Genomic DNA, 139,538 nt, shown 5'->3' on the forward strand with positions numbered 1-139,538 from the left:
TTGGGAAACTTAAACACCTAGGGGTTTTGGGGAAAATGTTCTGGCTCCCCAACTCCTCCCAGTCACACTGGAACTGGGCTCCATACGATTCTCCACCTAGACAGTTGTAGACTCTAGCATTGGGGGACACTTCATTTTGCAAGACCTAGTCAACCAACTCCAAATTCCCACGGTCCAGATGACATCCCCGCTGAAGATATCCTCTGTTTATGGAGATCCTCTTCCCAACCATGTCACCCAGACCACAGTGTCTGTAATTTTTCTCACCAGCCTCTTGCACATAGAGAAGATCAGTTTTCACGTGATTTCCAGAGCCATTCATCCATCATACTAGATCTGCTGTGGCTCCAACATCAACCACACTTTGATTGGTCTACTTTACAACTTGCCTGCTGGGACCACAGGTGTACAGATTCCTGCTTGGTATCTGTGGAACCTCCTCATCCAATGACCATAGCTTCCTTATTCCCGGGGCTTCTTCCCCCCTATGCAGATTACAAGGATGTTTTCTCAAAGAAGATTTCCAAGATCTTGCCTCCTCATTGCGCGTATTTGGCATAGCTCTTATCCCAGGTTCTATGCTAGGGGTGTGCATTCATTTCCTACGAATTGGTAATCAGCAACGTATAGGGCCATATTCGTTGTATTCGTGGGGAAGCGAAACGTATCGCAATTCCCCACGAATACAACAAATCTTTGCTGAATTATTTGGCCGTCTAAAGGAGCGCATTTAAACAAACACCCCACCCTCCTGACCACCCCAAGACTTACCAAAACTCCCTGGTGGTCCAGCGGAGGGTCCGGTAGCCATCTCCTGCACTCATATCCTCAGCTGCCGGTATTCAAAATGGGGGGGTCAGGAGGGTCCCCCAAGACGTTCCAAAAGTCCCTGGTGGTCCAACAGGGGTCCGGGAATGACTTCCTGCACTCGGGCCATCGGCTGCCAGTATTCAAAATGGCGCCAATAGCCTTTGCCCTCACTATGTCACAGAGGCTACTGGTGCCATTGGTCAGCCCCTGTCACATGGTAGGAGCACAAGATAGCACCGGCTATCCATTGCTCCTACCATGTGACAGGGGCCGACCAATGGCACCGTTGCCCCTGTTACATAGTAAGGTCAAAGGCTATCGGTGCCATTTTGAATACCGGCAGCCGAGGGTGTGAGTGCAGGAGATGGCTCCCGGACCCCCCGCTGGACCACCAGGGAGTTTTGGTAAGTCTTGGGGGGGTCAGGAGGGTAGGGGGTTGTAGTTAATTCAATTTTAGCTGGGAAACAAATAAGAATTAATGCATGAACGTATCGGGGGCCCCCCTTGCCAAATGCAACGTATCTGCCCCCCGACGAATACGAATCCCGAATGCAATGTATGGCGTGCCTCTGCACATCCCTAATCTATGCCCCCACAAGGCAGGGTTTACCACTTATCTCTCCCAGAGACTCAGGCCATGTCGGCCTATGTTCAAGAGAATTTGGAACATGGATCTGGCCTTCCTCTTCTCCAGCAGGAGCTGGGTTCTTCTTCGTTGTGAAGAAAGATAGTTCTCTCAGCCCGTGCATTCATTATTGTGGCCTGAATGCCATTACTAAGAAGGACCATTATCCACTACCTCTAATAGTGGAACTCTTTGATCGCCTACAGTGCGCCAAGAAAGTCATGAAATTGGATCTCAGGGGTGCATACAACCTCATTTGCATCAAGACTGGTGATGAATGGAAAACCGCATTTAACACTCAAGATGGACACTGCGAGTATTTGGTCATGCCCTTTGGGCTTTGCAATGCTCCAGCATTTTTCCTTCGTTTTCACTTTTTATTTTGTTTGTCCTGGGAATTTCAAGGTAATTACCAAAAAGAAAGTGGAAAAATGACTTTTATAACACAAAGGAGAAAAACTAGTTGAAAAGTAATTTTATCTCTGATGTTTTTTTGGTTATAACATTGAAATTCTCAGGAAAAATAAAATGAAAACTGAAAACAAAGGTCTCTAATTATAAATCACAAGACATGACACCTACTTGTTGGAGCTAAAAGGCAGGGGACATGGGCAGGGTTGGTCGAACCAGGCACACATGCTTACACATACACACTCTTACACATGCTTACGCATACATACTCATACATACGTTTTCTCTCTCTCAGGCATACATGCTTACGCATACACACACATACTCCCTGTCTGAGGCAGGCAGGATGGTTCATCCAGCAGCCCTGGTGCCTCCTCCATTTTTGGCCGCCGGGAGGACATGATCCCCCGATGGCCACGCGGCCTCTCCATTTGGGCCGCCAGACAAGATGCGATCCCTTGGTGGCCACAGACCTCTGCTCTGCTTCGACCACAGTGGAATGAACTCCACTACCGTCCCACTGGCTTTACTGCATGGGGGGTGGGGGAAGCTGAGTGCAGCTACTGGAAAAGTTGTGCATGACCACGTACGAGCACAGCTTAGAGGGAACATTGCCGACAGCCATGGGTCTCTTTTCAGTTCAGCTCCCAGGCAGGATGGGACCCCCAGTGGCCATTGGTTACTAATTCCTGGTTGCCCCCTACAGTGTGGTGCCCAAGAGCCTTAGCCTCACCCCTTTCCCACCCCCTTATTCCTCATGCACCTATGGGTACATATGCACATATTTTGTGGCTTTTTTTAATCCACTGTTCGTATGTGGTCCACAATCGGGTGTATATGGGCATTTTTACACAAGCAATGCTTTTAAAATCGACCTGTGAGTTTCCTTTTGCTCTGCTTTGGCAATGTTACAATTACACACTGGGTGTGTGTGCTGAATCACTGCAAAACATAAAAGATTTTTGACACAAACAAAGAGTGTGTCTGTCTAACGAAAGGAAATAGCAGAGACAGAGTCCACCTCACTTTTCATTTCTCCTAGTCCAAGTATTTTTTCAATTTTTCTTCAGGTCTCAGAGCTCAAAATCCAGCCATTCTCTCTTTCCACTCAGAGATAAAAAAAAAAAAAAAAGCTCAAAATATTAGTACTTGCCTGATCTAACTTTCAGTTTGATAAAAACAGAGGAAGTCACTGTCAATGTATGCAGATACCAGTTAGGGCAGGCTGGTTAAACAAAATGCTTGACCTCAATTGATCTTGCTTCCTGGCTTGTTCCCTCTCTCTTCTGACCCTGGCTCTGGCCAATCTAGGGTCAAGTGTGACTTTGCTGGTTGCTAAGCACTGCTAGCAGCCAAGAGAAGGAAAAAACCCTACAGTTTGCTTGTTCCATAGTTAATGGGAAATGAAAACAAATACAAACAAAAATGTTCATTATAATTTTGGGGGTACTGGTCATTTGTATTAATTTCCCATTAACTGAAATGAATATTCCTAATTTAGTTTGGATTCCTTATTTGTTTGAACTATGGACACCCACAGTGGCTAGGTACTGACCAGCAAGACCACAAAGACCTAGATGGCTGGCTGTTCAAGCAAAATCCTTACTAGGTTTGGTACTGGCATCGAAGCAAGGAACTTCAAATGATAGCCCAAAAACCCAACATCAATTAATGTTTCGCAGGCACTACTGTTTCAGGGGTTACTAATAATTCAGAATACTTCGCTCATACCTGTGTTCTATTTGGACGCTGAGACTGACATTCCTGTTTTATGTAGTCCTATGGTTTTGTGCTTTTTTGTAAATATTGATATTTCTGATCCTGAGATGTTCATAATCAGATAATGTATCCTGATGTTTATACTCATAGGTACACCCCTATTTAACCAGCTGATGACATCAGAATAAGTCATCTACATTGATATATGGCCACCCAAGATGGCCTCAGCTTTTGACATTTGAAGGAGATGCTAGAATCCATACAGAAATCCGCTCTGACCTAAGTATTCTGAATTGTTATTAACCTCTGAAGCAGTAGTTGCATATGAAACATTCATTGATGTTGGGTGATTAGGCTATCATTCCATGTTTACAGGTTTGGTGTCAGTACTGTTTGAAAATTTATAACAAGACATTGAGTCATTTTGACTTTTTATTTGCATAAAAATGTTCAAAAAGATAAAGACTATCTTGGGTGGGTGAATGAACAGACCAGCTAAGACCCTGAGAGGTCTTACGTGCTCGGCTTGCTGTCATCTGTTTTTGTAATAAGATATATTTTATGAACTGGTGGTGTGTCTAATATGTTTTAAGTTGGGTTGCTAATTTGAGTTCCCATGCCAGTGTCCTGTGCCATTTTGCAGTCCTATCTTTTCCTTTTGAAATCAGCACTATGGGCACTAAAATGCATCAGAAGGGAGGTGTCAGCCAGGACCGGAGTAAAATCTCCCTCAAGAATCTGAGTCATAAAAAAGTTCTGTTTTCTTTAGCCTTTCTACACAGAAACATTTTAATCTACAATACCACTTAATATATGGTCTTGAAATATTTTAAGGAAATGATGGGAAAGCATCCAACCGTTCAGTTCACTAACATGGCTACAAAATAGGAGAGTTGGCAAGAAGACTGTTAATTGTGAGAGTCCTTAATCTCCTTCTTTTCTATATGTGCTTATAAGGTGAAACATATGTGAAAAAGGCAGACATAAATAACACACACTACTTGAGACAATGCTAAATATATTGTATTATTCTGAGAAATTACTGGAATGCCGTCCATATAAGCAGCAAGAAGCTAAATCCATGCAAAGTAAATGCTTACCAAAAAAAAACCAAAACCTATTAAACCAAACTGTCAAAAAAAAGACTGAGATCAAAGAATAATCCCCAAAGGATGTGAGTAATATGTGAGTAATAAGGGTGTGGTGTGCAGTGGAGCCTGCCATGGGCATGTCCCTGCTCTTAGGGAGCTTCCCTGACATTAGTCAGTGGGGAGGCAAGGACAGGAATAAAACCATAAACGCAACATTTGCTTGACATTGAGAGGGCATAAGAGAAAATTAGAATTGCTGAGAGGCGGGGGGGGGGGGGGGGGGGTACCCTAAGTAGCTGTTTGCTAATAGTTTTTAAGACAATTGTAATTAGTGTAGTTGTTTTGAAATAATCAGAAAGGTTGGGATTCCTGAGGCCTGAGGGTGTTGCAGTTAGTACTTTGCACTGGGCAGTGCTGAGATTTCTCTACTCAAGGGTATTCTGTTTGCTGAGAGGTCTTTGCTTAAGCTATAGGGTGGACTGTCTGTTGGGGGGAGCAATTGCTTAAAGCTCTAAAACAGAAGCTTGTTTGCTGGGTTGTGAATGCTGAGGTTTTAAAATGCAAGCTTGCTTGTTTGCTGGCTTGTTTTTTTTCTATGTACCCCAAACTCAAATCTTGACATAGACTACTACCCATTTAGGGGGTTGTGAAAAAACTGTGCAAAAGATAAATCAATTAGTGTTGTGGTCACACAAATAAGTACAAATTAACTCTGACCACAATTTAAGGAAAAAGTAGGTCAATGTTAAGTCATATGCCAAATAAATTTAGGGGACAAACTTACTTTTATAACTGAAAATGAAAAGATGCAGATAGCAGATCAGCAATGAGATTGTAATGATTGTGAGCAGTTGTGCTGTGGCGTGGTTGATGCGGCCTACTAGGCAGACTATGAGGTGCCGACTGCTGACAAACACACCCTGGGGTCTGGGGCAAGGGGGAGCTTCCTTCATACTAGCCCAGATTGAGCCCTTTGGGGCTATCAGGACTTGAGAGGGTCCCAAGGCAGTCAGAGAGAGAGAGTCTGGAGATAGGTACAGGTCAGGGCTGGCAGCAATCGGAAAAGATACTGGATTTGAGTGAGGTTTGGGCAGGCAGAGCACAGTCAGGGTCTGTAGCGAAGGTCAGATCCAGGAGGCAGGCAAGAGAATAATCAAGGGCCATAGCATAAGTCAGGTCCAGGTGAGCAGGCAGAAGGACTGGAAAGATACTCAGCAAAGACGTAGAAGACTGCACAAGGCAAAGGCTGAATGAGACAAGGCTGGAAGGCAGGAAGAGACAAGGCTGGATGAGGCGTGGTTAGAAGGCAGGATGAGACGGGGAACACGCACTGCACTAGGAAAGAAGACCTGTTGCTGAGGCGAGTTGGTGGGGCGGCAGGGTTTAAATTCCCAGCCACATGATATCATACGGGGGCACCGGTGCTGGGCTTTCCTGCCACAGAGCCCGTAAAGACCAGCACGCGCGTGCCTAGAGAACAGCATGGCGTAATGACAGGAGGCATGATGGTGGCGTCCATGCCACTTTGGTGTGGCAGGAAGTGATCCTGTAGCCAGGACTGCCCTCCAGGTAATAAGTTATCTGTTGTACCAAGGATGTTTTTCCAGGGGCAAATACCCAGGAGGAAAGGGATAGTACCATCATTTTTGGAAACTCGGTCATAAAAAATGTAGATGGGCGACTGATAGGCATGAGGATCACTTGGTAACTTGCCTGCCTCGTGCAAAGGTGGCAGATCTCACGTCCATCTAATTTATGTTTTAAAAAACATTGATATTCCACCCATATAACCATGCGTTCTGAGTGGATTATATACACCAATCAACAACAAACTTAAAATTAACCCTATAAATTACAGGCAGCCAATATAAAGCTCTTAATCTTGAGGCAGTATATTCCCTCAAAGAACAGTTAATTATTAACCCAGCTGATGCATTCCATAATTTAGGTAATCAAATATACAGAGCATAACAATAATCTAGGATGCCAACTGGCAATGACAGAATAATAATGTGACAATCTTCCCTTTTAGTCACATATCTGATCCAAAAGAACATCTTTCAAAAGCTGGAAGGTGAATCCAAATGAAGAAAATAGGAAAGAGCAATAAGCACTGAAAAGTTAGATATAAAGTATTAATAAGGTAGGCCAAAAGAGAATTTGAAAAAAAAAATTGCCAGAGAGGCAAAAAACTCAAAATACACTCTTTCTCAAGCAAGAAGCCAGTGAGGGATCAGTTGGATCACTAGATGACTAAGGGATAAAAGGGATGCTTAGGAAAGAGAAGGCCTTGTTCTATGTAATTGCATTTCACATGCCTGTTTTTCAGTTACAATGTAAACCGAGACGATCTGTAAAATTTACATGAATCCCGGTATAAAAAAATGTTAAATAAATAATAAATAAAAACTCAATCCGATTTTTTGTTTTGATCTTTACTCTTTGATCTTTATCCCTTCCAAAATTTGACAATCTTGTCCTAGGTCCACAGGTCAGCCCCCCATGCCCTGCCCAGTTCTGTACCAATATTTTAAATCATGATGCTCTCTCAACTCCCCCACCCACAGGCCACCCCCTGGACCCTCCCCATTCCCCCGATACATAATAACTCTGTTAACATTCTTTGAGGGTGGTGATTCAGGTCAGGGGAATTGAATCAAATCATAGCGAATCCGTGAGATGTAATAGAGAATTCAACAAACTATAGAGTAACAAATCACCAGGACCAGATAATATATATCCCAGTGTTCTGCTCAGAAGAGAAATTGCTGACATTGCTTCTTAATTAAGACAGCTATGGTACCTGAGGATTGGAGAGTGACCGATGCAGCACCCATTTTTAAAAGGACTCCAGCGGTGATCTGGGAAACTGCAGACCACTCAGCCTGACATTGGTACTTGAATGTAATCTGCTTTGAAGTGCCTGAAAAAGCAGAATAAAAATAAATCAAATAAATGAAGGGCAAAATGGTAGGAGTTATTCTGAAAAACAAATTCGCTGACCATCTGTACAGACACAGAATAATGGAGCAGAGTAAACATGGATATAGTAAAGGTGAAATCTTGTCTTACAATCTGTTAAGAAATTTTGAGGGTGTTAACACGTGGAGAAGAATATGTCGGTTAATATAGCGTATCTCGATTTTTAGAAGGCATTTGTCAAAAGCCCCCATGAGAGGCTCATCAGGTAATTACAAAGTAATGGGATAGGAATGAATGTCCTATTGTGGATTGGTAACTGGCTAAAGTGTAGAGAGTAGGACTGAATGGTTATTTCTCTTAATGGAGAAAGATAAATACTACAGGGATATGTACTTGGACTGGTGTTTTATTCGATATATTTATAAATGATCTGGAAAAGGGAGTGATGAGTGAGGTGATTGATCAAGTTACAGATGACACAAAATTGTCAAATCACTAGCCTATTGTGAGGAATTGCATGAGACGTTTGTGAGAAAGGGGGGGGGGGGATTGGGCATACAAATGGCAGTGGACAAGATCAAAGTGATGCATTCGGTATTATCAGGAAAGGAGTGGAAAATAAATCAAAAGATATCATAATGCCTCTGTATTGATCCATTGTACAACTGCACCTTAAATATTGTATAGAATTCTGGTCATCCCATCTCTGAAAAAAGATATAGCAGAACTTGAAAAGGTACAGAAAAGGGAAACCTAATAATAAAAGCGATGGAACAGTTCCCATATGCGCGGCTTAGGGCTCTCCAGATTAGACCTGGAGAAGAGACGGCTGAGCAGAGATATGATAGAGGTCTTTAAAATCTTGAATGGGGTAAACATAGAACAGTTATTTACCCCTTCATATACTAGGTCTCGGTGCACAATTAATTAAATTAAACATATAAACAATGGAATTTGTTAACAGAGAATGTGGTGAAAATAATTAGTGTAGTTGTGTAAGCCACTGATTATGCCTGCTTATGAGCAAGGAGGATTGGATCTATCCTTTGGGATCCTGCCAGGTTCTTATGACCTGGATTGACCACTGTCAGAGACAGAATACTGGGCTTGATGTATCATAGTCTGACCCAGTATGACATTTTTTTATGTTCTTAATGGCCTGGATCTTCTGGATCTGATTGCCAAATTATGGATTCCTTGCCAAATTATGGAATCCTTACTCTATCAAGTAAATCCACATCCGATGCTTAATTTTAAAAATTGTTATCTTGTTGTGGCCACTCTGAGAGTTGCGAGGGTAACCATGACATTATATATATTCTGCCCTTACTTTAATTTTTTTTATTTGATTTATATTCTGCTTTTTCAGGCACTTCAAAGTGGATTACATTTAGGTACTGTTGTGAATATATCCCTAAGAAAAGCAATTCTACAAGGCTATGCAGGCAGTGGAATAGGTGGACTGGATCCGCCTACTCTAAAAATCTGGAGTGAGTTGGCAACTCTTCTTCCTTATGTTCATATGTTATTAAGTAACAAGTCATTAAAGAATGTAATGTTGCAAAATAGCAAATCAAGGGAGTGCAGGTACATGATGAACTAGTTATATAATTGTCTCTACATAAGGTGACAGCAGCAAAGCTCTTGAAAAACTGAGCTGTTCATTTTGACATTTGATTTCCTTCCAAATCAAAATCAGTGAATTGTTTAAACACCAGGTTTTTACTGTTTGTTAACTGCATACATTTTGGTTCACCTGCTCTTGAATTAAAAAAATATATATATATTTGCCACAGACTAACTCTGAGTATGCTGTAAGAGTTGTATCTGTAATCAAAATATAGGGAGATCACATGAGCTCTTTTGCCAATCATATAGAGGCCAATATTCAAACCATATAGACAGATAACTTACAAGTTATCCATCTAAATGGAAAGTTTTTGAATACTGAGCCACTTATCTGGCTAGATTTTAACAAGATGAGTCATTATCTGGCTAAAATTGCTGGATTAAAAAAAAAGGAGCTCCAGAGACATTTCTGGGAGGAATTAGGTTATGCAGCTAACTTAAGCTTAGCGCCACTAAGCCATGTTGTTTTATTGTAGAAGGGGTCCCATTATCAAGAGGGGGTGTCGCTGCGATAGTGGGAACCATCCTCTGAAAAAAACATCGAGGCTTATGGCACATTCTTTAGTCTTGGGTCCCAACACCGCGAGGCAAAAGAACTTGCCTAGCAGTCATTTAAGGAGATAGTGGCCACTAAACTCAAGGGGCCGTCTTTACCTGAAACGGTCACCCAACACAAAAGAAAAAAAAATATAGCCACTTTGGGGGAGTTGGGGCTGAGACTAGTGTCATCCTTGAGGGTGGGAGGTTTTATTTCTTATTTTGGAGGCCTGGTAAATGTAATGCGGGAAACTCGGAACTCATGATAGGATCCCAGGGCTCTAATGTTACATTGAAAAATGAAAAGGTGTTATTTTATCGCAGTTCCCCACTTTCTCGGTCGGCTGCAATAAAATATTTGCATGAAATTGCCTCAGAATGACCTTGTTTGCATGCATTTGCATTAATCACGCATGCAAATCACATGCAAAGAAGGTCATCATAATAGGGGAGGCTAGGAAAGCAGGGAGATGCAAAATATTGTATATATTGTATGGTATGGCTACTATAGTACTCCATCATGTGATACACTCTTTTAATGCACTAGAGCACTAGGATAGCTTGATGCATCTCCCAGTTAGCCATTGTTAACAATAACCAGCTAAGTTAACTGGATAATTTTAGACCTGCTTCAGAGCAGGTCTAAAGTTATTCTGCCTTAGGTGGTCATATAACTTGCAACCTACCAGCAGAGCCAGCGCGTCCATTAGATGAACTTTGGCGGTCGCTTAGGGCGCCGAGTCGTAGGGGGCGCCGAAGAGCAGCCACGTGGTGCCGCAAGCGTGGCCTATCCCACTCGCAGCAAACAGAAATAGAGACTGCTCGTGGCCCTGAGAAGCACACAGTGTCGCGCGCCCCCTACCTGTTTCGGCACCGACTGTTTCTATTTCTCTTTGCCGCAAGCGGGATAGGCCCCGCTTGCGGCACCACGTGGCTGATCTTCAGTGCCCCTCTACAGCTCGGTGCCCTGAGAAGCACACAGTCAACGCTGAAACAGGTGGACCGGGGGGGGGGGGGGGCAGCACCGTAAGGGTCGCGTAGGGCACCTAATACCCTTACACTGGCCCTGCCTACCAGTTATTTTCAAAAGATATTCAGTTAAGTAGTTTTGTTTACAATCAGAACAAAAAAGATGCAAATGGGCCTGTGGCATGATCCTCTCGCGCTCACTGAAAATGTCATATAAGGCCCTGTACAACCCCCAAACCCTTCCAAAATTTGACAATCTTGTCCTAGGTCCACAGGTCAGCCCCCCATGCCCTGCCCAGTTCTGTACCAATATTTTAAATCATGATGCTCTCTCAACTCCCCCACCCACAGGCCACCCCCTGGACCCTCCCCATTCCCCCGATACATAATAACTCCTGCTGGAAGCAAGGTATAAGCATACCAGCTACCACCACGTTAGTACTGTTCTAATAGAAGCGGTGCTGGAAGCATAAACTACCCTTTTTATGTTTTCCTGTGAAAGTCCTTCTCATCTTTCCAAGCTTCTGCTTACTAAAAATACCATCAACATCAGCATTTTGTCATGCTATTAATTACACAGAAAGATATGTGGATATATATGTTGGACATATGATAACAGATATAGATATAAGAATGAATTAGCACAAGTTTGAAACTTGTCAGCAGCAGTGTCAGTCATTAAGGCGTATATGAATTCAAATTGATGCCTGCTCTGCCACTGTGAGACACCAGCAGTTACAAACTTCCAAAAATATATTCATGTCTTTGTAAATGATGGACTTTTGGCCATTTATGCAGATTCAAGAACCTTTGTACAAAGATGACATTTTTCTAAAGGGTCATCACTCCTCTTTTTTATCCAGCAATCAGGCCGATACAGTACAGTGCGCTCCGACAGAGCGCACTGTTAACCTGCTCTTGGACGCGCGTTTTCCCTTACCCCTTATTCAGTAAGGGGCGGAAAACACGCGTCCAACCCGCGGCACCTAATAGCACCCTCAACATGCAAATGCATGTTGATGGCCTTATTAGGTATGCCCGCACGATACAGAAAGTAAAATGTGCAGGTAAGCCGCATATTTTACTTTAAGAAATTAGCGCCTACCCAAAGGTAGGCGCTAGTTTCTGCCGGCACCGGGAAAGTGCACAGAAAAGCAGTAAAAACTGCTTTTCTGTGCACCCTCCGACTTAATATCATGGCGATATTAAGTTGGAGGTCCCGAAGGGTAAAAAAAAGAAAAAAAAATTTAAAATGGGCCGGCGGCTGTCGGGCCAAAAACCGGACGCTCAATTTTGCCAGCGTCCGGTTTCCGAGCCTGTGGCTGTCAGCGGGCTCGAGAACCGACGCCGGCAAAATTGAGCATCGACTGTCAAACCCACTGACAGCTGCCGCTCCGGGTCAAAAGGAGGCGCTAGGGACGAGCTAGTGTCCCTAGCGCCTCCTTTTGCCCGTTTCTACCGCACCACCTAATTTAAATACAGAATCACGTGCACAGGCGAGTGGCCTGTGCGCGCGCCGGGAGAGCGGGCGTTCATCCGCTCTCCCGTGGACTTTACTGAATCGGCCCATGTTAGCCAATGACTCATCTTTAGTTTGGCAAGGATTTAATAGATATTTGCGGGATCAAACATTCTGTTTCTCTGTCCACTCCAATTTCACCTCCTAGCCTCCTGTTCATGTCAGGGCAGGAGGAAAGATTTAGAGAACAGAAAGAGAGGCTGTTTGTGAGAGGAAATGATGGAGCCGGAGCAAAGAGAGAGCTGAGGCTGAAGGTAGCTTTCTTCAAAAAATTGAATTAAGAGATAGAAAGATTCAGGAATGTTGATTCTGTGGCAGGTTGTCAATTATGTGGCAACAAGCTAATTATGCTAATTCCCATAGCTGCACAATCATGGGAAGCTAGAGGGAACTGATTATTCCTAAATTTAGGAGAATTTTCTTCCACAGCTTAGCTGCTTAGTTTGTGCCTGAAAATCCACATGAACTTGGCCAGTTATATTATAGCTGGTTATCTCATTACTGAGCAGCTTTATGAATATTGGCTCAAACAGCCTGACCACTGAAAGTTCCTCTTTCTCTACCCCTCCCTAGATATTCCATCCCTCATCCCAACACCTGATGTATGACAAAACTTTCCCTTCCAATCAAGATCTCCCGTCCTTCTCTGAACCCCAACATAGTCTTTGGAAGTGATACTGCTCTAAGGAAAAGGCAGTTGGGAATTGTAATACTGGAAAGCTGGTGCTCATAGTCTATCAGGGGGGCAGGAACTGGCAGCAGGGAGAATTAACAATGATTGCTGGGTTTAGGTAAAGCCAATTAGTCTCTCTAGCATGCAGACATCAGGGCAGAATGATGCGAGGAGAGGTAGCTGTCCGACTGGACCTGCTACCTCCTCCACGGGAAAATATACAGATAAGAAGACTGGGTGAGTGAGCTGCCACGTTTAGCAGCCTGGATAGGCTACAAGACAGGACTGGATTGCTGCATGGGGTTTAAGTCAACCCATACATGGAGATGCCTGTTGTAAATGTCTGGAAGGCTTGCAGTGACAAGTGATGGATCTGTTTCGTTGCCTGTGATGGAACAGGTTGTGTGAGAAAATAAACAGGGTTTTTGCAGCAAGTGCCTGGCTATGTGGTATTTGCAGTGACTGGATGGTGGTCCAAAACAGGTTACAAGAGTTTCTCTATCACAGTGGGACAAAAATCTTCTTTTGGATTCATGATTTCTCCCTCCCCTCTCCCCGCCCTGGGATGAAAGGTTCATCCCAGAGTCGCCATCCCAATTTCCCACCCTGAAGCCCAATGTGTGACAAATCTTCCCTAACCCAAACTGGCAGGCCCTTTTCTCCCCACTGAACGCCTATGTTACAAATCTTTCCCCTTCCCCGAGTTGCTGGCCCCCTCCCTTCAGTCCCCAAAGTGTGGTCTGTGAGAAAACACCCCCACCCAAACTGATAGCCCTTCTCCACCTCACCTAGGTACCTGATGTGTTACAAAACGTTCCCCATCCCAAGTCATAATTCCCCCTTCTTTCTCACCCCAAAGCCCATGTGTCACAAGCTCCTTCCAATGCCAAATCTGATATAAAAAAAAAAAATCCACCTGCACCACCACACCCATTCCTTATTTTTTTTTTTAAAGTTCTCCATTGAAAGGCTGGTATCAGGATGGAGAGTACGTCCCTCCTGACCCAAATTCAAACTGAGGATGCACTAAGTCATGAGGGCCAATTTAGCTGTTTAACTTTGTAATTAGTCAGTTAAATCTCTTAAATTGTACCCTATAGTGTAGAAGTCGTTAACTTCATTCTTTGAATGACGCAGATAGTTGTGGTTATCCGGATCTCCAGAATGAATATGCATGAGATTTTGCATGCAGTGGAGGCGGTGCATGCAAATCTCTCGAGGACCAGAGTTCCCTACCCCTGACATAGTGACATGGCAACTTTTGACAGAGACCTCTTGATCCACCCAGTCTGTCCAGTTCCTGCTATCTACTGTGCCATCTCAGATCCTACTAAATCACTATTCATGTCTCTCCCTTGACCTTATCACTGCCATCTGTGTTTGTCCCAGGGTGTTTGATTTAATTACTGTTTTGGTTGTTCTCACTTCTGCTGATAGATGATTACATGTATCTACTATCTCCATAAAGAAGTACTTTCTCATTTTTTTCTCTGAGCCTCCATCTTTCCAACTACCTTGTTTTTTTAATTTGTTTTTTTTATCATGGAAATCTGCCAGATATTTCATTGTTGCTATCATATATGCTTTTCTCTTCATTTTTTCTAGATAAGTAGCCCTAAAATTATATTCCATCACAGAACAGAAAGTGTATTGAAGAAAATCTATTTATCTACTCTTAAGAGCCTAATTCACTGAGGCTTTTCTCTGTCTGCATCCATGAAAAAAAAAAGTCTTAGTGACTCAGGCCCTAGTCTACTTTTAAATGACATTGTGAAACTTACTCAGCTATGCTATTTTTAGACTTTTCTAAACTAAAAATTAGACAGTTTAAACAGTTTTAATGTACAGATGCAATAATAGTATTTTGCTCAGTTGACATCTGTTTTAGAAATGGGTTGATTTTTAGATGGGATCCAAAAAAAGACAGGGCACAATTCGGATACTCTCTGCAGGTACAGACTAAAAAATAAACAACCCCCCCCCCCCCTCCAAAACCTTGAGATCATATTTTAGCCATGAACTAAAACAGGGGTTGGATATCAGAGTCTGGTTGTAGGGAATCAAAATTTAATCAAAGATCTTCTTAGCCCTCAAATGAACCTGGGATGAGCAGATATTTTTCTCTTTCACTGCACTTGGTGCAGGATACTACTCCATATACTTGGCCTTGTATTTTTTTGGGCATGCAGCCCTGCCTTTGCTACACTACCTAGTACCTAGCTAGTTTGAAATCCATTTTGAGGAAAGGCCTGGAGTTTTCTTTGTTGCTTTTTTCCCTTAAGTAAGCTTCAGATGTTCTTAAGCTTGGTACAGTCAACAGAAATAGCAGCATTACAATGTATCTGAAGCATTGTTTTACTTCATATATTTTGCACTGTCTTCCTAGATCATCCAGTTAGTGCAGTCCTGATTCAGATTCATCCACCTAACCAGAATCTAGAGTCATTCTTCAAAAACCCTGTCTGAAAGGGTCCGTCCCCGGCCTGCTTGTGCTGCCTCCCATTCCACCCCACACTGTCCTGTTTTCTGTTTGCTGGAGCAACAAAACAAAAATATTAACTTCCTAAAACAATACACTGTAATTTAATTTCAGAAAATTACAAATGAAGGCAAACATCCACCAAAAATGTTTGCTTTCTGTTGCAGTACTTCTCTAGAACGGGTAGATGTGAATCGGTTATTTACTCTTTCGGATAGTAGAAAGACTAGGGGGCACTCCATGAAGTTAGCATGGGGCACATTTAAAACTAATCAGAGAAAGTTCTTTTTTACTCAACGTACAATTAAACTCTGGAATTTGTTGCCAGAGAATGTGGTTAGTGCAGTTAGTATAGCTGTGTTTAAAAAAGGATTGGATAAGTTCTTGGAGGAGAAGTCCATTACCTGCTATTAAGTTCACTTAGAGAATAGCCACTGCCATTAGTAATGGAATAGACTTAGTTTTTGGGTACTTGCCAGGTTCTTATGGCCTGGATTGGCCACTGTTGGAAACAGGATGCTGGGCTTGATGGACCCTTGGTCTGACCCAGTATGGCATTTTCTTATGTTCTTAAGTACCTATCAAAGCTGCCTGGAAGGGTACTTTTAGACAACTTTTGAGTGACCAGCTTTTTAAATGTTTACATACAAGTTTCTGAATAACTCATCTGCAATTATAATGGTAATGCTTTGGTTGTTTAATGAGCTAACTATCGGTTAAAAATCAAACAAGAGAGCAATATCTATTCAACACTTTTTGTAAGACTGGAGGGTCAGCACCAGCTTTCTAGCATATCATTTGATTTGCTAGCATACCTTTACAATTCCTTACATATACTATGGTCCATGCAGTTACTAATTAAATCCTACTGTAGAGTGCAGTATTATAGCAGCTAAGGGGAACAAGTGTTTCAAATTCAGAGAAAGGTTAACAAAAACATGTATAAGATAATATCTTTTTAAAAGTATCTTTCCAGAGCTAGCATTCTCTCCCTCAAGCCAGAATAGAATCAGCAAAAGATGACATTAGCAGAAAAAGGGAATCAAACTGCATTCCATTGATAGTTCATCGTTTCTGCCAGAAGACATGTAACATGTTTTAATGCTTCCAGACGTCTTAATTAAGAAAAGTGATTAATCAAAGGAGCTTTAATTATTTGTAGTAAATAGCAGTCACATGCTCTGGGCATACATCACATTGCCTAAGTCTGATTTTTTTTTCCTGGGGCATCACATCCTGCAGGGGGACCCATCAGCTTCCCATCTAATGAGGCAGGGACCACCCTGTCAAGAGGCACCTTTCCCCCCCTATTTTGAACGTTGCATTCTACAGCAACTTTCTGTTCCGGGATCGTTCGCAAACACCCCTGCACTTTAATAACCATTTTAATGGAAGGTGGGGGGAAAAACCCCTACCTACATTATTATTTTCCCAGAAGATGAAAGGCGGCGAGAGAATGATTTAACATTCAAAAAAGTATTATCCCTCTCAACCAATACCAAGTCTTCCCTCCCATCTCTCCCGCCCCCGGTACAGGGGGTTGCATTGCGGTGCGCTGCGGAGCTCGCACAAGTCCTTCTCCCGCTGGACTCCCGAGGAACGGGAGGCAGTCCCTAGCGGGGAGAGCGCCTTACAGCGCATCTCCCGGCTTTACTTCCCTCCCAGGAGACTGCAAGGGATCTTTAACAGCCCCCCCCGCGCCCTTTGTTTTGTATTTCCTTCTCCTCCCCACTCCGGGAGGCTGCCATTAGCTCCCGATTCGCCGCCGGAGAAGGACTCCCTCGGGCCGGGATCAGCAGTAGGAGCGTGGGAGGGGGAGAGGGAGGCGCTCTGTCCCCGGGCGGGTCGGGCAAGCGGAAGAAGAGCCTCGTTCCGTGGGTTTGTTTTCGGTTTTTTTTTTTTTTTTGCAAGGCGGTCAGAAGGGAGCGGGCTCGGGGCAGACGCCGTCAGCCCTCCCCTTCCCCCGCGCTGCTGTTCCGCGGCATGCCCGCCGCCCCGCGAGCCCCGCCGCCGCCGCGCCCTCTCCTCTGAGCAGCGCGCGCGCGCGCGAGGCCGCCCCCACTTCCGCCCCGCTCGCTGCTGCCTCTCCCCGCACGCTCTCTACCTGCCCGCCTCGCCTCCCCCCCCCCCCTGACACCTTCCCCCGGCGCCCCGGCAGCCATGGAGGCGGCGGCGGCGGAGGACTGGAAGGGGGCCACCGAGAAGAGGAAGGCCTGGGCGAAGAGCAGGGACTCGTGGCAGGCGTCCGAGGCGGAGGAGCTCTCGGCGGAAGCCGCGCCGCTGGCGGGCGAGATCGCGGGCAAACTGGAGCTGGCCGACGCCGGGACAGGTCTGTTCCCCCCCCCCCCCTAATGTTTAGCTTTGCAAATGCAAGGAATTAAGATTGCAACTGTTAGCTTTCCGCCCTAGTGATGAAACTTTTTTTTTCCTTTTGAAGGGGCTGTTCCGAATGAAAAGATCGCGATCTGGTTGAAAGACTGTAGGTGAGTGAATCTTCCTCTTGCGCATGGCAGGCAAGTAGTAAACTTTTAGGTACTTGGGAAGTTTGTGTCTGCTCCGGATACTAAATATTGTTTTTGTTGTTGTCGGTTTTGTTTGTTTGCGCTGTCTGTTTGAATATTCATATTCTTTTTTTTATTCTTATTTTCGGAATCGGAAAAGGGTTTCTTAAAAGGACGCAAATGGCCGAGAATGCTGTCTGTCCACAGCTCTGGTTCACACCAGCATGGTCCAGATTTATGTTTTAAATACGTTTTGGAGTTTATGTGCTGCAGTAGGAATCACCGGACTGTCACACCTGGTTCTGCAGGTAGAGAGAGATCCTGAAAATGTAAATGTAAACATCGCTTCCATCATTACCCAAACCGTGGGAGAAAATGCAGCAGCATGACAGGCTACTGCTTATTTTAAGTGGTTTTTTTTTTTTTTTTATCGATGGGGGAAAAAGTTAGAAACATTCGAAATCATGCTTGCTTCACTTAGTTGCCTAACAAAATGTGATAAGGTACACAGCACAGCGTCTCAAAATAGGTGAAATGGGCATAGAAGTTTCCCTTTAATAGTGAAACTTTCAGTTCTAAGATGTGGCGCTGTATAATTTATAGAGGGTTCATTCTAGCATTTCTTACCTTTTTTTATTTTCCTGATTTCACCCTCAAGGCTCTAAGAACATCTGTGTCCCAGATCATGTGAGATCTGATGCCCTTTTACCTTGCACACCTTGTGACACCTATGTCAGTAACCAGGTTGTGCCTCCAATCTTCACAACTGCCCACGGAAATAAGTATCTGTGGGTTTAAATAAAACCTTAGAGCATCAGAGTTAATTTGAGGTAATTCTCTAGCCAGGTAAAACAAACAAAATAATAAAAATGTCCTTTTTTAATGTTTTTCCAAGGAAGGCTGGAAAGTGCTAATGAACTGGTTACATCCATCCCCTCTGAAGCATGCTAACCTGCCTGTTCAGGCACTGATCTGCTGCAATCTAGAGGGGAGGGAGGCAGGAGAGTTGGACCATAATCCTGAGATGTACCCTTTTAAAAATGACCTTGATCCCGGAAGGATGAAGTCATTTCAATTGAGTTAAAATAGAAAAGCTCTCCAAATTCATGCATATGCATGGGTTGTCTTCATTTGTCCTTTTCTTTTTTTCTTTTTTTTTTGTTGGGAGGGGGAGAGAGCGGGTGAAATCTTGGGGATTAAATAATGCTGGCAGTTTATGAAAGTTTCTTCACTTACCTGCCTCAGTGATGATCTGATGTCGGGATGCTATTATGCAGAGACTGTTTCATGTCTTGTTCAGTCTTTAGTGCGATGCCTGCAAATACAACTCAAATAGAAGAGTGGTCTTGAAGATTAAAAAAAAAAATATAAAATATATATATAGTGGTGGCAGTAATTAAAGGTGCACATGTCTTACGCCCAAACATAAATATATCAGGACAATAGAGCCTAGGAATAAAATTTAAGATAAACCTGTAAAGGCAGGAAATTAACGATACCAAGGAATCTGGCTGATATTGCTGTATTAAGGTTTTGACAGGCTTTGTGCAAGGAGCTGGCAAACTGTCTTCTGTTTTCATCTTATGGCGCATGGAGGGGTCATGAAACATTATATTGATAAAGTTCTTTTTCATGTGTATTTATGACTATAAGATGTGTTCTGCATTCTTGAAAAGGTTAGAAAAGAACATCATAATGGTCCATCCTAGCCTGGGCAGAAAGGATAACCTTCATCTGCCCTCCTTACTATGGTTTTCATCAGTTTATGACTGGACAGATTTTTGCTGGCATTAATATATAAATGGTTTTATATATATATATATATATATATATATATATATATATAATACATACATACATACATGTATGAACCCCCAAAAAAGGGGGATCGATTGTAATTCATAGAAAATATGATTGTAGAGATTTATTTGCGAATCACACTCATGATCCTAAATTTGTTTAGCATGGAGCACTGGTGTGCAAAATTAGTGCAGTCCGCATATCCCGAGGACCTGAAACTCCTCCAGATATTTACACTGACTCCTCCACTCTGCCCAGTTAATTCTGTCCACACTGCTATGGATATATTTCAGCAGCCAGTTGTAGAAACTTTGAGTGCTTATAGGGTTATTGCTCCTCATCCAAGTCAGTTCTCCTCCTTGGTTCTCAAGTATCCTGCCTTGATGAGGGTGCATGATCCCTCATCCCCCACCAGGCAGTTGTTGCCAGACCTCCTTGACTTGCCTTCTATCTACTTGTTTAGCAAATGGCTGAAAGCACTTTATTTTGAAGTGGAGAAAATATCCACACAATTCAGTTTAAGTAGCAACACAGAAGAACAAGTAGTGAGGCTTAAATTTTCGGTCTTGATGGATAGTAGGAATCTCTTGAGTTATGTGCATTCTGTGATTTGGGAATGCTGTGCTGTGCAAAGTACACAGTATGCAAAGAATTTTTGGTTTGAGCACTGCCTCAGATATAGGTCCATTTTTATGTTTTTTGCTTGCTACAAATGCCATGGTGCCATGAAGTTTTCTAGAGCTCTTTTCATATCTGTTATGTTTTATTAATTTGCTCTTTGTCTGGGCATGACTGTTTCTATTGGGATTTTATTAAATGCAGTGGAGTCTCCTATTTATCCATCTCTTCTGCATTGTTATTCCAGACAGCAAAAATTTTAAATTGAGTTGTAGACCTCCTAGAGATCCTCAGTACATATACGTACAAATTCTCCTTCCCTAAGGACTTTCTGCAGGCTTCATAATAATGCTAAAAATGAAAACAAGATGCATCTTTACAGGACAGAGCTGAATATTTCCCATATTTCCCAAATTAGGCCATATAGCTTCTTTTACTTTTTGGCATTTTAAGAAAATCTGATGTGAGCTGAACATCTGCTATGTGGTTCCTGAATGAATTTGGTAGAATAAAGGCTCATATGAGGAGTGAGATTGGGACTTCTGCAGAGTGAGTTTGCAGTTTCCTTCCCTGAGGTGTGTGCCATGCCTCAGTGTCTTCATCCAGCGATGCAGACACTGCAGCAGTTTTCTGAGCAACTTAGGACTTTCAGAGCTTTCTCTTGCTACTGTGACACTAGTGCTGACTCTAGAGCACAGAGCACTGGCAGATGACTCTGCTTGTTTAAAATGGAGACCCCCCCCCCCTAAAATAGGATCCTAGCTTAGTACGCCGAGATGTGAGATGGAAACTTGTTCCCTTTCTAAAAAAAACCACAACATTTTCATAAAACTCTTTAGTAACAATGAATGGATGCCAGTGCAGTAGTAGGCAAGCTTGGTAATTTTTAAAGCTTTTGAGTTTGATTCTGTATATTTACTTCACAGATATTCTCCCCTCTCCCCACACACTCCTGATCAAATATTTCAATTCAGCTACTTGATTGCTGGAAAAACTTTGAGATACAGTGTGGGAAATCAGTATGCCATTTTTTAAAATTGAAATATATAGGTCAAATAACATGCCAAATTGGATCACATAGGGCAACAGGAAAAGTTTTATGCAAATGAGAAGAAATGTGCATGGGGAAATATTCCAGAAAATCTTTCAGTTCATAAAGTTCCAAAGAGCCCACACCTGTTAGTAAACAATTTTATTTTTCGTGACAAGTCATGCATGTTGTTGAATAAATAGTTTGTAAGTATTATGTAACTCTTACAGGTGGATAATTATTGGACTTGTTTTTATAAATCATGCAGATGTGTTGAGTCATTTTGCCTCGTTGGTAACTGAGTTGATATGCAGTGTCTAGTCAGTAGAAGAACGGCCCGTGCACCGCACAGGTCACCATCACCCTTGAGCCGGTGCCCTAAGTCCATTTTAGACTTTTAGTATCGGTTGGAAATTTTGCTGCTCATTCTGAACACTTTGAATGGCAGACGTGCAAACGAGTGGGTAGGTATTCCCTCCTGTGAATCCTTCAGACCTGTTACTCATTCCTTTGTTCCTCCTCCCCCCCAGGTGATTTTTCCAGCTTGTCTTTTGGAAGATTGATCTGCTTCGCTGCCATTTTATGTCTCTCTTGTTTTTTTTTTTCATCTTTTACTATGCATTTTTCTAAATTATTGCAAGAACAAAGCTAGAAAATTGAAATAAGCAAGACATGAAACTCAAAACAAAAATTCTGGAAATGTATGGAAGAAAACTAAACATCTTTCATTCTTAGTCTAAAGTGTACAATACGGCAAAGAGCTGCAAGTCAAAAATAAAGAACAATCAGAAATAAAATAAAAAAATCAACCAAAATACACACAGTATATTAATTTAAAGTAACCTCATACAGAGCCAAACTGTTTCTACCCCCGATATATTCTTAGGCAAGCAGACAGCTTAGCAGTCATGGTTGGTATCTATCTTTGAGAAAGTTCTGTAATTGTTAAACAAAAACAAAAAAACCCCAAAACATAACAACCTGTGCTCTCTAAAACGTAATACACGTGGCCCAAAATATTAAGATAAATCCAGTGCCTTGATGATATATACCCAGAAAAGCTTACTTTGTACAAATTGGGAAATCTTATTTTTTGCCAAAAACAAGCTGTATTTTGATGATTTAACATAAAAAGTAGCAAGAGCCCAGTCCCTGTCCAGATCCAGAACAAGTCACCAGCTGGGGATGATCCTAGTAACTCTCTCCTCCCTTGAGCTCCACACTATCCAATGAAATAATTCAGCTATTCTAGTCCATCCTCTTTATGCTTGAAGGGAGGAAACTACTGTACCTAGATGGCAGGCGGTGAGGCTGGTGAAGGGAACTTCAGGATGGCTAATATGTGTTCCTTAAACATCTCAACTGGCAAAACTAAAGATGATTTAGGAAAAGCTCTTGAAACACACATTCTTCCTCCCAGTGATATTTTCAAGACTCTCTGTTCGTCAGCAAGGGCAAAGTTGTCGATTTAATAAATGCAACCTCACTCGTTTGAAGGACAGAGACTTTTGACTGGACAGCGTAGTAGCATGGTCCTTAAGGTTTGTGTCACGTTAAATAGTGTAGACTCCATTTTTGTCAGCAAAGAAACATAACTGGTTTATATAACCTAAAGTAGTGGAATCAATCTGGAAGGCCAGCAGCTGGACTTATAAAGTGATCACTTTGGCAGTTGTGGTTGTCAGTGTCGCTAACTTAATTGCTTGGGAGTACAGACACTCATTGGGGGGGGGGGGGGGGGGATTTGTGTGCTAGAGCTGCTTGTTCAGCCTGTGATAACTCCCTCACAGGTCTGGAAATGCCCGTTTTTGACCCAGCCACACGGGCTAACATTGGGCCCGAGGCTGCCTGCGGTTTGGCCACCACCGTGACATTCTCCTGGAGTAGAATGCCAGAGTCCCCCAGGACGCTCTGGTGGCCAGGCTGCAATAGTGGCAATGTTCTGCCGTGCTGGCTCTGTAGAAGAAGAATTCAGCACTGGTCTGAATGATTCTTTAGAGCTAAACAACATTTCTGGTCTTTGCGTGACGCCTTCCAACATGACACGTTCTCTAGGTCTTTCTAAAATGAGCCCAGAGGCTCAAGCAGCGCTGTCTGCTGCACAGAATGATCCATTGGGCTAGCATTCAGAATCAGGACTCTTTTTGGCATAATTCTGAATTTTCCCCTTCTTCAAAAACATGATGAAAACCCTTAAAAAAAAACCCCCCAAAACACATAATCCTGGACCTCTTGTAGCAGAGCTCTTACAGCAAGCTATCAACTTGGATCTCCTGGATATCTTAATTGGAGCTTGGTTAGGTTGCACAGTTCTTACTTCTGGTATCAAGTGCTTGGCAGTTTATTAATCATAATCAATTAGAACTGTACAGTATTTTTGCTGGCATTTTATTTCAAGTTGATCCATCTTACCTTTCCCCCCGAGGCAGTGTAGCTTGTTTCAGTCTTTCTTCTTAAATTTTTATTTTAGTTCCACTTCCTTTTTCTTGTCCCCTGCTCTAGTGGAGGTTTGTGTCCCTGCTTTTTTGGTGCCAAAATGCAGTAGAACTGACTGGTTTGGGGTTTGATTATTTTAACATTGTAGAAATGGGGTGAGTTCTCTCTCTTTAAGCCAGATTCTCATTGTTCCCTTCGAATTGCATGACCAGGCACACTGCAGATTCAATGTGTGTTTTCAAAGGTCCAAGGTGTTAAATATTCAGTATAATAGTAGATTTACTTTTCTTTCCTGGGTTTTGCATTTTGGAATCTTTGGGGGTGAGGTGGAGCAGGAGGTTAGCATTGTTCTTCTGTTGGTAGAAATCTTCAATTTCATGGCATAATTACAACGCTGGAGAGAGATCAAAAATTGTTTTGGATGTTTTGCATTTGATAGGCATATGACACTGGAAACCTGAGTGATGCCATTCGAGTGTGCAGTATTGCTGGAACTTTTCCATTTTAAATCAGAACAAGGCAAAGAATTGTAAAGAGATTTGGTTGTGTGTGTATATATATAATTTCAGTGGAGAGGGAGGCAGTGCTGCTCTGGGAGGTTTTAATCTGCCAGATGTTGATTGGAGTATTTTAGCTGCAGCAGTAGATAGAAGTAAGGAGGGATCCCCTTCCAAGAAGTACTCAGGCAAGTGGTAAAGAGCCCACCAGGAAAGAGGGATAGTTCTGGACCTGGTACTTCAAATGGGAAATGTTTCTTATGTCACAGTATAAGCTCACCTGCCTTCCACGTAGGTAGTGTGATTTTAATTTAAATGCAAGAGTAGAAATGGGTCACACTGAAGTGGGAAGGTTCTGGACTTAGCCAGCTTTGAGGAGGAGAACTTCAGGGTGAGGCAGGGTGAGTGGATGGACCTGGGGTGAGGGGAGGGTGAAAGTAGAAGAATCCATGATAAAGGAACAGAGAGACCAGTATGGTTTTCAAAAGGCGTGACTTGAAAAAAAGCAACGGAAAAAAGATTATTAAAACAAAAACCCAAGACATCTCAAAAAAAGGTGGGCAGGGAAAAATATCTGGAAAGGTTGAGGGATGCAGGAAAGGTAGGCAGGTGAGAAATGGCACAAACTGAGGAAGAAATAGCAAGGCAGTAAAGATGACAAAAGTATATTAGTGATGAAGTGTAAGGATGGTGAAAGGAAGGCATACGTGGGAGATGAAGAGGACAAAGCAGAAGATACTACACACGTACTTTTGTTTACTGAAGAATGGGTTGAAAAGAAGGGTAGAGCCACGTCACGTGCAAAACAGCGTCTACAATTATATTAAAATTGGAAGGTGGACAAGTCTGTGAGTAGAATAGATCTAGTGGAACAGGAGCAAAAGCTTTACTGAAATGTAATTACATCACATCTGTTATTCTCCCCCATCTACCATAACTCTTTGGTCACTCAGTCAAAGAAATAGATCAGATTTGACATGGTGAAACCATTCCCTTCCGTAACTTTCCTTAGCAGTGAATCTATGAATGTACCCACCAAGGTGAGAGTAATTGGCTTATGGTTACCACACTCCTCCTTTATTCTCACTTTTGGAAAGGGATAATATCTGCACATGCCCCATCCACCGGAATTTGGCTCCCAAGAATAACTGAACAGAATGGTCCATGGCACTACCAGAACTTTTGCAAGCCCCCTTAAAATACCAGAGCAGGGGTGGCCAACCTTTCATGCACCAAGAGCCAAGAAATCACTATAGCAAATAGCCTCACGTTTTCAAAAAACGAAGGGGGGAGGGGGAGGCCCTCTTTTTCCAACCGTACCTCTCCCTCTCTCTCAATCCACTCACCCTGGTCCCTGCAGTTTCTCTCAGACTCCTCATCAGTCTTTTTGTTTTTCTCTCTATCTCCCAACCTTACCCCCACCAGTCTCTCTGTCACTTCATTTAGTTCCCATTAGTCTCTCTCTTACTCCTCCCACAAGTTTTTCACAATCGCTCCACTCTATCCCCCCAAATCTTTCACTCCTCTCATCCTGTTCCATCAGTCTCTCAGTTCCCCACCAGTCTCTTTCAATACTCCACCCGTATCTCTCTCTCTCTCTCTGTCCCATCCTGTCCCTGGATGTCTGTCACACCAGGCTCTCTTAATTTTCCTACCCTCTCCCCACCTGTCTCTGACCAGCATCTTCTTTCTCTCCCAATGTCTGTCTGTCTCTCTCTTATACTCGTCACTCTCTCTTAATCAATCCCAGCATAACCTACCTCAAACCCCACAAGAACAATGACAGTAGCTCCAACATTTACACATTTACACCTCCCTCCCCACCCCTTGTGCTACTCTGTCCCCTCTCCTCACTTTCTGTCTGCCTTCAATATTTCCCCTGCCCTACTCCCTCTGACACCTCCCCTGCAGTGTACTTTCTGGCTCTCTGCATACACTTTGCACCATTACCACTTTTGGCTTTCACATAGCCAACTGCTCGCCCCCAAAATTCATCCCTTTGCAAGTCACTCCCTCCAGAAGCATTCACCCTCTTTTGCACTGGACCCACTGTATGTCTCTGAAATCCTTTCCCCTCCAATCACCATTCCTAGCTCTCTCACCCCTCCATCCTATCACCCCTCTAGCTTCCATTCTCGCCCCCCCCCCCCATCCCATCACCCCTTCTGGCTCTGTTGCTGCCCTCCCCTTTCACCCCCTCTGACTCTCTCACCCATACATTCTCAACAGACCTGCCCCACCCTGATGCCATTTTTATTTTTCAATCCCCCCCCCCCCCCACCAAATCACAACCACTGATTTTCTTACACACACGCCCTACCCCTGGCTCTCTCGCACCCTTCTTCTGCCTTTCCCCTTTCTTTTGAATTCTTTCCTGCCTCTTTTATGCCATCTCCATTTCCCCTACGTGGCTCTCATACAACACCCTATCCTGGCCCTCTCTTTCCCCCAACCAAGCCCTGGTCCTCTCGCACCTGTTGCAAATCATGTGGCAGCATGGGCCTTGAAGAGGAATAAGATGCGTCTAATTTCATTGCTGACTTCAGAGAAATGGGGAGGGAAACAATATTCGCCCCCCCCAATCTTTTCCACAGCTTAAGCTCCTAATTGTGCTGTGCCCCTTCTCCCAACTCTTGCAGTATTCATCTCTTTTCACTGCCCTCAGAAATATTCACTCCCTCTTGCACCATTTCTCCTTCAAGCATTCACTTCATGTACTGCTTCCCCAAGTATTAATCAATTACACTCACCCCCTTCTCAGCAGTCACTGCCTTTCCCTTGCCATAAATTATTCTGGTTTGACTTGAGCTTTGGGTGACTGCTTCTTGCCCTCTTGCCCTGAGCTGTCAGCTGAATCCCAAGTCATGGAAACACATTGAGCTACTGGGTTTGGGGCAGTGTACAATGCAGTTCTTCCCCTCCAGACAGCAGACCAGAGAAGAGCCCTCTACTCCAGACGGCAAATGGGGTGGAAGATTGGACAGGGTGGTGGTGGTGGCAGGGCCTGGAGCAAGTTGCTGACTAGCTCGTCTTTGATCTCCTGTCAACTCCAACCTCACTCACTTCTGTCCTCTGCTGTTGCTGTTTGCAAATGGGGTGGGTGCGGGGAGGGTTTGTGTAGTAGAGCAGGGATAAGCAGAAAAAACCCTCTGATCCCTACTCCAATTTCTCCCTTCTGACTGCAGCAATGATCAGCACTATCAGGTCAAGAGAGGGAGAAGATGCTGGGGCATAATGGTTCTGTTCTCTACTTCTTGCTCCGGTCCCTCCCCTCTGTCCTCTGTGCTCCTCAGCTGCCAGGAGTGCAAGAGCCACATTTTGTACATGAAAGAGCTGCATGTGGCTCCCGAGCCACCAGGTTGGCCACTCCTGCTGCAGGAAGATCATAAACAAGCTGAGCAATGTGAGGGTGGGTCCGAAGGTGGTAAACTGGGTTAGAAACTGAGTGACGGGCAACAGAGTAGTGGTAAATGGAGTTCATTGTAAGGAAAGCAGGGTCATTGAAAGATAAGTGGTATTGCAGAGATGCTAATAGGAAATGTTTTTCTTTTTGCAGGTGACACTAAGATCTTTAATAAAGTGAACACTCTTGAAAGATTCTCAGTGTAGTCCTTGGCATATCTAGTCAGTCTGGTTTTCAGCCATAGTGAATATGCATGAGAGATTGGTATGCACTGCCTCCATTGTATGCACTTTTGTTTCATGTATGTTCATCATGAATATCCTGAAAACGTCACTGGCTAGGTGTCCAGAGGACTGGGTGGAGAGCCCCTGAGTTTTGAAGCATGATGCAAGAGCCTGAGAAGAAATCAAGAACATGCATGATTTTTCATTAAATCTTAGTTGCCAATGTCATGCATTTGGGATGCAAAAATCTGAAGAGAATAATTCAAAACAGGGGTGTGCGGTACTGAGGTGTACTGATCAACGTATGACTAAAGCTAAAGTCCCAGAAATATCCACAGAAATATACACCGTGAATCACGATTTTTTTTTCTCATTAGAAAGACCTCATAGTTAGGCACACTTGTCAATGCTAGTTAGCAATGGTTATGTGTACCGATAGTATAATCATAGGTCTTATTTGTGAGAATAGATATATTTAATATTTTGGTACTGAGGTACGCCAGGCAGAGAAACATTTGGGAGTGATTTTTTTTCCAATCTCAGATTTACCAATATAAAAAGGCAATATAGAGAGCCAGAGAAATGCTAAGGTGCATATGGAAAGGCATAACCAGCAGAATAAAAGCAGGTGATAATGTGTCTGCACAAATCATCGTGAGACCTCATCTAGAGTATTGTGCCCAAATTAGAGGTTTTATCTACGAAAGGGTAGAAACAGAGTAGAGTAAGTACAGTGAAGGGCTGCCCAGGGCATCATAAGTTGTATGAGTTGGAACTTAGACCTAATCATGTATGTCCTAGAGGAGAAGGGAGATATGATTGAAATCTTAAATACCTCACACCTTCAAATAATGCAAGAGGGAGACCGTGTTCAGTGTGTGTAGCCCCTGTCGCGATCTGTTCCTGGGCTCACAGGGAGGCTCATGGCCCACTGCAGGCCCCATGACCTGCTGGGGTTCCTGCACAGGGGGCAAAGAAGTCTCAAGGCCCTAGGGTTTTTCCTCACTAGGGCTCTTCTGCTCATCAGCCCAGTCAAAAGCAGAAAAAAAATCAAAGCATGGTCCCCCAAAGCTGCTCTTCAAAATAAAAGTTCTCTGTTGGCACTGATGACCTGTAAAGTGAAGTCTGAAATAATGATATCAATGGCTAGTGCACCAAACAGCAACACAAAATCCAAAGATCCCAAAATAAATCTGTCACTTTTAGCCGCAAAAATTGCCTTCCCAAACAAGCTAACTCTATAGGACAAGGAACCCTTCTCTCTCTTGAGCCTCCTGAGCAAGCTCTTCTCCAATATCACAGTGCTTTTGGTGAGCTTCTGGCTGACTCTTCTTTTAGGTAGGAGCTCCTTCCTCAGCTGGCTAGTGTCCGTTTTTTTCCAAACCTCCCGACCAAGGCCAAAATCCTCTCTTGGTGAACACTTCACCAAATCTTCTCCCAAGGCAGATGAGGAAATTCAAAGCCCTCTACTTCGTGGCAGTGTCTTCTGTTCAGGTCCTTCCGAGTTTTCCTGTTGAACTGCAGGAGTGTCCTTTTTCTTCCATGGAAGTACCAAGCATCCCTTCATTGGGCAGGCGTTCTTCTTTCCCCAGACACTCCTCAGCCATGCGAGAGAGTCCCTCCCCCAAGTACTTTTGCGGTGAAAGGAAAGACCCCGCTAGCGGCACTCTGTGGGGAGGTGACACCTTTGGACAGCAGATTGCAGCCTGGCTTCTCCTGATTGTTTCTCAATCATACTCCCTTTCCCTCTGAATCTGGGTCACATGGGCATAGCAGTTTTCTCAAATCCATGGCACCTCTCACTGGAGAGCACCCCAACCTTGTAATACACTCCCTCACTTACACTGACCTCACTAACACCAGATCTGTTGAAATCACTGTGGCAGCTCAACCAGGAAGGGACAAATTTGTGGGTCCTTTGCAAGTGGAAAGACAGTTTTTAAACAAGGAGTTATGGTATGAGGCTGAAAATGGGGGTAGACTTGGGAGTAACTGAAAGGACATATTTCTCCATTGAAAGAGTGGTGGATGTATGGGACATTCTCCTAATGGAGCTGGTAGAGGCCAAAACAGTAATGAAATTGAAGAAAATGTGGCAAAACGCACAGACGAGTTATAGCAGTGAAGAAGCCAGAGATCAAATCGAGTTTGTGGTATTGGGAAAATAGAAAGGAAAACAGGCAGACTGAAAGGGCCGTCATCTGTTTCAATTTTTTGTTTGCCGTCATCATCTGTTTCAATTTCAATGAAAAATAGAACTGCGAAGAAATGTATTTACTGAGGTCAGCTATTTATGATATTTTATCCTTTTTTTTAAATTGATTCACCCTGCTTCTAAAATCATCTTTCTTCAAAAGATGTCTTTTAGTTTGCCTCCCACTCAGACTTACTTGGAAGCCAAATAAATCGCTAGCTGCTTCTCTTTCCGAGCTCTGTTTGTTCTTGCCACCTAGGCTGGTCAGTGCTCCTCTTGGAGCATTTCTCCTCTCTACTATAGACCTGTTCCCATCGGGTGCAGTCTTGTCTGCTCTTTGAGAGTTGCCTCCCAGGCTTTGGTTTTCAGTGTTCTACTGATTTCAGTATCCGGTGAACCAGTAGATTGTCCCACCTAGCTAAACTGATATGTTTTAAAGGCTCCAACCTTCTTATACTCATATCGAGCTATTTTGCTGATTATTCACAGTTAAAAAAAAAAGTTATTGATATTTGTCCTAGTCCACTGTCTCATTGTTAGCTTAATTAAAAAAAAAAACCCCACACAAAACAAATATTGCTTCCTAGACATCTCTTTTTAGTACATGCCAAATCCGTAGGATGCCCATTCTATTTGTTATATAGAATCAGAGGGAGGGAAGTGTTCTCAAAGTGGAGTCTGAGTACTTCTTCACATTAAGATGCGGTACCATTCACTTCTACCAAGGAAGAACCCAGAATTACTACTGACCAGTAGCGTGCTTGAGGATGGTGTTTGGACTGTGTCTTATTTAGAAAGATCTAGATATAGAAACTTCACAGCAGAAAGACTGTATGGCCCATTCAGTCTGCCCAGCCATCCAATTAATTTAGCATTATAATTCTTATCACTTTAAATTCTACATTTCAAACCATGCATATGTTTTTGACTTGAAGGGACTGTGCATTGCAGGCTGTGGCTCTTTGTAAGTTTCCTGCAACAATGGCTGGTTTTCTTCTGGGCAGTGAGTGCCAGCTTTGCTGCCCACGAAGCATGACCTGCCAACCAGCTTTGGAAGAAGCTGACAGGCTTTCTTGCTTCAGCTCTGGGTGAGGGTACCAACCGGGTAGGGAGGGTGAAAAATAACACAGCGAAATAATAGAAATGTGTTCACATTGAACTGAAGAAAATAAGCATTTAACATTGAATGTGCTCAATGGGCAGTAATAAGTGAAGATGAAAGCCCTTGAAACTAACCCGGACTGGCTTTTTGTTTTGTTGTTTCTCACTTTCCGCCCAGTTCACGGTGGCATTTGTGAGTTGCCAAGCATGTTTTAGAAAGTGGCTTTTGGGGAAGAGCTGTGACTGTTCCGGCATGTTAAAAAGACGATCTTGGCCGAAACTTTTTTGTTGAGCATGGAAACAAGCAGTTCAGTTGCAAACTTTGCCTCCTCTTTAGGAAAGGCATGACTTTGCAGGAGGAAGGGTTTTCCATCTGGTGCTGAATGGACTGTAGATCCTGATCGGCTCAGCTGTAAAAGTACTCTCCCTCCCCCCACACACTCCACCACCTACCTCCCTCACACTCCATTTTACCCAACCCCAATTGCTTTCAATCCTATTGTACTATAAATGTGTGCTAGCTGACTGTTTACCCCAGTGATAGCTGAATTGGCTTTCTGAAATACATTGTAAAGCAGGGATTTTTATCTTGAGACCCTGCTATACATTTCGCAGTGGAGGTAGGAAAACCTTTTTTTGTTTACTGCGGCTGTTTCCTTTCCCATACCCAAAAAGTGGCATCTCCTTACCCTCCCCCAAAGGAGCTACCTTCTCCCCTACCAGCAAGAGAAGTGCACGCTGACCTGCGTCTCTCTTCCACCATCTGGCTCGAAGCCCCAAGGCCCTGCCTGATGTAGACCATGAGATTGGAAGCCAGCTGGTGGAGCAGACAGGCAGGTCAGCATACACTCATGCAGGCAGGTTTGAGGATCATTTGGCAGCAGGGAGGTGGGATTGTGCGAGTGGTCAGGGGTTCTGGAGAAGAAGGAGGGGGGAGAGAGGCCCACGTCCAGGCTGGCTTTGCCGGAGAGGTGGCTTTTTCCATGTTTTGCCTTGACCACGGTCATGACTGTAAGGCTATGCCCAGTTTATTTCCTGTCGCACTGCCACAGACCACTGTTGCTCTCTGGTTTTCTCTTTGCTTTTTTTTTTTTTTTTTTTTTGCATCTGGGGATTCTCTGTTCTTATCCCTGACTTTCTGTGGCTGTGTTCAGCTCTCACTTGTGAAGAAATATTTTTTGACGATACTCGTGATTCTGCCTCATATGACCTCTTCTAAAACTTCCTTTCAACTGAAACATATTTGCTGCTTGTGCATTATTTGTCTAAGGGCTTTGAATGTCTCTATCATAACCAAGTCCACACCCCTTCCCTTTTTCTTCTCTCCTTCAGTCTCTCTCATGTCATAGAGCTTTTGGTGCAGTTGTCTCGCAGGCTTTGTATAAATTTAAGGTGGATATATACGTGTGTGTGTGTATATACAGTATTAATATATTTGCATGTTTTGATGTGTTGAACAAACTTTCAGAGTATAAGACAAAATGTAGGCTAGTATGAAGACCTGATCTGAGGGACACGAGTTCAGTTCTTCCAAAACAGGTCCCACTTCACGTCTGTAGAAACAGTATTTTGAGAGGAATGGAGGAGTTTATCCAGTAGATGCTGATAAGCCCTTTCCAGCTTTTTAAAGACATGCAAGACTGCATCATGGTGCTCTAAAGTTTGCTGCTCTCACTACTACAAAAAGGAAAAAGCAGAAATTGAGCTTCCTCTAAATACACAATATAGATACACTGGCATGCCATGAAATCACAAAGATTTCGCGGTCAGCTTTTCCCCTTAAAGCCCTGGGTCAAAGCGAAGACTTCCAGATGAATTTTGTATCTGCTTTGGTCAGTCTCCCCCTGTGCTCTGACAGGGAAGCTGGATACCGGTGACCATGCGTTCTTATAAAGCTGCCTTCTCGGGTGGAAGGTCTTTGGGTCTCCCCTTCTTTGTGTGCATGCTGCATGTGTACAATTGGAGGGAGAAGCTGTTACTTATCACATGCTCGGTGTACTTCCTTTAAGGAAGGACGTGAAGAAGCTTTTTTTTTTTTTTTTTCGTGAGCTCAGCAGTAATGTTTGCTAATCTCTCTGGCTTTTAGAACACCACTGGGGGCCTCTCTGGACGAGCAGAACAATCCAGCGCTGAAGGGTAAGTTTTTAAGTAGCATCTAGGGTTGAAACGTTCTCTTTACTTGCTCAGTTCAAAGTGTAACTTTCAAATTAAATGCTTAACACTTTTTTATTTTTATCTTCTGGTTGTATTCGGTGGGAAGGAGGAAAGATTAAAGGGATCCTTTCAAGGTTTTTACAGTAGGTGAAGGGACTTGATTGACTCTGATCTTTTAACTCCATTGGTTCTGATGGAAACATCGGCTGAAGTTTAAGGAGAAGGGACAGGGCAGTCGGCCAATGCTGAAAGCAGGTAGGGTTCCCCCATCCGCCTCTAATAGTTTCACTGCTTCCAGCAAGGTAGATTGCCCTGCCTGAGACTTTACCACTTGCAGCTTACAATTCAAAAAGTTCAAAGTACAGTCAGAGTCTGTGAAAGGCAGGGACGGGGCCATGGAAATGTGTTTACCTGCAGGTCTGCTGGCTGAGCCGCCCCTCCCCTGCTGGTTTTAGCGACAAGTTGTCTTTTTTTTTTTTAGGGGGGGGGGCAGGGGGGCCAGCAGGTTCCTCTTCCTCCCTTCTGTTTTTTCCAGCTCAAGTGCTGGGCTTTGGTTTTGTGAGCCATCACTTCCCCAAGTACCCGGGGGGGGGGGGTCTGTCGCCCTCACTTCAGCCCCACACATCGCAGTGACCGTCCTTGGACTTGGGGAGGGGGGGGGGTGGAGCAGGTTGTCGCAAACCACGGCTCATGCTGGAACCCAGCTAATGCGGACCCTGATTTCATTCACTAGGTGTCACTGTTGAAAGACGACGGGTACTCCCCGTTCCCCCACCCAAGGGATGCAGACTCTGCCTCCGCAGCATTTGCAGCCCCGACCGGCCTGGGGAGTGGAAAACCTAGCTTGGGGAAATGAAAGCCAGCTCCCTCCTCATGGCCGCGGCAGTGGTGCTTTAAATGAAATGATCCTTGAAACAAATACAGAGGAAAATCTCTTTACTGGTAGTGCTGGTGTATTGGAGGACCAACTGAACCGTATTTTATTGTTTTGTGGCGCAGAGTGAAACCTTCATTTAGCTACTGACTTCCATGTCTTGTTTTCCCCAGGTATGCTTGTGAAAAATGGTGGGAGCTTTGAAGATGACTTATCCCTGGGAGCAGAAGGTGGGTGCGACAGACATGGGACTTTTTTTTATTTTTTTATTTTTTATTTTGCTTTTGTTAGAAACCTGCTCTAGTGGTGAATCGTAACATCTTCCCAATAACCATAGGTCTCTTGGTAAAAATGAGATCTTTTTAATTGCGAACTTGCCCACTCTAGTTTGTCTTGGTTTTGTTTAAATATTTGTAAATGTATATTTTCTGTGATTAAAATAATTGCATTTCATTATTGCACATCAGGTGGCTGCTGAATAACAATTCATTGTTCATCAATTAACAGTTGGTGGTTTTGATGATAAGGGGCTCCTTTTTTTTTTTAAATCTCAAACAGCTTTCACTGGACAGTATTTATTTATTTATGGATTTTTTATAAACCGCGGCACGTGAAGCACATCACCTCGGTTTACAGCAAACAGTAATTCAGCCAAAGCCTTTACAATAAACATATTAAATAGAGCAAAACACATAGCATGTTTACCAGTTAACTTGAAAACTAAAAAAATAATAATATTGGTTCCCATTATACACTGAGTCAAGATGCCCATGAATCATTTAGAAGGCCTTGACTATATCAAATGAAATAGCAATATAGTCAAATACTACTTTTTTTTTCCTTTTAAAAAGCAGGTTATTTGTTTGGGTGGTTTTTTTTTTTTTTGTCTTTTCTTTTTTTTGGGCGCGTGTGTATCCATACTAAACTAAGCTTTACTTGAATCTTTTTAATATTGATTTTCCTGATCTTAAAATACCTTGAAGCTTTTTCAATGAGTCATGCTCTGAGCATTGTGGCATCAGCCGGATGCTTGCATGGTGCCCTGTAGTAATAAGATAACAGTGTGTGTGGTAAAGTCTTTGAGTTTTACTGATGCTTTCATGTAATTATTTGCACAGTTAATGGGATATTAATCCTGTTTCACAATAGCTTTGTAGCTCTTTTAACACATTTTGAGTACTGAAGTTTTGACTGTAGAGGTGTGTGTGTGTTTGTTTTTTATTTTCTCTTTGTATCTTTATTTACTGAATTACAACACATGCTCGGAATCTGAATTCCAGGAACTCAGATCTACAGTCGGGCGCCATTGTGGGGAAATGTCTCAGCCAGGCCGTGGTTTGTTTTTTAAAACCTCTGGTCCCTTCTAACTATGAAACTTCCCTGTGGGGAATGATGGGGAAAATCATATGAACCTGGGCGGCCCATGAAGGGTGACATGCAACCTCTTGTATTAGCTTAGAAATGAGAAGGACCTCTAACCTTTTTTTTTTTCTCCTGATCTTTCAAGTTTTGGATCTTTAGGTCTGGTAGGATGCACTTTTAGTTTGTCTGTATGCAGAGTGTTGGATTGCCTGAAAGTAATGAATTACAGAATCTGAAACTAGTTGAAGCTGGTTGAGATTTTTTTTTTTTTTTAGTCTGGTGAATCAATCTGCGCCCTAATGTAATGTGTGTAGAGTTGGTTGGCTTTAAATCTGCATGTTGTGGCAAGTTGGAAATGAGCTTTCAGTAAAAGGCATTCTTAGAGGGTTTAACTGGTGTTTAAGGACATCACACCTTTCAAAGAGCAATGTTTGCCCTCTAGACTGGCACAAGAATTCAAGTGGTCAACTCTCATGCTGCCCTTCTCTTCTGTTGGTTGCTGATCCAGGGAGGGGGTTGCTTCAGCACCATCGCACACAACTGGGGGAATTGGCATTGTTCTTAATCTCAGTAAAGTGTAGGGCAGGAGTGGTTTCGCCCAGTGGAAAACAGTGACTGAGTATACCTATGTCTCTGAAGCTTATGGCACTTGTCATGGAAATTTGTAAGTGGTGCAGATGTGCTGGGTGGTGCTTACTAATATTTGTATGAGAATGACAGATTTAAGTCTGCCCTTCAGCACTGCACAGAGGGATTCAGGTTTGGGAAATTGGCTGGAGGATTTATTTATGAGACAAAGGCTGGATAAAAATGGGATTTAAAGTAAAAGCAAAATAAAGTAGTGGCTGACACTAATTGTTACAAATCTGTGCATGAATGACTTAATGACACGCATCTAGCGATTTTATATATCTCTCTGCATGCAAGGTAAGGTGGTTGGCATGTGTCCAGGCAGCCTGCATCCCTGTGGTGGCAGGTTCTAAGTGCTTTCCTTTCTGTAGCAGCTGACTAGCATTCTGACAGATGCTAATACACATCTTACTCTGCTACTTGCAGCTAATCACCTTCATCAGAGCAATGCACAAATGGATTCAGTATGGTATGTATCCAGCTTGTACGTACGTAGTTTATTAACATGAGTTGGATCGTTGAAAGGAAAGGCTTACGCCCAACTTGATCTTGTTGCAAACTTGTGTTCCTAGCAATGGGATGTTGGCGAAGGACAGGAGACTTCAGTTTCACCAGAATGGTAGAAGCATGAACTCCACGGGCTCTGGGAAAAGCAGCACTACCGTCTCAAGGTAGGCGTCTTGGGCGTAAGGCCTTTCATTTATATCTCACGTCTGGTTTTTTTCTATTTTTATAGCATGCATTAAAGCATCTTAATATGCTCGGCAAAGCGTTCTACAAGACCAATGTGCATGACTATTAAATAGGTAATTTGCTAAGAAAAGTTGAGCAGTTGGTGGTTTTGATTTTGGATCTTGAATGTAGTTATTTTACGATTTAAAAAAAAAAAAAAAAAAAGCTCGGGCCAGGCTGGTGCAGGCAGGATCATTGAATGTGAGAGAGACTAAAATAAGGATCTAGACAGATGATTGCTTTTTCAAACCAGTATGCCCCCGTTTGGTGTTTGTGCTGTCTTGACGAGCATTGGAGTTGAAAGGTAAAATGTGAGGATGAAGGTCTTTGGCCTATCTTCAAGAACTGTTTTTTGTTCATTTTGAATATATATTTGAGTTCCTGACTGCTGTGACCTAACCCTTTGGAATAGTGCTTTCAGCTTTACCTTACCCTTGCTTTGACATTGTGCGTTTCTTTCTGTCTTTTTAAGTACAATAGCAAATATACAGTGATTAGTGCTGCTTTGTTACCTGATGGCTCAATATTTTGATATTCACAATGCAAGGAGATTGCTTGCTTGTATTCCTTACAATCAAAATGATCAACTTGCTTTTCAGTGTTTCAGAATTACTGGACTTATACGAGGAAGATCCGGAAGAAATTCTTTATAATCTTGGATTTGGACAGGATGAACCAGATATTGCCTCTAAAATACCATCGAGGTTTTTTAATGCATGCTCATTTGCCAGGGGGATAGATATTAAAGTGTTTCTGAGTGCCCAGATGCAAAGACTGGAGGTGGAAAACCCAAATTATGCTTTAACAAGTAAGTTTGTATGGAAATGTATTAAAGGCTCAGATATTTAGCAGCATTTTGTATGGCCAAGAACTCTTTGAATCATCAGATTTTCAGGTTTTGTCTAAATAAAGTGCTTTGCACAGCTGGGAATCTTTATTTTGGACTGGGCCCAACAAGTCCATTTCACTAAAGATCAAATCATTCCAGAAGTATGAGGCTGAATTGGATGCAATAAGCTTTTTCATTTACACTTCTTTAACTTTCTTGAACTTCATGATTACTGCAAGAAATGACCTGCCTACTTTTAGTTAACTTTTTTTTTTTGTTAAATTTCCAATGTTGTTGAGTAGATACATCTATTGCTTATTAGCAGGGATGTACAGAGGTAACATTTTTCATTTGGATTCATTTGGTAGGTCACCTCCATTTTTATTTTTTTTTTGTTTGTTTAAAACAAACCAAAAAAATTGTTTATTCTTTCCATTCATATTTTTATCAATAGGGAGTTGCTTCCTTATTTGACTTTAATGGAAAAAGAAAAATGAACTGGGCTCAGGGTTGAATGGGCTGAGCCCAGTGCAAATAAGCCTAGTCTGCCACAGAAATCTTTCATGGTGGGGGTGGGGGGGGGGGGGAAGGGATTAACAGGGGTAAATCTCTATATGTAATTTTATACTCGTGTCTATTTACCAATACGGTAGTTACTCCTGTTGTATTTTGTGAAAACTTAATAAATAGATTTGGGGTGGAAAAAGGCATAGGTCCCGATGCCAGCCCTGAGACCTGGTTCCAGTGCCACGGTCTCACTTCTGCTCGTGTCTTGGCGCTTGAAAAATGACTCCGTTCGTCATTTCTTTCCCTTCCTCCACAGCAGACACCTCAATTCTGATGTGCAGTTGTAGAAATGTAGTCCTAGGCTTCTGTGCCGGGACCAGGCCTCAGGTCTGGGCCCCTCCTCAGAGCCCAGGCCTTAGATAATGGCTCTCTGAGGACTCTGTTGTTTTTTTAATTTTTTAATTTTAAATGCAGTGAATGCAAAAATACTCTAAAATGTTGGGTATTTTCATTGGAGCCTATTTTAAATTTTTTCCATTTGGAACAAACAGAAAATGGCCTTATTTGTTGCAAGTGTTTGCATTTCTTAAAAGCAAATACACATCTCTGTGAGGCAATATTTAATTTTTTATGAATCTGTTATCTTGATACAGGTGGTTTTAGGTATCAAAACAGCTATATATCTTCTATAGATCTGAATAACTTATTTTTACACAAACTTAAACTTTTCTTCTGCAAGTTAGATTTTAAGCAAGCTGTGTAAGTAATTATTTCTGTCTGTTTGAATAGTTCTAATTTCTTGCAGCCTCTTTCATTAATTGTAACATCTCTCTCTTTGCATAGGCCGGTTTCGTCAGATTGAGGTGCTTACTACTGTGGCCAATGCTTTTTCTTCCTTGTATTCTCAAGTTTCCGGAACTCCATTACAAAGAATTGGCAGTATGTCTTCATCTCCTGTTAGCAAGGACGCTCCAAATCCTGCTCCTCTCACTCGATCCCCTAGCAATGCAGCAAGTCGTTTGATGAAAACCTTATCAAGGCTCAATTTACATGGGAATCAGCAGGCCGGAGAAAGCAGCAGCTGTACGACACCGTCGCCAGTTGAGCAAGGTAGCCCAGCGAGTGCAGCAGGGGCCGAGGACAGTGGTGCTAAAGGCGATCAGAAAATACTAAAACTTTTTAAAAAGAAAGAATCGCCTTCCTCATTAGCTACGGTGAAAGAGGAAGGGGCTGGGAATTCTCTAGCAACTGTGGGTACACACAATGTCGGGCATGCAACCCAGGGAAGTCAAGATGTGACCATGTCTGAGGACCAACCAACCCCAACTTCAGATTACCAAAATGTATTGCATGAAAAAGCTAGTATTGCAGACTCCTCTGCTTTTGGCAAAGAATTTAACGCTTCAATGGACAATGAGCCTGAAAGATGCACAGGTTTAAAAAATCCACCTACGTCTACTCCAGAAAAGGAACCATGTGCACCTGTTCCAAACCCATCCATAGTTAGCTTAATGATACAGCAGAAGGACTCATTTGAGCTGGAAGAGGTAAGTTGAAAGCCCTGTAAAATAAATAAATAAAAGGCTCAGTTGGTGTGTATAATGATAGTTTGAGAGCATGCTTTTTTTTAAGGGTCAGTTTATAATTGTTTTTTGGGATAAAGTCTGAGCAGACTTTTTTTACATGCAGACTCTACCCCGTTATTTTGAAAACGAACTTATGCGTATGGAGTTTCCTCTGAAAATTCCCTGGTAAATTCCCTGATCCACGCGCATACACAGCTGCACAAAGTGACACCTCTGTCAAGGGTATAATTATGTGCAGGGGAACCTGTGCATGTGTTAAGAAAATACAAAAGTCCGCGCCAGTCCTAGCTCAGCTCCACCCTTCAGAACGTCTATCCCCAGCACGTGCAAAAATAAACATGCATGCTTGCACTTGCACTGAGCCCTGGGCTGACTTGTAATGGCTATTTTATGCACGTAACTGGAGTCAAATAGGCTTTAAACGGACAATTTTCAAAGCCATTTATCAGGTTGAAAGAGCTTTTATGAAAATTAGCCACCTTGTAAGCGGGTGAATGTGCATGTGTTGTGGAAGCATTCCTGAGGGATGGCAACGATGTGCATAGTTTTGGTTTTTCAAAACTACACATGTTCATGCAGGAAAAAACATCCACAGGAAAAAAAGCAGATGCAAATCTTGGCAGGTCTTTTTTTTTTTCCCTTGGGCAATTTTCAAAGGGAAAGTGCACGCATACTTTTTCTTTGAAAATTGGTGCAGAATCCTCAGGTGCTTTGACCCATGGATTTTTCAACTGTTTACACAGTTTTGAAAAATAAGATTTCTTCCAATCTCTTAACTTAGGTGCCAGCCAAAATATTTTTCTAACTATTTTTCTGCTTTTGGATATGAGGATGCAGCACAGTGCTTACATTTTTTTTTATACATTATGATGACAGACTGAAAGATGGAAAAGCAATCTTTTTCATTATAATTTTAACTTATATTTTTCTTTGCTTGCCTTTTTTGTTTTGCTTTTTCTGCTTTTTGGGGGAAAGAAGGTAGGCCTTTGCTTTCATTTTTTTGGGTGGGGGGCTTGGTTTTTTTTTTGTTTTTTTTTTTACTGCTGTACAGTAACAACTTCCTCTTCCCTGTTCTTTCAGTTTCTTGCCCATATCTTCTCATTCTAAATTCTTGCTTCCCTCTCTTCCTAACCTCCTTTTCTAGCGTCTTCTGGCCCTCAAATATTCCCTTTTGCTTTCTCTGCTCCAGTCTCTGCTGGCCCATAGCTGCTCCTTCCGTGGCCCGGCAGCTGAGAGATTGCCGAGAGGTGCCAGGAGTGAAAGTGTAGTCACCTGGGTGACCAGGATTTTTCCACCCTTGCTTTTAACTTCTCTGTTGGATGCTATCCCAGAAATGCCACATGCTTACAGATGAGTCTTTCAGCATTTTTGTTTTCGCTCTTTTTTTTTTTTTTAAGAAAAGTTGATTCTTTTCCTGCAGTATCTAAAACAGAAATTGACTAACCCCAGTGTACATATAGCTTTTGTTCTGACTTCCCATAGGAGATTGTAAAATAGTTCCATATCTAAAAAAGTACTTCAAATGTATGAATGGTATGACTGATTTATAAGTCTCGTAAAAACTCAAGTAAATACATCAATACCTATTTTCTCTTCAGTTTAGCTTTTGAGGCTAGACTTATTTTTTGTTTCATTTAAGTACATCATTTACTTTTAACATGTTAGCAAACTAAAAGAAGGTTGCTTTAGTGTCCTAAATATGGTTAGACACAGTGTTTCTTGGCATTTTAAACCAGGTGCACCAAAACCTTCAAAGTAAATATTTATTTATTTATTTATTTGTGATTTTTCTTGAACGCCCATCATCAGAGATATCATGCCGGTTTACATGTAACAGGGGGAGAACAAAGAAGGAAGGGAGCAGTTACAAAAAACAGGGTAAGAAAGAACTGGGATGTGCACGTAGGAAAGAGAGCAAAGATTGAAGGCAATATAGCAAACTTATATACCTATTCAGGCATAAGGCTTGAAGGCGATAACGCAAACTTGTATACATAATGTGTCTCCCAACATCTAAGATGGGAAGAAGTAGTGCAAAATCCAATAGCGTGTACAATGTGTGGACAGGATAAATAAACTGTAAATTTCACAAATTTCGGGATCTGCGAGGCATTACAGGATGTAGAGACAATGCTTTACATACAGGCAGATATGTCTAGTTTGAGAGGGTGGAGCTAAGGGGGAGAGGGCAAGGGGGATCTCTATGGAAAGAAGAAGTGTCGAGAGATGGAGAGGGGTTAAAAGGGTGAAGAACAGAGGAGTTAAGAGTAGGCTTGCTTAAAGAGCCATGTTTTTGAGTTTTGATTTGAATTTATGAGCACATTGCTCTAGTCTGAGTTCAGGTGTCTTAAAATTTGCAGTTTTGTCAAAAGAAAAAACATAAAATTCTCTCTGCATTTTGGAATCCCAAACTGGACATTATATCAGGCCAGGAAGTTGACCTTAAGGTCTTAAGCATCTTTTCAGGAATGGACTAACCACATTTTTTAAATAAGAGCCTAATATAACAGTTCAATACAGGTGCCAAAACACAGCCATTCTCAGACACAAAGGCTTATCGCTGTGCTGCTTTAGCTTTTGGATATGTATATCAAATTACAGCTAAATCCATTTTGCTTCTGTTTTTGGGGGCTTGTTCTGACAGCGTTCTGGGCTGACTTTTAATTGCCCTGCGAGCATCATGGAGGAGCTGCTTGGAGATCACATGCAGTCTGCTTAGGCCTGGGGATATATATGCGGTTGTGGAGAGGGAACAAACTGTTCTTGGCATGCATTAACCCCAGTAATATGAGGAAAATCTCTTTGAAAGTACCAACATAAAAAAAAGGCTTAATAGCACTCTGCACACGTGCAGGAGCTCTTATGCTGTGGTGTTTGGTGTGTTACAGTGGTACGCGATATTGCACGCTGGTAGATACGGTACATGGTGGGGGAAGAGCCTTTGAAGTTTGTTTTGGATATTAGATGCTGGATAAAGAAAAGTCCGAAAATTACTACAAAAGGAAGTTTAAAACCGGGGCCTGGGCGGCACATGAGTCCACAAATCATACGAGTTCTTTCCCTTTTTAATTTTTAGTGTCAAACGGTTTTTATTGATTTACCCAAAGGCCAAGTTAGATAACAGTAAAGGTCGTACAACAAAGCCCAATAATGCAGTATATATACAAAAACAACGTGACCACCAGTAGTGGGGCGTATGAAATAATCAACCATCCAACTCAGGAATAGCTACACCCACACCCACCCCCGCCCTCTCCCCCCCCCCTACAGAGCAACCATCCCCCCCCCCCCCCCCAGCGCCCCAGTCGGTCATCGGTCTTCCAGGTCCAATTGGATCACAAAGAGTGTAGTCCTTGCGTGGCCATACCATTCAATACATGACTACGAACTTGTGGAGTAAGAGACTGAAGATAAAAGTCCCAAATACTGAGAAAGCGACGTTCCCTCTGAAAAGATGTAGCTGCCCATTGTCTGTCCATCAATAACAATCGATGCAAGTGATTGCGCCATTGCCAATAGGAGGGTGGGTCTGGAGACCGCCAGTTCACTAAGATCATCTTCTTTCCCACTGCGCAGGCCTTCCGGATGAGCAGTCTCGGTCCCCGACCTTTGAGCCGGCCGGGCGAAAAATGTCCAAACAATATCAATTTAATAGTGACAGGTATCACCTCATCCAGTAACCCTCCCAAATAACGAGTTATCCGTGCCCAGAAGTGCCTCACCTTCTGGCAATCCCAAAACATGTGTTGTAAGGAACCTTCCGTCATGTTACACTTCCCACATTGTTTGGAGGCCCCTGGGATATAATGCACCGCCCTAGTAGGGGGAATGTAGGCTCTCCATAAAAATTTGAATTGCATCTCCCGATAATAAGTATTGGAGGAGACACTAGAGATATGGCGGAAGCAACTGCAAAGGTCAGCCGCCGTCACCACCGTCCCACCCATCCCATTCCATCGCCCAACCAGGGTTGCAGTAATTTCCTCCAAATTGTTCCCCAGGAGTTTCCTATAATAATTGGCTAACGTGGGCACCTTCCGTGTTGAGAGAGCAAAAAAGGCATCCAACTTGTAAAAAACCTGCGCTGGCCTAGTCTCCAGCGGGAGCGAATGTACATAATGGTGCAGTTGCAGGTAGGGAAACACATGACGGAAGGACAACCCATACTGCGCAATAATTTCTTTATGAGACATGAGTTTACCTTCATCATCCAGGACATGACCAAGATATTCAATGCCCCGGGACGTCCAATCCTGAAATCCCGCTGCCTGGGAGCCCGGGGAAAAATCGGGATTACCTCTAATCGGCAATAGATAGGCACATTGTCTGGGGATGCCCAATTTATGGGTTACCACCCGCCAAGTGCGTCTTAAGGGTGCCAATAAGGCCGCCACCAGAGGGGGATAAGAGAATCTAGAGGCGTCTGCCTGTAAGACATAAGTCAGTCCCAGCGGGGCGACCAGGGCCTTTTCCACCAAAAGATCAACAAAAGTTGGTGTTCCCATAAGCCAATCTCGGATAAGCCTGAGATTCCCGGCCACATTATAAAGTTGCATATTCGGGACCCCCAATCCGCCCTGTCCCCAACGAGGCTGTAGAAAGCGAAAAGGTATACGCGCCTTCTTGCCTTGCCACAAAAAACGCCGCATGGCCATCTCCAGCCTTCGCCGATCTGGGGCCTTAAGAAAAATGGGCAGGTTTTGAAACAAAAAAAGCCATTTAGGGAGAATAATCATCTTAAACAGATTGAGGCGACCCAACAAGGATAAGGGAAGTTTCTGCCAAACCTCCATCCTCTCCGTCACTTGTTTTAAAAGTGGGGTGACATTACTAGAATACAATAAGGGTAATTGAGCCGGTATGCAAATTCCCAGATAGCGGATTTGGGAGGACGCCCATGTCAAAGGAAACAAAGGTCCCCAAGCGTGCTTTAACAAAGGGGGAAATGGCAGAGCTTCAGATTTCCCAAGGTTCAATTTGAGGCCCGCAAAGGATCCAAACTGTCGAATTAACTCCAAGAGCGCAGCCAAGGAAGGTACCGGGTCTGTCAGGAACACCAGAATGTCATCCGCAAATGCTGCGTATTTAAAGGTTTCAGTCTGCAGTCGAATACCTTTTATATTTCGGGCATTTTGAATGGCTCCCAATAATGGTTCAAGCTGTAACACAAAAAGTAAGGGGGATAGCGGACAACCCTGCCTCATACCCCTATGAATAGGAAAAGCTGCAGAGTGCGAATTATTAAGCCCAATAGTGGCCATGGGTGCATTGTATAACAGCCGTATTGCATCAAGGAAGAGCCCCGTAATCCCCATCAATTGAAAGAGATGAAATAAGTAAGGCCACTCCACGCGATCAAACGCTTTTTCAGCGTCGAGGCTAACCACCAGATGAGGAATATCGTCCAGTTGACCCAGTGTCATTGCAGCGATGACTTTCCTAATATTGGTAAGGGCGTACCTACGACAAACGAATCCCACCTGGCCGGGGCCCAGCAAATCCGGCAGCAGAACCGCCAGTCTGCCAAAATTTTGGCCAGAAATTTTTGATCCACATTGAGAAGGGAGATCGGCCGGTAGGACTCCGGCTGCAGGGGGTCCTTCCCCGGCTTGGGAATCAAAGTAATCGTAGCACAGTTTGTGTGTTGTGGGTAGGAACCTGACTGTATCAAAGCATTGAAGGTGTGAGTGAGGGATTCAATTAAAGACTCCGGCATAATTTTATAAAATTCAGCAGTATAGCCATCGGGCCCCGGCGCCTTATATTTGGGGGCCGTTTTGATAACCCTCCGAATCTCCTCTTCAGTAATGGGCTGATTCAAAGTACCTTGGTGTTCCACAGTTAATCGGGGAATGTGCACCCGGCTGCAAAATTGTTCAAGCGCTCCCCAATTCATTGGCTCTTGGGAATAGAGACTAGAATAAAATTCAGAAAAGGAGTGTAGTATGGAGGGGGAATCCCTCACCAACCTACCTGAGGAATCATAAATCGCTGGGATGAATCGGGAAGCCCGCTGGGACTTAACCAGATTGGCCATCATCCTCCCGGGTTTATTCCCAAATTGAAACATTCGATATTGGTAATATGCCAACCCCTTCTTAGCCCTCTGATGCAGTAAGGTATTAACCTCATTCTGGATGGCGAGGTACGCCTCCCTAGCCCCAGGACTGGGAACCTGCTGCAGCTGCCTACGAGCCCGTCCAAGCTGGGTAGACAACAGCACCAATCTTTTATCCAATAAGTGCCGTCGCCGGGCCGTAAAAGCAATCACATCCCCCCGCAGGACCGCCTTGGCTGTATACCAGAGCAGAATGGGGTCAGACCTATGCTCACTATTAAACTGCAGGTATTCCTCCCATTTCCCCCTTAAGTAGTCATGGAACACTGGGTCCTCCGCCAAATAATACGGGTAGCGCCACCAACGCCCTCCCGAATGCGGCTGGGAACCAATCATTTCTAACAAAATTGGTGCATGATCTGATACTATGATGTCAGCGATGTCGGCTTGCACTACTTGATGCAACAGACTGGAGCTAATGAAGAAATAATCCAACCGGGCCTGTGTCGGGTGTGCCCTGGATAAATGTGTGAAGGTCTTTTCCCCAGGATGTAACAATCTCCAGGGATCCAATAAGTGTAGGGACTTTTCAAGAAATTGAATACCTTTACTAGGCGGCTCAACTCGGTGTTTGGCAGATGTCTTATCCAGCAAGGGGTCCCTTACAGAATTGAAGTCACCCCCCAGAATTATATTTTGGTCGACATAGGGCAATAACGCTCCATAGACCCGGCAAAAGAAGTCCATGGGCGGGTTATTGGGAGCATATACATTACATAAGACTATGGGCTGGTGGTCTAATTCAGCAACTAGAATCAAATAGCGTCCTTGCGGATCTTTAATCTCCTGAAGGACAGAAAAGGGCACATTTTTGCGGATTAAGATCGCCACTCCAGCGGAGCGTGAGGTGGCCGATGCATAATGCACAGCCCCCACCCACCGCTGACACAATTTACGATGCTCCGCATCATCAAGATGCGTCTCTTGAAGCATGATCACATCCGCCTTTTTCCGTTGGAGGACAGACAAGATTTTCGTTCGCTTCATTGGCGAAATAACGCCACAAACATTCCATGAGTATATTCTAAACATTTGGGGAAGCATAGTTTAGGTAAGCCTCAGGGGCCAAACGCTATAGTAGCAAACCAGAATGTCAGCATAGCTGCCTGAGGGCCCTCCCAGCTGAGGCCCCCACGCCAACTTTCCCACATAGCAAATGAACCTTTGGACCTGTACAAGAATAACAGAACCCATAACCCATACAACCGATCCAGGGAACTGGCCCCCTCGCACACCCCTCTCCCACTCCCCCCCCCCCCATCCCACCCCTCCCCCCGTCCCCCAATGGAATAACCATTACATTCCTCATATATTCTCCAATAGGAGCTGGAATCACTAATGCAGTAACCAACACCCCCCACCCCCCACCAGACCCACCCATCCATCACTACCTGAAACAATAAATCTGAAACACAATAGAAGAACCTAGATAGAAACACAGCAATCAAAAAGCCTTATGAGAAAGAAGTCCTTATCCTGCAGCACAGGCTGGTGTGAGTGTTCTCAGGGTAAACCAGTCCCGAATGGGAGAGGATATAATAAAAAAGACAAAAAACTCAGCACCCCGAAATGGTAGCTGCACAGGACTTCCCCAAGCGCAGGATTCACCTCCCAACCCATTGCAAAAAACTGGGGGCAGCAGGCGGCCAAAACCCGGGCCCAACACCCGCCACCATTTAACATTGATGTAATCCGCCGAAATGGTCGTCTCGCCTCCTGCGAACTGAGCACAATCAAGGGCCAAACGTCGTTCCATTTGCAGAGGTCCTCCGCATCGACACACTCACGAGGTTCCTGCCGCCGGGGGCGAAGATTGCTCTCGCTCTGCCACAAATTTCGCAGCCTCCACCGGGTCTGTAATCCAGCGGACTCCGGCATTGGTGGGCACACGCAGTCGGGCCGGGTAGACTAACATGGCTTTGTCCCCTAGCGCATGCAATTTAGAACAAAACGGCGCCATGGCACGGCGCTGCTGGGCCACCGCCGCCGAAAAATCCTGAAACACCAGGACTCGCTGATTCTCATACTGTAGCGCCTTACCGCCCCGTGTAGCCCGAAGAATCTCCGTTTTATGCATGAAATTCAGCACTTCAGCGATGACTACCCTGGGGCGGGAGTCGTCAGGCCTCTTCGGGCCCAAGCGATGTGCGCGCTCGATACGTAGGGGTCCATGTAGTAGCGCCAGATCCAGCGCAGAGGGAAGCCAGGATTCCAGAAACTTAGGCAGTTCGCGATCCAAAAGGGTTTCCGGTAAGCCGACGAAACGGAGGTTGGAACGCCGCGAGCGGTTTTCCAAATCCTCCATACGCTCTGCATGCTTAGTCACCATTTGCTTGAGCGAGGTGAGTTCCTGTTGCATTGAGTGGTGGCCATCTTGCAAATCGGAAATCCTGCGCTCTGCTTCCTCAACACGCGTCTCGAAGGTCTGAATAGAGCTGGTCAATTCCGTGAGTTTGGAAGAGATTAGTAATAATTCAGGTTTAATTATTTCTTGCATCGCCGCCCTGATATCCGCCATGCTAGGAGGAGGAGCAACCCCAAGCTAGCGTCTTGGGGTTGCTCCTCCCCTTCAATCGGGCCTTCTGCAGTCTTCCCCCGTTCTTTTTCCTTTTCTCTCTCTTTCTTGGCTTGTCGGGAAGTCATTGAGTCCAAGAAAGTACCACACCGCCGTGCAAGAACAGAGGAGCTTAAGCAGCACAAATTGAACGTCCCCTATGGATGGATGGGTCTAGATGGTGGGCGAAGGGCGCGGAGAAGGGAAAATGTGCGACTTCTCCCCTCACAGCATCACGTGACTCCCCCTTTTTAATTTTTAAATGGCAGGGTAGCTTTACCTTTTGGGTAAAGATTCCCTTAAGCCACAAGGAATGTTTAAGGGTGATCATTTCATTTCCTCTGACTTCTGAAGAACTGAAAATATTGCTTTTCTGTTGTGGGATTGGTGCATTTAAACACAAAATTGTCCTTTATTTGCTTCTGGTGAGCATACGTGTACTTGGGCATTATTACCCAGTCAATAGAGCATTAACTGAAATTACAGGGGCACTGCTAGGATTAGTGAAATGGAAATTTTGTAATTGCTGATATTACTGTACAGCTGTGGTACAGGAGCAGAGAACGTGCAAGTACAAACAACAGGATTGACCTATGTTGCTACAACATTTTTTGTTGAATGTCTGCATAGTTTTCTGTTGCCTCTACTTGCACGTTCTTTGCCAGGGTGTTGACAGAGGTTGGTCATGCACACCTGGTCCTTAACCTTATTTTCAAATTTTCATTTTTTTTTTCTAAACAAGCCTATAAAATTATTAGGATGAAAATAAAAATAGAACTGTGATAAAAATCCCAAAGAGAGAAATCTTGTGTTCTTATTTGAACAAACCCATCATTATCTCTTTTTTAAGATTATGAAATGAAATAATTTTTTTTGAGTCATTGGTATTTCAACCAGCTCAACCTAAATTATTTTAACTGATTTATAAGCAGTTTACTTATGAATGCAAAGCTTTTGCGTCTCATGCATGCAAAGGTTTGTTGAAGTGTTTTCGCCTGTTGAATGCATCTTCTTCCCTCCACTGGGACACTAGATGGTCCACATACCATCAGTAACCTTGTTTTACCACGTCACTGTACAAACAAATACCTGAAGATTCGGGGAGAATGTTGAAATGCAATAGGGCAGTTCAGTTCTGAGGTTCTTTTGTCATTTTTGTTCTGTCAAAAACAGCAGGTGATGCTTCTTAAATTGAAATAGTAGACTCATGGTATTGTATTGCAAAAAAAATGATTACACCAGTCAACTGTCATTTCCAGAAAGTACTTGACTAGGCTGTCAATCAACTTTTTTTTGTTTTTTTTGGAACAAAGATCAAGGGAGAGAGTTATGAAATGACTGGCAATCATGGAGCATGAGAAAGTTATATGGGAGTTCCCACAGGGTGGCGTCTGCCTTTTCTCTGTAACACTTTACACTTATGTAGATCAGCCATCTAGGTTACTCGGCTTTGTGAACAAGGGTCAGCTCCCATAGCATGAAGCATTAAGATAATTGAACCATTGACCAACCTTAGCAGTAAAGTTCAGCAAGAACGCACACGTGTCAGTCTGTTCATATTGATAAAAGCATAAAGAGTTCCTGGTTTTCTAGCGCTGGTTGTTTTGTGACTTGGTTTTATGGGATGATGATAAAAAAAAATAGCAGCCTGTCTGAGTGACGTCGCAGGTACCAAACCAAGTCTGTGTGTCAAGAAAGTGGTAGTTTAAGGACCTGCATGCATCCCTTCTGGTTGGATCGTGTGCTATTGTGGCTCACTCCATGTTTGATGGCATGGCCCAGCAAGTCCTGAAATGGAAGAGAAGGCAAAGGAAAGACATGTGCATGTACTATGGTTTTTAAGTTCATTTTAGCTCTGTATGTGAAAAGGAGAGGCAATAAAAGTTGTCTTTTTTTTTTTTTTTTTTTGCCAATTTTCTATCATCGCTTTCAGATTCCACAGTGTCTAAAATAACTGGTACGACTGCCACATCTTTATACTGGGCCTGAACAGGTCTTAAACTTTGCTAGTAATTTCTCCCAAAGAGCTAATTGATATACCGGTAGCATTACTGAAGTGCTTTAATCATAACTGAGAACTGTTGCACACATCAGCTGGCAGCGTGAAAGACAGGCCTTTAATCACAATACCCTTTTTCTTTAGTTCTTGCCAGTATATAGGAATAAGTTCAGCGAATGCACATAAACGTGCAGCACTCCATAGTTGCCAAACAGCTGTTAAAACTATTCATATGGTTTGTCCAGCTAAGTTGGGGACTGAGCAGGACCAGCCACGTGTCCTTAAAATTCCCACCGCGTACATTGCCCCCAGCATATGCAGATAAAAAGTTAGCCAGGTAACCTGGGGCTGGGCTGACCTTTAACAGCATTATCCAGATAAGCCTGGGGATGCCCTGGAGCAATTCTAGAATTATCCAGCTGCTGCTCAATGTCCTGTCTGAATTATCCAGACAGCTTGTCCAGATTGCCCATGGCTGAGTATTGACTCCTTGGTATCTTAAAAATGATTGTTTGCCGTGTGCTTCATGAACCATATTAACTTAGCACCTGATGAAAAATTGCGTAGCAGCTCCTCTGGAATAAAGAAGTTGTGCTTGGCCATTAGTGACCACAAAGCTTTGAATGCACCCTGTCTGTAGTTATATCAGTGTGTGTGTACTCTCGGAAGGTCCAACGTAGCAGCAGCCTGTATGTGCACCTGGTGTTGTGGGAGCCCAGCCTATCAGTGTTCTTCCTATGCTTGAGAGCAGTCCATAATTCCAGTAAAAAGCCAACACTTTAACTGATGCTTACACAGGAATTATAAATGTTTAAAAAAAACCCCAAAACCCCTTAAAACTGGAACCCTCAAAATCCGAAAACCTTCTGTAGCATAAACCTCTAATTTGAAGTGGTGTCCAGGGATACTTCACATTGCATTTAAACAAAGGGGAAATACTGTACGTCTTCAAATAATATTAAATCAACAGGTAGCTTATTGTCCCTGGAATGCAGGATGATTGGACACAAGGGGACAGCTTTTCTGTGCACCTTATTATCCTGAATGTTGGAGGCCTGGCTTTTTTACTTTTCATATTTTGGACCACAAATTAAATTATAACCACAAGGTCCACCACAAAGTCCAAGCTGCTTTAAAATATCAATACACATGCGGTGGTTTTCACAACTTAAAGTTTGTGGATTATTACATATTCAAAACTCATCTTCTTTCCCTGATTTGTGCTTTACCTCGCCCGGCTGGGTGCTTTTTAGTTCTTGACTTGCCTCCAGGACCCACCACCCCGTGGATATACAATTTCAGCATTCAAGACTCGTTAATGGGTCCGTATCTCGTTACTCAAGTTACCTCACACACTGTGTCTATACAGTTCAAAACGAACCAAGTAAGGTTATCGACTGCACCATTGTATTTTTCTTCTTTTCAGCCACATGTATGGCTTGTCAGATCTTGCCGTAGGTGAGGAGTCGTCAGGGGCTAGACTAGGAAGGCGCTAATGGATTTTTGGCATCGATGCAACATTTCAGACACATCTGTTTCTGCTTCCCCATTGAGGGGGGAGGATGCGGAGATGAGGGAATTCCTTCGAGCTCCATTTTCCAGATGTGGGTCGTATATCTCGGTTTTTCATGTCCAGTGTAATCCTGCTTCAAGCGATTGTAAAATGAAGCTCGTGATCTCGCACGAGAGCTTGATCTCATGCCCTTACTGCATGAGCTTTAATTCTATGTTGATGTATGTGTGCACTCATATTTATATCTGTCTGTATATAAAAATCTTAGGCAGAGAGTTGTTGGAACAGGGGGCTTGTTTCTATAATTGTATATTTGATTCATGTGGGACCTTAATATACAATTATACAGCTTGTAAAATTGTTTTAAGTTTTATGTACATATACTTTTAGGAGGAAAAGGACTGATCCATCTTGAAAGTACATTGTTTACTCCTGGGGAAATTCTGGGCAAAATATTATATTCCGTGTGCAATATTTTAAAATTCTGCAGACTTTATTTTGTTTAGTGCAATATAGTCACGGTTTTTGAGTAGAAATTAATTTATAATGCAGTATAAAAAAAAAACATTATTACTCAAAGATGCAGAATATTTCCCATCATAAGGCTTGGCTGCTCTGGATTGTTCTCCCCAGCTCTCTCCCCCTCATGGCTGGAAACCCTTTCTCCATGCTTGACCTCTCTTCCCCCTCCCCCATGGGTCAATACCCCAGTTTGTTCACTGCTTCCCTCCCCCCACCAGTTTTCTCCCTCTGCCCCCTTCCCAGTTCTCTATCTTTGGTATCCCCTCCCCCCAGTTCTCTTCCCTGTCCCCGGCAAGACTCCTAAGGTTTCTCTGTCTGCCCCCAGATTTAGTAAGACCCAATAGCTTTCTCTCTGCCACTTCCTCTTTTGCTGGACCCCCCAGCTCTCTTCTTATCTTCCCCCAAGCTCATTGTCTACCTACTCGTTCAGGCTCCACCAAATTCCCCACTACTTTCTTTTTTGTTCAGGCCTTGGGCAGGTGCTGCCACTCTTCCAGCCTGAGTGGGCATGGCTGACTCTTCCTCTGCTGCCATGGCTTCTGCTTCCTGGTCCCCACACCTAATTCGGTGGGGCAAATGCAGAATTCTGCACGGGCGGGGAATTCTTCTCAAGTTCTGCACAACACAGTATTCCCTCAGGAGTAATTGTTGAAACTTGCCTTTTAGCTTTACATTACTGTAATCCATAGTGGCTTTGCATATACTCTTCATTCCATGGCACTGATGGCATTTAAATCTAGGGGAAGATTAAGTTTTTTGTATATTAATTTTAGTATAAATTTTAATTCTGTTTAAACTAACGCACTAGCAGGCCCATGCAATACCATGTGCTGTGGCCAGTGCACAGCTCAACACGCGATTGGATGTACGTTTTGGATGCATGTCCATAACTCCCGATGCAATATGGGAATTAGCACATCCAAAATGTGCATCCACTCAAGTGCGTAGCTAATAGCGCTTATCACATGTAAAGAGCATGTAGATGAGGCTATTAGTTAATCTCCACAAGTCAAAACATTTCCCACGCAGCCAATGCGCCCATTACAATACGGCAAATTTAACGCCAGCCCAGGGCTGGCATAAAGGTCTGCCATGCTCAAGGTCTCATGGGGAAAAAAAACAAAAAATCCTGCTTTCTGTGATTCCTCCTATTATCCTTGCAATACTAAGTAGGGGGAGCCACAGAAAGCAGAATCATGTAAATAAAATAAATACATGGTCCAGGCTGTGTATTTTGTGGGTGTATCTTGTGCTGGTAGCGGGAGAGAATGGACGAGTTGAACCAGCATTTCCTAACCCACACTGATAGCTACCTTTCCTGGGTACCGAGGAGGCGCTAGGGATGCACAGTTTTCCCTATTGCCTCCTTTATACTGCGGCAGCCTATTTTAATATTAAACCACGCACCTGGGAGAGGTGGATCGGGGCGTTGCAATCAGCCTGTGGGTGATCGATACAAGAGGATACTCCTTAAGAACTGGAATAGTTATCTGCAGTCCCCGCAACATCTTCAGACCATGACTATGCTGCAAAATCATTTTTATTATGAACGATGCAAACTTATTAAGAAAACTGAAAAAAAAAAAAAAATTCCCCCGTTGTGCAATAGAAGCACTGGGAAAGGTAGCATGCGGGCGATAACTACCTTGCAGCTTTTTTTGTCCTGATGATTCTGACTCTTGTTTGTGTTGGGCTGAAGCAGGAAGACTCCCCATCATCCTCTAGCACCGGTCCCTCCATGCTTCCTGGCCTGAAGCCTAGGATTCGAGTTTCAGTCGTTGCTCATTTTTTTGTTTCCCCTGATCATTTTCTTTACCACACCTAGAACCTTTTATGGGATTTTGAAAGCCTGAGTTCTTACAGCCTTCTAAAAGAGCATCCCCCACTACATTGTGGTTGAATGGTGCTGGCTACTTGCTCTCCCTCCCTCTAGTGTCTGTAGCCCCTCGGCTACCTTTCTAAACTAGAGATTTCTTCATGTAAAAAAGCACATTTGTGTTTTGGCAGTGGGCCAGTTGGTTGGTTGCAGGCATGTAGATTATTATTTTTTTTTAATCTGATATTCCATGACATCAATATCTAACCACACTGGTTAAAATTAACAGGTGCTCTGTTGATTTAACTTTATGGATTTTGCTGGTGTACTAAGCCCACAGTATCATTTCAAATGCTGAAACAATGATACATGTCACTTCTCGTTGGATACCCAGTTTCATTTTTAATTAAAAAAAAAAAAACAGAAACCTGATCTGGACAAATGACATATTTTGAGATTCTTAGCAAGTCGAGGAATTAACCTAATCTTGAAATGATCCTAAAAGCCCATGAATAAAACACTGAAACTTCCCAGGTAAATTTGGCTTTTTAATTTTTCCTCATTCTATGAATAGTTCTCCTCATATTGTACATGTGAGAGGGGGCAGTGAGGATAAGCTGTTGGGAGGGGGATTCTCAGACTAGTTGTTTTTTTTTTTCCTTAGGGACTTAAATAGGTTTTTATTGGTGCAGTGTGGAATCAGATTTCTCCAGTGATGAGCGCCCCTTGGTTTCACTAAATCACATGACCTGTTGTAGAGTATATGAAGAGCTTTTCTTATGCTCTGAAACTTTCTCATTAGATGATGGACATTGCAATAGTTCACCTGTTTTTTTTTTTTTTCCCTGCCCCTTGACAGGAAGAAGCCTTTCGATAAATGTCTACACTTTGTAGAATTTCCTCTGTTCAGAGCCCTTCTTGCCTGTCTTTGTTTCAGACTTTTTTTCCCCTCTACTTGTAGGAATTTTGATCTATTCAAGCTTTCCTTCAGTTTATTTTTCCAAGGCAACTCTGGTCCTGGAGTGCCGCAAACAGTTCTGGTTTTCAGGATCTCCACAACAAATATATTTGACGTATATTTTCATGTACTGCCTCCATTGTATGCAAATATATCTCATGCATATTTATTATGGAGATCCTGAAAACCTGCGGCACTCCAGAACCAGAGCTACCTACCCCTGTTCTGGGCAGTCCTCAGACTATATTCTCGAACACCGAATGGCTACAGCAGTTTGATCTGGCTCTGTTTGTGCAGTTCAGTCGAGTTATACCATGCCATGCTGACCACCATGTAACCAGGTCTTCGCTAGACCATGGTTATACCGGTGGATCGTTTTGTTTTTATCTTTTGGCCCAGCAATTTGCTTCTGCTTCTAATTTAATCAGAATTAGACCAGGGACCACAACTATTGGGAGGATTTTCTTCCATGATACATGCCCCTTTCAACTCACTTAGCCCAGTTATTACTGCAACTGTCCTCAGCGTGGGGCCATACATCAAGGATTCCTCTGGAACCCTGGCTACTAGGTGCTTCTTCCATGATAACTAGAATCCCTATCCCCTAGAGTCGGTGAATGCTGTGTTTGCAGCATCTCTAGCTCTGGTTAACCTTGGATACAGAGGACCTGACCTGGGAGTCACATCTTATTTATTTTATTTATTTATTTAAGATTTTTATATACCGGCATTCGTGATACAATCACATCATGCCGGTTTACATAAAACAAGGGGTGTACAATGAACAATTGAATAACTTATTGGTGAGGAAGTAAGCAGTTACAAATAACAGGGGAAATGAAACTGGGAGAAGAGAAAAAAAGGATAGGATAACATTTGATAACGATAAAGATATTTAAATTAGCTAAACATTAGCTGTAGATATTTACATAAAAGAACATGAAAAGGACTTGAAAAGGACTGGCTGTATGATGTATAGATGATGGTAGGAGATTAGTTAGTGTCTGGGAATGCTTGTTTAAACAGCCAGGTCTTAAGTCTTTTTCTGAAGGTTGGGAGGCTAGGTTCTTGTCTGAGGTCCGGAGGGATTGAGTTCCATAAAGGGGGGCCGGCAGTTGAGAAAGCCCGATCTCTTAATGTGATGTGTTTGGTAGTTTTGGCAGTGGGTACTTGAAGAGATCCTCTGAGTGCATCTCTAGTTGGTCTGGAGGATGTATAGATTTGGAGAGGGACTTGTAGATCGAGTGGGGTGTGTTGATGGATGGTTTTGTATATTATGGAAAGAGATTTGTAAAGGATTCTGAAGTGAATTGGCAACCAATGGAGATCTTTGAGGATTGGAGTTATATGGTCCCTTCTCCTAGAGTTTGTCAGTAGTCGTGCAGCAGCATTCTGTTACATAGCAGCATTCTGTTACATAGCAGAGCATTGTTACTTGCTCTGCTATGTGAATTTCAGATGCAAGACTTAAATCTAATTCCAGGTCAGATGGGAACCATCCATAAAAGCTTTGAGGGAAAAGTCTGTGGTTAGTGTGCTTGCACATCATTCTTCTGAAGAGAACGGTGGCACTTTCCTTTCTACGTTTTTTGTAGAGAAGGGAGCCAAAGCCTTACTTTAAGGAGTAGTAAGAACTCCAAGTACAATGGGATTTGAATTCTTGATACCCCTAATAACTTACTGGCTGTACAAGGTGGCTCAATGAGAGAGGCTGTAAGCTGGAATGTGGAAGGGAAATATCTTAAGTGAATTTCTAGTCTTCACTGCTTCCTCTGGAGACCCTGGTTGACTCTGTTTTACCTTCTAACAGATTTCCTTTTTTTTAGTTGCATGCACAGTTTCACCTGACTAGGAGTCTACTACTACCAGTACAGTTTATTCTACAGCACTACTAGATGTATGTTTTGATGTGCTATGCTGTACAGATACAAAACAGATAAGTCCTTTCCCTATGGAACTTACGATCTAGTCAGATACACATGGAAGACAAATAAGAACTTTTGGGAAATTTATTATAGAAAATGGTTAAAATCAACATGGCTATGATCATGGAAACCAGGATTGAAGATTTTAAAAGCAGCCTTAAAGAAGTAGACTTTTAGATGGGATATGAATATGGGCAGAAAGGGAGTATGATGCACCATCAATTCAGGAAGGTCTATTCCAAGTGAACAGCACAGCTAGCTGGAAAGTATGAAATTGGAGTTGGCTTGGAGGACACAGAGAAGAGCGTCTTTGCTCAGTGAACAGTGTTTATGAGGAGAGGTATAGGGAGAGAAGAGGTAATAAGGTGTTGCAGAGTGAAAACACTTGGAGGTGAGCAAGCAAGTTTTGAAAGGTGGGACACTACTGGTCATTTTAGCAGTGCTGAACACCCAAATTGCAAATTACTGGTGATCAGGCCTTCATAGTCAAACAGTAGGATTTGGGCGCATTCTCACACTTTGTGGTACCATTCATCTCTCTGGATAGATGTAAGGACATTTTATTTCATAATTTAGATCAGGAGAGCTGAAACTGGTCTTTGGCGCCCCCTCCCCCCAGCCTTTCAGGTTTCCAAGATATCTCTAATGACTATGCATGAGATTTATATACGTGCACAACCTCATATGCATGCAAACATTTCTCATGCATGTTCATTAGGGATATCCTGCAAATATGACTGGATGAAGGACTCAAGGACTGACTTGAGCACCTCCTGTTTTAGATGCCTGTGATTTGACTCTGAGGATAGAGTATCCAGCATGGTGGCCGCAGGCATGTGACCTGCATTGCAAAGCATAGAATCACTGCAGCGAGAAGTTAGAACGGGGGTAAGCAACTCCAGTCCTCGAGTACTGCAAACCAATTGTATTTTCAGGATATTAATGAATATGCATGAGATGTATTTCCATGCAGATGTACTTCATGAATATTCAATGTGGATGTATTGGATATTGGCTTGTGGCATTTGAGGCCTGGAATTGCTTTCTCCTGAGTTAGAAGATATCTAGACTATGGTCAAGGTGACCTTCCTTACCTTGAAGTCATCCCTTACAGACCTGTTTTTCTATAAAAGATCCTTTTTTTGGTCGGTCTTAGCAGGGATCCACTACCACGTCTTGCACTGCAGCCCAGTCAGACGAGCTTGGGCCTTTGATGGGGTCTGTGTGTTAGTCCAGGCTCCAACTGAGGCATGTAATTCCAATGATTCTACTATTATCTAGTGCTGGAGTGGTCAACTCTGGTCCTCAAGAGAACCTGGTTCTCAGGATATCCACCATAAATATGTATGAGATACGTTTGCATACAATGGAGACAGTGCATGTAAATCTATCTCATGCATATTTATGGTGGATATCCTGAAAACCAGGCCTGTTTGTGGCTCTTGAGGATTGGAGCTGGCCACCCCTGATTTGGTGTCATGTTTCCCAATCCTCTCCTGAATTGGGAAACACCTATCCAGTTGGATTGTTAGGATTGCTGCAATGAATGCACATGAGATGTACATGCATTTGCCTCCATTGTACACAAATCTATCTCATGCATATTCATTTTGGCAATCCTGGTAACCTGAGTGGATAGGTATGCCCCCAGGATAGGGTTGGGAAACTGATACAGATTGGTATGTAAACTTTAAAAATATTCCAGCGGTCAGGAGAATCTCTTTCAAACGGGTACATGATTATGATCTGCTGGAATGGTATATTTTTTGAGAACAATAATTGCAAATAAGTAGAATTTCATGGTCTCTCTTGCTTTGTTGCTTAGAATTTTTGAACACGATTATCAATTGGTGTTCTAAATTGTATTGTGGGGAAAAACGTCAAGAGAATTTACAATGAAACAATCCAGCTTTGTGTCATCCCTCTGGATTCAGACCACAGTAACAGTAGTCGAGAAATACAGTAATCTTCTTGTGTGTTCTAGATTGCTGTGAGATGCAGTTTTGAAATTGCTTTTTCTACCCCACTAACTCTGGGAAATGTCTTATTTTTCTTTATAAAAAGGCACCCAGCTAGATATCCCCGTTTCCGGGAAAGCATATACTGGGTTTGTAGTGCTAAGATACGGGCAGCCTATCGCTGTAGGATCAAGTTCAATGAACAGTGCTATGTATTTAAAAAAAAAAAAGAGGCCTGGCTGACTGCCCAGCTACAGATAATGTGCTGCTATAGAGACCAGGAAACAAGTGGCATGATTAGAAAAGCAGAAACAGAAAAACAGCCAGCTAGTTTCTTCTCCCCCCCCCCCCCCCACACCCACCCCCACCCCTCAAAGCAACAGTACAAAATGTGAATTCCAATTATGGTTGGAACGGTTCTCATTCAGTGACTTTATTTTTAATGTACATTTAGATTTCTGATTTACTTCTTGATTATTGATGGTGTTTCTGCTGTTTGTATTTAGTCATACTCATGCCCAAGAACCGGCTTTACACTCTCTCGAAGCTCATAGTAACTAGCGCATTGTCTGCATTATGGCTGCAAACTGCTCCACACAGTTAAGTCGCAGATATAGAGCAACACTTTTTCTAAACAAAAAAAAAAAATTCTCATTAGTTTTGGCTGCTTAGCTGCAAGGGTGGCATAATGTAGATCTGTTCCCCAAATAGTTCTCACGTGTCTCCAAAGTGTTCCAGCAACTTTTTAATAGAAGGAGACTCTGGGGGAAATCTTTTTGTGAGGACTGGAGCCACTGCAGTTTGGGTACAGGGATGTTTCCTTACTATTTTATTTTGTTGCCAGATGTTTTTGTAAGAAGTTCAGCCTGCCAGTGGAATATGGCTTCTTCCACTGTGCACAGAGATAAGCACTCACTTCCTTTCTTCTGCTTATTTTGATTTTTGTTTTCCTTTCTTGGCAAAAGGGTAGACTTTTTTTTTTTTTTTTTCCCTTTTTGTCAGTTTTACAGCTCCATCAGCTGTGCTGGGACTGCAGTCAGTGCACATGAAATGCAGGGAAAAGCAGCTGTTAAGATTTTGGGTATTGAGTAAGGGAGTATGTGTGGGGATTTTTGTGGATTTTAAACTGCCAGCTTATTAAAATTGTCATTCCGCATACCAGCTCTTGAGGGGAGAAGCTTCTTTTAATACTACGGTGAAGACCGGGGTTGTATATTATCTTGTGCTTTGCCATTTGGATTCATCTTGCATTTTTTTTTTTTTTTTTTTTTGGATGGAGCCAGTTTCCATACAAACTTACTGACGTTCCTTGGTAAGCTCCTTATAGGTAATGGTTTTCTGTATTTGGGGTGCGGGTGGGAGAAGGGGAGGGGAAGGGAGTGGCTGTCCAGGAACTGTTGCGTTCTTTCATTTTTCTTACAGTCAGAGATGTTAGCAAGGAGTGAGGCTAATCTTAGTGTGGTATAGTGAAGAATTCAGCATGCCTACACAGACTTGAAAATTGCTCTCTGTAGATACTAATGTTAAAAAGATGAGAAATTACTCTGCTATAGCTTTACATCCATATGGTTTCATTGTATCTTAATCTTTTTCTTTTACAATAAGGAGTTTTCAAGAGGTTGACATACAACCCTATGTTGGGATTCCTGCATTCTTATTGTGTCTCCACCTATGGCCTGCAGTCTCTAGGCAGCTGTTCAAATATCTTAAAGACTTCCATGCCCAGGGGTGAGCTTTATTCAGTGGAAAGGAGGCTCTAGAATGCAGGGTCATGAGTTGAGGTTGAAAGGGGGTAGACTGTGGGAAATATTTCTTTACAGCGAGGGTGGTGGATGTGTGGTACAGCCTCCCAGTGGAAGTGGTGGAGACAAAAACAGTATCTGAATTTAACAGTATAGGATAATTACAGGGGATCTCTAAGGAAGTGATGAGAATTATATTGCTAAATTGATTGGACCAATGGGCAGACTAGATGGGCAATACAGTCTTTTCCTGCTGTCATGTTTCTGTGTTTCTAAGGCGTGTTAATTTTAATTATGCATGCCTCAGAATTCTTGTCTCAGTTGCATTTGTTAACACACATAATTTTTAAAAATATAGAATTATGTCAGAATACAGATATTGGGCGAATCGTTTATTGTCTTGAACTGGTGCAGTTATTCAGTTGACATTCTCCCTGCTGGATTTTGTACTGTAGCAGAAGTCCACACTTGTTTATATGGGATGTATTGAGTTAGAATTGTCTGTCTGCATCAGTCATGTAAACTGGTAGTTAATCTTTTGAATACAAAATGTGAGAATGGTGGTTCTATTCTGATAAGACTGTAGTCTTCCTGTTATGCATTTTTGATAAAAAGTATGAACCGTATTGCAAGAAGGGGGATGCGGGCTATTTTTTTTAATATATATTTTTCCACTTAGTGGTTTGTAGAACGCTTCTTCCAAGAATTTAACTGCTTGATGTATCATGAAATCATTTATATCAGTATGTAGATGCGCACAGACTAAAAGCAGACCACGGGCCGATAGCCTAACCTACTTCTAACTGTGTGACAGGTATTTCCAAGTGGTAATGTAGAGAAGCCAAAGGCAACATTTTTGGTTGCTGTTCATGAAAATGACACCACAAAAGCGGAGTTAGAGATAACTTGATAGCAGCTGACTCTACACATCAAACGTTTTCCTCCAGTGCTTGTAAGAAAAAAAAAAAGACCCAGACCCCTCACCAGAAGGGTAAGGCGGATGTGTTTGGAGTGGCCCCGAGCATTGTCAGTGCTTTGTGAGTTCATGGTGTCACTACCCACCGTGCAAATGGAATGCTGCATAGTCGGTTGTAACTAATCTAGCATGGAATGTAAAATTTTAATATTGTCTTTAGGTGCAGAGCACAGAAGGAGACGCACCACATGTTCCAGCTATCTGCCAGCTGGCGCTAGACAAATTGGGCAAAGGTAAGTCATAAAGATGCAATTTGCTTAGTATTTCTTCAGAACCACCAAGAGATCATAGATTGTAAGTGTGAACATGCCCTAGTAAATGTATTGAATTCCAGTGAAAAATATGTTCAGCTTTCAGTTTAGGTTTTGCAACAGAACAGGAGATAGTGGGAACCACAAATATATATATATATATATATATATATTTTTTTTTTTTTAAAGTGAGGGTTTGAATTGCATTTGTCCATGTTTTACATAAGTACAGAAACTGGTACCATTAAGTAGAAATAAATAACAAACACAAAATAGAAATAGCAAAGTAATGGGTGCTTATGACCCCCCCCCCCCCCTCCAAAAAAAAAAAACACCAAGAGGGCATTAAGGCACTTTGCTTGGACATTTTTTAATAATGTATTTTCAAAATCTTTAACAAAAAAAACCCCCACACACTTACTTAAATTGACATTTTTTTGCTGCTGGTCTGCTTCTTTTATAGACAGAAGAGGTGAGAAGGCAGCAGAACATAGAAACTTTACCAGACCAAGATTCGGAGTGACTTTTACACCTGCCCTGAAACGGGTTTATGGGATGAAATGGTGTCATGCATTGCAGCTGCCTTGTGCTTGAAGAAGGATTATTGTAATTTTGACTTGCACTTGCTGATAATATGAAACAAGTAGAAAGTGTGATATTCTAGACATCCTGGGTTACAACTTCCCGCCCAGTATATGAGTAAACTGCTAACTTTTCCCTATTCCTGCACCCTGAGAAGCGGAGAAAGTCAGATGTGGTTGCACCCTCTCCAGATCCTTCCTCCACAGTTTGAGGCCGTTCCAAAGTTAAAAGGAGGGGACACACCCATAAAAGCACAAACCGCAACACACACAGGCATTTTACTATCTGATAAGCCTCTGTTCTCTTGAATCGAGGCTAAAAATGGATCACTTCATGTCCTCGACAAGAACTGTGTCTGCAGCTAGTCATTCGGTGAAGAGCAGTGGAATTGTTGCATGTGAGAAGCAGGGGTCTATGCGTGCATGTCTTCATGCAAATGGAGCATATGCCTCCTCGCAGAGATGTCTGGGGGAGGGGGAGCCCCTGGCACTATCATCTCTGTGTATCTCTCAAATAACCACCCTCCCCCCACCCAGGGCAATCATCTTCTTTCCTTCCCTCCCTGGCCTCCCAGAACAATTGTCGATCCCTTCCTGCTAGCAGGAGGATTTGGAGAACAGCTCTTCTTACTTGCGGCTATTGCCTCCTCTGCCAGTTTCAATCTGAAGTTTGAAATATGTGGGGCTGGTAGGTGCCATGAAACTACAAAACCCCGCACGGTTCAGATTTTATATCAAAGCCAGCAGAGCACAAGGCCAGACACAGGTAAGAAGTGCTGCGCTCAGACTCTTTCTGCTGATGGTAGGGAATTGCATTAGGGGTAGAGGTTGGTGTGTGAGTGTGTGTGTGTGGGGGGGGGGGGGGGGGGCGGGAATCATTGGAAGTTGCTGATATGAGGTGGCATGGGAGTACCCTCCAAACTTGGGGCCTAGGGTGGTTGCCCCAATTCTGCCACCCACCCTTCACCCCCCCCCCAAGGATGGCCCTGCCCCTACTTCCAAGATGGATGAAAAATCTCCTTTGATCCAAATTTGGAAACTATGCTTCTAGGAAAAAGTCTTAAAAGGATGCAGTATCATGGTTAGCCCTCTCATGTGGTTTTTGGGCAGTCTCCTTTTAATGTCAACTGAACTTGTTGTTCCAGTATAGTTGATACTTGTTTTGTTCTTGCGAAAGTGTGGATTTGCGTTGGTTAGTGGGGGCGGGGTTGGAAAAGCATGGCAATGTATAATTGTCTTTGGGTAACTGTTGGCAAGTGGCATGCATGCATGCACAGGCAGAGTATTGTAAGACGTTTCAAGTTACTCATCCATGCAAAGTGTTTTCATCACTCATGTAAGTGGCAGTAGAGTAAAGCCACAAGGCAAAAACATGGTCATCCATAATGAGGTTGTTCAGTAACAAGACTTGGGTAGTTGCCTTCTATTTTTGCTTTAATGCGGTAATTTGTGGTGGTTTTAAAGTTTTGATGTAGGGGTGTTTTTGAGCTTGTTTTGTTGGGGAGCAATAATTGATCAGAAGAATCCGGATGAGAAAGAGACCAGCATCTGGCTGGACAAGGAACGTTCGTTAAAAATAACATGGACTTCGGGAGCAAACAGAACGAGAGTTAAGCTGAATGCTCGGTACTGCATACTGTTGGTCTATGGTATTGAGTTTGCAATTCTTATTTCTCGTGTGGAGTTTTTTTGTGTCCTTATTTTAATCAGGTTCACCTGCACTAGTCAAAAATAATTTATGTTTGCTAGGCTTGCTTAACCTGAGATGTGAAGGGGCAACTCAGCTGGCATTTACTGGTCGTATGACAGTGCCACAAATTGCCATGTAGGCTGTAATGCAGCTTTCATTCGGGTGCCACCAGCAAGGTAATGTGAAGGAAATAGCAGGCCCCCTTCCCTCCTACGCATTCACTGGCGACACATGCCTGTACATAAAGTGATTATGGCACACTTGTGCCCCAGAAAATGCCCCAAATGCCTGGTTTCCTTTTTCTATTTGCTCCTTGCTTTTTCCTTAGCCATTCCTACTCTGCCTCCCCACCATCTCCCCTTCCTTCGCCGTAGCTTATCTCAACTGCCTTCTGTGCTGCTCTTCCTCCCGCCTCTGTATTTCTCCCTCGTTTTTCCTTTTCGCATCGGTGCAGGGTATAGACTGCTTCCAATCCCCCTTCATGCCTCTGCTCTCTGTCTGTTAGCTTGCCTACCCCTTCCCCAACCACCACAATCTTTCCTCTTCCCCTCTTCGTTCTTTTCCCTCCTCTGTTGTTTCTATCTCCCCCACCCTCACCCACCTGCTTGTGCTCTGTTACTCTCTACATGCTTCTATTTTTTTTTTTGTGTGTGTGGTATTGCTGTGGCACTATAGCCTGCCAGTGGGGTGCCCACAGCCTATTCTCGGCCCTGCTGCTGGAAAGGTTTATGGCAGAGTGCTTGGTCAGGTAGGAGGCCTGCGAGGAGGAGACAGGCCGCAGTTGCCCGAGATCCCCCCTACCACCGCCTACTTCAGCGTCTCCACTGCACTGCCTGGTCCCCTGTTCTCTGGCAATCCACTCTGCTCTAGGCCCAGTGGGAGAGGCAATGGCAAGGGCTGTGGTTAAAGACCAGGCAGCACTGCAGTATTTTGCGAAGCCCTACACAAGGGCTCCAACGCCAGAAATGGAGGGGAAGAAGTGTCAGCCTCTTGAGTTGATCCTGCTTGTCCGTTCTGAGCCGGGGACCAGAAAGTCTCGGATCGCCATGGGATAGAGAACCCTCGGTTTACTTTGGCATAATTATGTTTCATAGCCTAGGCAGATGCACCCCCGTAGTAATATAAACAGTCACTCTTCTCCCCCCCACCCCTCCACACACACACACACACACACTCTCAAATGAGAACCGTATGCCAGCGTATGCCTCGCTCGTTATTGGGATTCCATTTCCTGTTTTCCATTTGGATGGCTGAATGAGATTATTGGCAAACACAAGGGTTCACAGTTATTGCTGCTGATTGATTTGTAGACAGCTAATCAGAATGTCGTATAGAAAAAACAAAACAAAACACCCCGAAACTTGCCAGTGCACTCTGGGCAGGGCCGGGCATTTGGCAAATATACTCAGGTTGTGCTGGTGCCAGGTCAGACTGTGAAACGTTAGTGCCTCTCTCTGGATGTTTAGCATATGATTTCTATGCTACCTACTTAAAAGATGTGGGGCTCAGGGGGCCTTCCCTTGGCTGCAGATTGGGGGAAGGGGGCCGCCTTCTGGAGAACTGCACGTGCCTGGGCCAGTGGGAAGCTTCCACCCTTGCAACTGTCTGTGCACGAGCTCCATGGTCTTCTCACTGCACGGGCAGCAGTGCACTCGCAGGAGCACTGGAGACCGTTTCGGTAGGTAACCTCCAGAAAAAGCCGAGAACAGCGCACTTTCTGGCTTAGGAAATAACCCGCACTGGTTCCTTACTGCGTACTGTTACTGACTGTGGTAGTGTAATCATTCTTTTTGCCTAGTGCCGCTGCATGGTAGCTGAGCAGGGCTCGAAAAAATGCGGTAGCCGTCAAAAGTTCCTAGTCGCAGACTAACGTAGCGCATGAGAATGTTTCATTTATGCTATAGAGCGGGGCCTTTTGTCTGATGTTCAACAAAGTTTTAAGTACCGGTAATTGAAGATTTGTACAGAAAATGCAATTGTTTAATACTGCACAGTGTTACGTATTACAATAACTTCCAAAAATAGGACGTTTGGAGAGGTGTACTGCATGGAGTGCACAAAATTTCCAAAGGCTTACCCTCGGCACTTAACTCACCAGCGTTGAAATGCAGTCACTGCCACTCCCCACACCTTAATACTTTGTTGTAATGGAATCTGAGTGCAGTTATTAAGTGGAAAGTGCAGATTCCCCCCCCACCCCCCCCCATCATCCAGAGCAGCACTCGCTCTCTCTCGTCCACCCCTCCTCACCCTATCCAGCTGCAGTCCTCTCTCCTCCCACCCCACCCCTCTCAGCCTTATGTTATGCCCTCACCTCCTGTTACCAGAGTGACTGTCTCTGGGATTCTGTGGCCACCTGGCGAGGTGACTGGACAGCTACAAATCTTGGGTTCTCACAGCCTCATAAAGAGACAGGAGCAGCCTTTGTTGTCAGTTGGGTGAGGCCTGAGGAACCCTGCCAGCTTCAACCAGCAGCTCCTCTGTTTCCCCCTCCATGTGTCTGTTTTCACCTGGCCTTGCATGGAAGTTTTAATTATGTTGCTTTCCACATGTGTGCTGAAGAAAATTGTATTTGGATGGACAAATTGTCAGTCGTATAAGGTGTTCCCAGAGTTCAGAGTCTTAAGAACGAGGTGCTTTCCCTCCCAGCCTCCAGTGTCCTTCCCCCCTCCCCGCACACACATACTGGCCTCAGTAATCCTCCCCTAGAGCTCTCCCCTGCACCCCGGTGGACCTAACATCCAGCGTGCGCTCGCTGTCCCTGTGGCGGGCCTGCTGCAGCCTTCACCCACAGTCCTTTGGGCTGACTTTCAGAAAACAGGTGCCGCGACTAGAGCAAGTGGCAGGATCACCGCAGGAACAGGGAGCATGCACACGCGGCCCTGCAGCGCGCGTGCTGTCATGCCCCTGCTGTCACTCGCTCTGGGTTCGGGTAGAATCGGGCTCTGGGCCTCTGCCCCCCCCTGCCAGCCCTTCTCGTGTAGCCAGTGAATTTGCTGTGCATTCAGAGGCTACCTTGTCCCGTTCATCTTGCTTTCTTTGACTGAGCGTAAACAAATTGGACAGATTTAATGTTTTTAATGGCAGCTGCATTCATGCTGTGTAGATGTAAAATGGTGAGTGTAAATTGCAAAAGGCCTGTGACTCACCTTTTCTGTTTTTCTTTCATAGATCTATTGAGAACTGCTAGTCAGCACTCTGATAGCAGTGGGTTTGCTGAAGATCCGACTACGGATATTAATTCTCTTCAGGTGAAATGGGATGTGTGTATATACCTGTGCATGCTTGTATGAAGGCTTTTTTTTTTTTTCCTTTTATAGATAAATTGGTAGTTTGAGCACATTTCTCCCTCCGTTGTAAGGGAGAGCTGTCTTGCTTTTCTGTCTTTACTAAAGTGACTTGGACTTTACCTATAACTGTCTTAATGTTACAACAGCGGCAGCAGCATTTTCAGCAAAATAAAATAGTTGCTGACATTGAGTCAATAAAATGACTAAATAATAAATCTGCTGAGCAGTTGATCCCATGGAGTTCTTCCTTTTTGTGTGTTAGAGAAATTCTAGCAATTCTGCCCGCTCCCCACCCCGCCTAACACACGCACACCCTTTCCCCCAATTGGAAGTCATCCAAAGAAGTTGAAAGATGTCAGAAACCAGAAATTTAAAAAGAAATGCTGACCTTTCAGAACTGGTCTTTCTTTTCTAGACAGTCTCCTCCCCTCCCCCCCATACATTCATTATATCCTTTCTTAAGAGAAAATTGAGTGTCCAGTGGGTGAGAGATACTCTCTGTATGCTCTAGTTTTTATGGGCATTTAGAATGACTAACAGTGTTTTCCCTCGATACCAGAAACTTGAGATTTCCTCATATGTCAGGAAACTCAATGTGCCATTGTTTAATCCATCTTTTATCCTTCTCTGATAGCTTGGTGCCATCTACTGTTAAACAATTTCTGTGCATGTGCAAAAAAAGTATTGGTTTTGGTTTTAGTTCATGCACATCATATTTACATAGTTTTGGCCTAGCATGCTCAGCACAGGATGTAGCAAGCATTGGGAAAGAGAGCCTGAGGAACTGTAACTTGGAGCTCTTTCTGGGAACCCTCTAAGTTCTAATACATGCTTCTGTCTTCCTTGCTTAGGCACACGAATCTCTCCAAGCCATGGGTAGCAGTGCCGACAGCTGTGACAGTGAGACCACAGTAACATTAGTTAGTGAAGACCTCAAGACGCCCATGTTGAAAGAAGCTCCAGACTTTCATGACTTCGATATCGATGATGAATTTTTCAGCCCCATTGAAATATCAGGGGACAAAACACCATTGTTTTCCGGGAGCCCAGCAGAAGAGCTGTCAAGTATTTTGATTCGTGATAATGAAGCACGTCCTTGCACTGAAAGTAAACTAACTAGTACATTGAAGGACATGGACGATGCAAATGCTGATCAGGGGAAGGAAGTTGAGGAAAACATTGGTAATTCTTTAATTAAAGATGGGTCTTTGCTGCAGCAAGAGAGTACTGGTGAGAGTGATGTTGAGAACAGCAGTGAATACGACGTGACCCCATATATGACGCATCACATTTCTAGACCAGTGAATTGTTTGTCCGGTTCTACAGAGGACAGAAGATTTGATGTTGAGCATACGGAATCTTCTCCAATAAATCGTGTGAACGTTGTTCTACAGAGAGCCAAGATGAAAGTGTGTACTGTGTCTCAGGTTGATGATTGTAGAGCAGGGCACAGTATGCTTACGGCAAGAGATGTATTGAAGCAGAGACGTGACTTTGCAAAATCTGGTTTCCCTTTGAGAAGAACACAGTCTCTACCATCCACGGGCATCAGTCCAGTGAGAGTTGTGTCATCTGTAAGTGTCCGCTTATCGCCAGGAAAAGCCACCAAGTGTAGCCCCCCTTCCTTCACATACAAGTACTCACCTGAGGAGGACGTGGAAAGGGCAAATGAGGAAGATACTTTGGCTGCATGTAAATCCACATTTGTCGTCTCCTCTTCATCTATGAAAAAAGAGAGTTCCAGGAGCAGCTTGAATAGGCTTCCAGATGAATCCATTCGTACCAGACCCCAGACCTGTTCAGCTCATGCACCATCCCACAGGTCTCAGTCGTCATGCTCCCTTCATTCTGTCCACTCTGACTGGCAAGACAGACCACTGTGTGAGCACACAAGGACTTGGAGCAACCATAGCATCCCCAGTGTCTCTGGAGCCTCCTGTAGCGCTCTGATGTCTCCTTTTGGCTGCCCCTATTCACAGAGATTTAGCGGATTTCCCCAGAGACCATGTTCCATGAACCCTCCTTCTACCACTGAAATGCAGCTGCGGAGAGTACTGCACGATATTAGGAGCTCACTCCAGAATCTTTCCCAGGTATGGTTGCATAGCTCTGCGGGCAACGTAGAACTCAAGGTAAACTCTCCCCATGATTTGCCATCTACTACTGTCCTAGATGGACCTGCACTTATTTTGATGTTTACTATTTTTATACAATGATTGAGAAATGAAGCATTGTGAGTTTTCAAAGCGCATCATGTGACTGTAAATCTATGCAGAAGTGAAGAAGGCACGTTTGACATTTTAATGTACTGTAGCCTCACTGGTTTTATTTACAATGGATTAACCAAGAGTTGGGGAGCCTCACTGGTTTTATTTACAATGGATTAACAAGGGTTGGGGAGCCACATAATTGCAATAATTTTTGTTCCAGGACATCTGATATGTACAATGATACAGTCGGATGTGCACTGTAAAGGATTTTGATGCATTTGCTAGCAGCTTAAGGTGCTAGACTCACTGTCACAGAGCACTTGGGTGGATATTGGAATTTTTTAGTGCACACCTTGCTATTACTTGCTTCATTTTTAAACCTTTTGTGGTTTAAAGGGGAAAACCATTGCTTTGTTATAGCAAAAATATTACTTGCATCAAAAATAAGTAAATCCCTTCCTCCATTCAATATAATTGTGAAAAAGTGGAGGAGAATCCATCTTTTCTGTAAACCAGAATCCCATCCTAGTTCAGAGCTGGTGAGAAGTGTTAAAATACCTAGCAAAATGCTGTTGCATTGTTAGGTCACCGGAAAGCAGAGGAGCAAGTGGCACAGAATCATGAATGTTAATTTCAGCTGTATGTTTGATAAAAGTTTATCAGGAAATATATGCCATAATCCATACTGTAGAAGTACATGCAGGCAACAGCTTTGTTGCTATCTCTGCAGCCATTTTCACGCACAGCTATAGGTTGTAAGTACTGGATACAATGACCATTGTCCATTTCTGAATTAATGTTTGAATTTGGTCACTTATTTTGCTCGAAATCAACAATAATTAGCATGGTATTTAACATGACAGAAAGTTGGTGAGTCTTCTATTTGTGTTTGTAGAAATTAAACTGTTATCATGCTCTACCTTCTGCGAAGAGCATCCCATTTATTTATTTAAAGTAGGGCTGTGCATTAATTTTTAATGAAATAAACTATGGCAACGTTAGTGCGCATTAACTCGGAAACATGAAATAACTACCTCCTGAACAGTTATAAAAATGAAATCTGACTGTAAACACCCTGAAACGAAAATGACATGAAAACAAAATCAGTGCACATCTCTAATTTAAAGCATTAAAAGCAAGTCTATGTATGTAGCTTGGTCTGCTGACTAGACACAATTACTTGACTATGCCCAATCAGGCATGGGAAAGGTGTGTATTGCATAACTGCACTCTCTCACAAGTGTTATAATTTTGTGTGTAGTTTTCGAACACACCCTGTTATGTAATTACTTAATTATGACTTCATTGCCTAGTCAGAAAAAAAAAGATTTATATGTTATCCAATACTTAAACGCAAGCTTCTAAAGCTGTAAAATGTCCATAACTCTCTACCTTTCTGAATCTTTTTTAAATTAACTTTTAACCCTTTATAGTGTGCTCCAAGTAGTGTAGCTTCAGTTAAAAGATCAGTAGATTTAAAATGCAGTTTTGTATACTTGAATAGTGTTGCTGTTGGTTGGAGCCTTGTGAGGTATTAAAGGATTTTAGCACATGGTCACATCTTGCAGACTGACAGATTACGGTCCTGGGTTTTTTTCTCAACCATTGTATAAGGAAATTGCTAATGAATACGTAAACTTGTATGTCTTTGGTTTTTTTTTTTATTTTCAAGCAGCAGCATCATAAGTGTCATTTGCATACAGTAGTAGAAATCTCTTGGGCAGTTTCTCATTAGAGGACATGGTTAGCATGTTTCTTGTGCGTTTGCCCAACTGATCTGTTTCACAGTAGCGTTTCATATTCACCATCACTTCGCTACTGCTGTCCACTACCTATTCTGTCTCGCTCTCAAACAGTCTGCATCAGTCACAAGCCTGCATGAGGGTTCCAGATTGTTCTACCTGTTAACTCCAAGCACAACTGGCTAGTGATATTGGGCTGATCAGGACTTCCTCCCACTTTTTGCTTTACTCTCCACAGTGGTGAGACATCGCGTGCCGTGCTCTGTTACAGAATTTCAAATGCAAAGAAAATAACCTGTGGAACCAGATGTAAAGACTTTAGCTACTCTGTAGGAAAAAGCCTACAAGCTGCTGCCAGAAGCTGCTTTTGGATCCTGCAGTATTTTCTAGGGAAAAGCTAGCAAGACACTTGGCAAAGGAAACAGCTGCTTTAAAAAAAAAAAAAAAAAAAAAAAGGCTTTTCTTAAGTGGCACTGTGTTCCCTTTAAAGACTATCATGCCAATGTAATAAGACGCATGTAAAAATGGCACTCATTTTTTAAAATACATGCACAGCCACCTCTCCTGTGTACCCGATGCATTATTTAAATGAGATGGTGCATTGAAAGGGACACACTAGGGAGAAATTGCATCCCTAATCCCCAGGAGACGTGACTTAATGCTTATTAGTACAGGTGCTCAATACGAACCATAGAGAGCACTATCAATGAAAGAATTAATGAAATGTATCCATTATAAAAAAAAAAAAAAATCTGGACGCAAAATATACACAATATATGGCCTGAAGCGCATATATATTTTGCATCCCAAAAACTTTTTTTATATAATAAATCCATTTCATTATTTTTTTTTTAGTAGATCTTTGGTAGATCTACTGTTCTCTGTGGTTCCTCCTCTGTGATTTTTTTTCATAAGCCCATGATTTGCAAATCACTGAATGCCAGCTGCAGGGCTGGCGTTTAAATTTGCCAGGTTAAAAAGTGTATGTTGGGTGCCCAGGGATTTACTGCATCTGGGGTAATAGCTAATAGCCTCATCTACATGGAATTTATATGTGATAAGCGCTATTAGCTACATGTTTGTTTGGGCACGCATTTTGAATGCGGTAATCCCCTTATTGCATCAGGTGTTACTCTAGTGCGTCCAGCCGAGGGTAACCCTATGCACTAGGCTGGGCACAGTGCATAGGGTTACCCTATGCATCAGCACCTCTATGCACTAAGCATTTTTCCTATTGCCGCAAAATGGTTGCTAACCCTTAGAACACCTGGCTTTAAATATAAGTTGACTTAAAAAAAAAAAAAAAAAGACATTTTTATGTGTTGTTGCACTCTGAGGGGGCAATCTATGCTTCAGCCTAGGAGTTCTAACTTCAGGTGCAGAAAGCAATGAGGCACTGTTACTGTGGGAAAAGTCTTTTTTTTTTAAAGATGGTCCTTCCTTATTACAAGCCAAATACATTATGGCAAATAAGATTATAAGAGCTGCTGTTACTCCAAATGTGCTGCTTGCCAGTAAGCGTCAAAGCTCAGGTGAATTGCCTTCTGTGTGAGGAACAAAGTCAGACTTGCAAAACCTGGGGAATCTTCTGTTCAGTTAAGAATGGAGAATGAAGTAAATGGACAATCAAAGCAGATTAATATGTCCTTTCCGCTTCTTTCTTGAATTCTGCTCTGAGTGGCTAATTTGCTGATAGCCAAAGAGAACCACATGACTGTTTTCTAATACAAGCTGATGCAAAGAGAGTCCCTCATCTATAGAGTCTGTGATAGTTTTATTCAGAGAAAGCACATGTTGCCAGTGTTGTCCCTTAGAAGATTCAAAATTTTTAAACTCTGATAAAGAAGATCCACGATGTTGCACTCCGGATTTTCAATTATTCTAATGTTAAGTTCTGACCAAATTGTCATGAGGTTAAATCTTCAGTTTTAAGATGACTAAGTACAATCCTCAGTAGACCCTTTGTTAGGCATTCAACAGAGAGGGGGGAACCATCTTTCTAGCCACAGCTATAGAAGAGATGGCCAAAAATGAATGGGTACATCCTGATCGCAAGGGTGTGGTACCAGAACATTGGCTAAACTATAAAACTTCACAAAAAAGAAAACAATTAATGGTCTAAGGCTCCTATTATAGACTGTCATTTCTGATATTGTCTAAAGAATTATTCCTGTAGATTACAGGATTAAAGGTCTCTCTAGATCATCAGAAGAGGGTATAGGAGTTAAATAGGATTCCGCAGTCAGCAGTATATTCCACATAGACTTCTTGAACTATGATTCCCTGGATTCAGAAATTGGTACTTAAGATGGAAAGATCTGCTCTGGGCCATTCTGTGTGTTCTGCTCTTATTTAACCTAATTACATTGTAGATGCAACCTATGATATTTTCTTATCAGCTAAAGCCATGACAGGAGATGTAATGCATAGTGGACTCTAGCTCAGGCAGCGGCCAGCTGATTTTTCTTCTGTAGTTCACCTGCTTAGTATTCCATTTGAGGGCAAACAACTATTTAAAATACACGTAGACAAGATTGTCAAAGATATTGTAGAAGATAAGAAAGTCTTTACCTCATAATAAGTCAAAACTTATCCCTACCGCATGTTAATGCGTTAGTAAATGAGCCCGATTCATTGTAATATAGGCTGTGATAAAACTCACTGTTAACAAATGCTAATGTTTTCATCCAGTTTTAAGATCAGCTTAGTAAATCAGCCTCTTAGTCCTTACAAATTTCGAAAAAAGAGATCGTGCTTTCAACTCTATAGAAGATTGACAAATAGGTTATCCCTGCGTTCTTGTCTCGGGTCCCTCAGCAGAAGACCAGTATTATCAACAGCAAACACTGACACAAATGCTGTGGCCTACATGTGCTTTTTAGAAGGAGAATTACAAGCACAAGGAAAGGGATGAGAGTTTCCTCCCAAGCCCATGGTTTCACAGTCACTTGGCCCAATAAACCAGTTTATTGTCTATATGCTTACTCTAGCAATCCAGTTTGCTGACAAATCATCATTTGACTGAGACAAGATGGCTGACAGGCTCTCCAGACCTGAAGACTACCCTAAGTCCAGAGCTGCAGGGAACATTTTGTAATCCATCTAAACTGGTTACAAGAACTTCTGGGGACACTGCTGCATCGGCAGTTTGGATGCAGCAGGAGTTGGAACCACTGGAATGGCAATAGTGTTGACTGTAGTAGTACCATTTGAGGTAAACGAGCAGACAATAAAAGCAGCATGGCTGAGAGAAACAGAGAGCAGTGGCTCAGAGTGGAGAAGACTGGAGGCAAACCCATTGTTTTTATGCAGTTGCAATCCCTTGTGGAGGTGAAGATCTTGCAGCAAGTGGAACTCTGTCCTTTGTATCCCTCCAACTCAGTTCTTTTCAGACCTAAAGCCATCAATCTGAAGACATCTGGGTGCTATTGCTACCTTATCTGAGCAAGTATCCCCTTTTTCTGCTCCTTTCTAGGAATTTACATTAAATCACAAATATCAGAAAATAGAAGTTCAGGCATGCAAGAAATGTTCAGACATATTGTAGATTAAAATTGAACAGATTTAGGTGAGCTGGAGCTCCCTGATTAAAAACAATTTGCATCTTCATAATAAAATTGAGATGCTGGAAAATGCACTGAGATGATGGAACTTGAGACTGATGAACTTCCCCAATACTTAATAGAAATTGTAAATTCCAAGGAATTCTCTTCCCCAGCCTTCAGAGCTTATTATCTCTCTCCATTTAAGAAAAAAGTGACTGAGAAGCAGCAGTTCTCCTTTGATACCTTGGACTTTTCTAGTTTTCTGGAGAAATCTTGGGAGGATTCTATTAATTCATCTACTTTGATTGTTAATGTCACATTAGATTTGGAAATAGATTTTATTTTGAGGTTGCTAGCTGCTAAAAAAAAAAAACAAAAAAAAAACAAATACAGTGCACGAATATAGTTCCTTATGCTGTATAGAAAGTTTACACCACTGAAGTCATCTGTGAAGATGACCATATTTTCAAAGACTGGATATGGGACTGCATGCAAATGCATTACAAGTACATGATGTGGTGATAGCACTAAGGCTATATCTGTGAGGGACATCTTATCAGTTATAAATATTGTCAGATTTTTGAAGGCTGCTAAGTTAGCAAGTCCTAAGGTTTCCTTTGCTATTTTCTTAGTGGAATTTAAATGTAGCTTTGGGCTCAGTGCTGCATCCTGCTTTTGACCATTAAGTTCTACTAGTCTTTATTTTTTTTTTATTTTCAAGTTTGGTTTTGATTGCTATTTGTTCAACAAGAAGGGTTGGTGAATTCAGTGTCTCCAGCAGGAAAATACCTACGGTACCCAAGTGTAATCTTCTTTGAAGCATCTGATCAGTCACGAAAGGTGGAATATAAAACAAAAAATGAAATGTTGTTGATCATATATCCTAATTCTGCTTTGTCTGAAAAGGAACCACATTCTTTACAGATTAAGAGCTTTAAAGTTTTATTTATAAAGAACATAAAATTAGAAAACCATATTTTATTTTTTTTTTGCTTGCTGCATATAAAATAATTTCTTATTGATTTAGCAGTATTTCAGAAACACATAAAAGATTGAAAGAAGCCTATTCCCTTATTTAATAAATCTAATTCTGCAAGATCCTAAGGTACAAGATTCTACCCACAATACATAAAAGATACAGCTAAGTGGAAGGATGTACAAAGCTACAACTCGTAGCGCCATACATATCTTCATGAAACATTATAGAAGAGGTCACCAGCAAATGCCAAGTGTGGAAGGAAGAGTTCTTCAAGCTGCGATCAACCTAACCACTAAACTTACTGCCTTTGTAAGTCCCTTGGTGCAGGTTCTGTGAGTGAAACGGAATAAGAATTTGGTCTTGCTCTCAATTATCGTTCCAGTAATTCACACAGTCTGCAGTGTCCCTTCCAGATTCCAAATGTGATTATTGATAATGTCAGCTGCTTCATGCTTTTGAGGTATTCAGATACATACATTAGGTGTTTTATGATCATTTTACTTTCTTTGAGCTTTTTCAGACTGCACTCCGATTTGGGTGGGAAGTCCTGATTAGCCTCATTTGCCTGGCCAGCTATGTCTGAACTGACAGGTAGAAAAATCTCCAACTTATGGGTGCGGAGCCTTGGTCTCACGTTAAAACAGGCCATACATAACTATGTGCAAGAGTAAATGGAAAGACAATGCTTTGTGCACTTTTTTTTTTGTAGTATCCTATGAGAGGGAACGATTTTTCAGCTGCTGGTTACAGTACTCAAAGGCCATCCATTCTACCTCTCTTTGAAGTAAGTTGTGCATTTGGTATATTAAACGCTACTTTTTAGATACTTTTATAGATGAACTATGTCATGTACAGTCTGTAACTTGAGTGCTATCTCGGGTGTTTTTATTCGCTCCTTAGAATACGTTCCAGGAATTACAAGTAATGAGGAGAAGTCTGAATCTGTTCAGAACACAGATGATGGATTTGGAATTGAGCATGTTACGTCAGCAAACAATGGTTTATCAGCACCTGACTGAAGAGGAACGGTAAGTGTAGTTTGGGAATATGTAGGTATATGTTCTGTCAGTCAATTTGGCCAGGCTTTTCTTAAGCTACTTTAACCCATCAGCCCATAAAGAGAGGGTAGCAATGTAATTGGAATCAAAAATTTAAAAATGATTGCTTTCTCCAGTAGATTATTATGTATGTATGTATTTTTTTCCCCTGGAAAAAAAAATATATACATGAGGCTAAACACTTTGAAGTCTATATTCAGTTGCTGGCTGGCTAGGAAAGTTAGCCAGATCATCTGGGATAAATTATCCTAAGTTTTTCAGCTGCACGGGTGCACCACGGAATATACTCAGCTATCTTAAAATTAGCTGGATAAGTATATCTGGCTAACTTTGGGACTGCTCCTCAGCTGTTCTAAAGTTATCTGGCAATCTTAGTTGGATAATGCTGAAAATCAGGGTTATCCAGCTAACTTATCCAAATAATGAAGCTCCACTCTGGAAGCCCCCTGGACTACCCGTGGCCAGCTGGAGATGTTTATAGCCAGAGAGTTATCTGGCTATATCCAATGTGGTCAGACCATCTCGGCATTTTGGACATTTTAAATCTCTGCATTTGAGGCTGCTCCTGGCGAGAGAGAGAGAGACTCTTTATAAGGCTCTCATATAAGTAAACTATTTATATCACTGTAGGAGAGTCAGCTATTAGCTCAAGGTGAGGTTTTGGTGATGGTCTAACCAGGGCAGTTTAACATGTGCAGTCCTAGGAAAGAACAGCACAGCGCACATCAATGAAGATTTAATGTGCTTTGGAGTGAGGAAAGTTACACAAAGATTAGATTTGTTCATTGCACTCTCGCCCTAGTTTGCGCACTCTACCTAGCTGCTATCAAGCTAGGGCGAGAGTACATTGCAGAAATCTCATCTTTGTCTACCTTTCCTCACTCTAAATATGTCTGCCACCCCAGAGGCATGCTCTCTCTCTCTCTCTCTCTCTCTCTTCCCCTCCCCTCTCTCTCTCTCTCTCTCTCTCTCTCTCCTCCATTCCATCTCTCCTGCCTGAAATGGAGGGCATAACGCTAGGTAAAGAATGTAGTTATTTCCAGCATTATCGCCCTTGATAGTCTGTATAATGCATGTGTTGTGGTATTGCACACAGCGTTACCACATCTCGTTTTCAAATACTCCACCCAAAATCCACCCACCTGAATAAATTTAGCAAATTTGCATATTCAATGCACGCTGTGATTAAAAAATGCATGCGTTATAGCATTAGGGCCCTAATGTGATTTGATGAATGACCCTGTTAGCTGGACAAATATGCTGGATATATATATATATATATATATATATATATATATATTTTTTTTTTTTTTTTTTTAATTTTTTTTAAGGGTTGACTGAAAAAAGTGGTAAACCCTGGCACCCCCCCTCCCCCCCCCCAAACAAAGAACTTGAAACAAAAAAGTAATATCACCACCAAAATATAAAAGTGTTGTAGAATTATGCTGAACTTTGGTTTCTGCATTAAGTGTTAAATTACATGTGATTTTTTTTTTGGTAGCCCAGACTTCATTAATACTAGAGGTGTGCATAGTTTTAAAAATTCATTTTCAGTGAACCGTGGGGAACTTCATTTTTCCCCCGGTTCGGGTTTTTTTTCGTGGGCTCCCGATTTTCGGGTTAGCATGCACTAACGGGGAGGGTTAGTATGTGCCTAACGTTTTAGCGCTAGTGCACGCTAAACCCGAAAAACAAATTTTATTTTCGGGTTTCGTTGCATCGGAACCATGCCAAATTAGAAAACAGGCTATCAAGGGCAATTATTGTATAATTGTCTAATTTGGCAAAAACGAATGCAATCTCTAATTAATCCATATTTCTTCCTCCTACATCACATATGAGATTTTATTTAATATCTTTCAATCTTTTTTTCCCTCTGCAATAGATACGAAGCTGACCAACTTCAAATCTTGAGAAATTGTGTCCGTGAGGAGCTTCATGATCTAGAGCAACAGCTAGAGGACCGCCTGCTAGCCCTAGAGGAGCAGCTGAGACATTTACACATGTCTTCACCTTATAGACCTCAGCTACTCACAGTATGTACCACTTGTACTTTTCACAGGAAACATTTTTTTTGCAGGATCTTACTTGCTAGAACTCAAATTCAGCCCTGCCCTGGTATCTGTTACCTTTATTTTTTTGTCACCCAAATAAAAAAAAAACAAATATTTGGCTACAGACCTACAAGGCAGTTGATAGTTTTGGAACTGATGTGAGATTTTAGTGCATCCTGGGGTTTGTCTTCTCAAATTATTCTTCTGCTGAGAGCTGTATAGACTTGCATCCTTTTTGGTGCTGGTCAGCAGATGTGCTGCTCTTAATCATGGTTCTCCCTCCAGCGAAGCTTTGAGTGACAGCTTCTTGACACTCAAGTACCAGATCTTCTTTCAATCTGACAAATAGCTGCTCCCACCCCCTGCAAAATAAAACTGTTGAAAAGAGATATGATGTGGCTCATCCTTGGTCACCCTTCAAACACTGTTCAACTGCTGATGCTTAATGTAAAGCCTCTTCTACAGCCAAATGTGCATGTACAAAGCACTTGTGCACATGCATAGCAATTAAAGTTCACTAGTTTGTCACAGTCTAATAGAAATATAACTTTTGCATTACTGTTTAAATTGGGTAATGGTTGTTGCAGAGGGTTGTAATTAATGCTGGAATGTTCTTGCTAATTTATCAGGGCATGTATGGAAGCAGAAGCACCGAAAGCCTCTCGTACTCTTCCCCTTTGAATGTGATAGAGCCAGTAAGTGTGTTTTTCTTTTTACAGTTATGGGAGGGAAAAAAATTGGATTCAGATAAAGAAAAATCAGATGTTTTTGAGTATAAGCCAGCTGATGACCTTTTTATTTTTGGAAGGTGTTGAATCAAAACAAAAATAGCTAACTCCCTTCAAAGAAAATGTTGCTGTTGATTTTAAAGGAAAACAATTAAAATAGTAACTTCCTGGTGGTGCTGCCTGATAGATGAAACATTTTCACAGCGATTGTCGAGGGTTAAGCGTTTTATCCGAGTTAGTCTGTTTAGGAATTCCCCCTCCTTCAGTATGGCTACCTTGTAGCCACATTGAGAGAAGATGTTCCTTGGGGGGGGGGGGGGGGGGAGTGGGGAAGAGCAGGTCTAGATGGAGAAGAGGAAAATTTACATGTGTAGATTGGATTTTCAACTCTGCACATGTACTGTTCCAGCAAAATTCTACCCATAGTCAGAGCATGGGCAAAAGAGAAAGTACACGTACTTTCACCGTGAGAACTGACGGAAAGCCCATGGATGAACAGCATGTGCAGTCTTGGTCTTCTTCCTAATACAGTCAGTTTTGAAAATCGCCCCATGATATCAAGAATTGGAATTACTCTGAATTTGTCATCACTGAGCAATTAATCTGATTGCTAACTGCATGGGTTTGAACCTCCTCGCCAAGAAGGACAGCAGAGCTTGGGTGCACCTCAGAAGTGAGGGAAGGAAGACACGGGCTCTATTGTTGGCCTACTGGTACAAGAGCAGGGTTGAGGGTTAGTCTCCAAGGAGCCTTCCTTTCTAGGGATGTGAATCGTTTTTCTGATGATTGAAAATATCGTACGATATTTTCAAACGCGTCAAATATTGGGGGGTTCCCGAAAGCGATAGGAAAACCCCACAACATTTTTGTGGGGTTCTCTTATCGTTTTGGGGGGGGGGAGAAAGGGCACACAAAAACAACCCCCAAACCCACCCCAACCCAACCCTTTAAATCTCATTATTTAGAATTCACCACCCTCCTGACCCCCTCCAAAACTTTTCTAAAGTACCTGGTGGTCCAGCGGGGGTCCCGGGAGCGATCTCCCACTCTCGGGCCGTCTGCTGCCAGTAAACAAAATGGCGCAGATGGCCCTTTACCCTTACCATGTGACAGGGGCTATCGGTGCCATTGGCCGGCCCCTGTGACATGGTAGGAGCAATGGATGGCACGTGTCATTTTTTAAGATGGCGCCGGCCGTCCATTGCTTCTACCATGTCACAGGGGCCGGCCAATGGCACTGATAGCCCCTGTCACATGGTAAGTGCAAAGGGCCATCTGCGCCATTTTGTTTACTGGCAGCCGACGGCCCGAGAGAGGGAGATCGCTCCCGGAACCCCTGCTGGACCATCAGGTACTTTAGAAACGTTTTTGGGGGGTCGGGAGGGTGGGAGATTCTAAATAATTAAATTTAAAGGGTCTGGGTGAGGTTTTTTTTTCTTCGGCTCGGGACAGCCGAAAAGAAACGCTCAGAACTGCGGGAATGAAGATTTCCCGCAGTGGTTACACAAACCCAATACCGGAAATGAGTCCGGTACCGATTCACATCCCTATTCCTTTCATCCCTCAGGCCATTCCTGCATTTGGGTATGCTGTCTGAGAAAGGCATATACAAGGTGTTTAAAAAAAAAAAATAAAATTGAGCATTTTTATAAAAACAGAGATCCATATTCAAAAGCCATTTAGATGGATAACATAATAGTTATCCATCTAAATGGCTTACCCAGCTATATTCAGCCCTTACCCAGCTAAATTCTAGCTGGGTGACTAGAATTTAGCTGGATAAGATGGGATATTCTGGAGATGGGCAAGAGGCATTCTGGGGAGGAGTGGAGTTAGCCACTTAATTTAAGCGGCTAACTTCGATATTCGGCTGTGTTATTCATAACCGGCTAACTATCAGGGTGTATTCAACGGCGTGATTTCTCCACTGAATATACCCAGCTATCTTAAAACTAACCTTCTGTGGCTAACTGGTCGGTCCATAGGCCTGTTCTAGTTAGCTGGTTGTACATATCCAGCTAACTTTAAGATAGCTGGTAGGCGGGTATATTCAGCAGTGCAACCGCATAGTGGCTGAATATGGACTCCATACATTCTTTTAGATCTGCTTTTGGAGACTCCAGTAAACCTGAATAGAGTAACAGTCTCAAACTGATGATCCTGCATGCATTGTTCATAGAAATTTATGTATTGAAAATCTGTTCTTGTCCACAAATGCTCTTTACGCAGTGACATTGTAAATGACTGCAGAAAAAGACCAAAACGGTCCATCTGTATTAAGTAGAAGTGCACACACAATTCCTTATACAACCTGACACCACCAACTACCCTCCCCACAAGTTATTTACCTGTCATCTATATCTGTCCCAACCAAGCCCAAAATATGCCAAAGTGATGGCCTCCACCTTTTCTACTAGTAGGCCATTTCAGGTCCTGCCAACATCAGCTTCCTTATTGTCCATGCCAGGCCAGTCCAAACAATTGGGTTAAGCCCCCTTGCCAGCAGATGGAGACCTTTAGGGGCCTGGTGCTGCCTTCAGGTCTTCAGTATTTCTCTCTCTTCTGCAGATGGTGAAGACACGTGGACTGGTGCTGCAGCTACGTATAGGCTGCTCCCAAGAAGGATTTTTAGGCTCAGGTTCTCAGCGGCGCATAGGCCGAGCCTTGGGGGCGCTCTGGGTGATGATCCTGGTGATACTGATTCTCCCTTCCACCTCGGGAACAGACTGAGTTGGGATCTGAGTTTCCTGTACTGATGGGTCAAGCACCTGGTAGTCCCGGGTGACTTTGTTCTCTTGTGCATCTGGCAGCAGGAGCCATTGACAGCACACACTCCCAGTATTCTGGCAGTGCAATAGAGAGGCAAAAGTTTAATTAAAAAAAAAAAAACAAAAACAACTTACAGCTCAGCCTTTTCCTGGACTGCTTGCCACTCTCCTGTGCTAGATTCAGACTCAAGAGGTCTGAGATAATCACGTTCTCCTGTCTCCCTCTGCTGGCTTCTGGAATGGCTGTAAAAAGAGAGAGAGGCATGGTGGCTCGTTGTGTCAGCAGGTGCATTCTGCCTGGCGTGTGAGTAGGCAGGTACCAGGCAGGTGGGTGTGAACTGCAGCAGGTCAGCAGCCCGCCAAGAGCAAAACTACCGTAGATGAGTTCCCCAGAATGAGCCCTGGGCCCCTAACAATGGAAGACAGTGCTTTAGAGCTTAGTTGGCATTTTATCGCTGCTTTATGCCAAAAATAAAAACATTAAGCAATGCCACATTCTTCCCTCTGAACATCAAACAGGGAAGTTTTGGGGAGAGGGGTTGGCATTACATATTTTCCCTCAGGCACAGCTCCAGTTCTCTATTGAATTTTTTTAGCAAATATTCTCATATGCATGTAACAGCTCCTACCCTCTGATAACCTGGAGAAATGGCTTTCTTCTCCTCTACACAAATGAAGTTTCCCAAGGGTCTTTTAAGGCTAAATTAAGCTTTATAACAGGCTTCAGCAATCTACGCTGTAGATTGCTGTAGCCTGTTATAAAAACAGAAATTCCAGGGTGGTGCTGCTTGGGCCGCACCATTTCGATTTCTCCTTGAGCCCTTCCTAGCCCTTATCCATGTGCCCGCACGGAAGAATGCTGGCTTATTCTTGGCAATGTTTGGAGTTCTAGAGCACTTCACTGGCTAGCACGGTCATAGGGAGTTGGCTGGACAAGAGGAGGATGAGATAGCTGATACAGCTGACAGGAGCGATTGCCTCCTCAGAAGGGGATAAAGCCTCAATGGGGAGGTTGTTCGGGAGAGAAGCTTAATTCTGGGGCATGACTTCCTGCAGCTGTAGAATGGGCAATATGAAGCAGTAATTTTATAGGGGATTCCTTATTCTTGCGTGCTCTTAGGGAGAATCCCCTCCCAAGAGTTTCCTGCTATTTCTGACTGTTGGAGATGGGACCTCCTCGGTATGAGAGACCTGGTTCCAGCCTTAAAAGTGACCAAGATGACGAGGGATCTATATTCCCTTCCCAGGGAAGAGAAGAATATGGTGTTGGAGCATCTAGGGGGTTATCGTCATCTTCTTATACCATAATTGACTGATGGAAGCACAGGAGGTAATTTTCAAAGGAGTTACGTGCAATGTACTATTGTAGCAATTTTCAAAAGCCCATTTATGTGCTTAAAGTGTACTTGTGTAAAACTTGTTGACAATTCAATGGCATATATTGTAGCAATTTTTCAAAAGCCCACATACATGGGTACAGTGCATTTACATGTGTAAAATCCAGTTTTAGGAGTGTAAATACTTTTGAATATCAGGCCCAATGTGTATGAAACTATTAATTGGAGAAAGTGGGCCTCTTCATTGTTTACTTGGCTAAAAGAAATGAAGATTAATCCAAAATACTGGGACAGAATCTTCAGAGTGGTCCATGGATTGCATAGTGTGTTGGTTTAGAGAACTGCTGCTCCCTAGCTTAGTCTATACTTTTTTTCGAAGGAAGATTTAACTTACAAAATCAGCAGGAGGTCATGTTTGTTCATATATTTTATGTAATTGTTTTGTAATTGTATTTTGTTGGTCATTTTGTAAACTGCTTTGAATTTTATCTAAAGTGGGGTATACATTTTAAATAAATCAGGCTTTAAAACAATCTTTGTATTTTTTCTATAGTCTCTCTGCCCAGGTAGCTTAGTGTCTTGAGTCCTCTTGCGTTTGGGTCCAGCACCCAACGGAGGTGGCCATAGTGATCTTCCCCTACAGGTAACGGTGTGCTGAGAGGGAAGCTCATGATCCTATGGCTGATGAATCTCACACGGTGGAGTTAAGTGATGCTAAGCGCTCCATAGGTTAGATCACCTGTGTGGCCTGGGCCAGACTAGTTCAAGATGGGACCTACAGTGTTTACTGCAGCTGTGCTGCAGAGTGATGGCATCTGCAGTTTTGGCCTTTTCTACAGTTTTACCCTCTCTAAAAGATTTTCTGTCATTTGCAGTAGTCCTGCAAGTTAAGGGATCAAAATTTAGAGGCTGCCTAAGCGTGTTTATTGGAAGCCTCTCCAGTCCCTTAATAGCCATCCTGGTTGGGGCCATTTCAGAAGCTACAAGCAATCTGCTCAGACAACTTTCACCTTTCCCCAGGGTGGTATTCTAGGACAATGGATTTGGCTGTTATGTACTTGGTGTGCTCCCTCACAGTGACTCTTGGAGTCTTCTGTTCTGGTCAGATGCCACTCAGGGGGACTTCCTTGTCACCTTCAGTGAAGGCTTTGAGGGTGATGGTATTAGGTTTGTTCAGTCACCCATATATTTTGGGGGCCCTGTTTCTCCCATGAAAAGAGATCAGGGGCATAGCACTATTTATTTCAGGTCTCCCAGAAAGGGCTATGCATTTCTTAGGCATTTCCCCACATGGATATATAGGGCATTCCCCTTACCTCCTGTAGGGGTTACTATCAGATACTTCTCACATGCATTATCCTGGATCTATTACCTTTTGCTAACCCTGCGTATCTGCTGGTCAAGTCAGAATAAGGGCCTCCCTATGTAGGAAGGGGACGCTGGTTCTTTCTTTTGTCAGATATCAGACTATTCAGGTGAGTCAGAGCAGGAAAGCTGTTATTCACAGCCGGGGCTTATGCAAGTGTGGAGCTCCTAGGCTGGCTGACTGATTATCCTGAACAGCAATGTCAGTATAATGCTTGGTGATGTGAACAAGCTGAGGGAATCTAGTAGCACTGGCAAATGAGTCTTGTTTGGGATGGAAATCCCATGCAGTATCTAGCAACAGCTCAGATGGCCAAAACAGTCATCATGCATTCAAATGTTTTGAGCTGTGACACTCTTTGACCCTGAGTGTAAGGATTGGTAGAAGCAGCCTCTGCCCCACTAGTGGTCAGGTGGGACATGAGCATGAGCGGATTGTAGATGAGCCTGCCGAAGCTGTGGTTGCACTTTCATTTCATTTAATTTTCATTTATTAAAATTTATTGATCGCCTAACACAAAATAGGCCTAGGCGATGAACAAAAATAGATACATAATAAAAACAATAATAAACACACACTTCAGAACTCAGTCTAGGGATTGTTCAGGCTCCTGAAGGGAACACACATGCAGGTCATGTTCTACAAGGGTATCCCCCCCCCCCCCGCCCTCCAAACGGGGCTCCTGCTTTCCATTTTTGGATAGGCCTTTGATATGTCCTATTAAAGCATAATAATTTCTAAGGCATTGATTTCAGAAGGAGATAAGCCCTTCAGCCTTCTCCAGCTAGGGTTTGCAGGTCCCAGAGGGTTGTCAAGCCCACTCAGTAAGGGTGCAGGCTTCCTTGTAAACAGAATCAGAACCTGTCTTTCCAGAGGATAATGGTAGGGCATCATCCTTGTCTCTGTTGCATCCCTGCTGAAAAGGCCTTGGTGTGGGTGTGCAGGCTTGGAAAAGCTACACCTTGGGCACAGGAGTCCTTAGAACTAGTGTAGTTTCCTCCCACCTACTCTGACTGGAGCTTCGGTATATCCCACTTGTTTAGACTGGTCTGGCATGGACAATAAGGAAGGTGAAATTACAACTTACTTGTTAAGTTCTTTACTTTTAATCCTGCTAGACCAGTCTAGAAGCCACAAGGGCTTTCAGTTTGACAAGTTCAGAAAAATAGCAGCAAGTACATTGTTTCAGACTCTGAAGGCAACTGGCCTAATTGTGAGCTTGGTGTAGAGATTCTTACTCCTGAATTAGTTTTTGTTTGGCTTTATCAGGTTTTGATTGTGATGGTGAATTGGAAACCTAATCAAACAATTGCTTTCAGTTGTCTTAACTTTGACATAGGTTGCTGAAAACCTGAAGTCAATATCAAACCTCTAGGGGGAGTGAAGTCAGCTTTGACCTTTTTTTGCTCTGTCTGCATAGGCTGGCAGGGGGGACATAACCCAGGTGTTTGGACTGGTCTGGCAGGACTAAAGGAAATGAAATTAACAGATAAATTTAAATTTCTCCTTTGTTTCCCATAAAACCAATACCCAAGTCAACACCCAGGCCCCCTGCCCATTACCAAGTTTTACAGTAATCTGCAAAGAAATCAATGTTAATGGTGTTGGCTTTAAAAAATAATAATAAAAAAAAAAATTCCAGCTTCCACATGCTGATTGGGTTTTAACAATGGTCTCTCCAACCATCTTTGCACACTGCTGTTTTCTCACGGCTGTTAAGAGCTGTGTAATGTTGCTGCCCCAGAGTAAATTGGAGTTTGTGTGCCTGCCTGCCACCTCTTTTAAAGCTTAAGGTGCACTGACTCTGTAAATAGTAAAGTACTGAATGGTGTGTACACTGCATAAATAATACCAACTAGAAACTGAAAAGAATTTGGCTTTGGCCATATACTGCAGCACATACCGTTATGCAATGGGTTACTGTAATTCTCACATACAAGAATAATGACTGACCTCTTGTATGACTTCCACTGCGGAAGGAAGTTATGCCTTTGCAGCCTTGCTAATTATATCCCTTCTTTCTGTATTCCTGCTTCCAATTGCTATAAACTTGCTTAAATATTTCTTCTTTTTTTCCTTTCTGTCAGATACTGTTTGCCTATTTTCTCCTTTTGCTTCTGGGGGTGATGGCTCGTGCTGATCAAGGTGATATCCACTTATCACTATTGACATTTCTAGGGAATTTCCCCTATTTTATTCATTTGTAATTTATAGTATCCCTTATGTTGCAAGAGTCTAGACTAATATTCAAGCTTGGTTGACAAGTAGTAGTATGTGCAATACAAGGCCATGTGAGCAAATTAGTTTGCTAGTAATTTACCCTCTTTCTTTCCATGTAAAATGAATCTGTGTAAAAGATTGTCTGTTGTACAGAGAGAATTATCCTGAAAAGAACTAATGTAATAACGAAAGATACATATAAATATCATAATGCAACATTCAAAATTTATATCATAAAAGAATTCTTTCTTAGGCATTAGAATTTTAACCCTGATTTAACTTTGCATACTAGAAGTATCTTAGCCATTGCTTAGGCATGGGTAAGCTCAATTGGATAACTGAAATGTATCTTTCATAATGATGCAGTGAAGCTCTCTTGATTTCAAATGGAAACATATAGTGAGGGTAACTTTTTTTTTTTGCTATTTTGTTTCATATTTTGTGGGCATACCAGCATATGGGTTTTGGGGTATTGTACTTATCACCTTTTGTTGGATTATAATGCACTATGTTTGAACTGCGTATCTCTTGCCAACATTCAGTACTGATTCGCTGTGCCCTAAGAGATATTGAAACAGTGCATAACTTTTGTAAATTCTACTACCTTTAAACAAAAATATATTTCTGAAGGGCAGATACTACCAGTAATTGTCTGTTAAGTTGATTTAGAAATTGAAACTATTTGAGCTCTTAGCCATCCTCAAAGCCATAAAGGTATTTGAGCCATGGCCCTGTAACTACTCTATACAGATTCATTTTTTCTTCCTCTGCACTCACCCTACCTCCTAAAATTAGTTGCATGTGGAATTTCTATAAAATACCTTGAGTTGAGCATATGAGCTTTATAGTGATGAGATGTAGATCTCAAGTTGTTCCCTTATGTTAATTTTGTCAATCAGTGTTGTAAGAATTTTAGTATCAGAAATATAAAATTTGGTCCTGTAATTTTTCTCTTAACCCACCCAATGTTTAGGTCACTGAACTTATCCGTGAACAGTCGTACTTGAAATCTGAGTTGGGCTTTGGAGATATTGGTTTAGAAGCCGGAGCAGAGCGTGCTGAATCAGTCTCATCCCACATAGCCTCAGATTCCTCTTCAGTCTGTTCAAATCCCCCTCAAAGGGGCACCAGAGCTAGAGTGAGCTCTTCCGATCATCTGGCGAGGACCAGGACTCATTCAGCACACAGCAAGCCCATGTATCGGGCATCGGTTGCCTTAACACCAGCTCCACCTTTTAGAGCTGGTATAGCACAGGAGCATAGAGATTCTGAGTGCTTGGAGGATCTTGAGAAATCTGAAGCAGAAATGAAACCGGAACAAGTTCCTCAGGCGTGTGCAGCTGATGAAGGCAGAAGAGTTGCAGAGAATGATGAATTGCAGCAAGTTATAAGAGAGGTAAGTTAAAGATCCAGCTTTTTGCTTTTTGCTTTTCAACCTTTCTGCTGCGTTGAAGCATTTTGATGTGAAATTGATCATTTTGCCACACCGAGTGCATGACTAAAGTATGATTGAAGTAACCAGTCTTCAGTAATGTTACAAACTGCTTTATGGACTCTTGCAGCATATTATACAAAAAGACCATATTTACTGAGAGTCTACACAGGTCTATAAATGGGAAAGGCTTCTGCTAATAATATAGCAAAATTCATCTAGATGTGATTGCAGTTTATTGTACAATTGAATAGTATGTCAAACGCGCAGACACTGAGTGGCCTGTTTCTGGCACTGGACCTGCATGCAGCTCCCACAGAGAAGAGTGGGAGAAGGAACGTTCATAGTAGTAATTGTGTAATAAGTATATTACCCAATGAACTGGGTAAACCGAGACACTGGAAAATTGTATGATCCTGTGAAAATACGGTCAGTAGCTGAAATAATCCCTTGATTTCCTATTCTAAGAGTTCATTGTTGTAACTACTAGGCCATACATCCTCCCATCGTGGGTCAGCGGAGTTCTGCTTCAACAGAAATGCTCTTTCTGTTCTTTGTGTATTTATCTCAATTGCTGAACTCGTTGTTTCACGATGAATGCCTCCCCTCCTCTGCCTCTGCATGATATTGTGTAATAATTTGTGTTTAAGAAATGTTTGGGTGGACTATGACGTGGTGAAACTGAAAAACTGTTTATTCTGAATGGAAGTGAAAACACTCCCATGGAACAAATTCACTGTTTTTGTATCAAAATAACACATTGCTCATTGTCTGAAAGCATGACCAGTTGCTTTTAGGGTGTTTTGAATCTGAGACAAACTGTTGTGTTTAACTAATCAGCCTTTACCGGTAGCTTAACCCGGTTTCACCCAAGAAGCCCAGATAGGTAATGTGTGGTACCATGGAGTCTGGCGAGGGGAGGGGTCAGGTATGCATATATGGACTGTGGGTGAGTCATTGGGGAGGGAGCAGCTGGATTGCTATTTGTTAAATGAATAGGGAAAAGGGGCCCAAACTGTGAGACCTGGGAGATGTTTAGGGCATGTAGGGGAGGTATTGGGTGGTGGATGAAGCATAATCCAATGGGGCCAGATAACATTTTGTGAGGGAAGTTGGGAATCAGGCTACAGACCCTTTTATATCTTTGGTTTTTTTTTTTTGGGGGGGGGGTTTGTTTGGTTTGTTTTTTTAAACAGTGCTGCTTACCCAGATATTTTTTTTAAGATATTCGGATAAGTAGCAAGTTATTCAGCCACCCTAGACCGGATAACTTAAAAACCTTAACAGCTATATTAAAAACATAGCCATTTAGGTTTTTAAGTTAGCCAATTACAAGTAGCTGGATAACTTTAAGTAAGTATATTCAGCGAGACGTTTATCCCACTGAATATATATAGGACACGTTATCTGGCTACTAAAAGACCTACTGGATATTGGCCTCATGATAACTATAAAAATATGAAGTTAATACCACTACATTCATTAGAAGCTGAAAGCTTCTTCATAGCACTTTGTGGTGCTTTACAGTTCCACAAAAATGAACTCAAAAGTCTATAAACCTTTTTTATAAAATGGATGTGAAAAAAAAAAAAAGGGCACCATACTAAGGATAAAGTTAATATGTGGAGCCAGAACTATCTTAATCGTATCTATCCTGTTCTACCATGAAATATGCAGTGGAGACCATTGAACAAAAACATCTTTAACCAAAGAAATGATTTTGTCTTCATTAATAGGAATAGAGTCCTCTAAGTTGGTATAAAATAAATTCCTAAGTAAGTTAAACTGCACAAGATCTATGCATGACTCTAATACACTTAAAGGCAAGGTTTCCGATTTCTGCCAATTCACCTTGTAGCTGGAAAACTGAGAAATCTGTAATTTCCTAGCATGTAGCCAGATGGACTCAGGACCAGTAAGGTTATGTGTTCCTCTGCTAGCAGATGGGAGACGGAGTCAGATTTCAAAGCTGACATCACCCTAGATATACCCCTGCAGTGACCTCAGCTCCTCGGTATCTCTCCGTCTCGTAGCAGATGCGGACACTATCCCACACACTAGCACAGTGTTAAGAAAATTACAGCAAGAAGACAAAAACTACCTTAAAGAAGATCGAGCCCCGCTCTCCTGCGGTGATACCTAAGGGTCCCTCCCCCAGTTGAGAATTCCTGAGGTGATTTCCGATAGCCCTCAGAGGTGTGCCTTGGTCCAGTAGCCAGTTCCCGACATGGACTTAGCCCCCAGAGTGGCTGAAAAGGCAGGGGGTGCATAATTGAGCGCGGCGGTGAAGGTAAAACCCTTTCCCCTCTGCAGCTGGAGACCGTCCGGCACACGATCGGTAAGCGCTGAGACCAGGTAAGCAGAAAACTTTAAATTCAGGTCTCTGGTCTCCAGAGCTCAAATTGCCATACTGATTCCTTCTTCTTCCGGTGAGGAAAAAAGGGAGCACTGATTGGGTTGAGCAGCCTTGGTTGGGCTAGGCCCTGATCCGGTGCAAGGGTCCACACTCATGGAGACCCCCGGGGGTCGTCATCTTACGGGCAGGCTGGGTGGTCAATGTGACTAACTTGTGCGCGCTCAGTACAGACATGTGCACAGCGGCGGGCATAACCGCACACACAACTGAGCGCACTCCATGTGCATAACTGCACGCACAACCGCGCTTACAACTACACGCTCGCATTGAAGCTCATTTCATGTGTGCCTAGACATAGAGGGGTAGATTTTATAAATTTCCGCGCGCGTGTACTTTTGTTCGTGCACCAGGCGCAAACAAACGTACGCTGGATTTTATAAGATACGCGCATAGCCGTAAGTTCCCTCCGAGGCCGCTCCGAAATCGGAGCGGCCTCGGAGGGAACTTTCTTTCCACCCCCCCTACCTTTGTTGGCGTAAATCTGCAAGCGCCAGCAGGCCTTCGACGCAACAGCATTGACCCTGCAAATTGCTTCCTGCTGCGCACTAGTGGCACATTCTTGCTTGCTCCTCTTGAGAGAGGCAAATAACTCCGGAACGTATACTGGTGAAATGATGGAACCTGCAGAAGCCTTCCTGACAGACACAAGCTCAGATCTGGTGTGTACTTCAACCAGAGGAGTAGCCTCAGTAGTGGCAGCCAGAAGACAGCTATGGCTGCGGAATTGGTCTGCTGATGCGACCTCTAAAGCCAATCTCACAAGAATGCCCTTTAAAGGATCTCTCTTATTCGGAAGTGAATTGGAGAAGTTAGCCAACAAGTGGGGCAAATCTCCAGTGCCTCGGCTACCGGAAGACAGGGGTAAAAGATCCTAGCACCCCTCCCCCAGAAGAACCAGGGGCAGAGGCTCGCAACGCTTTAGACCCTACAGGAACTCGCAGTTCCAGGCACTTCATCCCTCTGGAAGGTCACAGCCCTTTCGGAACTGACAGACCAAGAGAGGAACAGGCCCGGGAGCAGGCTCTAGCCATGCTCCCCAATGAGAATGGGCTGACCCATCCACAGGAAGAGGAAATAGGGGGTCAACTTTCCCTCTTCTACCAAAGATGGGTCGAGATCACGTCAGACAAATTGGGTACTAAACATCATTCGAGAAGGTTACTCTCTGGAGTTCCGCAGCATCCCTCTGGATAAATTTATGATGTCACCCTGCCACTCCCACACCAAGAGACTGGCAGTGGAAGCCACTCTGTTAAGACTACTCAGTCTGAAGGCAATATCTCCGGTTCCTATGCCCCAACAAAATATGGGGCGCTATGCCATCTATTTTATCATTCCCAAGAAGGAAGGATCATTCCGACCCATCTTAGATCTCAAGAACGTCAACCGTCATCTGCGGATAGTACACTTCTGCATGGAGACTCTTTGCTCCGTAATAATGGCAGTACAATCAGGAGAGTTCCTAACCTCCCTGGATCTCTCTGAAGCCTACCTTCACATTCCAGTCCATCAAGATCACCAGCGTTTTCAGCGCTTTGCGATACTGGGTCACCATTACCAGTTATGAGCGCTACCCTTCGGACTAGCAACTGCCCCCAGAACATTCTCCAAGATTATGGTGGTCATGGCAGCAACACTGAGGAAGGAAGGGATCTTGGTACACCCTTACCTGGACTGGCTGATCAGGGTAAAGCCTTTGGAGGAGAGCCGACAGGTGATCAGCTGAGTAAAGAACCTACTGCAGGAGGGTCGTGAACATGGGCAAGAGCAGTCTGCAGCTCTCTCAGTCTCTAGAGTACCTGGGGGCCTGTTTCGACACAACAGAACAAAGTCTTCCTCCCTCCCCCAAGGAGAAGGAAGCTGATGGAACAATTACAACGATTGATAACCAATGCACGCCCCAAGGTATGGGACTATCTTCAAGTCCTCTGCCTCATGGCAGCAGCCCTGGAGGTCGTCCTGTGGGCAAGGGCCCACATGCGACCGCTCCAGCGCTCCTTACTGTCACGCTGGAACCCACTGTCCCAGGACAACTCAATTCGCCTCCACCAGCAGAGATACATTCTCAGCTTCAGCGGTGGATGCAGGAAGACCACCTAAGCAGAGGAGTAAGCCTATCCCCACCGAACTGGATCTTGCTCACCACGGATGCAAGCCTGTGAGGGTGGGGAGCCCACTGTCAGGAACTGACAGCCCAGGGACAATGGAGCAAGGAAGAGGCAGGATGGAACATAAACCACCTGGAAGCTCGAGCAGTCAGACTAGCATGCCTGCAATTCAGTCACAGACTCTGAGGCAAAGTGGTTCTAGTATTGTCGGACAACACTACAACGGTTGCCTACATCAACCACCAGGGAGGAACCAGGAGCCGGCAGGTGTTTCTGTAGATAGATCCTCTCATAGCATGGGCAGAGATAAACCTACAAGGGATCTCTGCCTCCCACATCGCAAGAAAACACAACGTCTCAGCAGAGAGAGCCTGGACCCAGGGGAATGGATGCTGTTGACCACAGCCTTCCAACTGATACTAAATCGCTGGAGCCTCCCAGCCATGGACCTACTGGCCACCTATCTCAGTACCCAAGTCCCCAGGTTCTTCAGCCGCAGACGAGAGCCTCACTCCCAAGGGATCGATGCTCTCATTTAGACCTGGCTGGAGGAAGACTTACTGTACACCTTCCCTTCATGGCCACTACTGGGCAAGATCATCTGCAAGATAGAACACCACAGGGGTCTGGTCCTACTAGTGGCCCCGGATTGGCCAAGATGCCCATGGTACGCAGACATGAAAAGACTCCTTGCGGGGAGCCCTCTGTGCCTACCTCCATACAGGGACCTTCTCCAGCAGGACTCGATTCTTCACGAAGATCCATCTCAGTTCTCTCTTACAGTCTGGCCCTTGAGAGGATTCTCCTGAAGAAGCACGGTTACTAGAAGCCCGTGATTGACACCCTGCTCCGAGCACACAAGTTCTCAACATCCCTGGCATACATACAGATCTGGAGAATATTTGAAGCCTGGTGCGAGGACCACAAGATACTCCCATGGACGGCCAAGATCCCCATAATTCTGGAGTTTCAATAGGATGGTATTAAGAAGGGGTTGTCACTCAACTCCCTCAAGGTCCAAGTAGCTGGCCTCTCCTGCTTCAAAGCCGAAGTGAATGGTATCAGTCGATCAGCTAATCTGGATTTGACACATTTCCTAAAAGGGGTTAAGCAACTTTAGGGGTGGCCAAAGTGGCCGGTGCCCCTATGGAACCTCAATCTGGTATTTGACTTCCTAGCGGGGGCGCCCTTCAGACCAATGCTCAGTTTGTCACTACGCCTCTTAACATTGAAGGCTGTATTCCTGGTGGCAATATGTTCAGCTTGTTGTATCTCTGAACTACAAGCACAATCCTGACTGTAACCATTCCTTAGGTTCACCCCTGGAACCATACAGCTGCGCACCGTCCCCTCCTTCCCACCAAAAGTGGTTTCTGAGTTTCATTTGAACCAGGCCATCTCCCTATCATCTCTGGATGAACATAAGGACTATGAAGACTCCCGCCTTCCTCGCCATCTAAATATTGGCAGACTCCTGGTGCGATACCTGGAAAGATCGGAACCGGTGCGCAAAATGGATCGCCTGTTCATTCTTCAAAGCGGGAAGAAACAAGGAGAAGCAGACTCGCAGGCAACCATAGCCCGCTGGATCAAGGAAGTAATCGAGGCAGTCTACATAGAGGCAGGAAAGCCTTTACCACTGCAGGTTAAGGCTCATGTTACTAGGGCTCAGGCAGTATCTTGGGCAGAAACCAAACTATCGCCTGCCAAGATCTGTCGGGTGGCGACGTGGTCCTCCCCACACACCTTCTCCAGGTTCTACCGCCTGGATGTTCAGGCCCGAGAAGACGCAGCCATGGACAGCCTCCCACCCTGTCTGGGAGTAGCTTTTTTACATCCCACTGGTCCATCTAGCTACACGCTAGGAAATGGAGAAATTACTTACCTGATAATTTAGTTTTCCTTAGTGTAGACAGATGGACTCAGCATCCCACTCATGGCTGCCCCAGAGAAGGAGGACCCCGGAAAGCGAACCTCGAGACTAAACAAATACGGGTAAGCTGTTGCCTACCACTAGTTCAAGACATCCGCAGTTTGTCTGGTGTTGGCGTTAACTTAGTTGAGTGCACTGGCAGTCTCCAGTTTTGAAACCAGTTAAATCAGTTTAATCAAGTTTGAGAAGTTTAATCAAATTGTTTATGCAAAGATATATATCCACAATGGCTTTTCGAGGAGGATATTGAGGAGCTGAGGTCACTTGAGGGGAATATCTAGGGTGACATCAGCTTTGAAATTTGACTCCGTCTCCCATCTGCTAGCAGAGGAACACATAACCCACGGGTCCTGAGTCCATCTGTCTATACTAAGGAAAATGAAATTATCAGGTAAGTAATTTCTCCATTAACAAAGCTGGTACAGAAGTTTCTGGATCCATAAGATATAGCTAAAGGTTGTCAGCAAATGCTGATAAAGTAAAAATAATAGAATTGTGGTCAGTACTGGAAGCCAATGGATTATGATGTATGGTCAGCAAGAGGGGTTCCAATGCAAGATTAACTAGAAAAGGAGACAGAGGAGATACCCCTTTTCAACCGTTTAGAGGCAAGGGTAGAGAGCATGTTATTGACCAGAATCTGAACTACAGGGACACTGTAAAGCAAACAGACAGAGCAAATAGATTTATCTCCAAAACGAAACCATTGATGACCATCAAAAAGATAATGCCATTCAACCTGACAAAATGCTTTTTCTGCATCCAGAGAGTGAGAAAACACAGGCTTTGTGATGGTCTTGGATACATATGATAAGTTATGAAACAAATGAGCATTATGTGAAATGTATCTACCTGTAAGAAGATTGATCAGGATGAAACAAGTCCCCCAATATACTGTTCCAGTGTCCTAACTAAGATTTTCACAAATATCATGTAATCTGAGTTAAAGAATGAGAGACACCTATAATTAGATAACAAGAGATCCCTACCCGATTTTGGTAAAACAATAATCCGTGCCTCTATGAAACAAATCCAGGAAACCATTATGCAATATATTACTAAAATAATCATGAAGTTTTGGAATCTGTGTCTTACTGTATAACTTATAAAACTCAATTGGAAATCCATCCAGTCCTGGAGACTTCCCGACCTGGAATTATTTGATAGAACTTTAGATTTCCATTTGAGTTATGGGGAGTCTAATCTACATTTATCCACTTCAAATAATGATGGATGCTTTAGAGAAGACAAAAAATGGAAATCCAATGCAGCTACATCTCTCACCTTAGAAACATACAAAGAGGAAAATAAAACCTTAAATTGCCCCAAGATCTCAGAATCAGAAGATACAAATGAATTAGGAGGGATATGAATAGTTAGAATTTTTCTTCCTCACTGTTTAAAGTAATTAGCCCGCAGTCTCCTACACTTATTCTCCTCAGAATAATATCTGGCTTTCTGCAAGAAAATAGAATTCCCAGCATGTTCACTCGGTAACTTATTATATTTGTACTGTCAACTTCAAAAGATTTGGTAAAAGTTGATTATTATTGTTGATCATATGAGAATGCTGAATATAGAGATCTGTATTCCGTTTTCTATTCCTACCAGTATTTTAACTAATGATTTCACCCATGGTCACTGTCTTAAAGGCATTCCAGATATATTGAACAGAGATGATAGTCTAATTTTCTAAAAAAAAGATAATTATCCAGAGTGTTTTGAATTTGCTGAACAAATTGATCATCGCCCAAAAGATCAGAATTAAATTTCCAAGCTGAACTCTTACGAGATGACTCAGGCCATAAAAATGGAAGAATTACTGCAGCATGATCTGAAAATAGGCTGTTTGTTAAAACAAATAACAGAAGAGAGCAGTGAGTTAGAAATTAAAAAGTACTATAGTTAGTTCAGGAATAGATTTGATGCATTGAGGGAAAAAATTAAGTGACATCTTTCTCTGTAGGATGCAATAAACACCATGAGTCACATAACCCACAATCAGAAATAAGAGCGGCAAGTGCATGTTGAGATTTAGAGAGACCAGACTTGCTAAGGAATTGCTTATCCCTAACATTATTTGGGTGTTGATTGAAATCTCCACCAGTAATAACTTTTGCATCTTAGTAGTCTAAAAGTGAAAAAAACATGTGGAAAAACTCAGGAGTATATGCTTTCAAGAAAAGAAATATTTTTCCCCTTAATCTGTATCAGTGCTAACACCCAGTGGATTTTTTAATTTGGATGCTTTATGTAATATTGCCATACCTTTCTTTTATACAAACGGCAGGAGTAAAATTCGCCTCTTCCACCCATTCTCTCTTCAGCTTCAAGGACTCATGATGAGAAAGATATGTTTTCCTGAAAAGAAAAAAAAATCTGCATGCAAAGATTTAAGATAATGCAATGCCTTCTTACGTTTAGGAGGATTGAGACTTTACAAGTTCAAAGACATGAAGAAAGAGTATTATTAGCCATAAGAAGAGAGAAAATTAAAAACAAAATCCAAAGCATAGCACTAACCTAAATTGCAATAAATGAAAATAAAGCAAGTCACTTCAGAAAATCTGTTCAAGATTATCAAAGTACCATATCTTCTCAATGTCAAAAACAAGCCAATCACTGCAGAGAACAAACAGGGAATGGAAGTAACTCATAAGTCGATAGTCTTCTGGCTGGTGGCAAGATGGGCGAAAGCTGAACAGACTTCCTTCAGATAAACAGGACAGTCTGAGAACCTGAACAAAGCCTAGCAGAATAGAGAGATACATTTCCAAAACAATCGGGCACACACACATTGTTAGGCAGAATCAGATGCATAACTTGCCAGAAAGCAAAAAATGAAAAGGGGGAAGACCCCAATGCAACCAGATCAACAGTTGCAGGAGTGCATAAGAGATGTTTCGAGACTCCTGCAGTAACTTTTGGACTTGATCCAAAAAGTCAAAGGATTGTGTCACTCACATTCAAGCAAGGTAAAGAAGACCATAATTGGCACCCAACTTGCTTGAGTTGTGGATATAAACTGAGTAAGGCCATCTAAGTTACACACGAAATTTGGCCAAGTCTGATATAAATAAACTTTTACAACCATCCTTAACAATTGGTGATTGTTAAGGATGGCTGTAAAATCTGCAAGTATTGGCAGCACCAGGAACAGCCAACACTTGCAGATTTTGCAACAACTTTGCCACTACCGGCTGCAAATATTGAGCTTTCTTCAGCAGCTGCGAGGGGCACCTTTTGTACCATTTCTATTTCCAATTCATAGGCAAATGCATAACCAAACAGAAGAACATGAAGGTAATCAAAAACAGTCATATCAGACCCTTCAATGCCTTCAGGAAACCCAAGTATATGAATATTGTTTTGACAATTCCGATTTGCAAGGTCTTCAAAGACTCACTCCAAGGGATCAGCCTTCTTAACTGAGGCCTGCAACTGCTCTACCATACCTTCTGCTTTGGATGCTGTTCTAAGTTATCCAGATGATCATGGAACTAAGATAACTCTGTGCTCAGATCTATTACTTCTAGCTTATAGCACATGTTGCCTGTGTTTAGCTTTAGCATCTCCTTCATCTGAAGCAATTAAACTAGGATTGTGTCAGATAACGCCATAGCTTTGCTCTGTGCTGATTTTTCCAGGGATTAGGGGGAGGGGTCATATTTAGTGCCGAGGCAATTGCAAAGGCTGCCTCTATCTTTCCCAGTTTCGTGCCAGACATTGCAATAAGCAAGTGAAAAGGAGCAAAAAATGTATGTCCAAATAGACGTGAAACATTTTGAGCTAACAACAGTTCTCTTACAGAGCAGTTTAGTTAGGCATCCTTCTTGCAAGAGCTCACGAGCGTACCCAGCATGATGCTTTTTTTTGTTCAGTCATTTTTTTAATGGAGAAATTGTGGGTGGGCCTGGTCCTTTTCATGGCAAAGTGAGTGCCACTTCCTCTTTACCCTGCTACAAGTTGTCTGGAATTAGATACTTGGATGGAATCGTATGATATCATTTTCTTGCATAAATGTTATGTTACCCATAACCCTTTTGGAATGAAGAATCATCATGGAATGCAATAAATTACAAATATTTTAGTGTAGTATAAGTTAATAAAGATCAGTTTGTGAACATTTTACCATATGTCTGTTCACATTATTTAGTCTAATCTCAGGAAATACTATATAAATTATGGCAGGTTTTTACTGTTCACATAGGAAATAGCAGGGAACTGACTCAGTTTCCTTTTAAAATGGCCTAGAACCTACAGTTACTTATCCTTACATAAAAACGTGATTAAATAATGAGACCTTGAATAAAAAGCTGCATGAGTTCGATTGTAGATCAGTCTTCTGAGATTTATTTATTTTATTTATTTAAGGTCTCTTTTATACCGACATCCGTTGACACATCGCATCGGTTTACAAAAAAAAACAAAAACATTTGGGCAGAGCCCTTACATATAACAGCGGAACAAGGGTAACTTTTGGGCGGGGCCCTTACATATAACCAATAGAGTACATTAAACAGGGGGGTGAAAACTAGCTATAAATATAACTCAATATGAGTAAACCAACTATATACACAGATAGGAGAGTTCAAAGTACAAAAAACAGCAGGCAAATTCTTAGTCTTAAATCGGAGGCATTCATAGTCATAGCTCGAAGAGTATATATTATAGAGGAATTCACTAATGGGGGAAATTCTAAGTGGTAGGGGGGGATATGGAGTAGGCTTGCTGGAAAAGCCAGATTTTGGACAATAGTAATGTATCTCCTCATCGGTGAGTGAGGATTATATAATACATTCCTTATCCTGCTACACCAGTCCAGACTCCTTGCCTGTTAGCAGTTGGAGAAGGATTACGCATCCTTTTTCAGTGATTATCATCACTTGGTACGTAGGCTGGTGCTGCACTGGCAAATGCCAGTATTTCTCTGTCTCCAGCAGGTGGTGGACACATGCTGAACTGGTGCAGTAGAATTTCTTGGTTCCCAGATCTCTGGCCTTCGGGCCTAGTCCCTGGTAGAGCTTGCTCCCATGGCAGCAGCTTGAATGCAGTTTTAAACATTAATTTATTGTGCTGCCTTTTGGTGTGCCATATGGAAAGTTTATTTTGTACGCTTTTCATTATTGTATTTTAGCAGTTTACTGTTATATGTTCACTCTCATTATTGTCTTTGTTTTTATACTGTAGGCCCAATTTTATTTTTGTTTTATAGGTCTAGTCTAGGGCGGAACTGGATGTGGTAACACTTGTGGTGTGATGTTTTGTCAAGTCACTGTCTTAGATTGTATTATTGAATAATTATGTAAGCCGTCGTGTGTGCAAGTTGGAAAGATGGCAAATACAATTGAATAAAGAAACCCTTTAAGATTTCTTATTTTTGTCTCTTGAACTCATGGCAATTAAATGATGCTATGTTTTTATTTAAATGCTTAAAATTAATGTTTGAAACCTATATTCTTTGATATGATTATTGAAGCCTTTTCATTACATTCTTCCTTCTCTTCAATTTTGCTTTGTGATTCAAGCTAATGTATTTTTACACTTGGATTACTGCATCGAGGTCTTCCCCAGTTCCCTCCCATTCCGCTCCAATTAAGGAGCAGACTGGGAGGGAACTTCCCAACTCCCTACCCTGCCCTCCCCCTATCCTAACTATCCCAGTTTTTTTGTTTAACCTTTTGCTCCTGCCAAGGAGCAGGAGCAAGTTGCGTGCACCGCCACAGCAGTAAATGGCCGCTGTGCCAGGTGTCTCTAGCCCCGCCCACCAGACCGATCCATTTTAAAGCCCCGGCACTTATACGCGACCCAATGTTTACGCTTGTGGCCGGGCCCAATTGAAAATAGGCCCGGCGCGTGTAAGACCCAGCCACGTGTGTAAACCCCGGGATTTACGCACGCTGGGGTTTTAAAATCTATTCCTTACTGTGCCGGTGTTGACAGTATCTAAATTGAATGTTATTAGAATTAAGGCTTTTTCATTTCTAGACCCTGAACTTTGGAACTCTGTTCCCTGGGACATACACAGTGAATTAGATTTAAAGTTCAGAAGGATGGTAAAGGCAGTTCTATTTTTAGAGGTGTTTAACTATTTAGGTTTCTTTTATATTTTATGTATGTTTTTATTGTACTGTAAGAAAATATTTTTATGTATGTTGATTGTAATCTGCAATGTTTTTTGAAGAATTGCGGAATTTCAGAAGAATAAATATTATTACTATATCATATAAGTGTTTTATCAAGCCAGCAACTGCATAAGCATAATGGAATATTCAAAATTTGAAACTTTATTTTCTTAGATCAAAGAATCTATCGTTGGAGATATCAGGCGAGAAATTGTAAGCGGACTCTTAGCAGCAGTTTCTTCCCCAAGCAAATCTGCTAACACAAAGCATGTCACACCATGAAGCTAGGTAATTCAGGTAACTGCATGATACTTCTTAATGGGACTAATAGCTGATGCACCAGAATAGGGGGAAACCATAAAGAGAAAATAGTTACATTATCTGATGGTGTATAATATGACATTCAACTGTGAAGCCACCAGTCCATAGTTAGCCTTTCATACTTGAAGTGCCATTGCTATCCCAGCTGAGTGAGGCCTGACTGTATGCTTTGACTGCAGTGTAGGCTATTTCTGCAATAATATCACATTAGATTACATCAGCTGGCTCTTCTGGAGCCAAGACCATGTGCCGAAGTAATAATCAGGCATATATGAGTTTTGGGTTTGATGTTTACTGCAGGGGCTTTATAGCAGCTGAAAGTTGTCATCATCTTGGGCTAGTGACTGGGAACAGAGCCTTGGCTGAAGGATGCAGTCCGTTTCACTTCTCTTGTGGTTGTGCTGTATAAAAGAAATCTTGAGACAAGAACCACAACTTTTTTTTTTTTTCCCCTGACAGCATATATTACATAAAATCTGAGGTTGGCACACACTAAAATATTAATGCAGATAGAGATTTTCCTTGTTGGTAGATAGGGAGTTTGTATATTTCTTCTCTTGTTAAAGTAAAATGCAGAGCATCAGCCTCAGTGAATTGTCCTATTTATCAAATCAGGTAATATGCTAAAATTTACTGTCGCAGAGTGCGAGACAACTTCATATTAACCGTGCATTCATTTATCCAGGAGATTGTAGAAAAAGCTGCCTTCTGCCCGTCACTTGCACTATGGGCTGTGTACATTATATTAATAAGGTTTCTCTAAGATTGCTTTAAAAAGCTTCTTTTGACCTACTTGGGTACAGTGAAAACTTGGGATACATTTTTTTTTTCTGCATTGGCATTTATTCAGAAATATCTTAGTCCATTTTTAAATTGGTCATTTAAAAGCAGTACTTACTACTTAATGCCTCTATTTGAATATCAAGCCTTATTCACACATTCAAGCACTGCATTATTTTGAACTGGAAGTCCCAGAACAGAAACATCTGCAGGGCACACTTCTCCTTTTTAGAAGCTAACTTTTATTAAAGCTGGCACCGTTGCTCTGTTTGTGGCCATGGTAAGCCAGTATGCTCTTGTGCTTTACAGGAAATGTGTATTATACTGCTTATGGCTTTTTTTTTTTGTTTTTCACCCCAACTGTAAAACAGTTTGGTTTATGCATTAAAATATGCATCATTTGAAACAAAGGTGGGCAAACCATGTTTTCTAATCTATTCTGCGAAGGTGGTGGATCTCAGCTGTGACGGCCACGTCTCATCTGCTTCTCCCACACAGTGCTGGGGGAGGTGGAGAGCACCTTTTCCCCTCCCCCCCCCCCCCAACAGTATGCCACCCAGTGTTGCCCTTGGACCAAACGCTTTCCCACCCCTAATTTAAAAATGAGAATGTTGATTTATATAGCTGCTTTCTGCACTTTTTAATTCTTGGATAAATTTGGAGTGTAAGGCTCTGTAGAATTTGAAGTGAGCATTTTTTGTCCGTGCATTTGATGTTCAGTCTGTCTGCAAAAGCAGGCATGTTTCCAAGTGGCTGCCTTGATATTTACAATTCAACTTTTCAAAACGTATTCTAGACTGTAGTTCCCATAATCCAAAGTGTTTGCTGTACTTCCTAGAATATGCAGGCCTGTATGTTAGCATCTTGCCAAAGAATGTACAGTTCCAGTGTTGCACCAACAATTTTCCCATTTGGTTCTCTTTTGTAATGAAGGTTGGTGTGGAGTCCTAGGAAGCCGTTTGGAGCACTTGAAACGCAGGACATCGCTGAACTACACTGGTTGGGGGTGGGTGGGAAGGGGGTATCAAGATAACACTTGGGCTTCAGGAGATCCTACCACTGCTGCTGCTGAGACGGGCGACTGTGTACACAATCTGATTTTACAGTGCATATTTTAACAGCGTTCCTCAAACCATGCATAATTTAGGCACTTTGCTTAGCTTCTTATTTGTTTCTAAAATATTAAGACAACTGTGGCGGTTTGTAAGAAATATTTATTTTCATGTCTACAGTCTTTTTTTTTTTTTTTTTTTAATATCTATATTTGTTCTTCTTCTTTTCCCGTGGAGGTGTAACATAAAACTTGAAGACTTTCAGATCTAACCAGTTATATGTAACCTACTTCTCTTAACTTCTTAAGAAAAAAACAAAACAAAAACACTGACCTCCATGAGGTATTTACTGTGCAATAATTGATAGACTTAGAGCTTGAAAGAACCAAAGAATCTTTCTACTGCTATTGAGTACCACTTTTAAAGAGGCTTCTGTTAAAGTTGCTTTATTAACTCAAAAATGGGGAAAGGGTTACCATAAGCATAATGGTAGAAATATGAGTTTACTTAAAACTACTTAAGGTCTTACACTGAAAGCTTTACCTTTCATGCACAAGACAATTGAGACAAACTTTCATCCATTTATGCCACTTCTTTCGTCGTTCAGTGTGTAGCCTTTGAAACACTGTCTATATATTTTTTGTTCACATTCCTCATCTTTCTTTTGTGACGAGATATCGTTAGGATATTGGTATTGCCAACAGTAATGTGGGGATGACCTTGGTTGTATTAAGGGAATACAAGTGGGTTGACCTCTTCTTCCCCTCTTCAAGCATTTCATGTAGCTCTGCCCCATCAAAAATATTGGCTTCTAGGCGAAATCCGAGCATACAAGGAAGACAAAAGGAATTGTACTTGGTTTTTGTATCTGTCCAGATGTGTAATGGCTCATGACTTCTGAATGTTGAAGGGAATCTAATGTAATCTGTATTTTCAACAGTTAATGTTTGTGTCTTGTTGAAGGCTAATAAAAAAAAAAAATAGTTGGGATAACATTATTCTATATAAAAAAAAGTTTAGCCAAAAGATTTGTACAAGTTTGGAATACATGAGGGCTGATTTCTAAAAATATTAAAACAATAAAGTATTTATTTTCCATACAGTGTTTGTGTGTTGTTATAATATAAACTATGTGGTTAAAATTTTAAAAAAGGGGATAAAGTGTGTTTGGGGTTTTTCTTTTTGTAAATTAAGAAAAAAAAAGGGAGATTTTTAAAAATAAAAAATTAAAATTACCTGGCTAGGGAAACTGGAAGCAGCTCTGTGATGGCCCAGTATGGTGAAGAGTGTTGGGAGCCTGCCTTGGGACGGTCGCAGCCCAAGACTGAAGAGGCAGCATCCTTATAATGGCCTAGGGTTTTGCAGGAAGAACTGAGTAATGCTGGGCCTGTGAGGCAGCTGCAGGAGCATTTGCTTCCTCGCGCAGTTGAAACGGGCTGCGACAGGGCAGTGATTCAGGCTAAGGGGGTGAGAGAGGACACAGCAGCAGGACTGATCTCTTCAGCCGCGGGAAGCAGGGGCAGAGTTAGAGCAGTGATTGGAGCGGCTGATGCTGGGCTGCTGTGGGACACCTGCACTAAGCAGTGGCAGGTTTGGGGACTCTGCCGCTGTACGGGTGAGGCTGACTGACGTCAAGGGCCTTGGGAAAAGCCTCTGGTGCATGAAAGAAGTTGGGCCAGGGAGTGATGTTCTGTCCAGTTTTGCAGAAGAACCATGGCTGGATTTAAGGGAAATAAAAGCAGAAATAAGTGTTTACAATTTTAAAAAGCACTAATTCGAGGTCGGGTAGACCTCTAGAAGTCACCATTTAGCCTGCAGTATCCCAAATCGGCCTCAGCGATTTTGCTAAAACAAAGTGTTAAAACTTTAAAAATACCCACAAATTCATTAAAATAAATATTGGGAACATGTATAGGGATCCTCTAAACCTCCAATCTGGCACCAAAACAGGATGTTAAAGGAGCATTTTATTTAAAACTAATGAGGTTTTTACTGAATGGAATAAAGGGCTTAAAATGTTTCAAACCAGGGAAACAAAGGGCCATATTCATTTTAAAATCCGCACACACATGTGTGGGCGACCTGCGACTCGTGCTCACGAAGGGGGGGGGGGGGGTTAAAAGGCCATGTGTGGTGAAGGGAGTAGGGCTTCCCCAGTTCCCTCCCAGTCTGCGCCAATTAAGAAATGGACTGGGAGGGAGCTTTCCTAAACCCCTATCGAAACTTCCTACCCTTTCCCCTCCTCCCTGACCCCTAACCCCTTCCTAGTTGCTTACTTTTTTTTGTTAGATTACTTCTGCTCCCAAGGAGCAGGAAGTAATCTCCGTGTGCTGGCCTGCTGCTGGCGCATGCTTCCCTGGGACTGTATCGAAAGGTGCTGTCCCGGCCTCTTTTCAAAGGCCTGGCACTTTGGCGCATAACGGGTTGCACACGTGGCTGGGCCATTCAAAAAATGCACGCAACGCTTGCAAGGCTGGCCACACGCTTAACCCCTATTATTTACGTGCTGGCCCTTTTAAAATCGGGCCTTAAGGCTTTTCTCCCATTTTGTGTTTAGGCGAAAATCCTTAGAGGTAGATTTTAAAAGGTTGTTCACACGCGTCCATGTGTTTGCGCGCTACCCGGCACATGGACGCCCGATTTTATAACATGCACGCACATGTTATAAAATTGGGGGTCTGCGCACGCAAGGAGGTGCACAATTGTGCAACTTGCATGCTCCAATGCCCGCAGTCTTCCCCCGTTCTCTCCCAGGCCGCTCTGATTTCGGAGCGGCCTCGGAGGGAACTTTCTAACCCCCCCCCCCCCGACCTTTATTTTACCTGTTGTGCGTATAGGGGCAGATTTTCAAAGGGTTGAGTGCGTAAGATACGTGCGCACCCCCCGAAAAACTACCCCTGCCTCCCCCTGCGTGCGCCGAGCCTATCTTGCATAGGCTCGGGGGCGCACGCAAGCCCCGGGACATGCGTATGTCCCGGGGCTTGCAAAAAGGGGCTTGGGCGGTCCGGGGCGGGGGCGTGGCCTGAGCCTCCAGGCACAGGGGCCATTTGCCGCTGTGCCCAGGATCGCGGGCCGGCCATCGGCCGGCACGTGTAACATCTTCAACAAAGGTAAGGGGGGTTCTAGGTAGGGCTGGGGGGCGGGTTAGGTAAGGGAAGGGAGGGGAGCATGCGGGGTGCGGAACGGAGGCGGGTTGCGCGGCCCGGTGCACGTAAGTTGCACAATTGTGCACCCCCTTGCATGCGCCGACCCTGGATTTTATAACATGCACGCGGCTGCACGCGCATGTTATAAAATCGGGCGCACAGGTTTTAAAATCTGCCCCTTAGTGAATCAGGTACAAAGATTGGGAGCAATAGGGGAAGTTCTTAGAGATGGGTAAACTGGTTTTTGTTCCTTTTGAAAATCTTGAGAAACAAGTTTTTACATTATTTAGAATTCTCTTATTCACTAAAAATGGAGTTAAAATGGGTCAAGAACATTTGGGACTTCATAAACTCTTAAAAATGTGCTTAATTTGTGAGAGAGAAAATAAAATGTAAATCACAAATTTTGTGACAACTTTAACTCAGATCCAGTTAAATTCTGAATCTAGTCCAGGTTTCCATTTTCTCTAACTTGCCTCTTTGTACAAGCTAGCAGTTCCAAATGGCTTAGAAAGTTCAAAAAGAGCCATTACTATAGAAACCAAGTGGCTTCAGAGCAGAAACGGTAAAATAGCATGGTTAAGCAGCTAGGGAAGGATACTAAAGCTGTGCCATGATAGCATACCCCAGAGCTTTCATAGAGACATTCTAAATGGAATTAAACTAGACAGCTGTCTTAGTTAATCACTTCCTGTGATAGGATGGTGTTAGACTGAAAGATTTAATATATCATTTTTAATACTCTAATGGTAATATTTTCTCTTAAGGGTAAATTTTAAGCCTCACACACGGGCGACCTCATGCGCGCCGATTTTATAACGTGCGCATCAATGCATATGTTATAAAATCCGCTACCTGCGCACATGCTTGCCCAATTTTATATCGGCACGTTCGTAAAGGGGGACATTTTGTAAGATGTGTGCTGCGATGCAAAAGGCCCTTTCCCCAGTTGCCTCCCAGTCTGCTCCAGTAAAGAAATGGACTGGGAAATAACTTCCTGAATTCCTAACTAAACTGCCTCCCTCTTCTCCTATCTGCCCTGACCCCCCTAAAACCCCACTATCTGCCATTCTTTCTTTTTTGTTTTAGAACTTAATTGCGGTCCGGAGATGGAGCAGTGTTCCCGGTGCGCACGGGAATGAGACAGTGCTTAACGGCACTGTCCCGGCCTACCAACACCCTGCCTCTGGCCTGCCCCCTTTTCAGCTGGTCTTTCTTTGGCGTGTATTGGCAGATACACACATGGCCTTTGAAAATCCCCGTGGTGTGTGGGGCCCATCCACGTGCGTACCTCCCGGTTTTAATCCGTGCTGGGTTTTTAAAATCTGCCAGTTAGTGAGGTCACAAGAGCAGGAATCCTAACCTATTGTTACAGTAGATGACAGTTGAAGAATGTTGAGCGTGTGCGAGAAAAGTACAACTTTGGTCAGATATGCTGTGTCTTAGCTCTGCCTCAGAAGTAGAGAAAGTTGAAAACATAATTGAAGGAACATTTTAAATACACATAAATGAATGAGACTAGTATGAATGTGAGAATGTGAATTGGTTTTAATTAAATGGTAAGCCTGAGAAAGATAAGTGGCAAGACAGTTAATGAGCCCAGCTTGCCTGTGCTAAATTTTATACTAGCTTAACAGTGGTATGAAAGAAATGGTTGAAAATCTGCTCAGAAATTAGTGGGCTGTGTACATTAACCCTGAATACTATTGCAGTATAACAGATGAAGGGTGACAGTGATATTGACTGTATTTTATCAAACTTTATTTAGTATCAGAGGTTCTGTATAAAGGAGTATCCTTGACAAAGGTGTGTCACCAGCTGTGCTCTAGTAAAGTGAAATAATTTGTACCAGTCTGAACTTGGGTGAAGCAGATGGTGAAAGGGAGTTGTGGCTCGAAGCCCAACTCTGAGATAGTGACCCTAGTAATTAATAGTGGGAATTTTGCCTAAAACGAGATTAACACATGAGAGGTATAAAACCCAGTCTAAGAAGGACTCTATTATAAGAGATATAACAGTCAACCCTTATAAAAAGAAAAAAGAGGCATCATGTAAAGAACAGAGTGTAAATGTTTTTTCTTAGTCATACTACTTGTATAATAAAATTTTACAAGCCACTGCATATTTTTGGAGGAGAGTGTGGGAAAGAATGAGAACCACAACATTATTCCTTTAATAAATCCTACTGAGATTAATCAGTAGGGACTTGCAATTTATCATTTGATTTCTTTAGTTAGAATCTCAGTCCACCAAAGTCCAAGACCACACTTTAGGGAAATCTTAGACTTGTGAAGAACCAAGGCCAGTGTAGACATTCTCTCTTATTGTAGTTATTTAAAATACAGATGATCTGCTAAAGAAAGAGTCTAAAAAGGACCATACACACTGGAGAAACTGAAGAGAGCTCCTCAGTCACTCCAACATCGCTAGCCAGAAACATTTACCAGCCTTAGGCCTGGATTTATCAAAATGCACTAAATATCGCATGGATAGAAAAAGGGGCGTGTTTAATGGTACGAGGCAGTTTATCGCAATAGCGCTAATTGCGATAACTTTGAGGTAAGTGCCAGAATTGTGGTATTTCCTACATACAACCACTGGGGGGACCATGTTTACTATCAGGGCCACTGAGAGAGAGAGCCTGAGCCTAGTCATAATGCTCTAACACTAGATAGGTATTTATATCTCTATGGGAGGCCCACCTAGTAACTCGAGGTGAGGTTTAGGGGTGTAGGGGTTAGGGGCCACTTTGTCATTCAAAGTGAGACGCATGAATAACAGTGATCTCTTGTGAAGATTTGATGAGTGAGGAAACTCTCTCCCCCCCCCCCCCCCCGGGATAGCTAGGCTGGTGCTCTGGGAGCTTCAAAACTACTAAAACAGGCATTTTAGAACACATCGCAAAATGCAATAAAGCCTTAACGCAACCTATCACACAAAAGCCTTGCAATAGGGCTTCGCAAAAGGGTAAACCCAGCCCACTCCCACCCCTAACGCCGCCTCTTTTTTGGATTTGCATCACACCATACATTATGGTGCTATCGCATGCATTAAAGGCGTTTTTACATGCGTTAAAGGTGCTTAACACATGCGAAAACACCTTATAGCATTTTCATAAATGATCCTATTAGCCAACTACAGTGAGGACACGAAGACCAGCATTCCCTAGCATCGAGGATCATCAGCTAAGAGTGCCATACATGCACACTAAGATATGAAGAAAAGAGTCTAGCTAGACTGCATTTAAATTAACACCAAGGTCAGGAATACGGACAAAGAAACAACACAAGTAGAGGTCTAGATATAGGAAAAAAGTGATCTGATGGAAAGATACTAAGCAAATATCACATATAGAGAAAAAAAGAGACCGAGACAAACAACAGTTAACATACTTGCCTTGAAGTTCTTCTTGTTGAAAGGATCTGTCACCCCTTAAATTAGAGAACAGTGTATAGAAAGAATCAGATTCTTGTTAAAAAGTCATTTATTTACATCTGTTTCATAATATTTGCTTTGTGGAAACCATACTTATCTGACAGAGATCAAGTTTGCTAACAGAACTGGTTCTGAGAAAACTGTTAGTAAATTATTAGTAAAAACACTAGAACATAACATAAGATATGCCACACTAGTGTAAGCCCCGCCCCCTGGGAACACTCACACCCCAAGTCCCCGCTAGAGTATTCGCTAACCTGGCCTTCTAATGTAAGGGGTGTATGTTAGCAGTCGGGCTAAAGGTTTACAAGAATAAAGAATTAGAAACCAAAAGTTGAAATTTTACACTGCTTTTTGATCACTAGGTAAATGTACATTATCTTAACATGCTTAGGTAGAAAACACTCAGACTCGAACTGATAGAGTTAGAGCAAATAACTTCTTTATCTTTTTTTGTTTTTGTTACATAACATTCTGAAAATATCCCAAGTCCAACAGAGTCAACAACATATGTCAGATAAGTATAAATACAAGATTCACTTTCTCTATCCTTTTTATTATAATTTTATTTCTAAAAATAGGTTCTTTAAATTCCTTGTAGATTCAATGAAAACATCAAGTAAGTAAACTTTTTTTTTCTCTTTCTTTCCTTTCATAAATTTCTCAGTCTTTTTATCCAAACCTTTTTTTAAACCCAGTTACACTAACTGCTTGTAACCACATTCTCTGGCAATGAATTCCAGAGCTTAACTATATGCTGGGTGAAAAAGAATTTCTTTGATTTGTTTTAAATGAGCTCCTTGTTAACTTCATGGAATGCCGCCTGCTCCTTTTATTATCTAGAGTAAATAACCAATTTACATTAACTTGTTCAAGACCTTTCAGGATTTTGTAGACTGCTATCATATCCCCTCTCAATTGTCTCTTCTCCAAACTGAACAGCCCTAACTTCTTTAGCCTTTCTTCATAGGGCAGCAGTTCCATGCCCCTTATGATTTTGGTCACCCTTCTCTGCACTATGTCTTTTTTTGAGATGCGGTGATCAAAATTGCACACAGTATTCAAGATGCGGTCTCACCATGGAACAATACAGCGGCATTATGACATCCATCTTTTTATTTGACATTTTCTCCTAATAATTCCTAACATTGTTTGCTTTTTTGATTGCCACCGCACACTGAGCTGACAATTTCAATGTATTATCCATTATAATGCCTAGATCTCTTTCCTGGGTGGTAATTCCTAAGATAAAACCTAACACTGTGAAACTACAGCAAGGGTTATTTTTCCCTATATGCATCACTTTGCAATTGTACACATTAAATTTTCATCTTCCATTTGGAAGCCCAATCTTCCAGTCTCGCAAGTTCCTCTTGCAATTCATCACAGTCCGCTTGAGATTTAACTACTCTGCATAATTTTGTCATCTGCAAACTTGATCACCTCACTCATTGTACCCTTTTCCAGATCATTTATAAATATATTGAAAAGCACTGATCCAAGTACAGATTCCTAAGGCACTCCACTGTTTACCTTTTTCCACTGTGAAAACCATTTAATACTACTCTGTTTCCTTTCTTTTAACCAGCTTGCAATCCACAAAACGACATTGCCTCCTATCCCATGACTTTTTGGTTTTCTTAAAAGCCTCTCAAGCAGGAGAAAGTGATGTCATCACTCGTGATGGCATCTTGACTGTGGTGCCTGACCTAAACCGCTAACATCCTCAATCTAGAGCTGTCCGATGGGCATATTTTTTGTGGCCATTGAGCTGGGCAAGGCTGGTGATCAGATAGATGGTGACTGAAAAGAAAAAAGGTGGATCTTAAGCAGTACTCCTGTGTGAGTGGTTTGGTGCAAGGGGTAAAAGGCCTTAATAGTGATACGACCCCAGACTGTGCCAATTTGGATGCCGAGGCAGGCTACTTACTGGTTTTGTGGGAGCCACTCCTTCCAGATTGGAATTTCAACAGTGGTTAAAGAACTACATTGCAATATGCTCGTGATATGACAAGTAATTGTGAATACAGTTGCTGAGATAAAAAGCAATCTGCTCAAATGGGGAAGTCAGGTGGCGGTGGCCAAGACACGGCTGATGATCATTCTGCTGAGACGATGCAATGGCATTCGGCATATGACAAAAATTCTCCTTCATATTCTGATCTCAATGATCATTTGGAAGATCCTGAAAATTGCATGTGGAGAGCTAACCTGACATTAAGGGGGATCCTGTAGGGAGTTGAATAGGTTGACTGCTTTCATGTAGTGGGTAACATCTGGGCCATGATTTTGGGCCTGGATGCCCAAGTTGCTGAAATACCACCTGTGAAGCCAGAATAAGCTCATTGTTCACTGGGAACTCCCAGGGAAATATCCCAGAGATGAAGTGTAGTATGTTTCCACAGCTTTCACATAAAGGAGGAAGTGATGCTGTAAGCCCACAACAATGGCCCGATTACTTGGAGATAACCACAAAATTGAGGTTTTTCAGGACTTCTCCCTTATTTCTAAATGCTGAATGAGAGAATTCAAGGAAGTCATTTCTGTTTTGTGCAATTAGAATGTGAAATACCCATCGCTGTTTCTTTTTGGCCTCAGTTTTACTATCAAGCGTACAATCTATGCCCAAGGCAGCCGAGATTATGAAAGCTGCTGGGCTGGAGGTACCAATGGCCTCAGCCTAAGGTCAGGAGACGCTGAATGCTCATGCAGGAGTAACGCTTTCTAGATGGCAGCATGTGGCGAATGGAGGAAGGAGGCTGAAGCATCAGTCTGGGGTTCCTTTTCTTCTTTACCATCATCCCAAGAGGCTCCAGCTGTAGTGACTTTCGTTCCGATTCAGTAAAGTCCGTGGTAGAGCGGGCGAATGCCTGCTCTCCTGGTGCGTGCACAGGCCACTCGCCTGTGCGCGCAATACAGTATTTAAATGAGGCCCGGAGGTAGAAACGGGCAAAAGGAGCGGTGGCTGTCAGTGGGTTCTCAAGCCCGCTGACAGCCACGGGCTCGGAAACCGGACGCCGGCAAAATTGAGCGTCCGGTTTTTGACCCGACAGCCGCCGGCCGACTTCAAATTTTTTTTTTATTTTTTTACTTTTTTTACTCTTCGGGACCTCTGACTTAATATCGCCATGATATTAAGTCGGAGGGTGAACAGAAAAGCAGTTTTTACTGCTTTTCTGTGCACTTTCCCGGTGCCGGAAGAAATTAGCGCCTACCCAAAGGTAGGCGCTAATTTCCGAAAGTAAAATGTGCGGCTTGGCTGCACATTTTACTTACTGAATCGCGCGGGAATACCTAATAGGGCCATCAACATGCATTTGCGCTAGTAGGTTCGGCGGGTTGGACGCACGTTTTCCGCCCCTTACTGAATAAGGGGTAAGGGAAAACGCGCGTCCAATAGCAGGTTAACAGTGCGCTCCGTCGGCTCCGTCGGAGCGCACTGTACTGTATCAGCCCATTTGTGTTTAACCTGTTGGTCAATCTTTGGTCAAAGTTTTCACAGAGTTATATATTTCTCTTTTGTGTCTATAACAATTTGTGAGGGGATGTCTTCTGAATATTAGATAAGATATTTTTTCAGAGAAGGTCCGGGATTGTTGGGAGTTATTGCTGGGGGTTACAAGGATTACAAGGACATTATTTCTCAGAGGAGAAAATCCAGTGCAAGGGGTGGAGGATGGAATTGGGATTGGGAGGGAGAGGAGGGTGATTTGGCCAGGAAGTAGTGTGGTTTCAAGGGAAGCGCAGAGGTGGGAGATTTTTTCTCTAAGTGGAATTAAGTTGTGGGATAATTTTAGAAGACAATTTACTTCTGGGGGAAGTTGTGAAGGGCCATTGGGGATTGTAATGTGTGCTAGGTTGGGGTGCTTTTCTTAACAATGTGTTGTGATCACTTTTGCCAAGTGGCTCCAACATTATCAAATTTGACTTAACTAGAGGCAGTGCAAAAAAGAAATCTACTATGACAGCATTTAACTTTCAAACAGGTGAATATGATAAAATGAGGAAAATGGTTAGGAAAAAACTGAAAGGAGCAACAGCAAAGGTTAAGAGTTTTGCTGAGGCATGGATGTTGCTTTAAAATACCATCTTGGAAACCCAGAATAGATGTATTCCACGCATTAGAACAGGTGGAAAAAATGATAAATGACTACCAGCATGGTTGAAAGGTGGGGTGAGAGAGTCTATAATATCTAAAAGAACATCCCAGAGTACTGAAAGAACTGAGAAATGAAATTGGGGATGTGCTATTGGAAATTTGTAAACTATCAATATTGTCATCTATGGTACCTGAAGACCAGAGGGTTGCCAATGTAATGCTAATTTTTAAAAAGGGATCAAAGAGTGATCCAGGAAATTACAAACCAGTGAGTCTGATGTATGTGCCAGGCAAAATGGTAGAAACTATCATAAAGAATAAAATTACTGAACATTTGGATAAGCAAAGTTTAATAGGACAAAGCCACCATGGATTTAGCCAAGGGAAATCTTGCCTCACAAACTTGCTACATTTTTGAGGGCGCAAATAAACGTGTATAAAGGTAAGTCAGTTGATACAGTGTATCTGGATTTCCAGAAAGCATTTGACAAAGTCCCTCATGAGAGACTTCTTAGGAAATTAGAAAGTCATGGGATAGGTGGCAGTGTCGTATCATGGATTGCCAATTGGTTAAAAGATGGAAAACAGAGAGTAGGAATAAATGATACATTTCCCAATGGAGAAAAGGGGTGTGCCCCAGGGATCTGTTCTGGGACTGATGATTTTTTAATATGTTTATAAATGACCTGGAAATGGGAACAACAAGTGAGATGATCAAAATTGATGATGACACAAAATTATTTAAAGTTGTCAAATCACAAGAGGATTGTGAGAAATTGTAACAGGAAATTGCAAAACTGGGAGAAAGGACATGCAACTGCAAAGTGATGCACTTAGGGAAGAGTAACCCAAATTATAGCTACAAAATGCAAGGTTCCACATTAGGAATCACGACTCAGGAAAAGGATCTAGGTATTATGATGAAAATATTTATTTATTTATTTGAAACTTTTATATACCGACATTAGTGTGCAACATCACACTGGTTTACATTAGAACTGACAGATGGAAAATACAATAAACAGGGGTGGGGGAGGGGGAAATACTATTAATTGCAACGAAAACCAGACAGAGCAGAAGGAAGTAACGCAACTAACAATTCTTATGCTCTAATGTAGCAAGAGGATTGGTAATAACATATGTACAAGGGGAATACAAGGTTAAAGACAGTGACTCATACCAGAATGGTAAGCAAGAGTAAATCAGCAGGTTCCATAGGAGAGCGGTGTCTAGTCAGGGTAGGCTTGTCTAAAGAGCCATGTCTTTAGTTTCTTTCTAAATTTAGAGGTGCAATATGTTGAAATCTTCTGCTCAATGTGCAGCAGCAGCTAAGAAAGCAATTAGAATGCTAGGGATTATTAGGAAAGGAATGGAGAATAAAACAGAGAATATCATAATGCCTCTGTATCGCTCCATGGTGCGACCTTATCTTGAGTACTGTATTCAGTTCTGATCACCACATCTCAAGAAATATATAGCAGAATTATAAAGGGTACAGAGATGGGCGATCAAGATGATAAAGGGGATGGAACAATTCCCCTATGAAGAAAGGCTAAAGAAGTTAGGACTCTTCAGCTTGGAGAAGAGACAGCTGAGGGGAGAGATGATAGAAGTCTATAAAATAATGAGTGGAATGGAACAAGTAAATGTTAATCAGTTTACTCTTTCAAAAAGTACATAGTCCAGGGGATACACAATGAAGTTACTGGTAATATATTCAAAACTAATAATAGAAGCTATTTTTTTAGTCAGCACATAATTAAGATCTGGAATTCATTGCCAGAGGATGTGGTGAACTCTATTAGTATAGCCTCATTTAAAAACGGTTGGACAAGTTCCTGGAGGAAAAGTCCATAAGGGATGTGAATCGTTTATCTGACGATTGAAAATATCGTCAGATATCGGGGGGTCCCCGATGGCATTAGGAAACCCCACGATTAATTTAGTGGGTTTTCTTATTATTATGGGGGGGGGGGGGGGCTGGAAGAAAGGACACAACCTAAAAACACAACCTGTCCCTTTAAAATGAGTTTGTTAGTATCCCACCACCCTCCGGACCCCCCCCACCAAAAATTTTTTTTAAATACCTGGTGGTCCAGCGGGGGTCCCTGGAGCATTCTCCCGCGCTCGGGCTGTCGGCTGCCACTAATCAAAATGGCGCCGATGGCCCTTTGCTCTTACCATGTGACAGGGGATATCTGTGCCATTGGTCGGCCCCTGTCACATGGTAGGTGCACTGGATGGCCCATGCCATTTTTAAAGATGGTGCTGGCCGTCCATTGCTCCTACCATGTGACAGGGACCGGCCAATGGCACGGATACCCTGTCACATGCTAAGGGCAAAGGGCCATCAGCGCCATTTTGTTTACTGGCAGCCGATGGGACCCCCGCTGGACCACCAGGTATTAAAAAAAAATTTTTTTTGGGGGGGGGGGTCCGGTGGATGGGGGGATACTAACAAACTCATTTTAAAGAGTCGGCTGTATTTTTTGGTTATCGGCTCGGGCGCAGCCAATAAAAAAAAAAAACCCGATCGGACTGCAAGATAAAAATTTCACGTTGTGAATCGGAACCAGAATCTGAACAGATACCGGTTCCGATTCATATCTCTAAAGTCCATTAACAATTATTAAGACAGAGTTGCAGAAATCCACTGTTTATTTTTGGGATAAGCAGCTTGGAATCTAACTACCCCTTGGGATCCTGCCAGATAATTGTGACCTGGCTTGGCCACTGTTGAAACAGGATACTGGGCTTGATGGACCTTTGGTCTGACCCAGTATGGCAAGTCTTATGTTCTTATATTCTAATAAAGAAATTGTATGTTGGTCCTTGGGCATATCTGAAGATAAATGGGTGGCACATGGAGCCTTTTGAGGTGAAGAGGGATGCCCGTCAGGGTTGTCTCCCTTACTTTTTGCTTTGTCCCTAGAACCCTTTGCTGAACAGATTCATAGAGAAGAAAGAATATGGGGTATACAGATAGGAGAGATTAGTTATAAAAATGTTATTTTCATTGGTAAAACCTGAAATATCTCTAAGGGTGTTGTTGGGAGCGATACAAGTTTATGGGTTAGTCTTAAGGGTTTAAAGTAAATGGGGATAAGTCAGAGATTTTGAATATTTCATCCTCCTTGGAATATATTGAAAGATTGAAAGCCCAATTGCCATTTCAGCTGGCAAAAATGAGGGTGAAATATCTTTGGGTACATATAGGTCCGGAGGGGGAACAGTGGTTCAATCTGAATTATGGTGCTGTGGTCAAAAAGAACTGTCATAGTTGGACCGGATATCTTCTGTGAAAATTAAAATATTGCCTAGAATGTGTTATCTGTTTCAGACTCTCCCAGTTAGTATCCCTGATCATCTTTTAAAATTATTGCAGAAAAAGATATTTAGCTTCATTTGGAAATGCAGACCTCTGAGAATAGCAAAGAGAGTACTCTACCAAACTAAACTCAGGGGTGAGCTAGGTGTGCCTAATTTGGAGTGGTATTATGCGGCTTCCCAATTGAGAACCATTATTGATTGGCATATAATTTGGTTAGTTAAACTTTTGGTCCCCAATTAGAACAGAGTTGGGCAAGGAATCTTACCTTTGAAATGAGAGTATGGAAGGGTGAAGAATTAGAGATGAAAGATTTATCTTCTTGTTTTTGAGTAACCCTAGTGTTTGGAAAAGATGGTGGCCCATGTTAATTGGTGAGCGCAATTGTTATTATTGCTGGTTGTTTTTACTTAATAGGAAGTTTCCACCTGGTAATAAATGACTTGGCTGCTTGTTTCCATTTGGGGGGGGGGGGGGCCTTTGGGAATAACCTGATTAGAATGAGTTTGGGAGTATCAAGTCATGGTCCCTTTTTCAGAACTTGAGGATAGATACTCTCTCCAGGGTAGCGATATATATTAATTTACTCACCTGTTGCACTTTGTAAATCAGAAAAGTCAGGTTTGATCTTAAAAAGAGTAAGACAATGTTTGAAGGGCTCTGTGATCAGGCAGATAAATTAAAGAAACCCATTTCCAAAATATATGGGATGATAAATGTGGATTTAAAATCCAAACCAGCCCATATCAGAGCTTGGGAAAGGGATCTGGAGGAATCTTTGAAGAAGAATGTGTAGGAACAGTGCTTCTTAGCTATGAAAAAGTGTTCCATTTCCTCCAGAATTATGGAAAATAGTTATAAAATACTATTTAGATGGTATATAACACTGGATATAGTGCATAGGATGTACCCAGTGGTGGATGAGGCTTGTTGGAGAGGGTATGGAGAGAGAGGTTCATTCTTCCTTTTATGATGGGATTGTCCTGGGGTGAAGAAAAGGTGGAATGGGGTCTCCTATTTATTTATCAATGTATCAAAATAAGAGGGGTGATCATATAATCAATTTCAAATAAATCCTAACACGTAACTTTAAAATAACATTTTATTCATAGAAACATAGAAATGACAGCAGAAGAAGACCAAACGGCCCATCCAGTCTGCCCAGCAAGCTTTCACACTTTTTTTTTCTCATACTTTTCTGTTACTCTTGGCCCCCATCAGCAACCCCCTGGTTCCAGTTTCCCTCCACCCCCGCCATCAATGTAGAGAGAAGCGTTGGAGCTGCATCCAAGCGAAGCATCCAGCTCAATTTGCCAGGGGTAGCAAATGCTGCAATAAGCAAGTTACTCCCACACTTATTTGTTTAACCAGCCTGTGCCATTCAGTCCTTGTTAGCTGTTGTCTGAATATAATTCCTCTTTTCTTTATTCCCCCCGCCGTTTAAGCAGTGTATTGCACTGGATATGTATTCCCAGTGAAGTATCAGGCTTAATTGATTCAGAGTAGTAACTGCCGTAACAAGCAAGCTACTCCCATAATTATTTTTTTGCCCAGAATATGTAATTCATTCCTTGTTGGTTGTTGGTTGTTGCCTGAATATAAATCCTCTATTCTTCTTCCCCCCTGGCGTTGAAGCAGAGAGCTATGCTGGATATGTACTGAAAGTGAAGTATCAGTCTTTCCCCCCTGCCGTTGAAGCAGAGAGCTATGCTGGATATGATTGAAGTGAAGTATCAGACTTATTTGGTTTGGGGTAGTAACCGCCACAACAAGCAAGCCTGGTTTTTTTGTGAATGCAAAACCTTTTTTTTCCATATTTCCTCTTGCTGTTGAAGCATAGAGCAATGCTGGAGTTGCATTGACAGTGAGTATGTTTATTGAATAAGAGTATTAATCTCCAGGTAGTAGCCGTAATTCCCGCAAACTACTCCCATGCCTCTTCTCTTCATTCACATCCTTTAGACTTTATGGATCCACAGTATTTATCCCACGCCCTTTTGAAGTCCTTCACAGTTTTGGTCTTCACCACTTCCTCCGGAAGGGCGTTCCAGGCATCCACCACCCTCTCCATGAAGAAATACTTCCTGACATTGGTTCTGAGTCTTCCTCCCTGGAGTTTCAAATCGTGACCCCCTGGTTCTGCTGATTTTTTTCCAGTGGAAAAGGTTTGTCATTGTCTTTAGATCATTAAAACCTTTGAAGTATCTGAAAATCTGTATCATATCACCTCTGCTCCTCCTTTCCTCCAGGGTGTACATATTTAGATTCTTCAATCTCTCCTCATAAGTCATTTGATGAAGACCCTCCACCTTTTTGGTTGCCCTTCTCTGGACCGCTTCCATCCTGTCTCTGTCCCTTCGGAGATTCGGTCTCCAGAACAGAGCACAGTACTCTAGGTGAGGCCTCACCAAGGCCCTGTACAAGGGGATAATTTCTTCCCTATTCTTGCTCGATATTCCTCTCTCTATGCAGCCCAGCATCCTTCTGGCTTTAGCTATCGCCTTGTCACATTGTTTCGCCAACTTCAGATCGTTAGACACTATCACCCCAAGGTCTCTCTCCTGCTCCATGCACACCAGCCCTCCCCCCCCCCCCCCCTCCCATTGAATACTGTTCTTTCGGATTTCCACATTCCATATGCATGATTCTGCACTTCTTAGCATTGAATCTCACCTGCCATATCTTCGACCACTCTTCCAGCTTCCTTAAATCCCATCTCATTCTCTCCACTCCTTCCGGTGTGTCCACTCTGTTGCAGATCTTAGTGTCATCCGCAAAAAGACAAACCTTACCTTCTATGCCATCCGCAATGTCGTTCACAAAGATATTGAACAGGACCGGTCCCAACACCGATCCTTGCGGCACTCCACTAAACACCGCTCTCTCTTCAGAGTAAGTTCCATTTACCGTCACACATTGTCTTTTGTCTGTCAACCAGTTTGCAATCCAGGCCACCACCTTGGCACTCACTCCTAAGCTTCTTATTTTATTCACCAGCCTCCTGTATGGGACCATATCAAAAGATTTGCTAAAATCCAAGTAGATGACATCGAGCGCTCTTCCTTGATCCAATTCCTTATTCACCCAATCAAAAAAGTCGATTAGATTTGTCTGACATGACCTTCCCTTGGTGAAACCATGATGCATCTGGTCCATCAATTCTGCTGCTTGTAGATAGTTCACAAAGCTTTCTTTCAGCAGTGACTCCAATATCTTTCCCACCACCGAGGTGAGGCTAACCGGCCTGTAGTTTCCAGCCTCTTGTCTGCTCCCGCTCTTGTGAACTGGGACCACCGTCGCTCTTCTCCAATCACTCGGCACCACTCTCGTTTTGAGGGAGCTATTGAACAGGTCACACAGCGGAGCCACCAGCACATCTGAGCTCCCTCAGTATCCTGGGATGAAACTCATCAGGCCCCCATGGCTTTGTCCACCTTCAGTTTTCCTAGCTCTTCCCATACATTCTCTTCCATAAACGGAGTTTCATCCATTCTGCTTCCCTCCAGTTTCTTGTTGACTAGTGTCGGTCTTTCTCCGGGGTCTTCTGCCATTTCTTCATCTGTCTCCACCCATTGATCCTTTTCACCTTTCAATTTCACTATACCACTTTGGACTTTTCTCCTTTCACTGATGTATCTGAAAAATGTTTTGTCACCTTGCTTTACCTCTTTAGCAATCCTTTCTTCCGCTTGAATTTTCACTTTCTTGATTGCTTTCTTTGTCTCCTTCAGTTCCACTAGATATTCTTCCTTGTGTTCTTCTCTTTGGGATTCTTTATATTTCTTGAACTCTGTTCTTTTAGCTTTTATTTTGTCAGCCACCTCCTTTGAGAAACAGATAGGTCTAATTTTTCTCTTGCTTTTCTTTACTTTTCTAACATATAGATTAGTTGCCTTGGTAATTGCTTCTTTTAGTTTGGTCCACTGTTGTTCCACATATCTCTCGTTCTCCCAGCCTTATAGTTCTTCCTCCAGGTACTTCCCCATTTCATCAAAGTCCGTGTTTTTGAACTGCAAAACTCGAGTCTTTGTGCTACTTCTCCGTATCCTATTTGTGATATGAAACCATACTGTATGATGATCACTGGTGCTGAGGTGGGCACTCACCTGGACATTATTTATTTATTTATTTATTTATTTGGCATTTTCTATACCGATCTTCATGACAAGATTTATATCAAACCGGTTTACATGGAACTAAGGGATTAACAACATAACCATATAACAGGAAGGCCGATAACATTAATGGAGATAACATTAGAGATGTTATCTCCATTAGTGAGAACTAAGTCAAGTATAGCTCCCTCCCTCGTGGGTTCCATTACCATTTTGTTTGAGTACACCCCTTGCAGGGCATCCACTATCTCTCTACTACTGTTAGATTCTGCAGAAGGTATTCTCCAGTCTATATCTGGCAGATTAAAATATCCAACAATCACCACTTCTCCCTTCTTTCCCATCTTTTGTATGTCTTCAACTAGAGCTTTGTCAAGCTCTTCCATTTGATTTGGAGGCCTGTAAACCACTCCAATAGAAACGGAAGCCCCATCATCTTTTTTTAGGTCAGCCCAAAGTGCTTCTTCTTTGCCCCATCTTCCTTGCAGCTCAGATGCTTGGATAATGTTTCTGACATAAAGAGCCACTCCTCCCCCTTTCCTGTCCTCTCTGTCCTTCCTTAATGTTATAGCCCGGTATTGCCATATCCCAATCATGAGATTCCGTGAACCATGTCTCTGTGACAGCAATAATATCCAAGTCTGCCTCTATCATTAGGGCTTGCAGATCTGGGATTTTATTGACTAAACTACAAGCATTTGTGCTCATAGCTTTCCAGTTTTTCTCATTCTGGTTACAGCTTTTCTTGGATTCCTTTAGTGTCTTATTTAGTTGAATTTTCTTATCCACGTCACACTTTTCCTTTGCATTTTTATTTGTATTTCGGGGGTGACATTTCTGTATGCATTGGGTTTCTTTTTTCTTTTCGGATATCACTTCAATCTTCAAACATCTATATCAATTTTAATACTAATTAACTTGCGTATATCTTGCACATCCACTTTAATAATATATACAGGTTCTTATGCATAGACCTTACCCAATGCATTCTCATGTACCAAAAATATTTCAACAATACTTATCATACAAGATAAAAAATATTCACACAATACAGATAGACTGGAGTACTCACCCACTCATACACATATTCACCTATAAAAACAAGTAACCAAACTGAAGCTCAAAAGAACATAATTTGCCAATTAGATTCACAATTTGTAAGCACCCTTTATTGGGAAATTTGATGTCACTTCCAAATCAAGCTTCCTCATATAGGGCCAGATTTTAAAAGCCCTGTGCGCCGAGCCTATTTTGCATAGACCCGGCGAAGCACGCATGTCCCGGGGCTTTGAAAAAGGGGCGGGAAGGGGGTGTCGGCTGGGCGCCGGACTGGGGCGGGACCGAGGCCTCTGGCACAGCGGCCGAGCCAGGGGATCGCGTGCTGGCAGGCGTAAAAAAGCAAAGGTAGGGGGGGGATTTAAGTAGGGCTGGGGGGCGGGTTAGATAGGGGAAGGGAGGGGGACGGTGGGAGGGGGGAGTGGAAGGAAAGTTCCCTCCGAGGCCACTCCAATTTTGGAACAGCCTCAGAGGGAATGGGGAAAGTCATTGGGGCTCCCCTAGGTGTACATGTTATAAAATTGGGCGTAGCTTTTAATATCTGCCCCATAGTCTGACTAATCTTCAAGGAACAACAAAATCATTTTCAATTAGAATCCCAATCTTCATATGAAAAAATCCCTACCAGGGCCCAAGTTTCGCCACAAAAATGAGGCTGCTTCAGGGGAACTAAACCACAAAAAGAAACAAAAATACATATACAAAAAAATTATTTCCCAAACTCATATTTTATTAAAAAATCAAACAAATCAAGATAGATATGTCCAAACACTTACCAACTCCAAATTTAAAGCTCAAACTGTTATTCACTCCAATCTCAATCAATAAAGAAATATCCTTCTATGTGCTTCTTACATCGGCTTCAACTGCCACCTTCTAGCTTACCAATGAAAAATAAAAAAATACATAACACCCCCCCCAAAAAATTGTTTTGAAAAACGTCTTCTCTATACCAATGACTCACTCCTCTAGGCTTAATGAGAAATTTGTCATCAAATACTAACTTCAAAAAGGGAAGATGTCAAAGCATTGCTCCAAGACGCCAAAGCTTAAATGACCGCTGAGTTATCTAGATTCGCGAAAGCGCTTCAAAATAAGTGGGTACTAAAACAGAACACAAAAAGTGCCTCAGAACTCTTAAAAACCACATAGTCAAAATCAAAATGTATAATCCCAAACTTACCATATCTCTTCAATCGTCTTATAGAGAGTGTATTGCAAAAACCCATCGTGTTGACCACAATGGAGATGTAGCATACAAACGCTCATACTCCTCCTTATACTGTTGCAACATCACTCAAATCTACCAGGCAGAGAGTCACCTCATAGTAACTATCCAATCACCATTACCCCTTCTATGTTAGTAGGAAAACACCAATGTTACCCATCTTCTCCCGATAGAGAAATAATCAAAAGGACAAAGAGAGAAGTTATAAATTATAATTACAAAAAAACACCCATTCAATTTTTTGATTAAGACCATGTGGAAAAACTGAATGCAGCCGATAAATTCAGCTTTTTTCTACCTTAATCAAAAACCTTGACAAATCACTACCCCGAGGGTGGATGCAGACTTGTTGTAAAGCAAAAAAGCACAAATCTGTCTCTCATTTATTCACAGACCTTACAGGATCCTCAGTGACTATAGATCCAACATTATTTTTACTAGGAATACCTAACCAGAGGTTGACTGAGACAGTAACCAAATTACTCATGCAGTTGGTGCTGGCTGACAAATGTGAACTAGCCTATAAGTGGCGTAATCCAGATGTATCTTGTTTGGCATCTATTAAGGGTTGATTTCACAGAATTTATTATACGGGGAAACTTACGGGCATTAAAAATGGCTCTTTGACTAGATTCAAAAAGATTTGGGAGCTTTAGAACTTCAAGCTTTAGCATTATTTGTTATTTCATTTACTGTTATGTCATACTGCATATATAAGGTGTATTGTATTGATTTACAAATTTGTTTTATAATGCACAATGATATACATCTATGTGAGACTAAATATAGGATATTGTGTTTTAGTACACTTATATAAACTTATATATCTCTGGATGGGGAGGGGGAAGGGGTGCTTATAAGATACATTTCTGATTCTGCTTGTGGTAGATGTGATTATGTCTAGTTATTGTTTACCAGTCATTAATGAGCAATTTTCTTATTTGCAGCAGCTACTGCGAATTCAAATATTGTTAACCGCCTTGATATTAACTTGAAAGTCGGCATACAAAGTTAAATAAATAAATAAATAAATAAATAAATAAATAAATATTGTTTCTTTTTTACTTCTGTGGTTGGATGATTGTAAAAAAAAGTTTTGCTAATAAAAAATGAAAAAAAAAACCCCACAAGGTCAAAAAGTTAAACATATCATACAGAAATTATCTTGATGTGTGACAAAATATCATGAAATATGCCTGATTGTTACAAGTACTACTATAAGATGTATTTTTATAACCTAATAAAGTGAATACTGGAAAAAAAGAGACATTCCCATAGCTGATAGAGTTGAGCTACTAAACTGGAAATAAAATGCTTTTTAAAAAATAATTTGCTTTAGGAAAAGTGTTAATTATGAAGATACTCTTGTTATCTTCCTTTCCACCAGGCATCTGTACTGGGACCAGTGTTTAACACATTGATTAATAGTATGGAAAAGGGAGCACTGAGTAGAGTAATCAAATGTATTAATGACAAAAAATTATTCAAAGTAGTTAAAACATGAGAATAAGAACATAATTGCCATACTGAGTTAGACCTGAGGGTCCATCAAACCCAGCATCCTGTTTCCAACAGTGGCCAATCTAGTTCACAAATACCTGGCAGGATTCCAAATGGTAGATACACCCCATGCTGCTTATACCAAGGGATAAGTAGTGGCTTTCCTCAAGTCTCTCTGGTTAATAAAAGTGTATTGATTTTTCCAGGAAATTGTCAAACCCTTATTTTAAACCCAGCTACACTAACTGCTTTTAGCACATCCTCTGGCAATTAATACATAAGAACATAAGAAATTGCCATGCTGAGTCAGACCAAGGGTCCATCAAGCCCAGCATCCTATTTCCAACCGAGGCCAAACCAGGCCACAAGAACCTGGCAATTACCCAAACACTAAGAAGATCCCATGCTACTGATGCAATTAATAGCAGTGGCTATTCCCTAAGTAAACTTGATTAATAGCAGTTAATGGACTTCTCCTCCAAGAACTTATCCAAACCTTTTTTGAACCCAGCTACACTAACTGCACTAACCACATCTTCTGGCAACAAATTCCAGAGCTTAATTGTGCGTTGAGTGAAAAAGAATTTTCTCCGATTAGTCTTAAATGTGCTACTTGCTAACTTCATAGAATGCCCCCTAATCCTTCTATTATTTGAAAGTGTAAATAACCGATTCACTTCTACTCATTCAAGACCTCTCATGATCTTAAAGACCTCTATCATATTCTCCCTCAGCCATTTCTTCTCCAAACTGAACAGCCCTAACCTCTTCAGTCTTTCCTCATAGGGGAACTGTTCCATCCCCTTTATCATTTTGGTTGCCCTTCTCTGTACCTTCTCCATCGCAACTATATCTTTTTTGAGATGCGGCAACCAGAACTGAACACAGTATTCAAGGTGCGGTCTCACCATGGAGAGATACAGAGGCATTATGACATTTTCCGTTTTATTCACCATTCCCTTCCTAATAATTCCTAACATTCTGCTTGCTTTTTTGACCACTGCAGCATACTGAGCTGACGATTTTAAAGTATTATCCACTAGAGATGTGAATCGTGTGATCGATCGTCTTAACGATCGATTTTGGCTGGGGGGGGAGGGAATCGGATCGTCGCGGTTTTGTTTTTTTTTAAATCGTGTAAATCGTAAATCGGGGGAGGGCGGGAAAACCAGCACACTAAAACAACCCTAAAACCCACCCCGACCCTTTAAAATAAATCCCCCACCCTCCCGAACCCCCCCAAAATGTCTTAAATTACCTGGGGTCCAGTGGGGGGTCCCGGTGTGATCTTCCACTCTCGGGCCACGGGTGCGTTTATAGAAATGGCGCCGGCGCTACCTTTGCCCTGTCATATGACAGGGCAAAGGTAGCACCGGTGCCATTTTGGTTCCTGTCCCCCGACGTCACGAGCGCAGGAGATCGCTCCCAGACCCCCGCTGGACCCCCAGGGACCTTTGGCCAGCTTGGGGGGCCTCCTGACCCCCACAAGACTTGCCAAAAGTCCAGCGGGGGTCCGGAAGCGACCTCCTGCACTCGAATCATATTGCCGAATTGCAAAATGGCGCCGGCCGTATGGCCATATTGCCGTATTGCAAAATGGCGCCGGCCGTATGGCCGTATGGCCGGCGCCATTTTGCAATACGGCAATATGGCCGTATTATACCATCAATCTTTGCCGTAGCCTGTTCATTTGACAGACAGTGAGACCTCATATATACTATGGCAGGCTTTTAGTGCATTTGCCCCTCAATGCCAATAGTCAAAAACGTGCGGTGATAAACTTTGTATTACACCGTCTAATTGTTTATAATCACAGGTCTCTCTGGCTGGTCATAGTACTGACAGCTTGTGTCAGTTACAATGTATTATAGGCAGTAAATAGGATAGACACTTATCGTAGCATGATATGCAGCAAGGGTGTAGTGCTGGCGTGTTGGCCCGATACGGCTCGTGTTTCTGGGGAACCTTCTTCAGGGGCCGCAGTGTGCCAGTGTTTTCCCAAAACTGCCGTAGCTGCTATAACCTACTTTTCCCAAAACTGCCGGCTTGTTCTGCTACTAGGCTGCAGCGATATTCTGGCAGCAGGATCCGCCATTTTAAGATCCTGGTTATATACCTACCGCTCTTGGGCAGAAACAATTAATAGTGACGTCAAACCAATTAGGTGGAATAGATACCGGAATTAACTGTAATTAAATGAGCGACGACCATTCTATAGAGTCATTGAGACCAAAGGGTGTCTCGGATACTAAGGTGAAGATCCAGCACTGTTCCCGGAGATTTAACTCTTCTTTGATATCTCCTCCGCGCGGGCTAGGTGTAATTTGTTCAAGGATGGTCCACCGTAATTGATCAAAAGTGTGGCCAAATGTGATACAATGGTCTACCATGGGTGCCTCCAGGTTTACAGTGTTTAAACGGCTGCGGTGTTCAAAAAGACGCGTTTTAATTTTTCTGCTAGTGCGTCCCACATATGTTAATTGGCAGGGACATTGGATGAGGTATACCACAAAAGTGGAATTACAAGTTGTCTCTGATTTTTTGTAGTAAATATGGCCTGTACGTGGATGTTGCCATGAGGGTCCTTCCATGGTGGTGGAACACATTTCACAGTTGCCACAACAAAGGTGGTTACCTTGCTGTCTTACAGAGTTCTGCGGAGTGACAGCTGCATGCACGACAAAGTCTTTTAAATTCTTGCTTCGTTGGTATGCAAAGAGTGGATGTTCAGAGAAAATGTGATGCAGTTACAGGACGTGCCAGTGTCTTTTTATGCTTTGCATGATAAGATACGATTTATCTGTGTGTGTAAGTACACAGATATCGGTCGTGACGGGAGCCCGTGTTTTGTATTGCAACAGGGCTGTCCGTGGCGAATGCCATGCTCTCTTGAAAGCATTATATACTGCACTGTAGGGATAACCTCTCAAAAAGAACCTATCCGCGAGTGTGCCTGCCTGAATTTTAAAATCTCTGTCTGACGAACACAGGCGTCTAAGTCTGAAAAATTGACTGACTGGCAGGCCTCGTTTGAATGCTCTCGGATGAAAGCTGTGATATCTGAGTAGATTGTTCCTTTCAGTTTCTTTGCGATGAATGGATGTGTGTAAATGTTGATTATGAATGGTGATTGAGATATCTAAAAATGATATCTGTGTGTTGCTATGGTGTGTGGTGAATTGTAGGTCCTTGTCTACTGTATTCATCCAAATCATGAATTCTTGAAGTGACACAATGTCTTGTTTCCAAAAAATGAGGAGATCATCTATATAGCGGATCCAGAGTGATACGGCACTAAAACAACCAGAACTGTAAATATGAATTCTTTCAAATCTATCCATGACTAGATTAGCAATGGAGGGGGCTGCTGATGACCCCATTGCTATGCCATGGGTTTGAAGGTAAAATTGGGTGTTGAAAGAAAAATAGTTATTCTGAATAACTAATTTGGCTACTTCTATATTGTTTTTGAGTATTTCTTCAATGGTAAGTAAGGCTGTAGCGTGAGACACGTTGGTGTACAAGGAGACAACGTCCATCGTTACTAGAGTGGTAGGATCCGTTAAAGTTGAATAGTCTGCCAATTTATTTAAAACAGCCGTTGAATCTTGAACGTATGCCCTCATTTTTTGAACATGGGGTTTAAGGAATTTGTCCAGAAAAATGGCTAGCGGTTCCAAAAGGGATCCGTTACTGGATACGATGGGTCTCAAAGGAGGGTCTGTCATTGATTTGTGCACTTTAGGTACCCCATACATTATGGGAATACGTGGATGTTGCTGGAATAAAAAATTTCTCTCCTTTCGGGTGAGGAAGGGTGTCACTTTCTCGTCCAATAACGTTTCAATGGTGTGGGAAAATTCTGTGGTTGGATCTTCTTGAAGTGTCCTGTAATATTTGGAATCTGCTAAATGAGTTGTTAACTTCATTATGTATTGATCACGATCCAGCATGACAATACTGCCCCCCTTGTCCGCTGGTTTAATGATTACAGCTGGATCTGAGGTTATAGACCGTAATGCTTGGCGATCGTGGTGAAAAAAGTTGATATAAGGGTGAGTTTTGCTATTTTCAAAAGCTTCAATATCCTTTAAAACAAGGTCTCGAAATGTACTGATATTATGGTCTATAGGGCCCGGGGGTGTCCATTTAGATTTACCTCTGACTATAGACATGTTATCACTTGGAACCTCATTAGTCGTGCAGTATAGTTTAATTTGGAGTTTCCGAATGAATTTGGTTAACATGATACAACTTTGAAACGGGTCATGTCTCTGATGTGGAACAAAGGATAGTCCCAAGTTGAGCACTTGTTCTTGGGCTTCAGTGAGGCTACGTTGCGATATATTTATAACTGCGGATCGTACCTGGTTTGAAATATCTCATAGAAAATTACATCATAAATCAAACAGTTCAAAATTTATACGGCCATATTGCCATACGGCAATATGGCCGTATGGACTTTTGGCCGCTGGCCGCTGGACTTTTGGCAAGTCTTGTGGGGGTCAGGAGGCCCCCCCAAGCTGGCCAAAAGTCCCTGGGGGCCCAGCGGGGGGTCCGGGATCGATCTCCTGCGCTCGTGACGTTGGGGGACAGGAACCAAAATGGCGCCGGCGCTACCTTTGCCCTGTCATATGACAGGGCAAAGGTAGCGCCGGTGCCATTTCTATAAACGCACCCATGGCCCGAGAGTGGAAGATCACACCGGGACCCCCCACTGGACCCCAGGTAATTTAAGACATTTTGGGGGGGTTCGGGAGGGTGGGGGATTTATTTTAAAGGGTCGGGGTGGGTTTTAGGGTTGTTTTAGTGTGCCGGTTTTCCCGCCCTCCCCTGATTTACGATTTACACGATTTAAAAAAAACCAAAACCGCGACAATCCGATTCCCTCCCCCCCCTTCCCCCGATTTACGATTTTTGACGATAAATCGGGGGAATTCCTATTGTATATCGCCTCTAATGATTTTTGACAATTTAAAATATATCGGACGATATTTTAAATCATCAAAAAACGATTCACATCCCTATTATCCACTATGATGCCTAAATCTTTTTCCTGGGTGGTAGCTCCTAATATGGAACCTAACATCGTGTAACTATGGCAAGGGTTATTTTTCCCTATATGCAACACCTTGCACTTGTCCACATTAAATTTCATCTACCATTTGGATGCCCAATCTTCCAGTCTTGCAAGGTCCTCCTGCAATGTATCACAATCCGCTTAATTGTATGTTGAATGGAAATTAATTTTCTCCAATTGGTTTTAAATGTATCTCCTAGTTTTTGTATTATCTGAGAGAGTAAATAACTGATTCACATTTTCCTGCACTATTCCACTCATGATTTTATAGACCTCTATCATATCCCTCTTCAACCATCTCTTCTACAAGCTGAACATTTCTAAACTCTTTGGCCTTCTTTCATAGGGGAGCCATTCCACCGCCTTTATGATTTTGGTTGCTCTTCTCTGTACCTTTTCCAGTGCAGCTCTATCTTTTTTGGGATGTGGTGAACAGAATTGCACACAGTACTCTAGGTGTGGTCTCACCATGGAGTGATACAGACTTATTAAGACATTCTCCATTTTATTCTCCCTTCCTTTCCAAATAAATCCTAGCATTTTCTAAGAACAAGCTTGATGGCAGTCCTCACACTTGGTGACATCATCCGATGGAGCTTAGCTCAGAACTTTGATCTCAAAGATTCTAGAGCTTTCAGCATCCTCTACTGAACATGTGCAGCTGTAGTTATCTCCCTGACCCCTAGGCAGAACCTTTTCAGTCTTTCTTTTACACAGAGCTCTGTGGTCACGGTACTCAGTTTTGCTCTCTCCCTCAGAGCTACTGCTGTGGTTTTTCTAACAGATACTTTCTGTTTTTCTACTTTACCAATAATATTTATTTGGTTTTTCCCAATCGTTTCTCAATCGTTTCCCAATCGTTTCTCCTATTCAAGCACATGGCAGGCTTAGTGCACCGTGCTGCCTGGCAGAGTGTGATGTCTTTTCCTAAAAAATAATGCTGCATCTGCAGTTTATTTCTATGTCCTCTCTTTAATTTGTCTGTTTTTGTGCCTTTGTCAGGTGCTAGTGAGACTGGCAGTATACAGTTCATGTGTGGTCCATGTAGGTCTTTGGGCCTGGGAACTTGTCTGAATTCTTATCCAAGCATGAGTTTCATGTTGTTTCATTTGACTATGAGGCATCAACGGAGGCTCAGGCAGTGAAGGAATTGAGGACCAGACTGTTCCTATGGAGAGGAGAGCTCATCCTTCCCATGCTCCTAGGAACTAGTCTCCACAGGCCTCTGGTGCCCTGGATGACATAGCCTCCTGTCCTGCTTGTCAGATCTGGCAATGCAGTCTGCTTGGGAGAGAGAGTGAGTATGAGCCTGGGCAAGCAGCGCTGTTACTGCACTATCGGTGCTACGCCCAAAATCAGTTTCCCATGCATGTCTGAGCCAGAGCACTAATGGTCTGACACATCAATGTCATGGATACGTTGAGTGTCATGGATGCCACTGACTGCCATGGATGCCATCGGTGGCCACCTTGGCCAGTGACAAGGGCCATGGGTGCCATCGAACACCATGGGCACTGTCCAGTGCCCTGGACCCTATTGAGGGCCATCATGCACTTTAGGAATTAGTGAGTGCCATGGATACCTTTGATGCTGTCGGGCATCATGGATACTATTGAACCTCATGGTCATCATCAGAAACCATGAAATTGAGCTCCATGGTTGCCATTTGATGCAATGGATGCTCTTGATGCCATCAAGGGCCATGGATGCCCTTGAGCACCATGGATACCATTGGTGCCACTGGGCACAATGGACAACATTGAGTGACAGGGACACTCTTGTACTTCAGAAGCAAGCATCTTGGGTGCACCATGAGCACTGTGCACCAAGGGCACCATTGAGTACTATCATGCACTGGTGCTTCAATACCCTTGAGCGCCCTGGACACCAAACACCATTGAGGCTGCAAAGATGGGAACTGTTAGTGCCTCTGAATGCCATGGGCACCATGGAGTGCCATCTATGTCATGGGTGCCACTGATCACTGTAGATGTGGATGCTGTCAAGTGCTGGGAGCGCCAACAAGCACCATGGGTGCTATCATACACTGTGGGTGCCATCTATTCCCCCATGCAACTTTGACACCTTCAAGCACCATGAGCGTCGAACACCATGAATGCCATCGAGTGCCAGGGGTGTTCCCAATGTTGTTGAATGCCAAAGGTGCTGTAAAGTGCTATGGGCACTGTCAAGGGAGCAATATCAATGCCTTCAAGTGCCCTAGGCACTGTTGATGCCACAGGGCCATCAACACCTTCAGGCACTGTGGGCACCAACAACACCTTTGAGCAAGCACCTCAGATACTTTTGAGTACCATTGATGCCCTGGGCATGACATTGTTAGGTACCACAGGCACAGACGGTCTCAGACAAGCATCAAGAGGTCTGTTGGCGCCATTGCCACTATCAATGCTATGGGCAATAATGGGTGCCATCCAATGTTACAGGTCACTGGCAGGTGTGTTGGATGCCACAGGGCACTGCCAAACCACAGAGCACCATGGGCACCTTCAGGCACCATGGGCTTTCCCAATACTGTAACATGTCATTGACACCATGGGCACCACTGATGCCCCAATTACTATTGCTGTTGTCAGTCGCTGAGGGTGTTATGAGATCTGTGAAGGTGACATCATCAAATGCCACCCAGAGACATAAACTGACACAATCATGGTGCCATGGGTGCTGTAGACATCATTGTAGTGCTGTGCACGCTGACTCCATAAGACATCATTGAGACAGTGGAGCACGACAAGCATGGTTGACACCTGCAGGAGTTGTCTATGCCTCCAAGTGCCTTGGGCACCCACCGGACACTACCATCATGGTCGGGCTCATGAAGTGCTGGAGCGCCATGGTCATCATTGTCACCATCATTCCACAGATTCCATCTGGGTCATTCCTATCCGGTAGGCACCCTCGTGTGTCTGACACCATGAGGTTCTATGTGGCACCAATGGGAAGCATGCCATCACACACTTTTCAACGGTTTGCTTTTTTGCAGTGCATAGCCACTGGCTCTATCAGGTTGTGGCTGTTCTAAGCTGTGGTGATGGGCTATACTCGGAGGTGCTGCAATATTTAGTGCATATGTGCCTCCATTGACATGACAGAGTACTGTTGCATGAATGCAAGGCACTGTACTTGTAGGGCAGGGGCTAGGCACAGGGCACTACTATTCTAGTGTGTGTTTCCTCTTAGCCAGACATAACATGTTATGCACTGCAGTTGCCAGTGCAATGGAATGACTTGGCTGAGACTGCACTCGTGTTTGCTCCATATTTGGGGTAGAAACTGGCATTGTAGTGTCAGGATTCTTTCTCCCATGGAGGAATGAAGGGGAAGGGGTAGGCCTTTTAGGACCCCTCCCATATTATTTTTCTCCATGTGCATCACTTTGCTCATGTCTATATTAAATTTCATCTACAATTTGGATGCCCAGTCTCCCACTCTTGCAAGGTCCTCCTGCAGTTTGACAATCTGCTTATGATTTAACAACTTGTAATAAATTTGTGTCATCTGCAAATTTGTTCACTCACTCATTGTACCCTTTTCCCGATCATTTATAAATATATTTAAAAGCACCGGTCTCAGTACAGACCACTGAGGCAATTCACTGTTTACCTTTCACCACTGCAAAAACTGACCATTTAATCCTTTTCTGTTTCCTATCTTTTAACCAGTTTGCAATATTCAACAGGGCATTGCATACTATTCCATGACTTTTTATTTTTCTCAGGAGTCTCTCCCTGGGGACTTCATCAAACACCTTCTGAAAATCTAAATACACTATCTCCACTGGCTCATCATTGTCCATTTGTTTATTAACCCTTTAAAAAAATGTAGCAGATTGGTGAGGCAAGACTTCCCTTGTGTAAATCCATGCTGGCTGTGTCTCATTAAAACATGTCTTTCCATATATTCTGTGATTTTGTTCTTTAGAATAGTTTCTACAATTTTTCCCAGCTCTGAAATCAGGGTTACAGGTATATAGTCTCCTGAATCAGCCCTGGAACCCTTTTTAAAGATAGATATCACATTGGTCACTGTCCAATCTTCAGGTACGATGACAATTTTAATGATAGGTTACAAGTTAATAGTAATAGATCTGCAATTTTATTTTTGAGTTATTTCAGAACTCTGGGGTGTAAATGGTCTGGTCCAGGCAATTTGCTATTCTCTAGTGTGTCAATCTGCACTATTACATCATCCAGGTTCACCGTCATTCGTTTCAGTTCTTCTGAGTCTTCACCATTAAATACTGTTTCCATCACAGATCTCTCCCCAACATCCTCTTTAGTAAACACTGAAGCAAAGAATTAATTTAGTCTTTCCACTATTGCCTTGTCTGCCCTATGTGTCTCTGTATCCTCACAGGCTTCCTACTTCAAATATTTCAAATTTTCAAATTTTGTCTTCTTATTGACTGTACTTATTGCCATTTAATAATTGTACATAATAGTTTCTCAAGGATGGATCGGTAAAATAGGACTTTATTGAATCTTGCTTGGGCAAGATTCAATAAAGTCCTATTTTACCAATCCGTCCTTGTGTTTATTGCTATCAGCCATCTTGGATCTGCTACCGGTTTGTTTCCTGGGACCATAATAGTTTCTCTCCTTCAATGATTGTACATACATTTCATTCTGTAATACTATCTATACCCTATTCCCCCTCCACTCCCCTTCCCTCCTCACTCCCTTCCCCCTCCTTCAATGATTGTACATAAATTTCAATTTGTAATACTATCTATACACTAATTTTCCCATTCCCCCTCCACTCCCTTCTCCCCCTCAACCCCTTCCCCAGTTTTAACATCAGTTACACTGTAAAGCCCTGTTGGCTGCATTATTATTTTATGGAAACCGATGTGATGTTTCTAACGAATGTCGGTATATAAAAACGTTAAATAAATAAATAAAATATATTTTATAAAAGTTTTTATTATGAGTTTTTGCCTCTATAGCCACCTTCTTAAAAACATTTCTTTTCTATCTTATCAATGTTTTACTTGTTACTTGCCAATAGCTTATGCTTTTTACTGTTTTCTTCAGCTGGATATTCTTTTGGCAAAAATAGCCTCTTTCACCTCACCTTTTAACTATGCTGGCCTTCCTACTAATTTTTCTAATGCATGGAATACATCTGGTCTGGGCTTCCAAGATGATATTTTTAAACAATGTCCATGCCTGATGTAAACTCTTAACCCTTTATAGCTTTATCTTATAGAATTTTTTCCTATTTACCAGTCTCCCTTTTGAAAGTTAAATGCTAGAGCAGTAGATTCATTTAATGTCCTTCTTACAGTAATTAAATCAAATTTGATTGTATTATCACTTTTGCTGAGCAGCCCCATTACCATTACCTTTCACATCAAATCCTGTTTTCCTCTAAGAATTAGGTTCCCAGACCAGCTGATCCATGAAGCAGTCATTTATTTCATCTAGAATCTTTATTTCTAGCATGTCCTGATGTGAAATTTATGAATATCGATAGACAAATCATCACAAACAGCCCTTAAGTAATTAATCTAGGAGCAAAAGTAAGCCAACTGTAGAAAAAACTAGAGATGTGCATTGGGTAAAATATTTGTTTCAGGCTTCGGATTTGGCCTGCCGCGGGAAATTTAATTTTTCCTGTGGCTCAGGCTTTTTTTTGGAAGGGGGACTCCCAATTTTCGGGTTAGCGTGTGCTAGCCCAAAAAATTAATTTTTCTGAAATTTTGGAAAAATTCCGATGGTTTATTGGGTCCTCTGAACCAGGACGAATGCACATCCCTAGAAAAAAACATTTCAAGATAAAGAGCATAATTATGCAAAAATGTTCTTATGTTTGTAGGACTGCCACAGTGTTAGCTAATACACCATATTCATCACATGCTGAATATTGACTGAGTCCACTTTTATATATTTTTTAATGTTTTTCAATGTATGCAAATAAAATTAAGCTATGTCCACATAGTTTAGAACACTTGTAGAAACTAACCTAATTCAGAGCGTTGAAAGTGAGCAACGTGAATGTTAATGAGTAACTGCACGAGAAGCAATTCTTAGCTTAATGAATCAAAAGAATGCCTGCTTCAGGGAGATTTAAGTCCTTTGTAAAGCTCACTCGTGGTCAGTCCTTCATTTGCTCGGCATGTCAAAAGTCTCTGTAAAACATGGAGGAAACCTGAATACATTGTGCATTTTTTCCTACTCTCACCATGACTCATAAAGTCTGTAACCCAGTTTGCTGCAAGGAATGAAACATGATCTTAGCAATGAAAACATCAGCATCAATTGTCTATATGAGTAAATGATTCAGTCTTGGATAAGTAGCATCAGAGAATGCAGAAGTAGCTTTATATCTGATTCCTGGTGAATGCAGGGTTAATCAATTGTGCTTGAATTTGATTCCCAAACCTGTCCTATTGACTTCCAAGTCAATTTTGTTTTCAGGATTTCCATACTGAATATACATGAGAGAAATATGCATATGCAGATCTGTCATGCATGCTCATTGGGGACATCATGAAAACAAACTGACTGGACTCTTTAGGAAAGTTTTGGGAACCATTGTATTAGCACATTAGTGCTCGTGGCAACTATTTTCTTGGTTGTTATGAGTACTCTACATATTTTGTCATCTTCCTTGGCAGATATTAATGAAGATTCTCCTTCTTACCCACTTGGAGAAAGTCTTGCTAGTTGCATGGAATAACAATAGATAGAAGAATGTTTTGCTTGAACCCTGCTCTTATTTCTTGCTAAGGTTGGACTACTCTATGTAATGATTCCCTTCTACATCCAACAGTCTGTTTCCAGTTGTCTTACTATGTATGATAAAAAAAAAGTTGACATGATCACACATTGTGGAGTAAATGCTGCGACCATAACTGTGGTACTTGTTTTTGACTGAAAGCAATGTAATCAGGAATACTGAGATGTTGGGGCCAGCCAAGAGTCTTTTGGAAGAAAAACAACTACTATTATTGTTTATTATTTCTAAAGCATACATGTACAGTGCTCTACAAATACACAGAGACAGTCCATGATCTAGGAGCTTACAGTCTAATCAAGACAAACATACCTGATAAATAAGTCCATGGGAAATGTATTTATTGTATAGAAGTACTTGTGATTTAAAAGCAATCTAAAAAAGTTGCGTTTTTAGACTAGATTTGAATACGGCCAGAGAAAGCATGGCACACTGACTCAGCAAGTCTATTTCAAGTATATTTAGCACAACAAGGTGGAAGGCACCTTGGCAAGAGTTGGCAGTGGAGGAGAAGGGCACAGATAAGAGCACAGTTCACAAGGAAGGATGCAGAGAAAGAGAAGATGGGTAATGAGAAATGCAGAAGGAACACATTTGCTGGAGAGTAAGAGAAACAAATTGTATATGGAAGTGAATGGGGAGCCAGTATAGTGCCTGGAGAAGAGGGTTACATGATCATACTGACACTGAAGGAAGATAAGTCATGCAGCTGAATTTTGAATAGATTGCAGCGGAGAAAGATAATTCAGAAAAATTATGTAGTGAAGGGCACAATGGTAGAAAGACCTGCTAGCATTTATTATTTTTCAAACCAAGAATGAAGTTGATAAGACATTTTGTCCAGCTATGTGCCTTGGATGGCTACATAATGCCATATGCAAATGTATATAATGACGAGCAATTTAATATTACCTCCATTTTGCTTGAATTTTATGGTTCCTTAGAGTATGCAAACCATGTACCCAGGTCTCTATAAATTAATTTGTTTGCTTTTTCAGTATGTGAACAATCCTTATATTTTCTGCACTAGGCCACTCCACTATATATTACAAGCTTGTGAGGGCTTGAATCAACATTGCTTCTTGACAAGCACCCATTACTTCCTGATAGAAAAATCTATGAAAATAAACTGCTTCTTCACATCTTATCTTGAGCAGTAATTTGGCTAAAAGGCACCTCTTTTCCTATAATTTATATTCTGCCTTTCAGCCACTTCAAGGTGGATTTCATTCCGGTACTATAGATATTTTCCTGTCCACAGAAGGCTCACACTCTTAGAGGTGAATTTTAAAACCCTGGCGTGTGCATCAGTTGGGGGATGCACAAATAAGTTGGGCTCGCATGCGCTGAGCAGATTTTAAAAGCAGCCCGAATATGCGTGTGAATGCCTCAGCACGCTCATCTTGAAAGTTTTCAAAAAGAAATGCGGTGTGGACCTGGTCTGGGCGGGGTGTTGGCGATTCAAAACATGAACCTGAGATGAGCACATAAATATATATGCAACCCGGCATACGCCAAGGTCCCCTGCCATGATAACTTTGCTTCTACTATGGAAACCGTGTAAGTTAAAAAAGAAAGAAAATGAGGCAGATATGCAGGTTTTAAGGATCAGGCTAACTTGGGTGAGTGAAGGCCATCAAACCAGGGGAGGGGTTAGAGGACCTATCTCTTAACTGGGCAAGGTGCTGGTGCACTCCCCTATTAAAATCCCCCAATTTAAGCAGTAGAATCAGGATTTGTGTTTGTCCACTTAAAATTTGGCACGTAGCCAGGATATTTTATAACATGCACACATATTACCATCCCTGTTTGTACCTGAAACAATGTAGGATGAAGTGACTTGCTCAAGATCAGAAGGAACAG

General features: G+C 42.5%; 1 protein-coding gene and 1 long non-coding RNA gene across 3 annotated transcripts; one reads left to right on the top strand and one right to left on the bottom strand.

Moving 5' to 3' along the window:
• Positions 1-16,944: 16,944 nt before the first annotated feature.
• On the top strand, positions 16,945-105,027 carry ITPRID2 (ITPR interacting domain containing 2). Of its 2 annotated transcripts, none has more exons than XM_029605921.1 (18): positions 16,945-17,713; positions 17,822-17,867; positions 33,275-33,324; positions 34,390-34,446; positions 36,635-36,677; positions 36,781-36,879; positions 37,540-37,748; positions 39,120-39,823; positions 62,104-62,176; positions 67,637-67,716; positions 68,607-69,848; positions 76,941-77,015; positions 77,132-77,259; positions 79,175-79,325; positions 79,973-80,038; positions 88,736-89,158; positions 101,951-102,064; positions 103,811-105,027. In XM_029605921.1, exons 1-17 carry the CDS (start codon positions 17,545-17,547, stop codon positions 102,056-102,058), a joined length of 3,723 nt encoding a protein of 1,240 aa, XP_029461781.1. In that variant the 5' UTR covers positions 16,945-17,544; the 3' UTR covers positions 102,059-102,064; positions 103,811-105,027. The 2 variants fall into 2 exon arrangements, with proteins under 2 accessions (XP_029461781.1, XP_029461779.1); XM_029605919.1 differs by having other exon boundaries at positions 16,946-17,713; positions 101,951-102,073.
• LOC115093738 lies at positions 79,334-110,523 on the bottom strand. The gene is made up of 4 exons (XR_003857397.1): positions 110,468-110,523; positions 97,920-98,012; positions 82,975-83,082; positions 79,334-79,718 (listed from the first exon to the last, which is right to left on the bottom strand). It is a non-coding gene; the product is annotated as an uncharacterized LOC115093738 (long non-coding RNA).
• Between the last annotated feature and the right edge of the window lie 29,015 nt (positions 110,524-139,538).

The sequence above is a fragment of the Rhinatrema bivittatum genome, chromosome 6, assembly GCF_901001135.1.
Source record: "Rhinatrema bivittatum chromosome 6, aRhiBiv1.1, whole genome shotgun sequence".
Classification (NCBI taxonomy): Eukaryota; Metazoa; Chordata; class Amphibia; order Gymnophiona; family Rhinatrematidae; genus Rhinatrema; species Rhinatrema bivittatum.

Coding starts and splice junctions, on each gene's coding strand:
- ITPRID2 (XM_029605921.1), top strand. CDS start 17,545: ATGGAGGCGGCGGCGGCGGAGGACTGGAAGGGGGCCACCGAGAAGAGG. Junction 39,824..62,103: donor ACTCATTTGAGCTGGAAGAG/GTAAGTTGAAAG, acceptor TATTGTCTTTAG/GTGCAGAGCACAGAAGGAGA. Junction 89,159..101,950: donor TGCAGCAAGTTATAAGAGAG/GTAAGTTAAAGA, acceptor TTATTTTCTTAG/ATCAAAGAATCTATCGTTGG.